This window comes from Chiloscyllium punctatum, unplaced genomic scaffold, assembly GCF_047496795.1.
Source record: "Chiloscyllium punctatum isolate Juve2018m unplaced genomic scaffold, sChiPun1.3 scaffold_395, whole genome shotgun sequence".
NCBI lineage: Eukaryota > Metazoa > Chordata > Chondrichthyes > Orectolobiformes > Hemiscylliidae > Chiloscyllium > Chiloscyllium punctatum.
Window position 1 is genome coordinate 29893 of NW_027310129.1, and position 121830 is coordinate 151722.

Sequence of the window (121830 nt, forward strand, 5' to 3'; positions counted from 1 at the left end):
CTGTGCATCTAAGTAGGGTACAAATATGCCACAATCTCTTTCCGAGTTCACGGATTGTGGAAATCCCCCATTAATGGTTTCACTCAACCGTCGGCAGAAAAATCTTGCTGGAAGAAAGAGCTATAAATGTGTACTGAAAGTAAAAGGGCGCCTTGAGCCTTGGTGAATGATCATGCACAGTGATTAATGTAAGGATTGAGAAGAAAGGGCAACAGAGGAAGAAATAGAATGAGTTTCGCTCAAACCAAGTACAGGAACAGAAATAAAGGAAATCATTTCTGTGGAGATGCTAGCCCTGTGCCTAGGCTGTAACAGCAAGCCCTGATCCAATTCTATGATGGTGTATCTCCTGCCACCACACTGCAAAAGGATGTCTCCGCCATCAATGTGTGCCAGGAGTGGGAGTCAGTGTTCTCTACACTCATAGGTGTATACAATTAGCTACTGACTGCCATACTCAAAGGTCACTCATATCACACATGCATTCAATGCTGTAGAACCCACTATATTCGCCGCTCCACTACCCATTCTGGTTGTGTTCCTCAGCTCTGCTCTATTCACTACGCTTTGCTCCCTATTCAGTTACCATCACTTCTGGAAATGATGAACAGTGATGACCAAGACAGTTAGTCAGAGGGAGGCGGTGCTGAAATGCCAGTGCCAGGACAAGGAGTTGGGGACAAGTGGGGCTGTGGATTTTCGGATTTCAATTGAACTGATTTAAAGCAATTTGACAAAAAAATTGACATAAATTAACAGTGACATAACAGGCACTGTGACTGCATGGGCAGTGAGCACAGTCCATCTTTCAGACAGACAGCTGGATGTGTATTGGCTCAGGTCAGTAACAATTTGCTAAATAAATTGGAAAAAGTAATTTGTCAGTTTAAATATGGTAAATCTCTCTCGATAATTTACTACCTTGAGGATGAGACTCTCCAGTTTAAATTGTTAGCCATTAGGATTAGAGAGATTGTTTACCATTGTAGATTGTAAATCTCTTCAATAAAATGTTACCAGCCCTAAATGCCTGCAAAATGACTAATTGACAATTGACATCCAATGGTAGCAAACATGCATGTTGTTAATTTTTCAAGGTGTACAGTGGAGTGGCATAAACTGTTCAGTAACTTATTTTTCCCATTACAGTGCATTCTGGCCTGAACATGTTTGAGAGGCACCCCCTTACAACATATACTATAAGACATAGGAGCAGAAGTAGACCATTCAGCCCATCGAGTCTGCTTTGCCATTCAAAGCAATCATGGCTGATCTGATAATCCTCAAATCCACTTTCCTGCGTTTTTCCCATAATCCTGAATTCCCTTACAGATCAAAAATCTATCTCAGCCTTAAATATACTTAATAAACCTCAACAGGGGCCTAAGTGAAGAACTTGGCTTTGTTTAATGAGCAGTTAGGGATCTTTGCGAAGTAGTTGAGGTGCAGGAGTATCGGACCAGGTTGTGTAGCTGCCAATAAATGTTGAAATGTGCAAACTTGGCACGCTAAATGCACACAGCATCGAAATGTGTTTAGCCTTCACCTTAACAGATCTGTTAAAAAGATCAATTGAAAGGACTGGTATCCTATTGACACAAAAAGAGATTAAAGGAAGTCAGCCAAGAATTGAAGGTCTATGAAAAGCGTAGTCGCTGTGTTCAGAAATAGGAGTAAGCAAAACGTGGACATATCAAGTGTCATAGTTTCTCATAACGTGTGAATTCTGATAAAATGTAAACAGCCTGTTTTTGAGTCAGGTTGCTTTATTTTTAATAAACTGAAGCACACTTTCAAAAGCAAACCATTCCAGTTAACCCTTTGAGAATATATTCTGCAGGCTTTTTTTACTGAACATTGGATGAACTGTTGAAGAAGTTCTCATGATTCTGACAGTGTTTACCTCCTCAGCCTTACCAGCTGTTAGCAGCGTTTGACATGATTGATTAACTTTCATTGTACAGTGACATCAAATCATGAGTTGGAGTTCAAGACAGACTAATTGAGGAGAAGGCAAAGTCTAAAACTGACTTCAGGCTTAGACTTGGTGTCTCACAGTGATGTATTGCGTGGAAACAGGATCTTTGGTCCAACTCGTCCGTGCCAACCAGAAAAGCATAAATTAATCTAGTTCCATTTGCCAGCACTTGGCCCACATCCTTACAAACCCTTCCTATTCTTGTACCCATCCAGACACCTTTTAAATGTCATATTTGTACCAGCCTCCACCACTTCCTCTGGCAGCTCGTTCCATACACGCACCACCCTCTGCGTGAAAAATAGGGTCAGTTATATATGTTTCCCTTCTCACCTTAAACCTATATCCTCTAGTTTTGGACTCCCCTTCTCTAGGGAAAAGACCTTGGCTATTCACCCTATCCATGCCCCTCATCATTTTATTAACCTCTACAAAGTCACCCCTCACCCTCCAACATTCCTGGGAAAACAGCCCCAGCCTATTCAGTATCTCCCTATAGCTCAAACCCTCCAACCCCAGCAGCATCCTTGTAAATCTTTTTTGCTCTCTTTCAAGTTTAACAACATCTTTCCTATAGCAGGGAGACCAGAATTGCACTCTGTATTCCAAAGGTGGCCTAACCATCCAGAAGCTATTATGGCATCAAGTGCCAAGTCTATGTTTTTTTTAAAAACACCTTTCTTTTTAGCTAATTTATAAAACAAATGTTTAGTTTTTGAAAATTCTTGTGCGTAGGCAATCGAGGTTTGTCTCTGAACGTACACTTTGGATAATCAAAGGACAGATTTTAAAAAGTGCTATGATTTTTATGTGGGACTTGTCCTGGAACCACATAGACAGTCAAAGAGTCATAGAGTCATAGAGATGTACAGCATGGAAATAGACACTTAGGTCCAACTTGTCTATTCTGACTAATATCCTAAATTAATCTAGTCCCATTTGAGAGCTTTTGGCCCATATCCCTCTAAACTCTTCCTATTCATATACCCATCCAGATGCCTTTTAAATGTTGTAATTATACCAGCCTCCACCACTTCCCATAGCAGATCATTCCATACACACACCACCCTCTGCTTGAAAAAGTTGTCCCCTTAGGTCCCTTTAAATCCTTCCCTTCTCACCTTAAACCCATACCCTCTAGTCTTGGACTCCCCTGCCACAGGGAAAAGACCTTGTCTATTTACCCTATCCAAGCCCCTCATGATTTTATAAACCACCCCTCAGCCTCTGAAGTTCCAGGGAAAGCAGCCCCGGCCTATTCAACCTCTCCCTATAGCTCAAACCCTCCAACCCTGGCAACATCCTTGTAAATCTTTTCCACTCCCTTTCATTAACACACAGCTGGTGGGTTAAACTCAGCAAGTATAAAAACAGATCACAATTGGGCTGTTAGTTCCCCAAATTTGCATTTGTTTGCTCTACGTCCAGCTGAAGAAGGGAGATTACAGGTTGGCTTCAGTGTCTTAGATTGATACTGCCTATATGGAATGGGGTCATCAACCATCCCCGGAGTGAGGGGCTGAGTGGCCTCATCCTACATCTGAGAAAGGAATTAAAACTGACCATCAGCTGTCTAAATTTAGTTCAGAAACTAGTTTTGATTTAAAGAAAACATTGAGTGCATTTCTATTTGCTTATTATTAGTACTGATCACTTGTGCGTGCACACAATCACACAATCCCTATTAATCCCTGAATAGAAGCTGTTTGGATTTTGTCAGGAATTTGGACGATTCAGCCCTTATCAACATTTACACCTTGGCCCAGAGTCTTCTCAGTGCAGAGTCAAGATCAAAGATTTCCTGTCCTTGCATCGTCACCTAGACATTAAGTACACCATCCCCTTGCTCATCCCTCCCCTCCACCACCTCTTCCCTTCACCTGCAGTACGGAAGATTTGGACAAAGGAGATCATTTCTGATGCGAGAGAAGGATGGATTATAAAAGATGCAGATTACTGGCACGTTGGACCATCTCTGTGAGTCTGGCTGCTGGAGTTTTTCAAAGAGTAGAGGCAGGGGTTTAGCGTTGACAAAAGAGCCTGGACCCAGTGAGTGGATACGTGGCTTTGTTCATGATCTTGGCAGTGTGAGGCCTCCCCAGACAAACAGGCAGCTATTATATACTTAACGAATTTTCACAGCAGGTATTTGCTTTACACTTGTGCAAAAATGTCCCTTTTTTCTCTCATTACACTGGCATTGCATCCTACAGAAAAACAACTAAAAATGTATCATTTGTTGGCCCCCAACCGCAAGATTGGGACAGGTGAGTGCCAAGGATGGGGAGTTATTGGGGAAACTGGAATGAAGTGTTGAGAGGAGGTGGTAGGGATCGAAATTTTATGGGGAAAGGAGAAGATGAAATGTAAAAAGAGTCAGAAGAACAAGGTTGAGCATAACCTGCTGCCTCACCATTTGAAGTTATTTCATATTGTACATATCTTAACTCACCAGTCCTACACAACCGTCTCCCTCATGCACACTTTGGTTCCCAGAGTAGTACCATCTCTATTATAACATTTCCATAAAATAAAACAAAGTACTGTACTGTGAATGCTGAAGATCTGAAGCAGTAACAGAAATTGCTGTGAAAGTGCTTCAGTAAAAGGTCTGTGGACATGAAACATTAACTCTGATTTCTCTCTGTAGACGTGCTACAGACCTGCTGCATTTCTCCAGCAATTGCTGTTTTTGTATAAAATTTCTGTTCCTCCCTGAGCTCTTTCCATATTTATAACCTGCCAGATCGTTATTAAACTGGTATTACATGTTATGACTAAAGACTAAATATTCCAAAATATGGTAATCACAGATATATCAGGTTTCAATTTTATTGTTACATTATGGAAAGACTGTTCTGTGAACTCTATTGCCTAATGCCAATCAGACACATTAGTGTTCTTCACTTCATGTACATTCTTCTTGCATTCTATTAACTCTGTCAACAATGTGCTATTTGTGATCAGTGAGGAAGTCAGTGCAGGGCCTTAAACCTTCCTACAACAAACTAAGACACTGTCCCTAAAGGCCTCTCCAGTGTCATCTGCACTGTTACCTCTAGTGATCCCAGAGACTTATTCTTGGTCCCTTTCTATTTGGATGATGAAGAAATTTTTCTCACACCAGGTCATGGGTCTTTGAAGTGTTCTTCTTCAAAAGGCTGTGGAAGCAGAGACACTGAATAGCTTTAGGTCAGGGGTTGGATTGTTTCTTGGTAACCAACCGGAGGTGAAAGGTTGAGTTATTGAGGGTAGGAAGGAATGTGGCAGCGAGATCAATCAGATTAGCCATGATCTTATTACTGTAAATGGTGGAAATGGTGCAAGGGGTGAAAACTCCATTCCCTAATTTGTATGTCCATTGAAAACAATTAGCTATACTTCACCAACACTTCTTTCAGGTCCTCCACTGTTGTTGAGTTGTCAGACTCCTTGCCTGAGATCCAATACTAGATGACCATAAAAGGTCTTCCAAATAAATATTGGGGAGAATGAGACCATTGTTTTTGGTCCTCACACCAATCTCCACTCCCGTACTCCAACTCCAACTCTCTCTCTCTGGTAACAGTCCATGTTTAACATTTCATAGCAGTCTAGATGTCACACTAAAGCATGAGATCACATTCTAACCATATGTTTTTGGCATACCCACAATCACCTCTGTAATGCCACTCAATTTTGCCTTCATCTTAGCTCCTCTGCTATTGAAGCTCTCACCCATGCCTTTATTTCTCCCAATTATTCCAACTATCCCCTCCAGGTAGTCTCCCACAATCGACACTGCAGTCTGTGTCTTCACACAGAGCAAGTGCTGTTCCCCGATCACATCCATGTTCAATGATATGCACTTGCTCCTAGTCAAACTAGAGCTTGATTTTAAAATATTAATTCTTCCTCTCATATCCCTCTATTACCATGCTCTTCTCTGTCTCTCTAATTTTCTCCAATCTCACAAACCTGTCCAATGTACTTCTCTAATTCTGGCCACTTCATTCCCAATTAAAATAAATCCACTGTTAGTTTCTGTACTTACGTTGCCTTGATATTAAGCTTCCTTTTTGATCAAACTTTTAGTCATTTGACCTATTATTCTTTTATATGGCTAAATGTCAGACATTGTTTTATAAATTTTGGGAAACGCCTTGAATCATTCCATTACATTAAGGATGCTATTGCATATACATTGCTCAGTGAATTGGTATTGATTGCCTATTTTGAAAACATTATGTATTGGCTTCATGTTGTATATATTTTGTATCATAAGGTGAATAGTGAAATAACTCCACTGAGGCTGATATTGTGTCACTAAGTCATCCTTTAGTTACATGTGCATAGTAAATATGAGGCAGCTCTCAGAGTGAACAGAATTTCTGACACTCCTGTTTTTGTCTGTCAGCTAGGACTCCCAAATTTGACATGGTTAACAGCCCCAACCAGAGTCTATGAGGTCCACCTGGCTGACCTTATTACAATCTCTACAAGTAGACTGGTCAATTCCCCACAGATTTAATGAGCATCAAAATCTCACTTGACAACACAGTTGTAGATGAAACACACTGTAGTGATGGTGTCACTGGTGGAGAGGTCAGTGATCAAGCAGTCGTTTTGTCTTGGTTGGTGTTGAACTTCTTGAGTGTTATTCAAGGTGCAATGATTCAGGCAAGTGCAGAATATTCCAACACACTCCTGACTTGGCATAGCAGATAGTGGAAAGGTTTTGGAAGTCAGTACACGTCTCTGACCTGCTCTTTTAGCCAGATTTTCTCGATAGCAAAGTCAAAATGCTGCAAATGCCGGAAATCTGAAATAGTCAAAAAGCAGAAAGTGCTGGAGAAACTTAGCAACTCTGGGAGAATCTGTGGAAACAGAAACACAGTTACTGTACCAAAACCAATATGACTCTTTTCAGAACTGAAAAGGTGGAAAAGTGATGGATTTTCTAGAGAAAGGTGAAGGGGCACAAGTGGAAGAGAAGGATAAATCAGGCGATTGTTTTAGATGGAGAGAGACAGAGACAGAGACAGAGAGAGAGAGACAGAGAGAGAGGAAGATTAGAAATAGCAGGTATGCAGAATAAGAGGTAAATGGAACAATATTGCTTGTAGAAATCAGGGGTAGGTTGAGAGTGAGTTTTAATGGTAGATGTTAATAGCAGAAAATAGGTCAGATCTACTGAAAGCAAATCCAAGAAAACTAGATGCTAGGACAGTGGAGACAGGGACCAGTGTGGGTTGTGGGGTACAAAATGGAGGACAAACTTCATGGTCTGAAGTTGTTGAACTCAATGTCAAATCCAGTAGGCCTAAATTAAAAGTCATAACAGGGAAGATTGTGGCAGACCTAGGATGGAAATGTGAGTACAAACAGCAAGATACTGTATTGAAATGGCAAGTGACCAAAACGTTGGGGTCATGGTTGCGGATTGAATGAATGTGTTCTGCATAGCAGTCACCAAGTCTGCGTTTGGTCTACCCAGCGTAAATGAAATCACACAGAGTCATGGAGTCCCACAGCACAGAGAGAAGTGCTTTGGCCCTAACTGATCCATGCCAACCACAATGTCCATCCACACTAACCTCATTTCCCTGTGCTTGGCCCATATCCTTCGAAATCTTTCCTATCCATGTATTTGTCCAAATGTCTTTTAAATGTTGTTAATGTACCCGCCTCAACCACTTCCGCTGGCACTCATTCCATATGCATACCACCCTGTGTAAAAAGGTTGCCTCTCAGGTTCCCTTTTATTCTTTCCCCTCTAATCTTAAACTGATACCTTCTAGTCCTCAATTCCCCAACTGTGGGAAAAAGACTGAGTGCATTCACCCTATGCATGCCCTTCATGATCTTACACACCTCTATAAGATCCCACCCCTTAGTCTCCTATGCTCTAAAGATAAAAGTCCTAGCTTGCCTAATTTCTCCCTTTAGCTCCTGTTGAGTCCTGACAACACCCTTGAAAATTTTCCCTGCACTCTTTCCAGTTTAATAACATCCTTCCTACAGCAAGGTGACCAAAACTGAACACAATACTCCAAGTGTGGCCTCACCAACATCTTTTTTAACTGTAACATAACTTCCCAACTTCGATACTCAGTGTCCTGACTGATGAAGGCCAGTGTGCCAAAAGCATTCTTCACTGCCCTGTCTACCTGTGACTCCACTTTCAGAGAACTATGCACCTGAATTCCAACTCTAACACCTCTGTTCCACGACACTCCTTACAAATATAGCAGATGAGATTGAGAGAAGTACAGGTAACTTGCTACTTCACCCTGATGGAGTGTCTGGGGCTGTCCAGTCAGTTTACCATCATGGTCCCAATCTTCTGGTCATTTGCCATTTCAATCCACTATCTTGCTCTCATGCTCACATTTCTCTCCTAGACTTGCTGCTATATTGCCATGAAACTGATCGAAAGCTGGAGGAACAGCTTCACTTTCCATTTATGTACTTTCCAGCTTTCAGAACTCTACATGGAGTTCAACAAGTTCTGACCATGAGCTCTACCTGTTATTAACATCAACTGTGCATCAATATCGCTTCTCTACAACCATGACCACACCCCTTTCTTTTCGTTCTGTGACACCTGTGACCTCTAATTTTCCTCACCCTCTAACCTTCCCTTTCCCCCGCCCAACCTTATCCCTTACCTTACAGAGTAAGACCTGTCACTTTTCCATCTCTCTCTTCTGTTCCAAAGAAGAGTCATACTAGAACTCGAAATATTAAATCTGCATCTCTCTCCACAGATGTTGTAGGACCTGTTGAGTTTCTTCAGCAGTTTGTTTTTATCAACATTTTCTCTCTGCTCACCTAGCAAATCTCTCCACAATTTGAAAGAGCACTGTCAGGTCACCACCACCCCACCCCACCCTCCCACCGGTCTCTGTTCTAGTTAAAGAAGACCAATCTGTTCAGCTTCTCCAGTTTATTGCAACTCTTGTTGCCATCCACATGAATCTTAATTGGATCTTCTCTGGTGTTGGTAAATTGTTTATTTAATATGGGGATCAAAACTGTGTACAGCATTCAATGTGCATTCTAACATAGTCCCTGTATAATTTCAATGGAACTTCTCTGCTTTTCAATTCTGTCTGTATGGAAGTGAAACCCAGATCATGGGTTTCTCTATGGCCTTATTAACTGTGTTGATAGTTTTGCTGCTGTCAGATTTCACACTTGAATGGCTGAGCTCTCATTTTCAAATTGTTCCCCTCCCACATCCACTCGTTTTGGTTTCCCACATCAGGGGGAATAATTTCTCTCCGTCTACGCCATCAAATCCTTTAATCCGGGTAGATATTCCAATTATATCACTGGTCTATCTTCTAAGTTTATGTGACCTGTTCTCTTATTTCACCTCTTTAGGATCAATAATATTCTGCTGAATCTGCAAAAGCAGCAACACTCCTGACTAATCTCACACAGCAAAGTGTGTGCTGCTGTGCCACTTAACTCTTGTGTAATCGGATGTTAAGTCAATTGTAAAGTGATGCTGCAGTGAGCTATTTCTTCAATTCCTGCAATTCAGGCCATCAGTATTCTCTCAGATTCTGGTTATATAAATATTTTCTCACTGCTCCGACCCATTTTATCCATGAAGATCAGTTGTATTTTTATGTAGGGCACAAAAGTGCTTTAGATCTGTTGAAGTTTCAGGAACTTAGAAAGCCCAAATTGTGTTCTGTCTGTAATTCATAGCTGACTCTGCTTGAGTAGGGCACCTTGCAGCAGCTCCCATTGTTTAGACTACTTCCCTCATCCTTCAGCTGAGTGTAGGAGGCTGAGATCTGACCTTTTTGAGGTTTATAGTCTTTTCCCTAGGGTCGGGGAGTCCAGAACTAGAGGGCATAGGTTTAGAGTGAGAGAGGAAAGATATAAAAGAGACCTACGGGGCAACTTTTTCACACAGAGGGTGGTACGTGTATGGAATGAGCTGCCAGAGGAAGTGGTGGAAGCTGGTACAATTGCAACATTTAAGAGGCATCTGGATGGGTATATGAATAGGAAGGGTTTGGAGGGATATGGGCCGGGTGCTGGCAAATGGGACTAGATTGGGTTGGGATATCTGGTCAGCATGGACGGGTTGGACTGAAGGGTCTGTTTCCATGTTGTACATCTCTATGACTCTATGAGGGGCATGGATTAGGTGAATGACAAGGGTCTTTTCCCTAGGGTGGGGGAGTTCAAAACTGGGGGGCATATTTATACAGTGAGAGGAGAAAGATTTAAAAAAAACACGAGGGGCAACTTTTTCACACAGAGTGATTCATATGTGGAATGAACTGCTAGAGAAAGTGGGATGCAGGTATGGTTACAACATTTAAAAGATATTTGGATAAGTTCATGAATAGGAAATGTTAGGATGAATATGGGCCAAATGCTAGCAGGTGGTACTAGTTTAGTTTGGGAACATGGTCAGCCATGCCAGATTGGACTAAAGGTTCCGCACGGCTCTATAATTCTATAATGTTCTACTCCATGATGTGCTGGAAATGTGAAATCCTAAGGGTGAAATCATAAGGGGACATTCCTGATGAACAGCTTGAAATGTCGACTCTCCTGCTCCTCAGATGCTGCCTGACCGGCTGTGCTTTTCCAGTACCACACCTTTTGACTCTGATCTCCAGCATCTGCAGTCCTCACTTTGCCCCGATCATAAGGGTATGGTTGGGTTAACTGAGTATCTCAGAGCTGGGTGAAGGGTTGTGATTCAATGATTCAGAAAGAAACAGATGAGTAATTGAGAAGGAAATAGAGTGAATTGGAGTCAGATCAGGTACCGAAAGAGAAATTCATAGAAGGAAAGATGCTTGATTTAAGAACGAGTGAGGAAAAGAGACAGAAAGGAAGAATAAGAAAGCAATTGAAATTGAATTAGATTCTATTCTCGAAGGGGGTGCCGGCAATTTCCTCTTTAGTTTTATCTGATCCGATTAATCTGCTGCCTCCTCCTTAATTGCTACATTGACAGCATCCTCTTCTTTAACACAGACAAATGCAAGGTATTCACTGAGATGTTCAACCATCTGTTCCAACTCCACAAGAATATCTTCTACTTTGGTTCCTTTGACTTCCATTTTAACCATTTATGTTTCTCAAGTAATTTTGAGTTAATGTTTATGTAGGCCTCTAACGTATCCTCATCCAGGCAAGTGGGGAATATTGCATCGCAATCCTGACTTGTACATTTTAGATAGCTTTTCAAGAGGCAGGTGTCATTTGCCATAGAACCAGCAGCATCTAAACTGTTCATGTAACTAAATCCCTAGTCTATGCTGATGGATTTAGTAACAATAATGCCTTGATATGAGGCGTATTTAAGTACACTCTGCTATTCTTAACCCTTTTTTTAACAATCTGCTCCGTACTTTTAATATTTAGCTTGTTTCACTATTTTTTATTTATTCATTCACAAGATATGGCTGTCAAAGGTAGCATTTTGGCACCTCTAACTGCCCTTACAAAGGTGATCATGAACCACATAATTAAGCTACTTAGTCAATGTGGTGAACGTGCTCCCTTACTGCTTTTATGTAGCAGGTTTCAGGATTTTAACCTAACAACAATGAAGGATCAACAATGTATTTCTGTACATCTTCAAGAGACATTGAAAATGTTGGTGTTCCCACCCACCTCCTGCTTTTCACCTACTCAATAGTAAAAAATACAGATTTGAGAGATGCTGTCAAAGAGATTTGTGTAGATAGTACACACACTTGATACATAATGCACAATGGTGGAGTGAATACTTAAGATGTTGGATGAGATGCCAATCAAGCAGGTGGCATTATTCTGGGTGGAGATGAGCTTCTTGAGTGTTTTGGAACTGCATTCATCCAGGCAAGTGGGGGATATTCCATCGCACTCCTGCCTTGTACATTTTAGAAAGGTTTTCAAGAGGCAGGTGTCATTTGCCATAGAACCGGCAGCATCTAAACTGTTCATGTAACTAAATCCCGAGTCTATGCTGATTGATGTAGTAATAATAATGCCTTGGTATGAGGTGTATTTATGTACAAAACCTACATTTGTCTTAAGTCCTTTTCTGTCTTATTTTGATTTTCATGTCTTTAGTTTTCGAGTGAGCTCTAGCTTTAGCTGTCCCTGGGTGAATTGACATGGAACACGTAAGGACAAAGGGTACTTGGTGAGAGATTGGGTTGATGTGAGTTGGCATTAAGTTGGCATAGAATTATAGAGGGGTATAAGGGAGCTGGAGGTTTACCATGACTTGGCACAGGTAGCGGGTTTGAGAGATGATGAGGAATGAGGGCTAGAAGGCCTAAATTTTAAGAAAACAGGTGGATTAAGTCCCGGAGAACAGATAAATATGATACAAACAACCTGCCTTGGCATTCTAAATCCCCTGTGACTGCCTCCGATCTACATCTGGGGCAGATACGGGCAGAGGGCTTGACTTCATCGCACACACACACACTACCCCCTCCCCTTCCCCAGCCCCAAAATCAGCTCAAGAGGGACACTTTCCCCTGATGTTGTGGTAGCAATCTGTCACATTTCAGTGAAATTTACTGCCTTGGGAGCAAACTTCCAGCCCTATATGTCTATGTAAACTATTCACTGGAGTGGGATTCGAACCCACAGCCAACTGACTGAGTGGTGTGAATCTTACCACTGCGCCTTAGCTGACACCAAAGCGGACACTCATTTTTATATATGTATGCTCTACATTCATTGATATTCTTGAATGGAAAAAAAATGACAACAGTTGGAGTGTAGACTGATTGGAAATAATCTCCTCCAAAGAGTTTAAAAGCACTGGTAATACCAAACTGCAGCAGAAATCACAGACATTGTGTGAAACACAACATATTGAGTTTTAGTCAATCGAGTTTAGAGTGTGAAGTGGATCTGTTTATGTTTAGCCTGTCTATTTTAACTGTGAATTATTGTGCTGCTTTTGGGTGACATATGAATGTAAACACTAATGGGTCTGTGAGAGATACTCCAACATGGTAAACGATGTACATGTTGTATTGGTATTGATTGTAATAAAGTGAATTCTCTTTGTGATTAAGCAAGTTATGCAGGTTGCGATATAAAGGGGTTTGGTGCGTCACAAGTATTGACTTTCATGCAAAACATTCTGGCACACTCAAAGGTGTTAACAGCCAGATGTCTCAGTTTTTATTCACACAGGTAAACAAAAGTGTTCTACAGCTGACTCAACTTCACTTACTTGCCACTCACCCCAGCAAGGCTCTGCTCCCCTGTCACAAAGAACAGGGGATTGCACTAATTAACACCCCAACCCCTCCAAAGTGATAGGCTCTGCAAATCCATGCAAGCAACAATCAGCCCTATGTGGTGTATAGCTTTCCCACAACTCAGCATACCCCTTCCATGGAGATTGGCAGACAGGCTACATCGAGGGCACTAAATAAATGCCAGCTATGGCAGTAATTTGTATCATTTTCTTATAAAAAAAAACTTAAATAATGTATTTGGAAACTGAATGGAGTGAAGCTTACTAAAGGTGAACTGAATTATATAGAATTTACAGCACAGAAAAAGGCTATTCAACTTTTGCCTGAAACGTCGATTTTCCTGCTCCTCAGATGCTGCCTGACCTGCTGTGCTTTTCCAGCACCACTCTAATCTAAACTCTGGTTTCCAGCATCTGCAGTCCTCACTTTTGCCTATTCAACTCAACCAACCTATGCTGATTGTCCTCCCCTTTTCATTAATCCAATTATCTCTTTGGGTGTGAGTCACCAGCTCTCTGTAAAAATAGACTGGTTTTGCGACCACAAAAAGTGTTTCAAGGTACAGATGTTAACTTGGAATTTTGGTGCAGGTGGAAAATTCTTAGATAAGCTTTTTTTCTCAAGTTATAATTTAGATTAGACTCTGACTTAGAACTGGAAAACTGCAAGCTAATTAAGATGCCTAGTTATTTAAAACTATCTGGCAATGCCAGTTATCTGTCCCGTGAAAGTGAGGACTGCAGATGCTGGAGATTAGAGTCGAGAGTGTGCTGCTGGGAAAGCACAGCTGGTCAGGCAGCATCCAAGGAGCAGGCGAGTCAACGTTTTGGACAAAAGCCCTTCATCAGGAATTCCTGATGAAGGGCTTTTGCTTGAAATGTTGACTCTCCTGCACCTCAGATGCTGCCTGACCTGCTCCACTTTTCCAGCACCACATTCTCTACAGTTATCTGTCAGTCAACTTAGATTGAATGGATATTAATCACTGTAGCAGGAAGTTGATTTAACAGTTGTAACTTTAGCATGAGTACAAAAGTAGACATGCTTCTGCAAACTGTGGGAGCATCGCGTGAGTTAAGGAAAGAGTATTTTAAGATAAAGTAGTAATTTAGGAACTCAGTACAAGTGGAAGATTAGTGAAGAGATAAAGTAGGCTATGTTTTTGTACCATATTCAGCCTCCAGTAGTTGATGAGTTTACAAAGGCATTAATTCAGTGAATGGGAAGGGATTGATTGATGAGGTTTAAAATTTTATTCCTCTAAACTGTAGATTCAATTGGCATGGTATTGGGTAATTTAAATTTACAGCTAAAATAGTTTGACGTGACTGCAGACTTCAAATGAGTAATGGTTTTCCTCAGCATGTCTCTGATTTACAAAGAACAAAGGTCAGGAACAGGCCATTTGGCCCATCAAGCCTGTGCTGACACATAAAGAACAAAGAAGCACACTGCACAAGAACAGGTCATTCGGCCTCCAAGCCAGCACCAACACATTTTGCCCTTCCATGTTAAAACTATCTTCACTCACAGGATCTGTATCCCTCTATTCCCTTCCTATTCAGGTGTTGGCTTTTCTAAACCAAATGATGCCTTTTCTAAACTAAAAACCTTTTGCCTCCATGCGGTCGATATCCCTCTATTCCCTGCCTATGCCTATATTTGTCGAGATGCCTCTTAAACATTTTCTTGGAAAATCCCCATAAATCAGGTTATCTTTTCACCATAACTATTAATTATGGTAGTGAGTTCCATATTCTTGCATTCTCTCTGTGGAAAGAAATATTTCTTGAAATCTCAATAATTCATAAATATTATATCGTCTTCTATATTTTGTGCCCTGACTTTTTTCTCACATGTCTTTACTTTCTCCTGCTGCAGCGATGGTTGGGCAGACCGTGAGGAAGTGATTGAAGCCTATGAACAGGAGGCGGTGGGAGGGATCACTATTAAGCTGCAGTCCGCTGAGGTCACCTGGTTTGATGACTACTACCTGAAGCTGAAGTTGGACAGCAACACCCGCAACCCGTGGTTCCCGGAGTTCTGGCAGCACCGCTTCCAGTGCCGTTTAGAGGGGCACCCTCAGGAGAACCAAGCCTTTCAGAGACTCTGTACAGGTACAGGAAAGATACATGCCTCTACACTGTGTGGTATTTACTTCTCAGAATTTTAAGTCACTGCATTAAAATGATTTGGAGATGCCAGTGTTGGACTGGTGGGTACAAAGCTAAAAATCACACAACACCAGGTTACAGTCCAACAGGTTTATCTGGAAGCACAAGCTTTCAGAGCTCTGCTCCTTCATCAGGTGATTGTGGAGTATAAGATTGTAAGACACAGTATTTGTCGCAGAAGTTTACAGTGTGATTTAACTGAAGTTATATGCTGAAAAGGACATGGATTGTTTGTTAAGTCTCTCATCTTTTAGAATGATCATGTTGGTTTCAGTTCTTTCATATGTAAATCGCAAAACGTTTTCGAAAAGTTACATTCTCAATTGGTGTCATGTTGGCCCAGATAATGCATTGAAAGTGCGAGCTGCCCCATGTGAGATTGTCTGTGCCACAATGTTCAGACTGATTCTAATCTAAAAAAAGGATTTACAGAATTGTCCCCTCTCTCTCCCCCACTCTTTATAAAACTGGCATCCCTGTGCACTCTCTGCCTTTATGAAGCATAACGCCTCCATTCTCTCGTTCTGTTAGGTGCTGGTGACTGTCTTTGGGTACTCCTCTCCTTTACCCTTTTGGGGCTTGATTCAGACAAATGGAATCTTGAACTTGTACATAACATTGTAAAAGAGATTGTGAGTGGTTTTAGCCATAACTCATGTACATCTAAAATTCCGTAATGTTCTGAACTGCTTTGATGATGCCTGCTGGAAATTTGACCCTCAGGTGTTGTAACCCTGATCTGTGACATGGTTGTCATTCCACAAATGTAGCTTAATGGCATTGCGCTAATTGAACACAGCACTTTTGATCTAGATTAATCCACACTCGGCATCTACTGCACAGTCAAAGGGCTGTTCAATCTTCTCTAAATGAAGGAGACCAAAGCAGTCATTATGAGTTATGTGTTCTAATGCTGTAAAAGGTGACAATCTCCAAATGGATTGTTGAGTGTGTCACTGGCCTTTCGAATGACTTGGTTTCCCTCTCTGAGATGCCCCTCTCAGTAAAAACTTTACTCATGGGAGCTGAAAATTAATGCATCTCTTCTCACATTCTGGGTTGATTGAGCTCTCTTTTTTTTGAAGAACCAATCCTTTGATTATAGCTGACCGCTCTTAAAGGGCTTCACACTGGATGATGACGCCTCCCTCTTAGTATCTTGAAAGCATTGAGAGCTTGATTGCTTTTTTACTGAAATGCCAATGCACACAGGAGATGTGACCGCCCTGTCTCTGCATGTGCATAAAGTTGCAGAAATGAACTGTGCAGATACAAGTGGAGAATGTGGGGCAGAGAGTCTGGATCCAGATGTTTGTCACCAGGGAGGGTAGTCAAGTCAGGAAAATTCCTGCCTCATTGCTCCCAGCCTCAGTAGTATGACCCTGAAAGGTGAATTCCCTCAACAGGCGTTCAAGGGGGGACAAAGCCAAGTCTGGTAGCCACAGAGGAAGACTGGAAGCAGCCACTGTGCCATTCAAATGCCAAGACAGCTTGGGTTAAAAGGCCCTCCTTTGTTCTTGGGACTAGGTCCCAGTGACTTTGTTAAATGTTAGGCTCTTTAACCATTAACATCCTAACAACAACTCCCACCCACCCACTCACCATGCCAATTTAATACCAACTCACATCCCCATGGCCCGATATATAGCTTCAATGACAGCTTTAAACATGTGCAGTGCGTGAGGTAAAGGAAAATGAGTGTGATAACTGTCTGCATTTTAGGTAAGTGTGTATGTGTTGTGTGCGCGCGCGTGTGCGGTCTTTTGAAAAGGGAACTGTGTATCTTTTGAGAGTGAACTGGTCACATTTTGTCCAAATGGTGCAACGTTAGTGCTACAAAAAATCTCTCTGTGAACAATCTCTCACCTTGACCCAACTGAGATCATCAAGCTTTTTTCTGCATTGCTGCCGCACCCTCGTGGAATTAACTTTTCCATCTCGATCCCATTCCCTTTCTGAGGGGCTGCATCGAAGATTTCCCACCCTCACAGGAACATGATAAAATTCCAGGTCTCCATCCAGGACATGCAGATCTCCCGGGAGGCACCACCGAAGCAGGGAATACTTCTTCCGACAGACCCTCCCTTTGGCTTCAGTCTCCCAAAATGACTTTCCAGCAGCTTCCAATACATTAGTGCAGCTTCTCTTTATAAGGGACAAAATGTTGGTGATAAACACTCAACAGGTCAGGCAGCAGCTGCAGAGGTTGAAATGGAGTCAGCATTAGAAGCCAATGAGCTTTCACTGGCTCAGTTGATAAAATGTGAGCCTGAAACATTAGTTTTTTCGATTTCTACAAATGCTGCCTGACCTGCAGAGGGTTTGTTTTCAGTATTTTGTTTTATTTCCAAGAATCAAAGTATTTTGCTTTTCTCATTTGAGGGAATGTACCGTTACAAAGTGAAGTCTGCCTGATCTGTCTCAGTGCTAATTGAGCTCCCTGCAGTGCACAAAGCTGTTGGCAATTCTACTGAGAGGAGTGCAGTGCAGGACCACACGACAATAGTAGAATCCCTATAGTGCAGAAAGAGGCCATTTGTCCCACTGAGTCTGCACTGACTGTCCGAACAGCCAGACCCGGTTTCCCACCCTATTCCTGTAATCCCAAATCTACTTCACCTGAAGATCTTTAGACTGTGGAAGGAAACCAGAGCACCCAAAGGAAATCCATGCAGACACAGGGGTACATGCAAACTCTACACAGACAGTCACCCAAGGTAGGAATCAAACCTGGATCCTTGGGACTAGGAGGTAGCAGGTGCTAACCTTTGAATCACTGTGCCACCCAGAAATAAGGAGTGTAGGTCAATTATAAATGCCAATCACTCATTCAACACCACACGGGCAGGTGCCTTCTCATCCCAAACTCTAAGCCCCCACTTTACTGCCCAATATTTATATCAAATCTGCTATGAAATTTGACTCAAAAGATGTTCTGAGACTTTTCTTGACAGTTTGGTTCAGCTTTTGTTTTTTGTGCAAAATTGTTTTGGATTCACCGATCAAATGTCGTATATATTTCTTTGTTGCCACTTTCAGTCATTTGAAACAGACACAGAAAGTCCCTTGCCAGTAGAAAACCCCTTAGTGATACAAGATTCAGAGGCCTCAAAATTCAGGGGGACCTCTTCAATTTTAGCCACCAGCTTCAGATGGTGGAGAACATGCAATATTTCTCCCCACCATTTGGGGGCCTGAGTGAGCAGTGTTGTACCTGAAAAAAGCCCCAGAGTTGAAAAGCCAATAGCTGTAGAATATGACATAAAAGTAAATGTAATCATGTGGCACAGGAATAATGTTCTGACTCTGAGCTAGAAAAGTCCAGGTTCACATCTCACCACAGAATGTGCTGGCCGCAGTTGTTATTATAGTGTCATGTCATTACACGTCCAACCATGAAAAAGACTTGCTTATAAATAATCTCAACAATAGGGAGAAAGGAAAGTTGAACATTTAATTTGAGCTTTTGAGTTGCATCCTAATGAATAATTACAGTTTGACCTTACTTTGTGGTTAATCTCAAACTCTGACTGACCTGGTGCTCAGTTGAATTAAGAATTCAATAGCATAACATTAAAGTGACGAAGATTCATATTGGTAAGTACAAAATGCTGTACATCAAGACGTGCACTTCTCTCATTATAATTACATCCTCTCACTTACCATGAGCAATGCCAGGGAAGATCAGCTAGTGTAGGGGAAAAGCACAGAAATAATTGCTTGGTAATACAGAACTTAATCATTACTAAAAATGGATCGTGAAGGTGAAACTTTCAATCTCGCACTCTTCAGGACTGAGATGCAAGAAACCAAACAGAGAAAGGGAACAACAATTTAAATTGGCTCTTTTTGGCACTGTTAAAAACCTAGAACAATCATTCCATCCTGATATTTATGAGCGGTTTATGTTTGATATAGGGAAATTTTATATTGCAAACAGTTGACGCTTACAAGCTAAATTGTAATTAGCTGCAATATTTAGATTAGATTCCCTACAGTGTGGAAACAGGCCCTTCAGCCCAAACTGACCCTCCAAAGAGTAACCCACCCAGATCCATTTCCCTCTGACTAATGTACATAACACTATGGGCAATTTAGCATGGCCAGTTCACCTGGTCTGTGGGAGGAAACCGGAGCACCCAGAGGAAATCTACACAGACACAGGGAGAATGTGCAAACTCCACACAGATGGTCACCTGAGGCTGGAATTGAACCTGGGACCCTGGTGCTGTGAGGAAGCAGTGCTAACCACTAAGCCACCATGCCACCCTAGTGGCAGAATTTTACACGGAGCATTGCAAGCCAATATATTACCATGAGGCGGTGTGGTGGCTCAGTGGTTAGTACTGCTGCCTCACAGTGCTGGGGACCCGGGTTTGTTTCCACCCTTGGGTAACTGTGTGGTATTTGCATGTTCTCCCCGTGTCTGCTTGAGTTTCTTCTGATAATTCAAAGATGTACAGGTTAGGTGGACTGATAATGTGAAATTGCCCATAGTATTCAGGGATGCGTAGGCTGGGTGGATTAGCCATGGGAAATGAAGGGTATAGGAATAGGATGGATCTGGGTGGGATGTTCCACAGAGGATTAGAGTGGACTCCATGTGCTAAATGCCCTGCTTCCACACTGTAGAGATTCTAAGCAAAATCCTGTGAGCAACGTCAGGGGAAATCTGCTGGAGGCACAACATTAGCATTAGAGGTAGTGTGATGTACACAATTATAAAATATAACATTTAATGTCATCATTGTGAGCACTGTTCTCTCTAAGCTGTGTTATGGACCAAGCCAGATCTCCTCAAAGTAGCCCAGATCCTAACTTTGCTTGTTGTTTTAAGTAGGTGTAACATGGATATTCCAGGAGAGAAGCAGTTGGTCAACCCACTTAGTTTTAAATAAAATAGAATTTATTTAAAAGAGTATCGAATGGAACAAAAGAGAGCAGAATACCAAATAACATAACCTATCTGAAAACCCAACAGATCATCCCAACTTAATGATGCTGTTCCAAATACTTGCAACAAAGCTCATAAACACAAAAGGTAAAATCAAACACTGGGTCTTACAGGAGAGAAGTCAGTGAGAGATTAGTATGGACCTGCTTCTTTAGGGTCCAGCAGCTTTTTCAACTTTACTGCTAAAAGCCAAACCAAGCCAGAGAAAAACTGAACTGGGAGAACTGGCCACTCCCCTTTCAAAACTTGAAAGCCTGTTTCCTGAGGCAGTATCTGTAAGCAATAATCACTTGTAAGCCCTAAAACACTTCAATGCCAGACTTTTCGGAGACTGTGTCTTCTACAACCTCTCTGAAAAAAACAGCCAAGGACAACATAACCTTGTTAAAGGAGCAGAACTGTCACAATCGGATGCATGCCATGTTCATAATGATTCACATATGGATACATTAACTTTCGGTTCTCAAAATTGTTGCCATCCATGGACCTCCAATAACTGCACAGCAGCAGGGAAAATGGAATGTAATGTAGGTTGAGTTGGGGTTTCAGTTTTCTGAGTTAGCACCTGGTGAGTTTCTCTGTGTCTGAAGTTAATGCTTGTAAGCATTCCTGTAGCCATGGTGACTTCTTTTGAAAATAGGTTTGGAAGCAAGGTGTTAGGGAAAATGGGTTTTGTGTGCCACTAATAGGTTTTGCTTATTTTAGATTGTTTGTCATCCAGAAAGATAAATAAAGGGGCCTCAAGGTGTGTTAGAAATGTCTGGAACTAGTATTTGTTTTAAGCTTCAGAGAAATGCCCATAGCTAAGAGAGAAAAAGACTTTTAGTTTAAGATTTGACATTAAGTGGGGATATCCTATGATATCTTTGCAATAGGATGGCTGTGTAGACCACTGTTCCAGAGAAGGGAAGGATATATAGTGAACAGGTTGCTTTAGAATGCAAGATTAGTGTTAGTCCCAAACCAGAAGTGTAGGGATAAAACCCAGAAGAGATTACATAAAACTGAGTACATTGACTTGCAGGTCTGTGATAGCTCCAGGAAGAGGCTGTCCACAGTTATAATCTTAACGAAGTCATAAGTGACTTAAACCTACTGAAATGTTAAGTCAAGAGACTCTAATGTGAATAACGTATGAGTGTTTTTCTTTTGGGTGCAGTAGTAGGTGGGTTGTTTGGGTACAATACAAAAGTTGTTTTGCTTCTTTTCAATTTATGCAGGCAATTTTCCCTCGAACATTGGAGGCTGAGGGGTGACCTTATAGAAGTTTATAAATTCGTGAATGACATGAATAGGGTGAACAGCCAAGGTCGTTTTCTCAGGGTAGGGAGTCCAAAACCAGAGGGTATAAGTTTAAGATGAGAGGGGATAAATTTATAAGGGACCTAAGAGGCAACATTTTCACACAAAGTGTGGTGTGTGCATGGAATGACCTACCAGAGGAAGTGATGAAGGCGGGTACAATTACAACATTTAAGAGGCACCTGGATAGGTACATGAACAGGAAGGGTTTAGCGGGGTGTGAACTAAATACTGGCAAATGGGACTAGATTCATTTAGGACATCAGCATGGACAAGTTGGACCAAAGGATCTGTCCCATGCTGTACAACACCAGGACTTTATGACTGTGAGTGTTTTGGGATTAATGGGTTTTACTCTTATTGCGTGTCTAAAAAATCTTTTAATTTTTATGATGAGTACTTCTTTTTTGTTTCCAAAATATACTTTATTCATAAAATATTTTGATGATCTGTACAAGTGGACATGCCATACATACGTAAATGTTCCATTTCTTGGCATACAGAGACAGAATAATCATTCGTATATACAGGTCTGTATGATTACTATCCACATATTTAGCAGGGGACTCAGTGGAACCCCCATACTGCGTCGGACCCCTGTGCTTAGGCAGGCAGATGTTACACAGTGGTCTTTCTCCACCGTGACTTGGCGGCAGCTGCCCCAAGCTTCAGTGCATCCCTCAACACGTAGTCCTGGATCTTGGAATGTGCCAGTCTGCAACACTCAGTCGTGGTCAACTCCTTCAGCTGGAAGATCAACAGGTTTCGGACCGTTCAGAGAGCGTCCTTCACTGAGTTGATGATCCTCCAGGCACAGTTGATGTTCGTCTCGGTGTGCGTCCCGGGGAACAGACCGTAGAGCACGGAGTCCCACGTCATGGAGCTGCTCGGGACGAACCTCGACATGCACCACTGCATTCCTCTCCAGACTTCCTCTGCGTAGGCACATTCCAGAAGGAGGTGTGTGACAGTCTTGTCCCCCCCGCAGCCGCTTCGAGGGCAGCGTGCAGTGCAGGAGAGAGTCCGGGCGTGCATAAAGGATCTCACAGGCAGAGCCCTTCTCACCACCGGCCAAGCCATGTCTTGGTGCTTGTTGGAAAGTTCTGGCAATGAGGCATTCTGCCGAATGGCTTTGACAGTCTGCTCAGGGAACCGCTCAATAGGATCCGCCTTCCCCTTTTCCCGAAAGGTCTCAAGGACACTACGTGCTGACCACTTCCTGATGGACTTATGGTCAAAGGTGTTTTCCTTCATAAACTTCTCCACAAAGGACAGGTGATGTGGAACAGTCCAACTACTCGGAGCGTTCCGCGGCAGCGAGGCCAGGCCCGGGGACAGGTAGAACCCCAGTACGTAGTGACACTTGGTGTTTGCGTACCGGGATCCTCACACAGCTTGATGCAGCCACACACAAAGGTGGCCATCAGGGTGAGGGTGGCATTGGGTGTATTTTTTCCACCATTGCCCAGATCTTTGTACATCGAGTCTCTTCAGACCCGGTCCATCTTTGATCCCCATATAAATTGGAAGATGGCCCAGGTGACTGTAGCAGCACAGGTTCTGGGAATAGGCCAGACCTGTGCCATGTAAAACAGCAACGACAGTGCCTCACACCTGATGACCAGGTTTTTTCCCACGATGGAGAGTGACTGTAGCTTCCATCTGCACAGTTTTTGCCTCACTTTGCTGATACGCTCCTCCCAAAACTTGGCGCACGCCCCAGCCCCCCCGAATCAAATACCCAGCACCTTCAGGTGGTCAGTCCTGACGGTGAAGGGGATCGAGGATTGGTCGGCCCAGTTCCCGAAGAGCGTGGCCTCGCTCTTGCCTCGGTTTACCTTGGCCCCCGAGGCCCGGTCGAACTGGTCACATATGCACATGAGTCTGTGCATGGACAGTGGATCCGAGCAGAAAACGCGATGTCATCCATGTACAGGGAGGCCTTAACCTGCAGGCCCCAGCTGTCAGAAATAGTCACCCCTCTCAGGCTCACATCCTTCCTGATGGACTCGGCAAATGGCTCTATGCAGCACACAAACAAGGCAGGAGAGAGAGGGCAGCCCTGCCTGACTCCACATCTGACGGGGAAGCTATCTGATTCCCACCCATTGATTGAGACTGCACTGACAATGTTGGTGTAGAGCAGTCTGATCCAATTGCAGATTCCCTCCCCAAAGTTCATTTTGGGGAGAACATCTCTCATATACGTGTGTGATATCCTGTCAAAGGCTTTCTCCTGGTCCAGGCTGATCAGACAGGTGTCCAACCCTCTGTCCTGCACGTAGGCGATCGTATCCCTGAGGAGTGCGAGACTCTCAGCGATCTTCCTGCCCAGTACAGCACAGGTTTGGTCAGGATGAATCACCGACCCCAGAGCAAACCTGACCAGGTTGGCGATTACCTTTGACAGAATTTTGTAATCTGCATTCAGTAGTGAGATGGGTCTCCAATTTCTGAGTTCCTCGCTCTCCCACTTCTACTTGCAGATAAGAGTGATGATGCCTTTTCTCATGGATTCACTCATGGTACATGCCAGTCCCACAGAGCAGAATAGAGCTCAAATACATAGCTTGGGTTTTTCCATTTTATTTTGATTTCCATTGTTGATAAATCACTGCTCTTTGTTCGAGTGTGATCTGCAGCATTGCATGTTTATGCTTCAGTGAGATTCTACTTGTTAAACCCAAGAGTCAATAAAATACAATCCATCAAGTAGGTTAATGTTTGGGATCTGACTTGCGTAGTAGTAACATCATCTGAGATCATAACAGTAATCCAAAGGTGGTGTTGGAAATGCCTATTAACATAGACCAATGAGAATCTTTCCCTAAAAAACACTTTTGAGTAACATGTCTTGTGGTTTGCATAGCCATTTAAATTGACCTAGCTGCCTGCATGCACTAAGTTAGAGCATCAATTTACTAATGGATTGCTTAGACAGCACTTGGCCCAACATTGTTCCCAAGCCTAAATAACTTGAAAATTTCAAAATTAGATTTAGAGGTTTTGGTTGGGAATATGTATTAATAGACATGGAACCAGGGAGGGTTTTTTTTGTCACACAAGGTTTTCTTAATTTAATTGACTCTTTTAAAATTATTTTCAAGATGTAACATCTTTAGAACAATTTTGAAAAGTTCACATTTTAATGAGAATGTCTGTCAAAATCACCAGAAAGCCAATTTGTAATTTAAATGTTTAAAAACATTAGGGGAGGAAAAGCTTAAATAGAAAACAGGGCTCTTGTTTTTTTTCCCCCCGGAAGGTATTTCAGTATGAGTTGGAGAAGCTTCTTTGGCAGTCAAGTTAAATTAATGATGCAGATTGATCTGGATAGATCCCCAGACACTGTTACAAAAGTTAAAATGTAAGATGCATCAGAGACCAGTGAGTGCTCTAATTAAGCTATCATTTATGCCATTTTTCACCGGACGTACCTGCATGCTCTGACTCATCTACCTGACACAGGATGCCAAGGCATACAAGACTATAAGCCAAGTGCTGGAAAATAGGATAAGAACTGTTAGGTGACAGGCACAGACATGATGGGCCGAAGGGTCCTATCTTTGTGCTATAGATCTGTATGATTCTGTGACTGAAAACATTAGCTTCAACAGGTTTTAAATCAGCAGGCATGGATGTCATTTGAAGTGATATGTTACAGGGACTGACAGTCAACCTTCACTATAACCTGTATTCCATCTGGAACATTAGTAATGACTATTTGAGGTGCATCACAAGAAAAATACCTGGGCTGGATTACTTGCATCAACCTATTTTAATTCTGAAATTTCCCTTCTTTCTTAGATTGTTTTTGCTCTCATGAAATTAATCTTTTCTGCAGCACTCTGTCAAGTAGACTTGGGTAACTGTGCTGTGATAATTGAACATTCTGTAAAGGCACATTTTTTCCCACACAGACCAATGTAGGACTTTATTAAAATACAATATAAATACATTGTCATATCAGTCATATCTACCAGTACATGTACCAGCTAAGATGCTTTTAACAACTTTCTTTTATTTCAGTTCCCAGGCTAATGTACAACATTTGTCATTTCTTTCCACTAATATACTGAGTATATAATTAATATGATGAATCCTGCTGTGTATGAAAATCCACCTGGAGATTAGCATGCGCAGTATCATTCAAAATAACTAATTTAGTTCATTCTAGGTCACCCAAGGCTGGAAATCTGAGTGTCAACTATCCTAAACTTAATTTCTTCAATATCTTAAGTGCCTTCAGCATTTCAATAGTGGCAAATTTCCACATGGTGTTTAAATCTAATACATTGAATGCATCCAGTGCAGTTGCTATGCCTAACCAATTTAATTGCCCAATTAAACTTCTTAAATAGTCAACTGCTTCCTCGGTGATAGAATCTTCCTTGTGTGAGGATCTGGTCAGATTTTTCAGGATCCCATTAACATTCTAGGCTCGACTATTGTTTCACCAACTTTTTGTTTGGCGTGAGAGAAATCGGTTCAAATTCATGGGACATTAGCACCAGTACTGGGGAAGGAAAGAGTTGTTCCAATGTAATGGGTTTCACCTTGAACCATGCTGGGACCACAGTCTTGGTGAATCACATAACTAGGGCTGTGAACAGGGCTTTAAACTAAACATTGGTGCGGGCATGGGGGGGAGGGGGTGGGTTCAGTTGCATGGAAATTATGGCAAAGGGTTGCCTTGCTATTAACACATGAAAGTAAATCAGTAGCAAGCCGTGATGTAGAATTGGTAGGCATTGAATCTGTGTGGGTAGGTGAAAGTGAGGACTGCAGATGCTGGAGATTAGAGTCAAGATTAGAATGGTGCTGGAAAAGCACAGCAGGTCAGGCAGCATCCGAGGAACAGGAAAATTGACGTTTCGGGCAGGAGTCCTTGATCAGGAAGGGCTCCTACCCAAAGTGTTGATTTTCCTGCTCCTCGGATGCTGCCTGACCTGCTGTGCATTTCCAGCACCACTCTAGTCTGTGTAGGTAGAGTTGAAGAACCACAAAGGCAAAAATAGTGGGAGTTGTGTACAGACCTGCAAGGAGAAGTTAGGACATGGGGAGGAAAATAAATCACGAAATATAAAAGACATGTAAATAAGGTAATATTACAATAATCATGATTTGGAGGTGCCGTTTTTGCTCTGGGGTGGATAAAGTTAAAAATTACACAACACCAGGTTATAGTCCAACAGGTTTATTTGGAAGCACTAGCTTTTGGAGTGACACTCCTTCATCAGGTGGTTGTGGAGGTTAAGATCTTGACCTTCAGCATGATCTTAAACTCCAAAGCCATCTGATGAAGGAGTGGCACTCCGAAAGTTAGCACTTCCAAAAAAACCTGTTGAACTACAATAATCATGGGGGACTTGAATATGCAGGAGGACTGGGAAAATTAGGTTGATAGCAGGTCTCAAGAAAAGGAATTTGTGGAATGTCTATGAGACTGTTTGGAGCAGCTTCTGGTTCAGCCCACTGGGAAACAGGCAATTCTGAATCCAGCGATGTGCAATGAGGTGGACTTGTTAGGGAGCTTAAGGTAAAGGAATCCCCTAGGGGCAGTGACCATAATATGATAGAATTCACCTTGCGGGAGAAGCTGGAATCAGATGGAACTGTATTACAATTGAATACAGGTAACTACAAAGACATGAGGGAAGAACTGGGCAGAGTTGATTGAATGAGGACCCTAGCACGGGAGATGGTGAAGCAGCAATGACAGGAGTTTCTGGGGTAATTCAGAAATTCACCCCAAGGAAGAGGGGACAGTAAAGAGGAGGACACAACAACTGCCCCTGACAAGGAAAGTCAAAGACGGCATAAAAGCAAAAGAAAAAACATACAACGTGGTACAGAAGTGAAGTGGTCAGCCAGAAGATTGGGAAGCTTTTAAAAACCAGCAGATAAAAAAGCAATAAGGAGGGGAGAAGATGAAGATAAAAGTAAGCTACTTAGTAATATCAAAGAAGATTGTAAGAGTCGTTTCAGATATTCAAAGGTAAAAGAGGAACAAGAGTGGAGATTGGAGCGCTGGAACATGAGGCTGGAGAAGTAGTAATGGGGAATGAAGAAATGGCAGGGGAAGACACCAGCAGCATTCCAGAATTCCAGTAGAGTTAGGGAACAGAGGTGAGTGTAGGCGCCAGCACCAAGGAGAAGGTGCTGGGGAAATTGAAAAGTCTGAAAGTGGTTAAATAACCTGGACCAGATGAACTACATCCCAGAGTTCTGAAGGAGAAATCTGAGCAGATTGTAGAGCTGTTGATGTGATCTTTCAGGATTCACTGGACTTAGAGAGAGTCCCAGAGGTCTACAAAATGGCCAATGTTTAAGAAGGGAGGGAGGCAAAGATGGGTTAGCCTGACCTCAATCATTTGCAAGATTTTAGAATCCATTGTTAAGGATGAGATTGCAGAGTACTTGGAAGTGCACAGTAAAATAGGGTTGAGCCAGCATGGCTTTGTCAAGGGAAGATCACTCCTGGGAAATCAGTTCGAATTCTTTGAGGAGGTAACAAAGGAGAGCCAGTGGATGTGATCCATTTGGATTTCCAGGACTTTCATAAGGTTCCACTCAAGAAGGTCATACAGTCATAAAGTGATACAGCAAGGAAACAGACTCCAATTAGTCCACGCTGACCATATTCCCAAACTAAATCAAACTCACCTGCTTGCACTTGGCCCATATCCCTCCAAACCTTTTCTGTTCATGTACTTATCCAAATGTCTTTAAACATTGTAACGGTACCTGCATCCATCACTTTCCTCTGGCTGTTCATTCCACACACTAAAAATGTTGCCCTTCATGTCCTTTTTAAATCTTTCTCCTCTCACCTTAAAAACATGCACCCCCAGTTTTGAACTTCCCCTCTCTAGGGAAAATACCTTATCTTTGCCCCTCATGATTTTATAAACCTCCATAAGGTCACCTCTCAACCTTCCATTCTCCAGTGAAAAAAGTCCCGGCCCATCCAGCCTATTTTTATAACTCCAACCCTCTATTCCTGGCAACATCCTAGTAAATCTTTTCTAAACCCTCTCTAGTTTAATAATATATTTCCCATAACAGAGGGACCAGAAGTGGACACAATACTCCAGAAGGGACCTCACCAATGTCCCATACAACCTCAACATGGCATCCCCATTCCTATCCTCAAATGTCTGTGCAGTTGTGCTAAAAGCTTTTTTAGCCTGTCTACCTGTGATGCAATTTCAAAGAATTATGTACCTGAACCCTTCGGCCTCTGTGTTCTACAATACTATCTGGGCCCTACCATTAATGTATAAGTCTTGCAATACCTCATATTTATCCAAATTGAACTTCATCTGCCATTCCTCAGCCCATTGACACAATTGATCACTTTGTAATCTTAGATAACCTTCTCCTTCACTGTCCATTATATCACCAGTTTTGGTGTCATCCACAAACTTACTAACCATGCATGGGAGACTGGTTAGCAAAGTTAGATCTCATGGAATACAGGGAGAACTGCCCATTTGGATACAGAACTGGCTCGAAAATAAAAGACAGAGGGTGGTGGTGAAGGGTTGTTTTTCAGACTGGAGTCCTATGACCAGTAGAGTGATGCAAGGATCGGTGCTGGGTCCAATACATTTTGTTATTTATATAAATGATTTGATTATGAACATACGAGGTTATAGTTAGTAAATTTGCAGATGACACCAAAATTAGATGAGTAGAGGACATTGAATAAGGTTACCTCAGATTACAACAAGATCTTGATCAGATGGGCCAATGGGCTGAAGAGTGGCAGATGGAGTTTAATTTAGATAAATGTGAGGTGCTGCATTTTGGGAAAGCAAGTTTTGGCAGGACTTATACACTTAATGGTAAGGTCCTAGAGAGTGTTGCTGAACAAAGAGACCTTGGAGTGCAGGTTCATAGCTCCTTGAAAGTAGAGTCGCAGGTAGATAGGATAGTGAAGAAGGCGTTTGGTATGCTTTCCTTTATTGGTCAGAGAATGGAGTACAGGAGTTGAGTGGTCATGTTGCAGCTGTACAGGGCATTGGTTAGGCCACTGCTGGAATATTGCATGCAATTCTGGTCTCCTTCCTATCGGAAAGATGTTGTGAAACTTGAAAGGGTCCAGAAAAGATCTACAAGGATGTTGCCAGAGTTAAGGATTTGAGTTATAGGGAGAGGCTGAACAGGCTGGGGCTGTTTTCCCTGGAGCGTAGAAGACTGAAGGGTGACCTTATAGAGGTTTATAAAATCATGAGGGACATGGATAGGACAAATAGACAAAGACTTTTCCCTGGGGTGGGGGAGTCCACAACCAGAGGGCATAGACTTAGGGTGAGAGGGGAAAGATATAAAAGAGACCTAAGGGGCAACTTTTTCACACAGAGGGTAGTACGTGTATGGAATGAGCTGCCAGAGGATGTGGTGGAGGCTGGTACAATCACAACATTTTAAAGGCTTCCGGATGGGTATATGGATAGGAAAGGTTCAGAGGGTTATAAGCCAAGTGGTCGGCATAGACGATTTGGACCAAAGGGTCTGTCTCCTTGCTGTACATTTCTATGACTCTATGATACTATGTCTGCTATATTTTCATCCAAATCATTTATATAAATGACAATCAAAAGTGAACCCAGTACCAATCCCTACGGAACACTGCTGGCCACAGGCCTCTAGTCTGAAAAAAACAACCCTCCGCCACTACCTTCTGTCTTCTACCTTAAAGCCAATTTTGTACTTGATTACTCAATAAAAACTGAAACAACAATAAAAACTGTATATCAGAAACAAAAAAACAGAAGTTGCTGGAAAGGTTCAGCAGGTCTGGCAGCGTCTGTGAAGAGAAATCAGAGTTAATGTTTCAGATCCTCAGTTCTGAGGAAGGGTCACCGAACCCGAAAAGTTAATTCTGATTTCTCTTCACAGATGCTGCCAGACCTGCTGAGCTTTTCCGGCAACTTCTGTCTTTGTTTGTAGTTAACCATTTGTTTGTCATTTTCTAGTAGCAACGGTTTCTTGCCTTGGTTTTAAGCATATAGAAATTTGAGTTTGCTCGCTCAGTTGCCCTGCATTTCTGGTAAATACTCATTATCTTCTTCCATGAAAACAGATGCAAAGTAACTGTTTAGTTTCTTCACCATTTCTCTGTTATAAACTGCCCTATCCCCACCTGCAATGAGCCCACATTTGTCCAAGCTAATCTTTTCTCCTTCACGTAATTATCTGAATCTTCAATTTCCCAGGCAATTCCCAGAGCCTTTTCTGTTTGGATTTTCCTCACAGTCCCAAAACATAGTGTGTGCTCCAGTGACTATCTGGGCCAAAATGTAATCGTAGAAGACACTCATCGAGTTAGAACATGCAGGGATTCCTCTGAAACAATATACGAAGCAGGCCCTGTAGTTACCTACACCTACAACAAAATGTTAATAGCAGTAGCTCATAATTAACCGGAATATCGATTCAACACGCATACAATAGTATGTTAGTGAACCACACAGTATCCTCAGTTGATAACCCAAGTAGTAAATAAAAGCTTTACTGTGAATTTTCCAAAAAAATTCAATACAAAATCTAAATTCCAAGCTGATTGACTCAATCTGATCCATCCTGAATCTACTTACTGATTCCAAACAGGGGAGCAACATCTTTTCTGCTTTGAATTCACTAGAGAGGCTGAACATGGTTTATTCACCTTAAAAAGGAAGAAATATGCTTTCAGTTTTTTTTATGGAAGACATGTAGTTCATGTCTTTTGACAATTTACTTGGAAATGTTCTTCGACACTTGAAAAGGACAGGCATGTTATCTGATCCTATACCTAGAATAACCAAGTTCAGTGCTAAGTTACAGTGTTAGTAGCTTCACTGCTGATTCATTAAAGCACAATGTAAAATTGTTCAAATTCAGAAACATGCTTCCCAAGAACAAGGTTTTAAATAATTGCATAAGAGTGCTGTAACTCCGAATTCACTGGGAATCCATCACAGAAGAAAGCATCTAACTGCACTTGCATTTAACTTAGCAAACAAATTAAGTAAAGGTGAGGCAAACGTGAAGTATGCTGGTGAAACCCAGTAGGTCTGACAGCATCTGTGAGAGAGAAACAGAGGTAATATGTTGAGTCTCGCATGCCTTTAACTGGTAGTGAAAATAGACGTATAGGCTGATGGGAAGGTTGTGTAAGCAGTGTAGGTTCCCTGTAATGGCAAGTTCAAATTAATAGTTTGAGTTGTGGATATGTAATGATATGATTAGGTTGTACGTTCAGTTGTATCAATTTAAATATGATTGGTCATGATTGGAATATGAGTTATAGAGTACAGCATGGAAACAGACCCTTCGGTCCAACCTGTCCATGCCGACCAGATATCCCAACCCAATCTAGTCCCACCTGCCAGCACCCGGCCCAATTCCCCCAAACCCTTCCTATTCATATACCCATCCAAATGCCTCTTAAGTGTTGCAATTGTACCAGCCTCCACCACTTCCTCTGGCAGCACATTCCATACACGTACCACCCTCTGTGTGAAAAAGTTGCCCCGTGGGTCTCTTTTATATTTTTCCCCTCTCACCCTAAACCTATGCCCTCTAGTTCTGGACTCCCTGACCCCAGGGAAAAGACTTTGCCTATTTATCCTATCTATGCCACTCATAATTTTGTAAACCTCTATAAGGTCAACCCGCAGCCTCCGACATTCCAGGGAAAACAGCCCCAGCCTGTTCAGCCTCTCCCCGTAGCTCAAATTCTCCAACCCTGGCAACATCCTTACAAATCTTTTCTGAACCCTTTCAAGTTTCACAACATCTTTCCGATAGGAAGGAGACCAGAATTGCACGCAATATTCCAACAGTGGCCTAACCAATGTCCTGTACAGCCACAACATGACCTCCCAACTCCTGTACTCAATACTCTGACGAGAATTAACATCATAGAATCCCTACAGAATGGAAGTAGGCCATTCAACCCATTGAGTCCACACCAACCCTCTGAAGAGCATCACACCCAGATTCACTCCCCTACCCTATCCCTGTAACCCTGCATTTACCATGGCTCATCCACCCAGCCTGTACATCCCTAGACAGTATGAGCAATTTAACATGGCCAATCCATCCTATTGACAAGAGATTCAAATACTTTAATAAACCGTGGTTCCCTCGCTCGACCACTTCCTCCCTGCTTGATAGGTATATACTTATCAAGGACATGCAGTAAGTGTCCCTTGAACACATTTCGATTGTGCCCATCCCCTGTAGTTTCCTTCCTTTGCAACTATTTTCTATGATTTTGTACTTCCACTGCTTTTACAGTTCACATTCAGAAAACAAGGATGGGAGTCACACCCATCAATCAACAATCCTCTACTATCTTTTTGTCCTGCATCTCATATCTCAATCTCAAATTTAAATGTATCAATTAACTGTATTTTTTCCAAGTACAGTAGCCCCTGATTTTACACTGCCTTAAGCCAGGGATCCCACATTCATTTGCGAGGAGTTCATTACCTGAGTAATTTAAAGCTTTCTCGGATCTGAGTCAGCTGAGCATTCCTTTGCTGGAAGATTTAAAACTGTTGTCTCTCAATTTGCAGCCTTGCTCTGATCCTTTTTGCCTCCTTATCCCCCATTCAATTTTTGCAGCTCCATCCCTCCTTCATATCCTTCTTACAGTCCCTTCTCCAAACCTCCTTCCTACAGCCTTCTTTTACCTCACAACAACCTAACATATTATTGAGTCTTTTTAAAGGCAGTGACAAAGATGACTGATAAAAGCAGGGCAGTGAATGTTGTCTTCATGGACTTTAGCAAGGCTTTTGACAAGCTCCCTCATGGATGGCATGGTGGCTCAGTGGTTAGCATTGCATGCCTCACAGTGCCAGGGACCTAGGTTCAATTCCACACGCAGATGACTATTTGTGTGGAGTTTGCACATTTTCCCCATATCTGCATGGGTTTTGTCCAGTTTCCTCCCATAGTTCAAAGGTGTGCAGGTTAGGTGGATTGTCCATGGTGTCCAGGGATGAGCAGGCTAGGTGGATTAGCCATGGGAAAGGCAGAGTTACAGGGGTAGGACAGGGGTTGGGTCTCGGTGAGATGCTCTTTGGAAGGTCGGTATGGACTCAATGGGCTGAGTGGCTTGCTTCCACGCTGTAGGAATTTCTCTGATTCTATGGCAGACTGATACAGAAGGTGAAGTCACATGGGATCCTTGATGAGCTGGTATGATGGATACAGAACTGGCTTGAAGATGGAAAGCAGAGAGTAGTGGTGGCAGGGTGTTTTTTTGACTGGAGATCTGTGACCACTAGTGTTCAACAAAGGTCAATGCTGAGACTCTTATTTGTAATATATTTAAATGAGTTAGAGCAGAATGTAGGTGGTCTGACTAGCACGTTTGCTGATGACACAAAGATTGGGGGAGCTACAGATAGTGAAAAGGATTGTCAGAGGATATAGCAGGCTATAGATAGGCTAGAGACTTGGGCAGAGAAGTGGCAAGATGGAATTTACTGCAGACAAATGCGAGGTTATGCATTTTGGAAGGTCCAAAGCAGGAGGGAAGTACACAGTAAATAGCAGAACCCTTAGAAACCTTAACATACAGAAAGATCTAAGCACACATGCCCACAGTTCCTGAAAGTGACAAGACAAGTGAATAAGGTGGTCAAGAAGATGTATGGCCTTCATCAGTCAGGGTATAAAAATAGATTATAAAAATTGGCAAGTCATGTTGCAGCTGTATACAACTTTAGTTAGGCCACATTTGGAATATTGTGCACAGTTCCAGTTGTCACACTATCAGAAGGATGTGGAGGGCTTTGGAGTGGGTGCAGAAATGGTTTACCAGGATGATGTCAGGTTTGCAGGGTATTAGCAATGACAAGAGACTGGGCAAACTTGTTTTCATTTGAACGTTGGAGGCTGAGAGGCGACCTGATAGAAATTTACAAAATAATGAGAGGTGAGGATAGAATGGAGAGTTGGAGTCTCTTTCCTGGAGTAAAAATATCAATTACAAAGGGACATAGGTTTAAGGTAAAAGAGGGAAAGTTTAAAATAGACATGAAAAGCAAGTTTTTTTTATGTATACAGAGTGTTAAGTGCCAGGAATATTCTGCCAGAAGTGGCAGAGAAACAGATACAATAACAACATTTTAAAAAGCGTCTTGATGGATACATGATTAGGCAGGGAATGAAGGGATATGGACCGTGTGGAAGCAGAAACTTTTTAGTTTAGAAAGGTGTCATGTGGGCGAAGGGCTTGTTCCTGTGCTGCGCTGGTCTTTGTTATCCTTCTTCCCCACTGTGATCATCTTCCAGCTCACTTCCCCCATCTACACTCCCCTTTCACTCTCACAAAACCATTTGGAACCTTTTTCTCTCCCAATGCCCTTCTTGCCCCCACTTCATTCCCCACAATCATCCTCTAGCCACCTCCTTCCCTCGTCCCCAGTCTGCCCACTCCTAGGAGATACCTCACTATGACAGACTGAATTCCCACATCTGGCAAAAAATCTGATTCTAGCTTTGGCTGAAGGTGGCCCATGATCACCGCATCATCTAAAGCTAGGCCTCAATTCTAGCCTTGTTTAATGGCAGCCCACAATCCTGGCCTGAGCTAATAACAGGCCCCAATCTCAGCCTGGGCTGATGGGGACCCATGACGGCTAATGACACTTACATTCCTAACTGCCCATTGGACCTCTGTTCTTAGGTTACATCTCCCCCTTGTTGTTAATAGGTTCACTAATGAGCCTGTGAGCAGAAAGTACAGAAAGAATCAGTCTGATTGGAGCAGCAATGCCTCACCATTTACTTCCATTCTATTTATGGGGAGACGTTTCTCTGATTGGTTGTCCCTATGACCAGATCTTCCTGGGTGATTTGGTACAGATTCACCCCCTATATTTTGACTCTATTATTATGCAGATTAATACATCAAGAAATATCAGCAAAGTTCTTGGATGTGCCTGAAATTGTTCCTTAAAGCAATGTATCTCAGAATCTACAAGGAAACATGTTTGATTAATAATGAGTCAAATTTTAATTACTGTAACAGTCCATTTATATCTAATATATATTCTAATATCTAATAACACTCATGATATGATGAGGTGATTTATTATTATAAACATAATATTTGAAAAGAAAAGTTGCAAAGCAGTGAGTAGGGTTCTACATTAAACCAAGGGAAGCTTCAATGGACTCAGAGTGTACATAATAACATTGATAAATCTGTCAATGGGTGAAATAACAGAAGATCAGTGGAAGGTGTTGAATATAGAATTTAATGTGATACAGAAACAATTACAGCCCAAAGAGATAAGAACTGTGCTTGCAAAAAATGACAGCCAAAGTAATAAGCGACAACATAAAATTAAAAGAAAACGCATTCAAAAATTCTGGAAATGTCATAGATCCTGGTAAATGGGAAAGACACATGGAATAGCAAACAGTGATAAAACACCCACTGGGGGTTAAGAGCTACGAAAGAAGTGATGGTGAAAATAAACCTGCAAGGGATAGCAACATCAACAGGAAAGCTTTTACACTAATGCTAGAGAAAGATCAGTCAGGAACAATAATGTGGCCCCTTTAAAACTGATAATGTTGATGTTTCAATGAAGATGAAGAGTTGGTGAACATGTTGAATAAGTACCTTGTGTCAGTATGTTTATAGAGGTAGAGGTTAGCATGCTACACACCTCGGGGGATAGGGATGTGCCAGAAGTAGCACAAACAAAATACAGTAATGAAGAAAATATTGGCAATAAAAAAATGACTAATCCCCAGGACCAGATGGTTTCCATTCCAAGACTTTAAAGGAAATAAGCTAGAACATTGCAGATGGCTTAATTGTATTCTTTCAAAATTCTTGCTATTCAGAAGTTATTCATTTAAATTGGAAGAATGTGCCTGTCACTCTGCCATTTAAGAAAGAGGAGCAATGGGAATGTGAAAATCGTAGACCATTCAGCCTAACAACAATTATCATGAAAATGCTGGAGTATATAACTAAAGGCAAAATGGCTGAACATCTTAACATCGTTCAGTTGATCAGAGCGAGTCAAGGGAATGACTCTAATGAAGGGCTTTTGCATGAAACATCAATTTTCCTGCTCCTCGGATACTGCTTGACCTGCTGTGCTTTCCCAGTGCCACTCTAATCTAGACTCTGATCTCCAGCATCTGCAGTCCTCATTTTTGCCTAATATCTCTGAGTGTCATTCACATGGACTTTCCCAAGGAATTTGATAAAGTTCCTCACAAGAGTCTTGCATAAAGTTGAAGCTTGTGGAATCAAATGCAAGTTATTATTTTGGTGTTAGAAATTGGTTGACTAGTGAGGTTAATGGCGAAGTAGTGTAATTGGAAGGATACGGCTGATGGTTACTCACAAGGATGTGTTTTGGGGCCTCAACTAGTCACCATTTTTATTCATGATTTAAATAATGGGATAGAAAGCAACACATCCAAATTTGCAAATGACAAAGAAATAGGCAACATTTTAGTCATTGTACGTAGAAGCAGGAAAATACAGAGAAATATTGATAGATGAAATGAAAGGACAAAATGGCAAATCACTTAGGATTTGAAACAGAATACTTTCTAGATAGTGTAAAACTAGAAACAGTAGAAATCCAAAGACATTGGGGGTGGCCAGTACAACACTGAATACCTTACTGCCTTGTGTTAACAAACATCAATCAATGTTAGTTTTAAAACAAAAATAGATTTATTATGAGTAGTCATTTGTAGGAGAGAGCTCTAAACTTCTATCATTCTTTGTGTTAGGAAGTGTTTCCTAATTTCACTCCTGAAAGGTCTGTCTCTAATGTTTAGACAAAAATCCCAAATATAAAAGTATTCCAATAACAACTTTAGACAACAGTTCTTCCAATCATACATGGATAACCATGCTATTCCCCCAGTATGTTCCGTTGGTGTCTACCTTACAGGTGTCTTTCTCTGTTCCAGTGTTACTACACAGTGCTACCTACAGGTTGCAGCTTGATGCTGGAAGGCTGCTGACTTTCCAGAAGGGAAAATGCAGATGACTTTGCAAGATTATCTCGAGCAGCTCTGGATCTTGTGAGCCCAGATTTTGACAATATAACACGGGAGGTGGCAGTGTGATTGATATGCAATAGGAAGGGACCAGCAGATTGGTGATGGTGGACACTGGAATACTGTTAGCTTGAGAAGAAATGGTGGGACTGTGATGCATGAAGCAGTGTGAGAGGTTAGCAGCGTACTGCATAGGACACAGTCTTTGAGGATGCATTCACTGAACTTGACCACCTATGTGAAGTCATTGCACTTTTCCCAGGAATATTGCCAAGTCCTCAGGGCCAGATTCCCATTCTGTTTTCATCAATGGCTTCCTGATCCCTGTAGGAACATGCTGTCACTCCTTCCCTTGATTCCCACCTCTAAAGTGGCAGAAAGACCCATTTGAAAATTGGTTCTCTGTGGCTACATTTTTTGTTCATCACCTTGCAGCCAAACCTCCCTGAAACTGCTCCATCCATCAGGATATAAGGGACTATTCCTGGGATAAGCCAATCAGTCTTTAGTCTCTAAGTAATGTTGCAGGACCAGTTGCCAGTGCTAAAGTCAATGTAGCTAACAGTAATGCACATTTACCATTCAGTAAAGCTTGAGGTATTACCATGTACTCCCTTGTAATGCAGATGTAGCAAAGCTTGCCATTAATTAATAAATAGTACGCCTTAATAAACACCAAAAGAACTACAGATGCTGGAAATCAGAAACAAAAGTAGAATTTGCTGGAAAAGCTTGGTCGGTCTGGCAGCATCTGTGGAGAGAAATCAGAGGTAATGGTTCGGGTCAAGTGACCCTTCCTCAGAACCATTCTTAGGAAAGGTTAACATTTAGCACACCTTTATTGTTTATCAACATCAAAAGCATCTTTTACTAGAAAGTTTTGTATTCCCTGTATTACTAACTTAGATAACACCTAATAAGAGAGATTGGAGTAAATCGACCCAAGGCATCGCAGATGGTTCGTGTGGGCACAACAATCATAAAATGTTGGCAGAGGTAGGATGCGAAGTGGAAGAACTAACCACACATGCTGATGGGTCTTTAGTTGAGCATGTAGCAAGTCAACAGTGACTATGACCATGGCTGATCTGCCCTAACATCTCCATAATGTCAAAGTTCAGGCAAGTTATGACATACCTCTGGGACTGGTGGGACTTAAACCTGGATCTCCTGGTCCAGAGGTAGGGACATGACATTACATCAGGTGAACCCCATACAAATTTTTTTTAAACAACGTCATCCTGGTTCACTGGGGTAGCGCGCCAAAATTAAGCCCTACTATTCTCAGAGTTGTCACAAATGAGAAAAAGTTTCGTAAAAATACCCAAAGTCTCTAATTACCTGACTGACAAACTCAGGTTAAAATAAAATACTCACGCACATCACATTTCTATACTTAAGAAGGAAACAACAAACAAATTCCCTTTAACCAACGGCAATAAGGGAAAAGAATTGCAAATTTATAACTCTATAACTTAAACTCTATCCCTTCTTAAACTTATCCCATCACAAACAGACAGGCATACGAAGATAGAGAACATTTTAAGGGTAGGACAAAAAGATGATCAGGGAAACACAGTTCAATAGCACCAGTCAGAACCACAATGAGTTGGGTTTTTTCCAGTTTCTTCCAATTTACTTTTGCTCTTTGCTGCTGACACAATGTATTTTACACATCAATGCTCTCTTTCATTTACTTGTTGAGAATTCATCCTTTCATTATCTTTGAAGGTATTTACAGGCGGGATTTACAGAGAAAACTGAATGGAAAATAGCCAGCTGATTCCAGAGACTTTGTAATACGTCCATGTGGGAGAGACAAACACAGATTTTTTTAATGCATTTTCTTTGCATGCTGATGTTTATCTGCAGCAACAACTCCACACCATCCATGGCCACTTGGTCAGGGGTCAATCAGCATGTTGTTGTCAAGCTGTTTTCCCTTGGTTTCGAACCCATCTGCTTCTGCTCTCACTGTTCCAGGATAACACAACATCGTATACAACTCACAATGTGCTCCAGTAAACATGACATTTTCAAAACTGTGGCCATCACTTTGCACAGTCTCTTTGGTTTCAAGCAATATCTTCCTTTTTTTACATCCACGATCCAAAAACAAAGGAAATAAAAAGGCTGTGATATTACAATGTGATTCGATTCACTGTGGTACCTACATGGCCATCTTGCTGTCTCTCCTGTGAAGTGCCTTTATATTTTTTTACAACATTAAAGGTGTGACAGAAATGAGAGCTGTTGTTGTTGATGATACCATCCATACAGAGGAGTTCAACTATCCCTGACTTATTTCGGGAAGAAAATCATGTCAATTAATATTTTGTATTTGTGCTCAGCTCCCAGGAAGACTAAAAGTGGCTGAAGATTTACCAATGATTCATCACAGCTTTGACAACCCTAACTGACTTCATAAAAGGAAATTCTAAATGAATCAAAATTGAAGTAGTGACTCCACGAGCAATGGGCTGGAAAGCAATAGGTGCTAAGGAGGGAATAACAATCATTTATCAAAATTTGGATCATCAACTTGCAGCTTTCACCAATTAAACCAATTACTAATACAAGTCAACCACCCCTTTCCTCTTTCCCCATCTCCCCCTCACTTTTAATGGTTGGCTTTGCCCATAATGGGCTCTGCTTGTAAACACTTTAATTGGCTACACAAGTGATTACTGGTCTTGATTAATAGTTTAAAAAGAAAAAGAAAAGTAATGGTTTTATGGTGGTGGGAAAGTCACCCATAAATGGTAGACTTCTGCATAAAAGGAAACTAAAAGTCAAATCCAGAAAGCTCTTGGGGTTTATTGGGAATGTTTCTACCATGATCCAGAGGCCTCAGTTCAAGTTCCAACTGCTCCAGCTGTGTGTCCTTAAGACCAGAAGACATGGGAGCAGAAATTAGGCCATTTGGCCCATCGAGTCTGCTCCCTCATTCAATCAGGCTGATAAGTTTCTCAAGTCCATTCTCCTGCCCTCTCCCCATAAACTTTGATCACCTTAGCAATCAAGAACCTATCTATCTCTGTCTTAAATCTGTGTCATAACATTCCTACACAAGTTGATTAGAAAATATCAACAGAAGGTAAAGGCTATTGTGGTAATGTCTCTGAGCTAGGAGACCTTGCCTCAGGTTCCATCCAGCTGTGTGTAATAACATCTCTGAACAGGTTGTTTTGGAAAATGTCAATGTAATTCCAAGGAGGCCAGTGGCATTGGCGTATTTGGAGCTTTAGAGTTGGTTTTAAGTATTCTGACTTCAAAAATATATTAACGGATGAGGGACACTGAGGAAAATGACAAGATGTAAGGTTGTAACTTCGGAATACTGAATCACATAAATCATTGAGGGAAAAATGAATTGAAAGAAGTATTGGATAGAATTAATATTTTGATGTCGACACATAAAGAATGAGCCTGTATTTATTCTATTTGCACTGTCCCAAAGTGTTTCATAACAGGATAAGTTCTTCCTCACATCTGTGAAGTACCTTTGATTGTTTTCCCTGTTGGGGGTGCAATGTGAATCAAGGTGATGTTATTTTTTTGAAGGTTTTGTTTGTAGACAAACCTAACAGACTAAAAGGAACAGCTCGTGGATTATTCTGGAACACCTCAGAATTAAATATGAATCACTCCTCCAAGCAACTGAGGAAAGAAGTTACAAATGGCATTCTGTTCACTTTCATCACTCTGACCTAATTGACAGTAATAGCTGGGGCCTCAATATTGGGCACTCTAATGAGTAAGAGCATTACAAAGAATAGATCAGTTTCTGGCATGCATAGGATTGTGGGTATACAAGGTGCCATTATTGACTGTTTCCTGGAAATATTGACATGTTGGTCAACCAATAGTGACAGCACATGAACAGGACGGTTGGAGGTGGAGGATCAAATACTGAAAGCTCCCTGAAAGAGTTGGCAGCCTTGTCTGCAGCGAATGAAGGATTCATCTGGCAATTTTGTGTTGTCATTGAGGGATGAATGATGGGGAAACCAGAAAAGAACTCTCCTGCGTTACAGTGTGATGGATCGTTAATTTCCACATAAGGTCTTGATGTAATATTTCATCCCAAGGATAAGCAGATGCAACAGTACTAACCTTGATATGTGGGTCTGGATGACGTACACAAGTCTTCGGGCAAAATCTTATGTCTATTTAGATAAGTATCAATTTTGTCAAGTTTTGTGGAAGGTTTTTTTCTGTGACGCCTAGTGAGTTTTCTTCAGCTATAGTCCCAAACTCACCTCATTAACTACCTAACAGGCACCTTTCTCATCTGATGTTACCTGAACTTTACCAGTCGCCATGCACAAATGAACTCACAGTGGCTGGGATATCCCTCACCATCTTCAACAGTCTGTTGTATAGTCTGGAGCTTCCCTGCATGGCTTGTTACCTTACTTCAGAGGTGCCAGACAAGGAGGAAATGATGCCCATTTTGCACCCAGGGATCTGAGGGTCCTGGTGAACGGGGTGGTGCATAGCAAGGACGTCCTCTCCCCCTAGGACTGGCAGAGGACACCAATCAGCAACTGTCAGCCTGTCCAAGGCTGTCAGCCAGTCATTGTGGTCTTTAGAGGGATATCCAGGAGTGAAGGATGAAGGTCAGTGATGTCTGCTCAGCTAGGGTAAGTGCCACCATCTTCTCTGTGCTACCTCACACTCACTCCCATCTCTGCCCCCAATTCTCATTAGGTACTATATCAATAATAAGGTCACTGTGGAATAAAATGCACTCAACAAAATGGATCAATATTGCAGTTTTAAAACCTGCCAGAGAATGGAGAAATCTCCAAATTAAAATGGATGGATGGCAGCGGTCAGCTCTCTGATTGTCCTAGAAAAAAGGATCATGCTCTAAGAAACTGTTGGACAAACTGGAAAAGGACACTTGGAAAGCAGGAGTATAATGTATTATCATTTTGTATATTTCATTATGTTTGTTTTTCATTATTATATAAATTGACTGTATTTAAAAAGGGAATTTGTTATAATCTAATATGGTTTGAAGAAATACCTGAGACCTGGTGAAATGGGGGAATAAGTGATATATGTTATCGTGTTATAGAGTCATACAGCACAGCAACAGACCCTTTGATCCATTCATCAAAGCCGACCAAGTTTTCCAAACTAAACTAGTCCCTCTTGCCTTCGTTTGGCCCATATCCCTCTAAACCTTTGTTATTCATGTTCTTGTCCAAATATCTTTTAAATGTTGTAACTATACATCTAGTTTTAAACCCTGAGGTAAAAACAATGACTGCAGATGCTGGAAACCAGATTCTGGATTAGTGGTGCTGAAAGAGCACAGCAGTTCAGGCAGCATCCAAATAGCTTCAAAATCGACGTTTCGGGCAAAAGCCCTTCATCAGGAATAAAGGCAGTGAGCCTGAAGCATGGAGAGATAAGCTAGAGGAGGGTGGCCCTCCTCTAGCTTATCTCTCCACGCTTCAGGCTCACTGCCTTTATTCCTGATGAAGGGCTTTTGCCCGAAACGTCGATTTCGAAGCTATTTGGATGCTGCCTGAACTGTTAGTTTTAAACCCCCCCTAGTCTAGGGAAAAGACCTTTGCTACTGACCTTATCTACGCCCCTCATGATTTTATAGGCATCTATAAGGTCATCCCTCAACCTCCTACACTCCAATGAAAAATGCTCTAGTCTATCCAGTCTCTCCTTTATAACTCAAACTACCCAGTCCTGGCAACATCCCTGTAAACCTCTCAGAAGCCTCTCCAACTTAATAATATGCTTCTTATAGCAGGGTGACCAGAACTATATATACAGTATTCCAAAAAGTGGCTTCACCAACATCCTGTACAACTGCAACATGACATCCCAATTCCTATAATTAATGGTCTCAGCAATAAAGGCAAGCGTGCTAAATTCCTCCTTAACCATACTGTCTTAGTTGGGGAGCTAGAAATCAGTGGTGTGTGAGTTTTATGGAGTGTGTTAACTGAAATGAAGTTGTAACTAAAAATGTGGACTTGGACCAGAAACATTTATCATCCAATGCATAATATCTCAGAGCAGGGAGAACAATGCAACAGAGCAGCAAGTATATTCCAAGCTTCTCTGATGCAGTACTGGATGCCATGACCTTATGAACAGGAAAGGGATTCTTCATTCACGTAAAACCAGAAACATTAAGAAGACAGAGGCCAGAGACAGCCATCACTGCCTAAGCAGTCTGGCACCAAGGACCTGACTACAATGCAAGGAGGAGAAAGTGAGGACTGCAGATGCTGGGTCAAGAGTGTGCTGCTGGAAAAGCACAGCAGGTCAGGCAGCATCCGAGGAGCAGGAGGATTAATGGCATTCTCCTGCTCCTCAAATGCTGCCTGACCTTCAGTGTAGGGAGTGTTTGATGGCCTCAATTAAGTTTAGTATCAAATGCTTTTCTTCACAAACCATATCTTTTCAATCAAACACTCTCATACCTTTCCATTTCCTGCTTCTCACTTCACTCATTTACCCAGCATTCTCTATCAAGTATCATGCACATTCACAGCCTCATATTACACTCCCACATTCATATAACCCAGCTTGGACACATGGCAAAATGTTTAAATATGACATGCCCAGTGTTCAAATACATTGCACCACACCCGACGGCACACTACCCTCACTCTAACTGGCCGAGGGGCTCCAAGTACATAAATGGCAACCTTTAATCGACAGGAGACAGACATTGCTTGATCCCCACCCACCACAGGTGTGCTGCCCATCATTGGCAAAGGCATAAAAAGTTGTAGCCAGCAGCAAGTATTAAACTATAAAAGGAAATTGTTCACTCCTGGCTAATCAAGCCTCTCATCTCCCAATTTTTTGTCATACGATCTCTTCTGATTTGCAGGCACAAATGGTTTAAGCCCGCATTTTCCCTCCTCCTTTCCCACCAACTTCACCCTTAAACCTTTCTCCTTCCCGATGCCATGAGAAATGGCATCACCAAAGCATTGATGTGGAAACATGGCATCCAAGAGAAATAGGACACTGGTACTGAAACATCATCACTCACTCTCACAGTCACCACTCAGAAATTGGCACAGTGAGGCTAGTGCAGACATGGGATCTGTGTGTAGCCAGGGAACAGGGAAAGGAGAATGTCAGTACTAGCTCTCCAGTGGGCCAGGTTTCAATCAAGTTTTATTGCAGAGTGCTCAGATGGAGATTTCAATGGGGTGGCCATTTGGTTGATGGCTGTTGCACATTGAAAATGCTTAATGTAAAATGGTAGACCTATCAAGAAGTCCACTGACACTGTCAGGGAGTTCAGTACCAACCTGACATAGGCCATTACACAGAAACCCATGCTTATTCTTTCCAGCTTAGATGTGGTAGTGAAAGCACATCTCTTTGATGGCTGACATATTGGTTTCTTTTCCAGCTGAAATCACACAGTGCAAGCTCAGAATGAAGAAATGAAATAGGTCATTCCCATTGCAGGTCTGGCTTGCTGCCGGTGCAGGTTCATGTTGTCATGGCTGAGGATGCCAGCTTTCAATGGAGTGGACAGTGTCTCACAGCAGTTCTGCAAACTGTGGATAATGAACTGGGAGGTGTGAGAAATGTCACCTTGATCCAGCATGGTAGAAGCCTAAAATAAATGATTTCAGAACAATGGTCACCTTTGCCAACACTAGTCAGTGCAATGATAGCTGCTGGCTTAGATTGAAATCAGAAGATGATTCCAGGAAGATCTGAATGGATAAGACTTCCTACTGAGGGATCAGATCTCCCTCATCCCTCTGAGAGTAGCTAGCCCTCTGCTGTGCAGATTGTGTTCAATCTCCCTCTCATATTATAACAAGTGGAAGTTAGAACTATAGCATGCAGTGCTTGGAACTGGTAATTAGATTAGATTCCCGACAGTATGGAAACAAGCCCTTCGGCCCAACAAGTCCACAACAACCCCCCGAAGAGCAACCCACCCAGACCAATTCCCCTACCCTATATTTGCCCAACTAACACCATGGGCAATTTAGCATGGCCAATTCACCTGACTTGCACATCTTTGGATTGTGGGATGAAACCGGAGCATCCTGAGGAAACCCACGCAGACACGGGGAGAATGTGCAAACTCCATTCAGACAGTCACCCAAGACCGGACTTGAACCTGGTTCGCTGGCACTGTGAGGCAGCAGTGCTAACCACTGAGCCACTGTGCCAGCAATCAACCAGAGTGTTTACAGACACAATCACTGACTCTCCAACTGAATACCATTTCATGTCAACATCACCAACTATGACCAACTCAGCAAACCACCAAATATTTCCACAAGCTCCTCCAAACAGTAGACAGAGAGTGAACAGCAACAGACCTGCAAGCTGGTGATGAAACCTTCAAACAGCTCTGGGTCAGTGAAATCATATTCAGCCACCCGCCTTTACAAGAGGACATTATCTGGAGCAGTAAAATCATTGTTGGTGTCACGTTGGAGTTACCCACTGACCACGTCCAAAGTGTCAACTCTGCTCACTTCTGGTGTGTGCTCCCAATACCCAGGGTAACGCCTTGATTGAGGTGGTTTTCAGCACAACCATGTTGCAAATGCACATGGACACAATGTGACACACAGTTTAGAGTCAGAATGAGGCCTGCAGTGCCAAGATTGCATAGACAAATGTTGCAGGCAGAATATCATATGATATTCTGTACCCCACATGGACAAAATGTCCTGAAGTACACTCTTGGGATGGAGGGGTGCTTAAAGGATTGGGTCCAGGACATGTGGCATTGATTTGCTTTTTAATTATCTTTAGCTTAGTGCATGGTGAGTTAACTTCCATGTTCAAAAAATTAAATGGAATCAAGCAAATGGACACAGAGAAATTATTTCTTTTTGTGGGAGACTATACGGCAGAAGGGGAAGTTCTTAAAATTGGAGACCGACTGTTCAGGAGAATCAAGAAGCAATGCTTTGTGCAGAGAAAGTTAAAATCTCAAATTCCCTCCCTCAAAAGACTGTGGATGTTGGGTTCTTCAATTAAAACTTTTTGACATTGAAATCAGGAAGTTTTGGTTGGGTAAAGGGTACTAACAATTACAAATTTGTTAGAGGATGTTAAAATACAGATCAGTTGTGATTTAATGGAATGGCAGAACAGGTTAAGGGAATGAATAAATATCTCATGTTCTTATCGAAATGTAAGATCTACCCTTTGATGGTTTGCTATGAAATTGGCAGAAACATGAACCTGAGCTGTGAGATCACTGAACGAGGAAATCTGGGAGCACACTGCAGTTTCTCAATATGTACTGCTACACAGCTGAGACTGACAATCACTCCCACATCTCCTCCTTCTATAAAATTGACCAAAGTGCAATTCCAATGAAAAGAAACGTAGTAATGTTAACATTTCTGTACAGACAATCAGAAACTCTCAGAGACAGGGGGCATTGCAGTCAGTCAGAACATACAACACAATGAATCACAAAGCCAGCAACTGGAACAGCAGTGCAAGTAATTTACCTTCTATTGTCAACCTCTCTAACTCTCTGTACACTTTTTTAAAATCTTGCTTTCAGCCTCCAAACTGTCAAACTTCATGGCATTCACAAGCCAACTTAAGGTTTTAATACCTTGAAAAAGCTTGTGTGAATTACATAGAATTACATCAATTTACAGCATGGAAACAAGGCATTTGCTTTCTCTAGTCATTGCAAGTGTTTATTCCACCTGATCCTCAGTCCTTATGCTCTACCTGAACCTTCTCAACCCCTTCTTTATCTAATCCCATCACTTGATCCTTCTGTTTCTTTCTCATTCATGGACATACCTAGCTTCTCCTTCAAGGTATCTCTGCTATTTGCCTCACCTACTCAGATGATAGCAGATTTCATTCAATGTGTAAAGATAATTCTTTTGAATTCTTTATAGGATTTATTAGTGACAACAGGCCGAAGGCAGCAGTGTCTCTGAATTCAGTCTTATTCCTGAACAGAGGAATGTGATTAGCATCCCTTGCCTTCCCTCCTTTGTGGGAAGTTTCAAATTTGCAATTGATATATTCTCTTGGAGACTTCCATCAGCAATATGTGCACCCACTATGATTAACTGGGTATAATTACTACTCAATATCTAGTCAAACAACAGCAAAAAAACTCTTCAGTTATGAAACAGAAAGTGTTGGAGGAACTCAACAGGTCTGGCAGCATCTGTGGAGAGAGAAACTGAGATAAGATTTCGAGTCTAATATAACTTCCTCAGAGTTGAGTGAATCTCTACGTTAGTTATGGCAATCCTACATTTGCCTCTGCATATATTTCCCTTACCTTCCAAAAAGGGGACTGATAAACATCTCTATTAAGACAACTGTAACTGGTAATAACATCCAAGTATTTCTCACCTCTCTTTTTATCCAATGGAATCTGTCTCAGGTTAACACAGGAAACCAACACGTGTCAGTCTAGTGTTGAACAGGTACTTTGTGGATGCCATTTCTTGCCGTCACTTCCACAATTCTGCATTCACTCTTTTACCTTTCCCATTTCAATGGTACAGTTGACTGTGTCTATCTCCGTAGACTGGCATATTAGCACTAATGGAATCCATTATTTTGTGATGCATTGTGAGGGAGTAATTACTGTTTGTCACTTTAATGGTAAAAGAACATCAGAATCAGATGGAATCCATTTGTGAAATTGCCATGACAAGATGGGCATCCCCAAATCGTTCCTTTCAATTTCCCTTCTCTTCCCTTTATTTTTTCATAGGGATGCAGTGATTAAAAATAGCAAAATCATTGAGTGAAATTGTAACGTGAGTCACTGATGAAAATCTGTTTCTCTTCCTCAGGGAATGAAAGTTTAGCAGAAAATTATGTACAAGACAGCAAAATGGGGTTCATCATCAACGCCATTTATGCCATGGCCCACGGATTGCATGACATGCACAAAACACTCTGTCCAGGTCACTCCGGCCTCTGTGAAGCAATGAAACCTGTTGATGGCAAAAAACTCCTACAGTTTCTAATAAAGACTTCATTCATTGGAGTTTCCGGTGAGGAAGTCTGGTTCGATGAGAATGGAGATTCTCCAGCAAGGTAACATCAGTGCAAAAGGAAACTTCCAGTGTGTTATTTGAGATGAATAATTTAGGATGAATATTTGGCAGGAAAAAAGTTATTTGGCGATGTTTACTTGTTACGTTTTATTTGGAGTGTGTCATTTGGGGAGTTTACTTAAGATAAGAACAAGAGTAGGCCATTTACAGCTTTGTCTCTGTTCGAACTTTAATGTGATCTGTAACCTTACTATATAATACCTGCCTCCACATCTTATCCCTTAATGTCTTAAGATTAATAAAAATATATCAATGTCAGATTTAAAATTTAAAAAGATCAATGGCAGTTTGTAGGAAGATTCCACCATCCTTTGTGAGTGGAAGTGTATCTCACCTTCACTCCTAAAATAAAATACACAACAGATCAACATTAACTCTGCTTCATGCCATAGATACTTCCTGACTTGAGGAATATTTCCAACATTTTCTGTTTTCAATTCAGATTGCCAGGATCTGCAAGGTTTTTTTCTTCTGTATTATTTTGCTCACTCTTGAAAGACCTGGTTTTAATTTTTTTCAGCTATGTCTCATAGTCCCAGACTCTCCAACCAACAGAAATTGTTCCTCTCAATTTACCCAACAGTTCCCCTTAATATCTTGTAAACTTCATCATCCTGTAATCATCTAAATTCCAGGAAATACTGTTTGTGAATTATTCTGTTTATGGATGTATAAACTGGAATACCTAGATAAAAACAATGACTGCAGATGCTGGAAACCATCTGGTACTGGAAGAGCACAGCAGTTCAGGCAGCATCCGAGGAGCAGTAAAATCGATGTTTCGGGCAAAAGCCCTTCATCAGGAATACAGGCACAGAGCCTGAAGGGTGGAGAGATAAGTGAGAGGAGGGTGGGGGTGGGGAGAAAGTAGCATAGAGTACAATAGGTGAATGGGGGAGGGGATGAAGGTGATAGGTCAGGGAGGAGGGTGGAGTGGATAGGTGAAAAAGAAGATAGGCAGGTAGGACAAGTCATGGGGATAGTGCTGAGCTGGAAGTTTGGAACTAGGGTGAGGTGGGGGAAGGGCAAATGAGGAAACTGTTGAAGTCCACATTGATGCCCTGGGGTTGAAGTGTTCTGAGGCGGAAGATGAGGCGTTCTTCCTCCGGGCATCTGGTGGTGAGGGAGCGGCGGTGAAGGAGGCCCAGGACCTCCATGTCCTCGGCAGAGTGGGAGGGGGAGTTGAAATGTTGGGCCACAGGGCGGTGTGGTTGATTGGTGCGGGTGTCCTGGAGATGTTCCCTAAAGCGCTCTGCTAGGAGGCGTCCAGTCCCCCAATGTAGAGGAGACCGCTTCGGGAGCAATGGATACAATAAATGATATTAGTGGATGTGCAGGTAAAACTTTGATGGATATGGAAGGCTCCTTTAGGGCCTTAGATGGAGGTGAGGGAGGAGGTGTGGGCGCAGGTTTTACAGTTCCTGCGGTGGCTGGGGAAGGTGCCAGGATGGGAGGGTGGGTTGTAGGGGGGCATGGACCTGACCAGGTAGTCACAGAGGGAACGGTCTTTGTGGAAGGTGGCAAGGGGTGGGAAGGGAAATATATCCCTGATGGTGGGGTCTTTTTGGAGGTGGCGGAAATGTCGGCGGATGATTTGGTTTATGCGAAGATTGGTAGGGTGGAAGGTGAGCACCAGGGGCGTTCTGTCCTTGTTACGGTTGGAGGGGTGGGGTCTGAGGGCGGAGGTGTGGGATGTGGACGAGATGCGTTGGAGGGCATCTTTACCATGTGGGAAGGGAAATTGCGGTCTCTAAAGAAGGAGGCCATCTGGTGTGTTCTGTGGTGGAACTGGTCCTCCTGGGAGCAGATACGGCGGAGGTAGAGGAATTGGGAATACGGGATGGCATTTTTGCAAGAGGTAGGGTGGGAAGAGGTGTAATCCAGGTAGCTGTGGGAGTCGGTGGGTTTGTAAAAAATGTCAGTGTCAAATCAGTCGTCACTAATGGAGATGGAGAGGTCCAGGAAGGGGAGGGAGGTTTCAGAGATAGTCCAGGTAAATTTAAGGTCAGGGTGGAATGTGTTGGTGAAGTTGATAAATTGCTCAACCTCCTCGCGGGAGCACATGGTGGCGCCAATGCAGTCATCAATGTAGCGGAGTAAGAGGTGGGGAATGGTGCCGGTGTAATTACGGAAGATCGACTGTTCTACATAGCCAACAAAGAGACAAGCATAGCTGGGGCCCATACATGTGCCCATGGCTACCCCTTTGGTCTGGAGGAAGTGGGAGGATTCAAAGGAGAAATTGTTAAGGGTGAGGACCAGTTCGGCCAAACGAATGAGAGTGTCGGTGGAAGGGTACTGTTGGGGACGTCGGGAGAGGAAAAAACATGGGGCTTGGAGGCCCTGGTCATGGCGGATGGAGGTGTAGAGGGATTGGATATCCATGGTGAAGATGAGGCATTGGGGGCCGGGGAAACGGAAGTCTTGGAGGAGGTGGAGGGCATGGGTGGTGTCTCGAACGTATGTGGGGAGTTCCTGGACTAGGGGGATAGGACAGTGTCAAGGTAGGTAGAGATGAGTTCAGTGGGGCAGGAGCATGCTGAGACAATGGGTCGGCCAGGGTGGTCAGGCTTGTGGATTTTGGGAAGGAGGTAGAACTGGGCAGTGCGGGGTTCCCGGACTATGAGGTTAGAAGCTGTGGGTGGGAGATCTCCTGAGGTGATGAGGTTCTGTATGGTCTGGGAGATGATGGTTTGGTGATGGGGGGTGGGGTCATGGTTGAGGGGGCGGGTAGGAAGAGGTGTCCTCGAGTTGGCGTTTGGCTTCAGTGGTGTAGAGGTCAGTGTGCCAGACTACCACTGCATCCCCTTTATCTGCTGGCTTGATGGTGAGGTCGGGATTGGAGGGCTGCGCGTTGTGAGGGTGAGAGGTTGGAGTGGGGGAGGGGGGTAGACAGATTGAGGCGGTTAATGTCCCAGCAGCAGTTGGAAATGAAGAGGTCGAGGGCAGGTAATAGGCCAGCGCAGGGTGTCCAGGTGGATGCAGTGTGTTGGAGGTGGGCGAAGGGGTCCTCAGAAGGTGGACAGGACTCCTGATTGTGAAAGTAAGCTCGGAGGCGGAGATGGCAGAAGAAGAGTTCGACGTCACGGCGTGTATTAAATTCATTGATGCGTGGACGGAGGGGGATGAAGGTGAGTCCTTTGCTGAGGACTGATCGTTCGTCCTCAGTGAGGGGGAGGTCTGGAGGGATGGTGAAAACTCAGCAGGGCTGGGAGCTGGGATCTGGTGTGGGTGTGGAGCTGGGAGTGGGGGGCGGAGCCAGTAACTGGAGTGGGTGTGATGGTGGGGGGAATGGGGGTGGAATCATGAGCAGGGGTAGTGTTCCCCTCAGGGTTCTGGGGGCCGGGAATGGTGACAGTGGGATCTGTGGGGGGCGTGTCAGCAGAATGCAGGTGAGTGGCGTTGGTGGGGACGGAAGTGGTGGCAGACACGGCAGTAGGGGTGACGAAAGTCACTGAGCATGTGACATCAGCAATGATGTGAGGGGCAGAAGTGATGTCACGTGTGATGCATGAGGAATTGTGAGGGGTGGAAGTGGCTGTGGGAGGGGCCATGATGGGGGCAGAAGTGACATCATCAATCAGCGTGGGGGTGGCAGCTGCACCAGCCGCATGGCTAATGGCGTTTAAGCAGCTCCAGAGGCCGGGGGAATCTTCTGGAATGTTTGAGGAGTGCTGGTTATGGAGGTGGGTAGATAAAAGTTTGTTGTACTTACAGTTTTTGATGTTTGAAATGGAGTTGAAATACTGTTTGTTGAGAGTATGAATTCTCCTGAGGATGTAGTATAGGGTGGGTCCTTTCCAATTCTGAGAGAGTGTGGCCCTCAGCTGAGGCAGGCCTGACTGTAGAGAGGTTAGGTGCCGGCGCATTGCTGCAAGCGTGGAGCGGAGGATCCTGAAGGAGAACCGTTGCTGGTGTTTTTGAATCTGTAGTCTGTACTGTTTGTCCTGTTTGGGTCCGAACTCTACTGGTTTAAAGGTGGTCTGGAGTCCGTGTGGGATGAGTTGGTTACGGAGGCAGGCACTGAGGAAGCAAATGTGGCTGTGGTAGTGAGTTTGTGTCAGGACATGGTTCAAGAGGTTCAGGGCAGAGGAAATGACCTGGGAGTTGCAGTGGGAGAGGGTTAGCCTCGGATGCTGCCTGAACTGCTGTGCTCTTCCAGCACCACTAATCCAGAAACTGTAATACCTGCTCATTTTCTCCTTGGCCATAACCTCCAACCCATGGCTTTATGAGAATATTTATCGCTAGAGCAGAGAAGGCTGAAGGGAACCTAATTGAGGTGGAGAAGATTTTGACAGGCATGGACAGGGTGGTTAGGAAGCTGCTGCCCCCTTTACTTGAAGAAATAATTAAAGGGAGCATGATTTTAAGGTGAAGGCAAGAGGTTTAGAGGGGATTGAATGATTTTATTTTCACCCAGAGGGGAAAAAAACACACTGCAGGGGAATGCACAGGCAACTTTACAACCTTTGAAAAGTGTTTGGATGAGCACTTGAAATGTTGTAACATTCAAGGCTATGGACTCAGGGCTGGAAAGCAGGGTTAATGTAGATTTAGAGAAGTTTTATCAATACAGGGGCCAAAGGGCCTCTTCTGTAATATGACAGGTTGTATTTTGCTAATGTTGCTTTATAAAACTAGAATTAATTTTAATTGCCATTCATCTGTAAACTTGCATTAACGACATTTCCACAATAATTAGGTCACTTAACATTTACAGAAGGGATAGCTTTGATAGCTTTAATTAAAGATAAAATCACCAAATATCCATAGAACATAGAACATAGAAAAATACAGCGCAGTACAGGCCCTTTGGCCCTCAATGTTGTGCCAATCCAAGCAGACCTAACCTACACTAGCCCACTATCCTCCATATGCCTATCCAATGCCCATTTAAATGCCCATAAAGAGGGAGAGTCCACCACTGCTACTGGCAGGGCATTCTATGAACTCACTGAGTAAAGAATCTACCCCTAACATCTGTCCTATACCTACCACCCATTAATTTAAAGTTATGCCCCCTCGTGATAGCTGACTCCATACGTGGAAAAAGGTTCTCATGGTCAACCCTATCTAAACTCCTAATCATCTTGTACACCTCTATCAAGTCACCCCTAAACCTTCTTTTCTCCAATGAAAACAGCCCCAAGTGCCTCAGCCTTTCCTCATATGATCTTCCTACCATTCCAGGCAACATCCTGGTAAACCTCCTCTGCACCCATTCCAGTGCCTCCACATCCTTCCTATAGTATGGCGACCAAAACTGCACACAATACTCCAGATGCGGCCGCACCAGAGTCTTATACAACTGCAACATGACCTCAGGACTCCGGAACTCAATTCCTCTACCAATAAAAGCCAGTACGCCATATGCCTTCTTCACCGCACTATTTACCTGGGTGGCAACTTTCAGAGATCTGTGTACATGGACACCAAGATCTCTCTGCTCATCCACACTACCAAGTATCCAACCATTAGCCCAGTACCCCATGTTTTTGATGGTCATACCAAAGTGAATCACCTCACACTTACCCACATTGAACTCCATTTGCCACCTTTCTGCCCAGCTCTGCAGCTTATCTATATCCCGCTGTAACCTGCCACATCCTTCCTCACTGTTAACAACTCCACCGACTTTCGTATCATCCGCAAACTTGCTCACCCAACCTTCTAGCCCCTCCTTCAGGTCATTTATAAAAATGACAAACAGCAATGGTCCCAAAACAGATCCTTGTGGAACACTGCTAGTAACTGCACTACAAGATGAACCTTTACCATCAAGTACTACCCTCTGTCTTCTTCCAGCCAGCCAAATCCTAATCCAAACCTCCAACTCACCCTCAATGCCATACCTCCGTATTTTTTGCAGGAGCCTACCATGGGGAACCTTATCAAATGCCTTACTAAAATCCATATACACCACATCTACCGCTTTACCCTCGTCCACCTCCTTAGTCACCTGCTCAAAGAATTCAATAAGGTTTGTGAGGCATGATCTGCCCTTCACAAAACCATGCTGACAGAGAGAAACAGGTTTGAAGCAGACAGCACAGATTTTGGAGAAATAGATCATACATAAGAAACCTGATGGCATTGTTTGAGGAGCTGAGAGATACGATGGAAGTGGAGTGTAGATTGTCATCTATATAAACTTAGACAATTCTGTTACAAGGAACTAGACAGGAGTAGATTAAAGGATATTGAATTAAGAGGAGTATCGCAAGTTGGATTAAAAATTGATATTCAATGGAAAACAGTGCCAAGGAGTTGTTGGTAAGTAGTAGTGATTCTAAAGGGTTCAGTTCTGGAGCCATTCCAGTTCACTTGGTATATCAGTGATCAACTCAATATAGAAGACAGATTTCCTCAAAATGACCAGTGCCCAAGGGGCCCTGTCAGTTTGAATATGGATTCTCACAATATTGCAATGACAAGATCTTCATGTTTTCGTTGCTGACTGACAGTTTGAAGACATTGAAAATGACAAGCAACAGGAAATTTACATGAAATTTCACAGAATGTACAACACAGACACAGGCCATTTGCTTCAGCTACTTCTTGTATGTTTATGCAAATGTGTCTATTTTAAGGCAACCAGTACCATGAATAATGGCGACTAACTCAGAGCTTAGATCAGTACTTGAAACTATGATGTTATTGCCATTACAGAGACTTGGATGTTGTGGCCATTACAGATACTTGAACGCTTGTTGGATGTTCCGGGGTTTAGATGTTTCAAAAGGAATGGGGAGAAAGTAAAAAAGGTAGCGGGGTGTGGGGGGGGGGGGGGGGGGAGATGGGGAGGCATTGTGAATCAGGGATAGTATCCCAGCTGTACAAAGGGAGATCGCTGAGGAGAGTTTGTCTGCAGAGTCAGTATGGGTGGAAGTCAGAAACAGGAAAGGAGCAGTCGCTTTATTGTGAGTTTTCTATAGAACCCCTAATAGCAACAGAGACTTAAAGGAGCAGATTGGGAGGCAGGTTTTGAAAATGTGCAGTAACAGGGTGGTTGTCATGGGTGACTTTAACTTCCCTAATATAGATTGGAACGTACTTAGTCAAATAGTTTGGATAGAGCAGTTTTTGTCAGATGTGTCCAGGAAGGGTTCCTGATGCAATATGTAGATAGGCCGACTAGAGGGGAGGCCATATAGGATTTGGTGTTTGGCAATGAACCATGCCTGGTGTCACATCTCCCGGTAGGAGAACATTTCGGTGACAGTGATCACAGCTCCATGACCTTTACTATATTCACGGAGAGGAATAGGAGCAGACGGTATAGGAAAGTATCTAATTAGGGGAGGGGGAATTCCAATGCTATTAGACAAGAACTGGGGCACCTAAATTGGGAACAGACGTTGTCAGGGAAATGCACACAGAAATGTGGAGGTTATTTAGGAAGCACCTGCTGTTAGTGCTGGACTGGTTTGTTCTATTTGAGGCAAGGATTCTTGGTAGTGTGGAGGAACAGAGGCATCTTGGTGTCCATGTCCACAGATCCCTTAAAGTTGCCAACCAGGTTGATAGGGTTGTTAAGAACTCATATGGTGTGTTGGCTTTCATTAGCAGGGGGATTGAGTTTAAGAGCAGCAAGGTTATGCTGCAGCTCCACTTGGAATATTGTGTTCAGTTCTGGTCGCCTCATTATAGGAAGGATGTGGAAGCTTTAGAGAAGATGAAGAGGAGATTTACCAGGATGCTGCCTGGACTGGAGGGCATGTCTTATGGAGAAAGATTGAGGAAACTCGGGCTTTCTCATTGGAGTGAAGAAGGATGAGGGGTGGCTTGTTAGAGGTGTACAAGAGGTTGAGAAGCATAAGACAGAGTGGATAGCCAGGATTTTTTTCCCATGGCAAAAATGTCTATCACGAGGGAGCATAATTTTAAGGTAATTGGAGGAAGGTTTAGGGTAGGTTCTTTACTCAGAGAGTGGTGGGTGTCTGGAATGCACTGCCAGCAGTGGTAATAGAATCAGATGCATTAGGAACATTTAAGTGACTCGTGGATAGGCACATGGAAGTTAGTACAATGAAGGGCCTGTTTCCACACTATGTAGATTCTATGATCCTATGATCCTATGCCAGCATGGTCCAGTGCTGTCTCAGCTGATGAAGGTACAAAAACTTAGGAGGAAAATGAATAACCTACTCCACTCCACCAACATAACAGCTATCATCTTATTTCCAAGACCTCACACACACTCTATCTTTGTTTCTTTACCTACCTGTTACTAAGACTCATGCTCTACAGCCCTCATTTCTGCTGCAAAATCTTCTGCTGCTAAATGAGAATCTTGCCTCAATGCCCAGAACCGTGAACCCTTCCAAATTCACTTCACCTTTTTATTCTTTTCATAAGTGGGTGTGGTGAGATACTCACTTGGCAGTGACAAGATGTCAAATGACAGGGATTAATGTTTATGAAGTGCCTTGTTAGTGCGACAACCTGCCTCATTAGTATTTGGCCTCCCAAACATACCAAGCAAGCTCTACGTTCGGAAAGCGTGGCAAGGAAACCAGATCGAGTGTCGTGCAAATTCAGCTCACCACTTCCACATCAGACACTGAGCAACAATATCTCAGGAGATGATCCAGGCACCAGCCGCACACAAACTCTGCCTCTGGAGATTGTCATCTGGGATCTGCCATAGACTGTCACAGCACCTCTCCAATGCACTGGCAAGCTGCTCAGGAAGCACAGACCTGCATTGCACGGCACATTAGCAACTGGTATTAAAAGGCTGCAGCAAGGACACTTTGTGCACATGGAGAGTTTGTTCACATGGAGACTTTGTGCACGTGGAAGCTCAGTGCATATGGACACTTTGTGCACATGAGCAGGCACCCAGCTCTCAGAATGGAGCATGCTGGATCCCATGGCTGCTCACTCACTCTCTTAGCATTCAACTTTGTGTCTACATATACAAGGTACTATCCATGCCAATCCTGAACATGCCATGCCTGTTAGAGGGTTGGTGTTTCAGCCAACTGCTGTTCTGAGATCCTGTTTATTGCAGACAAACTGAGAGGCTGCTTTTTTTGCCATGCTGGTCAGTACAGAACTGTCCTGTGGGTGGGGTGGAGGGCTTATCTTGATGAATAGCACATCAACCTCACACCTTCAATAACTGCTAGCTGCCTGCACAGTGACACACTGCACCAAATGGCCATGTTGGAAACTGGTGAGAGATAGTGTCCAACACAGCCAAGATGGGACCTGTCAGTCAGGGGGCTTTGGTACCATCAGTCACACAATAATCTGCACAGAATCCAGGGACTTCAGCAATTCAGTCATCCTCTTGGGAATCTCATGGTCAGGGCGTCTGTCCCAGTATAGCCTGGAGAGTGCTCAGTGGTCAGTCCCATAGGGCCAATCCAAACAATCAGTGGAACTGTGTATTGTCAGGAAGGGAACTGAAGAGACAGTATTGCTGAAGGGGAGCCATTGTCCAAATGACTTCCAAGTTGTTTGAGTCTCACAACTTCCAATCCTCGCCTAACATGTAATGATTGTGCTGAATGCAGTGTGACCTTTAGTGTTCAATGTGGGTTCAGTGTTGGGATTGTGGTGTTCTGTTACTGGCAGTCCTTTTGCAATGACATGTCTGATACAGACAAATTCCCCCAGTACCCATGGTCAGCATCGCTCACTGTGTGATGAAGCTTGCTGGGGACACATCTACAAGGTATGCCACTGCTGTGAGATCAAAGGAATTCTTTCAGTCCTTCTGTGCCCAGTTTATGTCCTTCCCACTGAACGAGATGGACCCTGCCACTGTTGGGGATATTGTTCACTGTGGTTGCCTGTCCAAGAACATGAAGGTGGTTACAGGAGATGTAGGACAGACAGCAAGCTCAAGAGCAGCTACAAGCCCCCATGGAGGACCACATGTATCCAGCTCAGGGAGAAGGTGAGGTTGTAGCCGCAGGGACCCTCAGGAAACATGACGTGCGTAGGTAGGCCCTGGAGATTTTCAGGACTGATTCCATTTTCCTAGGCGTGAGTGAGGCCCTGTGCCAATGCAGGCTCCATTTGTCCTGGGGTACGGCGATGTGACTATGCTGGATGATGGAGCAGGACCTGCGGCCTTCAGGAGAAGGAAGTCATTTACTCCCCGCAACTGTGGAAATCACTGCAACACTGATCCACGGTGTTACTGGCTCCTCCACAGGTGACCAGTGTGAGACCTCATTGTCCTCTAAGTCTGTCAATCGCTTTTTTTTTCTCTTCATTCTTTCATGGGAAATGGGTGTCACTGGCCTGGCCAACATATGATGCCCATCCCTAATTGCCCTCAATTTGAGTGGCTTACTTGACCATTTCAGAGGGCAGTTAACCATGATACTGTGGGTCCAGAGTTACAAGTTGTCCAGACCAGGAATGGACTGCTGATTTCCTCTCATGAAGGATATTAGTGAAGCCAATGGGTTGTTATGACCATTGACAATGGTTTCATGATTACCAATACCACAACTAGCATTTGTTTTAAATTCCAGATTTATTAAAAAACAAACTGAAATTCCACCAGCTGTCACAGTGGGATTTGTCTGATCCGTTGGATTATGAGTCCAGCAACTTAACCATCATGCGCCAGAGCCCTTGTAGATTAATTGATAGAAATGGATTGTTAAGAATAGACAACAACTCAACTGACTGAATCTGAATGAGATGGACCTTGGTCTTTCTCCATCCAGCAATATCTATGTTCCCATAGTTACCAGATACTCATAGAGTTTGTGCTTCCTTTAATTCCTTAGAATGACGTAAGAACTATACCCTATGTAACCGACAGCAATACATGCCCCGAGACAAACTATGACTGGTTACTAAAATGTTGATTTGAAGAATAAAAAGCACCAGTTCAAAAAGTGCTCACAAAAATCATTGTCAGCCTCAAGCTCCGGTTACGATTGACAAACAGATGTTCCCAAAGGAACAGTAGAAGAACATGTTCAAGGATATAAATTTGGTAATATCGTACACCAGAGCGTTCTCATACAAATAAATTATTCTAATCAATATGTACTAGACAGATGCAGTAGGCTGTATATTGAAAGTGCAGGACCTTGTCTGTCCAGATCCCTTATTGGGGCTCAACATAATATTGACGCCTATTGAGAGAAGCAGAGGCTCAGATGGAGCATGCCCAAAGATGAGAAGACCAGAAATATTTGGAGGTTAGAGGTCATTTCCTTTGCAAGGGGTCTGCTTGGGTTATCTTTTGGAGTGAGGGAAGAATAAAGAACCCATCAGATAACTACAATAAAAAAATCACCTGAATTTTATGCACCACAGAGGATTCCCTCACCACTTCATCAGCTACACTTTATCTTCCCTGGAGTCAGTGATCAGGTTTTTGCCTCCCAGTGGTAGTGTGAATTGAGTCACCAAATGCCGAATTTGGTTTGCTGGATAAATAATTTTCTTGTGTCTTCCTGACCCCGCACCATTTCCATGTGGTCTTTTGGTGTATCAGCAAGGCCTTGGATACAAACTCCACCCACAATCCTTCCGAGGGCAGGATCCTCATTGTGGGGACCACCAGAAAATTGTATTTCCCTGCTGACATGTGCTGGTGCAGATTTTGTAAAGCCTAAAAGAAGGATGCCACCTTAGAGATTTTATCACCACCAGTGAAAGCCTGCTGTGGAATCAGGAACATTTTGAAAGTGCAAAATGTTTCGATCGCTTCAAATATCACTATTGGATGTTAGATTGTAATGCAGACATATATTTTAATCCTGTCATTAATCATAGGGATCTGTCCAGCATAGATGATTGACCCTTGCATTGAGCAGCCCTGTGGACACATCCTGATGCAGTATTTTTTTCAATTGTCAAAAGTGCCAAAATGCATTATCAAGTATAAAAGGTTCTGACAATCACAGCTTTCATGTTTTATATTGTAATTTAAATCAATTGACATCTTGGGTTGTTAAAAACAAAACTGTATTTGAAAGTTGAAAAATTCTTTGACACCCAACTCCACTCTATAGATCACCAGACACCCCTGTTTGAAGTAGATCAGAGGAAGTTCACACAACTGATACCTGAGGTGGGGGTGCTATGCTATCGGGAGAAGGTGGAGTTTAAAAGAATGAGAGATGATCACACTGAAGCATAATATCCTGAGGGGACATGACAGGGTGGATGCTGAAAACTAGTTTCCCCTTTTGGGAGAGATATGAATTAGAAATGGAATTGAGATACAATTCTGTTCTTTCAGGCAGTGTAACATGACACCTTTGTTAAGGAAACCATAACCATTATAAATGCTTGGGTGAGTTTCAAAAGCTATTCATGGCTTCCTGTCAGTGTTTTCCTAGTTTTAACTAGGAAAGACTTTAATGTAAACTGTTACCTATTTCTTTATTTTCTACTATTCTATGAAGTAATGCTTACTCCTACTACCTCACACCGAAGTCTTTTTTTAGCTAGCTATCTTGGTAAGTAAGATGGTGTCATGTGTGGCTACATTATACACTTTTCACTGTACTCCTAAAATCTAAAATCTACACCTTATCTAAGTATTGATTCAAGAACCATCCAAACTTTTAAGAAGTTGTAATAACATAATGCATCTTTGATGTAGTTAACCATGTGTTTACAAACACAATAGGTACATAGACGAATACATTTTCTGTTTATCCTAAAGCAGATTTATTTCTGGTAATGATGATAGAACACTTTATTTCAAGGTTTTATTAGACTGTTAAATTTTAATCTTTTTCCAGTTTTTTTAAAAAATGATTTTCACTGCTATTACTTAGCTCCCAAGGACTATACATAGTGCATGCTGGTGAGTGACTATGGAAGATATATGGGAGGCATGAAGGTGATATGGGGGATCTGACAGGGTATGGAGATGGCATTTCCCTACCCGAGGGGAAATGGTATGGAAGTGGTGATTGGTGAGTGTAATGGTTAATCTGAAATCACATCAGGTGACAGGTGAGGTTAGTGAGGAATGAGAGGGATATAGAGGTGGCATGGGCTATCTGAGGGAGCACTGAATAGGTCAGAGATGAGAAAGTGAGGAGTAAGCTTTAGGAGGCTTAATTTTCAGAGCTTGGCTGATATACTGGAAAACGTAGACGTGCCTTTGTCACGTCTGCACCTATACTGCCATAATTAATTAATTTTAAACCCAAGCCATGTATGAAAGGACACAAACCCAGGGAAGGGTCATTGTGTTGAAAGGTGTAAATGCACGTGGGCCAGACTTTCCTGAGAGCACATACCCAAATCCATAAGCAAGCCCTTCTTGGTCATTGTGTTTCATTGGGAGGCATTAACACCACTGAGTGGAGAAGAATGTTACTAATTGCTTGGCACAGCAGCCCTTAATCTAACAAGACACTAGCCAGGTTGAGGCTTAGCAAATTAACCATGAGGTGGATCAGTAGTAACAGAGGAAGCAGATAGAATCCAACCCAGGGCTGGAAATTTCGTTTCGCTATACGACAACAGATCACCACTGCAGAAAAACTTGTTGAGGCAAAAGTTTGTACTTCACTTAATTGAAGACATACTCAGCCTGACTGACATCATGCTTGATTCCAAGGCGAAGACCAACGCTATCATGTTTGGTTGAAACCTTCTTTTGCCAAAGTTTAAAATCACACAACACCAGGTCATTGTCCAACAGGTTTAATTGGAAGCACTAGCTTTCGGAACACCACTCCTTCATCAGATGGTTGTCAAGTGCTTGCCTTTTGCCAAGGTTTTGTGTCCAATCTTTAGGAACATCTCCCTCTCAAAATCTATAAACATAAGTAGTTTCACTCAGAAATGACACTAAATGATATAGGATGGTGACACCTGGTTAATATTTATTCAAGGTTATGATGTATTCTCTTTACACTGGCAATCGTGTCCCAGTTACATCCTGGAACTTTCATAAATCAGTCTCTCATTTCCATGTAGCAAAAGCATTTCTATTCATGTACTGTACAACTGGGTACTAGGTAATTACAAAGTGCTTCACAAAATGATAATGAATATACAAACATACGGATTGGGCCATTCAGCTCCTCTAACCCCACTCAGTCTTTCAGCAAGATCGTGGCTGGTCTGATTTTGGCCTCAACATCACATTACCATTCCTGAAGAAAGGCTTATGCCCGAAACATCGATTCTCCTGCTCCTTGGATGCTGCCTGACCTGCTGCACTTTTCCAGCAACACATTTTTCAGCTCTGATCTCCAGCATCTGCAGTCCTCACTCTCTCCTATCACATTATCACTTACCTTGATAACCTTTGACTCTCTTGTTAGTCAATAATCTATCTACCTCTGTCTTCAACCTGTTCAATGACCCTATCTCCACTGATGTCATTGAAAGAGAGACCCAAGGACTCATGGCATTCTAAGAGAAATAAAAATCCCCTTAAATTTCTGTCTTAAATGGGAAACCCCTTACTTTTAAACTATGCTTCTCATTCTTATGTCTCCCAAAAGAGGAAAGTAGTTTTCAGCATCCACCCTGTCATGTCCCCTCAGGATATTATGTTTCAGTGTGATCAACTCTCATTCTTTAAACTCCATCTTCTCCCAGTAGCATAGCACCCCCACCTCAGATATCGGTTGTGTGAACTTTCTCTGATCTGGTTAAAAAAAAATTAAAAACAGTAGTCAAAATGGTTTGATGAGATACAGTTAGTAAGTTTGCAGATGACACCAAAATTGGAGGTGTAGTGACAGCGAAGAGGGTTACCTCAGATTACAACAGGATCTGGACCAGATGGGCCATTGTGGTGAGAAGTGGCAGATGGAGTTTAATTCAGATAAATGCGAGGTGCTACATTTTGGGAAAGCAAATCTTTGCAGGACTTATACACTTAATGGTAAGGTCCTAGGGAGTGTTGTTGAACAAAGAAACCTTGGAGTGCAGGTTCATAGCTCCTTGAAAGTGGAATCGGGGGTAGATAGGATAGTGAAGAAGGCATTTGGTATGCTTTCCTTTATTGGTCAGAGTATTGAGTACAGGAGTTGGGAAGTCATGTTGCAGCTGTTCAGGACATTGGTTAGGCCACTGTTGGAATATTGCATGCAATTCTGGTCTCCTACCTATCGGAAAGATGTTGTGAAACTTGAAAGGGTTCAGAAAGGATTTACAAGGATGTTGCCAGGGTTGGAGGATCTGAGCTACAGGGAGAGACTGAACAGGCTGGGGCTGTTTTCCCTGGAGCGTCGGAGACTGAGGGGTGACCTTATAGAGGTTTACAAAATTATGAGGGCATGGATAGGATAAATAGACAAGGTCTTTTCCCTGGGATCGGGGAGTCCAGAACTAGAGGGCATAGGTTTAGGGTGAGAGGGGAAATATATAAAAGAGACCTAAAGGGAAACTTTTTCATGCAGAGGGTGGTACGTGTATGGAATGAGTTGCCAGAGGAAGTGGTGGAGGCTGGTACAATTGCAACATTTAAGAGGCATTTGGATGGGTATATGAATAGGAAGGGTTTGGAGGGATATGGGCCGGGTGCTGGCAGGTGGGACTAGATTGGGTTGGGATATCTGGTCGGCATGGACATGTTGGACCGAAAGGTCTGTTTCTGAGCTGTACATCTCTATGACTGTATGACATGTACCTAAGTAGAATGAAAAACTTTGTTTTGCGAGTAGTCCAGGTAGACCATAGTAAATAAGGACATACTGATCATAGGGTGTTTAGGCAGAGTGAAGCATACAGGTTACAGGCACACAAAGCAAAATCAACATTAGCAAAATCAACATTATTTGAAGTTAGAGAGTCCATTCATCAGTATAATAATAGCAGGGAAGAAGCTGGTGCATGTGTTCAAACTTCTATATCTTTTGCCTGATGGAAGAGGTTGTAGGAGAGGTTTTTGATGATCTTTTCCACAGCAACGGGAATTGTAACTAGAGTCCTTGGATGGGAGGTTGGCTTCTGTGATGGTCTGGGCTGTGCACACAACTTTCTGTACATTCTACCGGTCCTGGGCAGAGCAGTTGCCGTACCAAGCTGTTATGTACCCAGATAGTATGCTTTCCATGGTGCATCTGTAAATGTTGATGAGGGTCCTTATGGGTATGCCAAAGTTCCTAAGCTGCCTGAGGATGAAGAGATGTAGTTGGGCCTTCTTGACTGTCGCATCTCCGTGGGAGGTCCAAGATAGGTTGTTGGTTTTCGTCACTCTGAGGAACTTGACACTTTCGACCCTTTCCACTTCAGCTCCATTGATGTAGATGAGGGTGTGTCCTCCAGTGGCCTCACCAAACATTCTTGCAACTGCAGCAAAACATGTGATATCCCATTGCAATGAATGTCAATATTCCACTTGCCTTCCCAGTCACTTGCTGTATTTCCATATTAACTTTGGGATTTAAGTACATGGCCTCCCAGATCCCGCTGTACCACAGGGGTATGTCATCACAATTAATCAATCTGAGCACAACAGGATCCCAGCAAGTATAAATGAGGTGAATAGTCAAGTGCTGTTGTTTAAGAGATAGATGGTTGTGGCCCACACATCTGGGAAACTTCAAATAATGCCACTGAATGCTTGCACTAACTTGAACAAATAGATAATGGCTTGCTGCTGAAATATGGCATCTTCAATGATGGAGCACTCTTTCTGGTGCAGTCTATATTATTGCCTTTACTGTGTTAAAGTGTATAGTGGTTTTTCTATCTGGTGTTCTTATGTGTAACATGTTATTGTGTGTGTAAAGTGTTAATAAATGCATAGCCTAGTATTGTGAAAGTGCAGTGTTATTATAAGAGCTTGGGAACAGGAGGAGGCTATTTATCCCCTCAAGCCTCTTCCATCATTCAATTCGATCATGATTGACATGTGCCAACTCCATATATTCACTTATGCCCTAGATCCATCCCTTAGTGCCTTTTGCTAACACAAATCCATCAAGTTCAGCTTTAATATTGACAATTGATGCAGCATCTGCAGAAGAGTTTCAAACTTCTATCACCCCTTGCATGATGAAGTGTTGTCTCATGTCTCTGCTGAACAGTCTGGCTTTAAATTATTTGAGAACATTCCTAATTGTGGACTCTCCAGTTAGCAGAGCTGGTTTCTCCCAATCTAACCCTTGTATCTTAAATTTCAATCAAGTCACCTTTTAACCTACAAAATTCCAAGAATTACATCACTATCCTCTCAATTTAACCATCGGAATTCATTTGACTCGGCAAAATTTCCAAAGATAAAAATATCATATCTAAGACGTGAAGCCCAAAACTAGTCACATTTGTCCAGGTGTGGTCTGACCAGGGCTTTGTACAGCTAATGCATGACATCTATCCCCTTGTATTCTAGTCCCTACATATAAAGGCCAGAATCCCATTTGCCTTTTGGATTATTTACATTAATCTACATTTTTGAAAATCCATTTGCAGGATAAGGGCATCGCTGGCTGGACTAGCATTTATTGCCCATTCCTAATTACCTACAGGACAGTTAACAGTCAACCACATTGCTGTGGGTCTGGAGCCACAAGTAGGTCAGACCGGGTGAGGATGGCAGATTTCCTTCCGTAAAGGACATTAATGAACCCATTAGGGTTTTTCTGACGATCGACAGTGGATTATTTGTCATCATTAGATTCTTAATTCCAGATTTTGTTTTCCCTTGAATTCAAATACCACTATCTGCGGTGGTGAGATTCAAACCCGGGTCCCCAAAACATTGTCTGGTTCTCCAGATTAACAGTACACAGATAATGGCACTAGGCCATCACCTCCCCCATTATTTACATTTACATTATTTACATTAAGCCTACATTAAAATCCATTGGACAGACTTTTGTCCATTCACTTAATTTACCAGAATCTGTAATGTTACACTTTCTTCATACTTACCATGACCCATTGGCAAATTTCTATACAAGACTTTCTACCCCACTATATAATTTACTAATGAATACAGTGAGTAGTTGAGGCATCATACAGATTCCCCTGAGACACTACAAGTCACTTCCTGCCAACTGAAGCACCCCAACCCATTATTCTTACACTCAATCTCCTGTCACTCAGCCAATTCCCTAACCAGGCATGGGCCTAGTGGAGAACTTCAGCAAAAGTCCAAAAAAAATCCATTGACATTCTCCTGTCCACTACTTCAGCCACCTCCTCAAACATATTTAGTCTGATTCATCAGGCATGACCACCACCAAATCCTTGCTAGCTCTCTCTCTCTAATCAGCTGAAAAGTTTCATGTGGTTCAGTCATCCTCTTCTGAATTATACAACACCAGATTTTTCAGCAACAGGTGACTAACTAATCTACAATTTTCTCATTTCCCTCTGTCATCTCTCTTATTGAGTGTGTACTGTAACTATACATGCAACGTTGTCTTATATATACAGCATGCATTGTGTGTGCATAATATTGAGTGTAGCTTATTATTCTGAATGAGCAATTTTGATACATGCGTAACATATTAATTTGCATGTACTATGCTGCTAAAACATGTTGAACTGCGGTAGAAACACAACAAAAGTCACCCACTCAGCCACACACCAAACATCCTGTCAGCAGAATCCAAATGTGGTCTCTCCAGGACGTTGGTGAGCACTTGCTTTCCCTCACGTAACTTCCTCCAATGTCAGACAAGTTTGAGCAGCTTGGACTAAGTTTTAAAAGGAGTAAACATCCTTTCATATAATCACATCACCACTTTAGATCATCTGAACATCTTGAGGAATGACCTGTCTGCGTTAATTCATGAGGAAATTATATATCTTAAGCTTTCTGACCCTTTCCTTCAGTCACTCTTTGTGTGAATTAAACATTCTAGCTAATTATCAGTTAGCTTTAATTCCAGATGTAGCCACACATTTTATCTCTCCTCCTCTCGCTTCTTTGAGACAATTATCACCCAGAACAGAGACTGTCTCACACCTACGTCATATGTCCCTGTGAAATCCGAAGCAGAAACAGATAAAGCTGGAAATCTCAACAACAACAATTTTCATTGATAGAGCAGCTTTATCATACTAGAAAATCTCACAAAACTTCACAGGATCTGTAATAGACAACAATTGATACCGAGCCACAAAGAGGAGTATCAGAACCTGAGACAAACCAATGTCAAGGAGCACCTTGTAAAAGGAGAGAGAAGCAGCGAATTAGGGAGATTTTAAAAAGTTATATCAGATCTTGGGACACGGGTCTCTAAGGCACAGCTACCAATGGTTTGGCCAAAGAATTGGGGGAATGTGATGTTCTCAGGTTGTTGGAGGGTTAAAAGAGGTTGCAGAGTTGGGGGGTGGGATGGGGGATGTGAACACAAGGGTAAGAATTTTAAAAATCAAGGCATTGCTAAACCCAGAGCAAATATACGTCAGAAAGCATCACAGAGACAAGAACATCCCTGTGAAATGGTGAAATGGATCGTTTCCCTTTGCGCAGCTGACTGAGGTCTCAGTACCTCTTAATTCAACTGTAAATGATTAGTACTTTGACATTGCATTTCCCCTGCATTAACCCAACATTTTCTAAGAACTCTCGTGTTGCTTGATTTTAAATGGGGCTGTCTAAAGTGAAAGCATGGATCATGGGATGGAATTTTGTGCTGCTCACGGAAATAGGAAGCAAGGTAAGCCGGAGAACTTAATTGCACCAGAGACCAACTTGCACTCTCGAGCGTTTACCCTTTCAGCCCGTCACATCCTGATGTAGCATCACATTCTATTCTGCATCCTGAAAATTCTTCCCTCAATTAACATTTTATCTTTGCATTTGTAATTCTATTTTCCAGCAGCCCGTTTCCCCATATCTCTAAATTCAGAAATTCAGGCAGTATGTGGAGGATTCCTGCTCCCCCAGAATGAACTCTCTTGGATTTGGAAAACTGATAGTCTTCAACTCAGAAACCTCTGTCTGTTCGTCTGTTCCTGAAAGTATGAAGTCTGTAGGTTGCCTTAGACTGGAGAACCCTTAATCGTATGAATTTCCTTTGCAGAAGATAGCTGTCCTATTGAAACAGGTGCTTACTTTTTTACACCGGCCTGAGTAGTCATTTTTTTATCTCTTCTTTTGGCCATGTGCTAGATCTGTAAACCTGATCTTCAGTGTGGCTGAATCTGTGGACATTGGTCACCCCATCTCAATATTGCATGGAGTTGGATACACCAACACTTCAACCTGTGTGAGCAGATTTTTATTTTAAATCTGCCCACAGATCTATATCAAAATGTATCCGCTCTTTACTTCAATGTGTTCATTAGGCTCATTTGCTCACAGTGATCACTTGGCTTGTGAAGCACACACATCTACTTCCTCAGTTGTATTACTTGGGGTTTATTTCTTGCTTGTAGGAGTCACGCTATGTAAAAGATATGATTAGCATTTTTTTTTGGAATTTAGATTTTTTTTAAAAGAGAGACATTTGGACTCAGTGCTGTGAAGGTCTGCAACCAAACTGTATTGGTCTGTGGTTCCCCAACTGCCTGTTCTTTGGTCAGTGGTTGTTTGTTTGTAAATAATTTGCTTCCTTCCTCCATTGAAGAGATTTAGGTCAAACACATATCCACACTCAAGTGTCAGCACTCTTGATTGTGAAATATGTATAAATTCTCTACCATCTTTACTCTTTTGGAGTCATAGAGTCACACAGCATGGAAACAGACCCTTCAGTTCAAACAGTCCATGCCGAACATATTCCCAAAATAAACTAGTTGCACCTGCCTGTGTTTGGCCCATATCCCTACAAACCTTTCTTTCTCGAGTATTTTTTAAAAATGTCTTTTAAATGTTGTGACTATACCCACACTCATGATTTCCGCTGGAAGTTCATTCCACACATAAACCACATTGTGTAAAAAATTGCCCCTTGTGTCTTTTTAAAATCTTTCTCCTCTCACCTTGAAAGTATGCCCCCTGTTCTTGAAATCCGCAACCCTAGGGAAAAGACACCTGCCACTCACCTTATGTATACCCCTCATGATCTTATAAACCTCTAAAAGGTCACCCTTTAACCTCCTATGCTCCAGTGAAAAATATCTCAGCCTATCCAGCCTCTCCCTATGCCTCAAATCTTCCGTTCCTGGCAACACCTTTTCTGAATCCTCTTCAGCTTAATAATATCCTTTCTATAACAGGGCAACCAGATCTGGACACAGTATTCAAGATGAGGCAGAGCTGTAGCAGACAAATGTCGGCGATAAAGTAACAATTTCTTCTGAAGTCAATTCTCAATTCTTCTCACCTAAAATTCTGGGGTTTTCTGAAATGGACTGCAAACAGAACTAATGACGTAATGTAATTATGATGCTTGTCATAACCCAAAATTATAAATATACTATTCCAGTAACACCCCTAGGGTTTTCCCATGTCATCTGTTTACAGTCACATGTTTTCTTGAAACTGCTGCACTTAGGTCACTTCCAGAATTACATGCTGACCTTTCTCAATAAAAGGCTTTACAGAACTTGGTCAAAACTATCTGCTGTAACTTCTACCCCTTGACAAGCTATAACCTCATCAGCTACTGTCCCAATTAAAGACAAAAATGTATTAACTTGTCCAGCTTCTCATTAAGTATCTAGTTTGGAAGTAAATCTGTACCTTAAGAAATATTTTCTCCTAGATGTACTATTCTGTGATTGATTCGGCCAACTCTGAAGTCAAATCTTCCAGGCAAAATGATTTCTGCTACCTGTGTTCATAATGTAATTCTAGCTTTTCCTTGCTTTAAATGTTCTTAGCCCTGTAGTACAACAATGCTGCTACTGTGTCCTGCAGCATTGAGGTCTTTCCTGTGCTTGTGCAGTCAAATGAAGGAATTCCATTGTTTGCAAGTAAAATGGAGGATTCCCATCTTCTGAAACTGCATGGACCGTACCTGTCTTTTTCGTAACTTCTCTAGATGAACCTCCCTGATAAACAATTCTTGTTTTCTTAACCACTTTTAACTTAACTAATTTCTTTTTAAAAAGGTGTCTGTTTCATTTTGTTTGATGAGAAATGATATTCAGGGCTTTTGCATTGCTATTATTTGTGTCATTAAATGACAACTCTTTCGCTACTCAGTGCACTTGTGAAGGGTATGACAAGGCACTGGGCCTCAGAGTTTCTTAGTTTTGATATCTTCTCAGTTTTGTACAATTTAGTCCACCCACCAGTTGCACGAATTATACCACGACGTGCACAATCTACTTACCGTTTCATTTGCTCCCTGCCCCCTGCACAAGAGAAAAGACATAACAGAAGGAGCCGAACAGGGGATACTTCAACTGGCCTTGTTTTACTTCCTAGGCGAAAGTGAGGACTGCAGATGCTGGAGATCACAGTCAAGATGAGAGTGTGTGCTGGAAAAGCACAGCAGGTTAGGCAGCATCCGAGGAGCAGGAGAATCAACGTTTCGGGCAAAAGAAACCGCAGTCTTCTAACCGCAGCCACATGAAAATGCAGTTCCATGACCTCAGCACTCCTCCAGAGCATGCGAGTTACATCCTTTACCGTGCAAATTAGCTACATGCACCAACTACGGATTATTTATCCGTGCTTATACATAGAGCTGGAGCACATGTCTGTGCATTGGTTGCTTGTTGACGCCATTGCACCTTGTTATTTTAAATCAGACACTTCACACATCCCTTTAAATAGACACACGCGTCTAAAAATTTGAACCAGCTGGTGTGTGACCTGCTGTCTGCCTTCTGAAAGGTGTGGAAGTGAAAACTGACATGAAGGGAGGTGGGAAGCATGCTGAGTTGGCCACAACTTGACTCAGTAATAGTCCTCTCTCTCTCCTAACTTTGGGTTCAAGTTCCATTCAAGCGAATCTTGAGCAAATAATCCAGCCTGGTACTCTGTTCCCATATTAAGGGAGTGCCACCCTGGTTGACGTGCAATCTTTTGAATCAGACTTTAGAACAATACCCCATTGGCTCCCTCAGTTGAACATAAAAGATTCCATGTCTTACAACCAGACCCTGGTTGATGTTGCCCGAGTTAATAGAGTTTCAGACAGGACACCTCAAATTGTCAAGCTCTCAGGTAAGGAGAGGTGAATAGGCTCCTTGTCTTTATTAATCTACAAACCCCTCAGGCAGTCACAGCAAGATTAATTTACAAAGGTTCCCCTCCCTCGTGAATGCCTTTCACTCAGACCAGATGTATTTATGTTTTCAAAGGAGCCAATATTACAAGGCTTTCATGGCTCACCAAAAGAGTAAACTCATTAGCTGCTAAATGCAAAAGTAACAAAAGTCTATATAACAAAATACACACACATTTAGAAGTGAGTACAAGAGAAAGATAAAAGTTAAAAGACATACAAGCCAGCCTTTATGGGTCATTCATGAAGAGTAGGTAGTGGAACTTTGATAGATCAATGGTCAATTTCAGGATTCTTGGTTTTGAAGATTAGATGAAATCCTTTAGTCCTGTTTCTTGTTGACTCATTTGCTGGCTTCTAGCACTCAGTGCAATGCCAGGGTGTCTAGTGGATGGTTTCAAGTGTGACTTTCACAGCACAGTCGTGTTTTGAACATACACTAACAGACACAAGCCCCTCAGTTCAGTAGCATACCTTCTCCAACTAGCACACACAGACGAAGATTGAACACTAAAACTAGCCAAAGAACTGCAGATGTGTGAATCTGAGAGAAAAAAAACGGAAATTATCAGAGAAACTCAGCAAGTCTGGCAACATCTGTGGAGAGAAAGTAGAGTTAGTATTTCAAGGCCACTTCTTTAGACTCTTGCATCTTCTAACTTGCATCACTTATTCAGCTGCTTCTCCCAAACTAATCAACAAACCATTGGCAGTGTATATTATATAGGTATACATGTTATATTTAGCATACTTATATATGTGTGTGTGATATAAGTATTCTACATATAAATGTATACCTGTATAATATACTCTGCCAATGGTTTGTTGATTTGTTTGAAAGAAGAAGCTAAATTACTGATGAAGGTTAGAAGATGTAAAAGTCTAGAGTAGAGCTTTCTCCCTCTAATTAACCCTTGCTGCAGTGCTTCTAATCTTTCCTTGCTAAAGTATGGATCAAGCCTCTCTTTAGATATACCAATACTATTTGATTCCTCTACTCCCCTGAGTGCCGTACGCTCATCAATATTCACATTGAAATTCCTTCTAAATTCTTTATTTGATATTATTTGACTATCATATATGTAAGGCTTTTTGCTTTGGGTTCACTCACAAATAGAAACAGTTTCCCTTTTGTGTTTTTTTCATCCCTTTGAAACTTGTCAAACCTCTATAAGGTTACCTCTAAATATTTTATCCAGGGAAAGGTGAGTATTTCTAGTCAAAATTCTATGAATTTATTTTAGACTTCATCCACCCCAAGGATGAGGGATTCAGTTATACTTGGAGGCTAGTGAATTTAAAAGTGCTCAGTTTTGCTCAGAGAAGGGGAAGAAGATATTTCATAGCTGGTTAATCTTTTTATGCAATGGGTGGTTCAGAAACATGAAAGCTTTTTATAGAGTAAATGGCAACAGGTTTGGTAACCAGAGGGCATGAAGTCAGAATAATTAGCAAAGGAACCAAGGGGAAGAAAATACCTTTTCATGCAGAGGTAATGCAAAACCTGAACTTCCAAAATAAAAACCATCAGGCAGGCATTTGAAAAGAAAAAGAAGAGTTGTGGGTGAAAGAGCACAAGTGTAAAGTTAATTGGCTAGTTGTTTCAAAACAGATAGCATGGGTATGATGGATTAAATGGCCTCCTCTTGTGAATGATGAATGAGTCAATGTTTATTGAACACGCTTGTGCTCCCAGCGGGAAGACTTGCTCAATGAGGGTGTGAGCTAAAGGCTTGATGCTAATGGGGCGATAGACCTTACTGTCATATTCCCATTGAGTGAAGCTCTCTCTCTCATGTGGTGGGACCACTACAGTAATCCACACCAAAGAATTGCTTGTCCTAGTTAATCCTCTTCTTTGAATTGCCAGGTATGATATTATGAATCTTCAAATGACAGAGAATGCTATGTATGACTATGTTAACATTGGGACATGGTACGAAGGGTTGCTGGACATTGACGATAACAAGCTTCAGATGAACGTGACTAAGATGGTACGGTCTGTCTGTAGCGAGCCATGTACAAAAGGTCAGATCAAGGTGAGTCCAACTGGCACTCCAACAAATTATCTGTGAAAGGATTGGGCGGATTGCATTCATTGTGAAGATCAACCCCCAACTTGTTGAGATTAGCTATTACCTTCTAAATATTTTCTTTGCTGCCATTCAGAGAGAGAGAAGGAGCTCTGCTGTTGATGAAAGGTTGTCATCCTGAAATGTCAACTCTCGTTTCCTCTCTTGACAGCCTGAGTACTCCCCTGCATTTTATTTTCACTTCTATTGATGAGGTTTCTCTGTTCTGTTTCCACAGGTCATTCGGAAGGGGGAGGTGAGCTGTTGCTGGATCTGCACAAGTTGCAAAGAGAATGAGTACATGCAGGATGAGTTCACGTGCAGGGCCTGTGAGCTGGGCTGGTGGCCGAATGCTGACCTCACAGGTAAAGCCACTTTAGGAAAACTGGCCTGAGATTTGGGTAGCATTCTCATAATTAGATTTTGCTGCTTTGACAAAGAACTGGGCAGTTCTTTTCAGTGTTGTGGTCAAGGTGTTTCTTGCAAACCAACGTCAGTGAAATAAATTATCTGATTATCCTGCCACCGACTGATATCCTTAAGTGGTCAATTGACAATAACTTAAAGATCTCTTCATGCTATAGATTATCTCTGGTCCTGGCAGTTGGAGATGAATGTTATTCAGAATTCTTATCTCTAATTCATTTCTTTATTTTTAAAATATTTTTTCCCTAAAATTTGTATTTAAGCATCTGTACCGAGGTGCTTTGTACCTAAGATGGTGCCATAAGTGGCAACTTGGACACTTTTCACTGTATTCCTGTGAGTACAGGTGACAATAAAGCTAATTCTAATTCTATTGTGATCCGTAAACTGTATGGTCTGCCTGTTGGGTGAGTTGGGCTGTGGTGGAGGCCTTTAATCTTTTCCAATCTGTGTTTGTTTGTGGGCACAGGGGACAGAAGCTAACCTTGCCTCCAAGACCCCTGACACCCCCCCCATCTCTGCATGGCACCCCACACCCCTACCACATCATCTCCCCTCCAACCAATTCCCCCACCGCCCATGCCCACAGCTTCTGGACTTCTGTGGCTCCAGTTGGCCAGCAGCTTGATTGACCCTGAGGCAGGAGATCACTATCCCACGTGGCCACCTAAGTGCACAATAGGTGCGTGATCTGTTGTGCTTTCCAGTCTGTATTGATGGGAATGAGGGAATCTTGCCTATTTTACACATACCACCACAGTTAGATCAAAAGTGGAGATTCCATTCAATGTCTTTTGTCTTGACCTTCATGAAATATTATTGCATGCAATTGTGGTCTCCCTCCTATTGGAAAGATGTTGTGAAACTTGAAAGGGTTCAGAAAAGATTTACAAGGATGTTGCCAGGTTTGGAGGATTTGAGCTATAGGGAGAGGCTAGGGCTATTTTCCCTGGAGCATTAGAGGCTGGAGGGTGACCTCATAGAGGTCTATAGAATCATAAGTGGTGGAGGCTGGTACAATTGCAACATTTAAAAGGCATCTGGATGGTTATATGAATAGGAAAGGTTTGGAGGGATATGGGCCGGGTGCTGGCAAGTGGTACTAGATTGGGTCGGGATATGCAGTCAGCATGGACAAGTTGGACCGAAAGCTCTGTTTCGATGCTATACATCTCTATGACTCTGTGAAAGATGTTAAGTCTATGTGCTTTTAATATTCCCCAACACTATAATGATAACTTTTGCTGGAGTAATGAATTCATGGCCACCAGCTGCCCAACTACCCAATTTTCATTTGAGTTATATAGAAGGTTTAGTTTGGAATTATGTTCAACATGGATTGGTTAGACTGAAAGGCCTGTTTCTGTGCTGCCTGACTCTATGACTCTATGTCCAGCACAGGAAACGATCATTGAGCCCAACAGTTTAGTATGTCGATGGTACATCATCGCATATCTATCAACATATCTATTTAGTCCTTATAGTTGTGAATCATTACACTTATATGCATCTATTCTAGTCAACTGGTCCACTCCATGTAGTCATAAAGTGAGGTGCTGGAAAAGCACAACAGGTCAGGCAGCATCTGAGGAGCAAGAGAATTGAGTTTCGGACATAAGCCCTTCATCATGAATGTGGGGGCTGAAGGGGCTGAGAAATAAATAGGAGGGTGGGGTGGGGGAGTGAAGGAGCAGGGGAAGTGATAGGTAGATGCAGGTGGGCAGTGATGGTGATAGGTCAGAGGGGAGGATAGAGTGGATAGATAGAAAGGAAGATAGACAGATAGAACAGTTCAAACCACCCTCTTGAACTTACCTGTCCATCTTCCTTGCCACCTATCCACCCCACCCTCCCCGCCAACATATCACTATCACCCCCGACCTGGATCTACCTATCATCTTCCCAGCTACCTCACCCCCCATCCCTACCCTCCTATTTATATTCCTTTCACTCTCCACATTCCTGATGAAGGGCTTATGTCGTGAAACATTGATTCTCCTGTTCCTCGGATGCTGCCTGACCTGCTGTGCTTTTCCAGCGCCATACATTTCGACTCTGATCTCCAGCATCTGTATTCCTCACTTTGTTCCACTTCATGCAGTAGCAAGTCTCACATTCTCACAAGTTTTTAGGCAGGAAATAATTTGCTGAATTCTTTACTAGTAGCTGGCTTTATTAGTAGCTATCTCCTACAGTGACCCTTATTTTTAGTGGCATGGTGGCTTAGTGATTAGCACTGCTGTCTCACAGTGCCAGGGACTCAGGTTCAATCCCTCCTTTGGGAGAGTTTGTTTACATGGGTTTCCTCCTGCAGTCCTAGGATGTGCAGGTTAGATAAATTAGCCATGGGAAAATACAGGGACTAGGTAAGGGGGAAAAGCCTGCATGGGATGCTGTTCGGAGGGTCAATGTAGACTTGATGGGCCAAATAGCCAGCTGTAGGGATTTTATTTAAAAATAAAATGGGGAAACATCATCTCCAGATCCACCCCTTTCAGACTTCTTCATAATGTTAAAGATCTTGACTTCACTTTATAGTCTTTTTTTCACTATGTGACATGAAATTTGAATGTACGGGCATCCCAAAGATCATGAAGCAGAGATTATTTATTACACTGTTATCAGATCATTACAAATATGAAGGAATATTAATGTTTAAAGAAGGAGACACAGTATTTACCTAGATATAATGGGCGGTGAGGTGGCTCAGTGGTTAGCACAGTTACCTCACAGTACCAGGGACCTGGGTTCAATTCCAGCCTTGGGTGACCGTCTGTGTGGATTTCCTCCAGGCGCTCTGGGTTCCTCCCACGATCCTAAAATTCACAGATTGGGGTGGATTGGCCATGCTAAATTGCCCATGGTGTTCAGGGATGTACAGGTTGGGTGCATTAGTCAGGAGTTAAATGTAGGGGAATGGATCTGAAGGGTCAGTGTGGACTTGTTGGGCCAAAGGATCTGTTTGCACACTGTAGGGATTCTATGACCTATCAGGCCTCCTTCCCTGAAAGTCACCCTTTTCTCTTGGGGTAGGGGTGGCGGTTCTGTTTGACTGTTCCAGCTGACCTCCCTCACCAATGCCACCTGCTGCTGGGGGGTCCCATTACATAGCCAGAACAGCCCCAATATTTTTCGTCTCTCCAGGTGGTTGTAAGCTCTGGTTTTTATAGTGTTTTCACCACAGTTTCCATAGTCTTTTCACCATGAACAGCATTACATAAAATCCGAACCTATCCTCATATAATATTCTCACCCTGTTTTGCAAGGATCAGCAGGAAGCAATTAAGTCATATTTCTCTCACCATCTGATGTCGCGAGATCAGTTGCTGTCCTGGATGAAACTGGCCTCATTTCATATAAAGGCTGGCTAATATCTGGAACATTCTTGTCACGTACTGGAGGAATCTCCTTCCAATTTCTTGAATGTCCACAATAGTTCAATGCACAATGAGCCAGGACATACTTTAACTGATGAGTGAACAGCAGCCTCCATTTATTTTACCCTTGTCCATTTATTTTCTTGAAACTTTGCACTGAATGTTGCTGTGGCTGAGGGCACAGAGCCCTCCACTGGGCTTGTGGGAATTGTCTGAACAAGGTAAAAAGTAGTCTGCCTCTATAACTGATCAGATTGAAATATTCTGAATTGAACAATGGAGACCAGCAGAAGGCCGAACCTAGAATAGTGCGTTATTAGTGAAAATCAACATCCCGGGAGATACCATTGGCCAGAAACTGAAATGAATTTGCCACATACAAACTCTGGCTACAAAAGCAAGTTCGAGGCTAGAAATTCTGCTGTGAGCAACTCGCCCATTATTCCAACAAAGCCAGTCAAAATACACAAGTCAGGAGTGTTATGGTATACTTCTCACTTGCCTGGATGGGTGCAGCTCCATCAACACTCAAGAAGCTTGACTCCCATCCAGGACAAAGCAGCCCATTTGACAGGGATCACATCTACCATCATCAATATCTCCTCCCTTGTTCACCATTGTACAGTAGCAGTAGGGTGTACCATCTACAAGATGCACTACAGTAACACACCAAGGTTCCTTTGACAGCACTTAAACTGGCATCCTCTACCATCTAGAAGGACTGGAGTAGCAGATGCATGGAAGTACCACCATCTGAAAGTTCCCCTCCAAGTTACGTCATACACCATTCTGACTTGGAACAATATCACTCTTACTTTACTGATGTTGGGTCAAAATCCAGGAAATTCCTCCCTGCCATCACTGTGGGTCATTGTACGGTGTTTCAAAGCAGCTTGGGGTGCCTAGAACCTTTCAAAGGCATTAGGGAGAAATGTCTAAGGACTATGTCCAAATTATACAAGTGTTCCTTATTGGTCTTCCCTGTTATTAGGACATCATAGACAAATGGTAACCTGGGGTAGATGTTGGAAAATGTTCTCCATCGTCCGCTGAAAAATTGCATAAGCTGACAACACCCCAAATGGCAGTCTCATATATTGGTACAAACCCTTTTGGGTATTAATTGTAGCATACTTCTGGGAATCCTCATCGAACCGCAACTGCAAGTACACATGGATCATGAAGGACAGCTACCCTGATAGTTTTGCGTATAAAATTTTCTATGCAAGGGATGGAATATTTATCCAGCTGCGAAAAGCAGTTTATCATTTGTTTAAAATCCCCACAAAGGCAAATCGACCCGTCAGTCTTTACATTTGGTATGACCAGTGCTGCCCATTCTGCAAACTGGACTGGTTTGATGATTCTGTCGCGTTCCAGCCTTCTGATTTCTGCCTCTACTTTTGCCTGTAAGGCTAATGGCACTGGGCAGGCCTTGCAGAGTCATGGAATTGCTTCCTGGTCAACATGCCTTGAGTCCTTTGATTGTCTCTAGACCTTCCTGAAAAACATTCAGGTATTTAATAAGGACTTCACACAGGCAGCCATTTTCTCATCAAAAATTGCTGAGCAAATCTGGGTGAATTTTTTCTCAACCAATTGCAACCCATCAAGCTTGGACCCAAACTTTTTACTACAATCAATGGTAATTGAACCAGCTGCTTCTCATTAGAGACCGAAACCAAAGTTGTACCCTTGATCTGTAAAGAAAATCCCCAGTATACGTTCTCGGTCTAACTGGCGTCTTCCGCAAACTTAAAGGTTGGAGTCCAGAGTGAATTTTGTTGAAGACTGGTTCTGTGATCACCAAAACAACTATGCCAGTATTGACCTCCATTAGAACTGGACAACCATTGAACCAAACGTTTATTTTGACTGGCTCTGATTTGGATGTTGCTAAGCAATTTAACTGCTCCAAAACAGATGTCGGTGGACCTTCCTGGGTGTGTACCTGGGTATATCCCCTTGATACCTGTCTATGAGTTTCTCTTACTCAATTTTGGTCTCTCACTGTCTCAAGTTTGCATACCAGCAGTAATGACAATGGCTTGCCGGCCCAGATTCTGGAGAAAATTTTAACCACTTTGCCCAGGCTTGGCTTTGTTTTGGGGTATTGCTCCAAGCTGACCTAGAATCTCTCTATTCAGTATATGTCCTGAGTGAGGCTATGTAGTTGCCTTCACTCAAATGGTGTCCCCATAGTTGGTCCAGTTGGACTGATGAGGGGGTCCATTTCTATTCACTTGCTACGTTTTGCAATGATAAAGCCTGTGTTGTACCTTCTTTAAGTCCAGTTGGTTACATCATTAATCTCATATATCCAACAGTCTCTCAGCATCTCATAAAGGGTTAAACTAAAGTCACATGCCTCTGCCAATTATCTTAACCTAGTCAAAAAGCTGCAGGTCCACAAGCTGTCAGGGGAATTACTCCTTGCTTTTCATCTGCACCAATGTCATTTAACTGGAAAAAATATCTCAGTCTTTCCACATACTGGGCCCAGTCTTTGGCAGGATCAAACATCAAAATATCTGGTCTCTGACCTCACACACCCAACTTGCATTGCATGGGATTTGCCAACAAGCGATTGGGCGATAACTATTCACAAATCCCACTAAAATATTAAGCTATTGAAAGTAGAACTCCTGAGCAAACTACAAAATAGGCAGCCAAATGGCAACACCATGATGCAACTTCATGAAAACATTTGTCACCAGCGATTTATTTTGTGCCTCATTTGCCCAATAGAATTTGCTTTTGCTCTGCCAATGTAAAATGTAGCCCATATATTCCTGGGCTTGACTGGAAAACTGGGAAACATTGGAAAACTTTTCTCACTTATCATTCAGCCATTTTCTGGGAAAGTGTATACACGTAGGGTAGTGAACTTCGATATTTACAAATATCAGGTGGCTTGTTACTTATTCATAACCCATGGATTACAATTGGCTGCTATTGCTCCAATCTTGCTCTCAGGAAATAATCCAAAGTCCTACCTTCCATTAATTTGATTACTTTCTGGTTCTACTAGAAGTGGGCATTTTTCTTAGCTTTCCAGCATGAAAGAAAATATCAACCATTCCATTTTACAAACCACCAATATAGTTTGTATGAACCAATGAGTTGCATTTACATATCTTTAGTACCTATAAGCCTATAGTACGTTTGCCCTTGAGTAACCATCACAAGTCACTTCCCAAGAGCATTATCAAGTAGACTTTGACACTGAGCCTCATAAAGAGATGCACAAGGGCCTGACAACCAAACTACTCATTTTCTGAACCATTTTTTTCCTACTTTTCCACAGGTTGCAAGAGGATTGATGTGAAACACTTGAGCTGGAGTGACGTGGAGTCTGCTATCGCTGTTGTCTTCTCCTGTTTAGGGATCCTAGCCACCATGTTTGTTACTCTTATCTTCGTGTTGTACAGGGACACTCCAGTAGTCAAGTCTTCGAGCCGTGAGCTCTGTTACATCATCCTGGCTGGCATCTTCCTGGGCTACATCTGTCCATTCACATTGCTGGCTAAGCCAACCTTGGCCTCCTGCTACTTTCAGAGGATCCTGGTTGGGCTTGCTGCTGCCATGTGTTATTCTGCCTTAGTGACTAAAACCAACCGTATTGCTAGGATCCTGGCTGGCAGCAAAAAGAAGATCTGCACTCGCAAGCCAAGGTTCATGAGTGCTTGGGCTCAGTTGGTGATCGCGTCCATCTTGATCAGCGTCCAGTTGACCATAGTAGTCACACTGTTGATCCTCGAGCCCCCTACCCCTGTCCTCTCCTACCCCAGCATCAATGAGGTTTTCCTAATCTGCAACACAAGCAACCTGGGTGTTGTAGCCCCTCTAGGGTACAACGGGCTTCTCATCATGAGTTGCACCTACTACGCCTTCAAGACAAGGAACGTTCCTGCAAATTTCAATGAAGCCAAATACATAGCCTTCACCATGTACACAACCTGCATCATATGGCTGGCCTTTGTCCCCATCTACTTTGGCAGCAACTACAAAATTATCACCACCAGTTTCTCGGTCAGCTTAAGTGTGACAGTGGCTCTGGGCTGCATGTTCACTCCAAAGATCTACATCATCATCGCCAAGCCAGAGCGCAATGTCCGTAGCGCCTTCACCACCTCTGATGTCGTGCGCATGCATGTGGGTGATGGGAAAGCCGCCTGCAGATCTAACAGCCTGCTTGATATGTTTAAGAGGAAGAAAACTGTGTCTGGCAATGCAAGGTAAGCAGCTCCAGGTACGAACCGTTCTGTGCCCGGTAAGTGCCATGTGGAATCTTATGATTGAGAATTGAGTGGGCCATACATTTCATACACGCAACCATCCCTTACCATGCTCCACTGAAGGTGTAACCTCTTTGGGTAGCCTTCTGCTCTGGAGCTTCAATGAATGTATGGCACTGTAAGTGATTATTGTTCTGGATTGGTCATTCTAGAATCCCATCATGCTAAGTTAGGAAATTGGCATTTAAGCAATTGTCTAAAATTTACAGCTTACTTTAAAAACCCAGTTCCTTACCATTGTCCTCAACTATGGGAGCCCATTTCTCCTATCTACTCATATGACCATAGTCCTTAATGCCCACTGAGGAGCAAGTTTGGTGCACACCTCAAAACGTAAATAGAGTCATAACGTTGTACAGCATAGAGACAGGCCTTTTGATTCAACCAGTCCATGCCAATCATAATCCCAAAATAAATTAATCCCACCTGCCTGCAGTTGACCCAAACTTTTCTTATTCATGGACTTAGCCAAATGCCTTTTAAATGTTGTAACTGTACCCACATCCACTGCTTCTTCTGGAAGTTCATTTCACGTACAAGCCATTTTCTTAAAAAGAGTTGCTCCTCATTTTTTTAGTAATCTTTCTCCTCTCACCTTAGAAATACAACCTCCCCCCCACCCCATGAATCATGAAATCCCCAACCTTAGGGAAAAGACCTACCATCCACCTTATCTTTAGCCTTCATGATTTTATGAACCTCTGTAAGTTCACCCCTTAACTTCCTATGCTCCAGTGAAAAAAGTCCCAGCCAATTCAGCCTCTCCTTATGAATTCAACCCTCCAATCCCAACAACATCCAGGTAAATCTTCTCTGAACCCACTGTAGCTTAATATGACATGGCGATCAGAACTGGACACAATACTCCAGACGAGGCCTCAACAATGTCCTGTATAACCTGAACATGACACCCCAACTATACTCAAACGTCTGAGCAATGAAGACAAACATGCTAAATGCCTAATGACAAAATCAGTAGAGTTTTACAGTGCAAACAAACTTCAATGTGGTCCCAGTGCCACTGGGAAAACACCCCATTTGTATGTATCTCTAGCGTTTGTGTCCCTATGAAACTCAAAACCTTACCACCACTGATGTCTTTTCAATATCCCAAGTAAGGTGCTCAATTTTAAATTTGTCTGATTAATGATCTCTAACCTGACTATTCCCTGTGGCAAAGTGATCCATGCTCCTGCAACTCCTCTGTGAACGAACTTCTAATTTCTTTCTCTTGAAATCTATTTTGAATTAATAACATTTACACCATTGCCTCCCAATCAGTGCAAGTACCCTTTCCTTACTTTTTCACTCTAAGCTGCACATTTTAATGAAAAGTTGTTTCTCAAACTTCTTTACTGCTGTAGAAATAGTCCGTGTCTTACGTCTCACTGCATCAACAGCATATGGCAAGTAATCTTCACTTTGCCCATGGCTCTCCAAATGGAACATTGCAAATGATTTTTCTATATCCATTGCTTTTGGGTGAGGCTCCACACCAGCAAGAGAACACTGGTCCTTTAACAACCACACTACCACTCTATCCCGAAACATGTTGCATTGACATTGCCAAGTTGTTCTATCCATAGCATGATAAGACTTGCATTTTGGCTAGATAAAGTTGATGAGGACTCTGACAGTCCATCATTTCCTTGCCCAAGTCCCACTTAAATTATGTGACTGCTTTAACCATTTCTATCTCTTCCACAATCATTTTCTCCAGCATTGTGACAAGCTGTATCTTTCTTCTTTGACACTGTTTCAATTTTTAGCCAGTTAATTTTCTTCCCTTTTCAGTTCTTTAACTGTGAACAACTCATTCCTGATACTCAAATACAAGTTGTCAACTTTCAGAATTGTCCCCAGTTTCCCACTGTGGGCCACATACAGCAAGTGTCATATGCACACACACAGTTTTCAGCAAGAGTCACACAGTCTGCTATTAACGCTTTCATGCCATAGTTAGAAAGATTTCTAACATTTGAAACATTCGAGCAGAATAAGTGCCAATGGTGTACATGAGAATAAGGGAAAGGCCTGACTCAAATTCCCCTCAGTTGAACCTGCACCTTTACCTACATTCACATGTACTGGTGATCCATGTCCAGTTCCTAGAGACTTTAATAGTCCTTTCGCTAATTCTCATGTATAGAGAAAATTACAAGAGAGTGATCATAACCAGCCTTGTATATTCACACTCTGTGAAATAAAGCACCTTTGCTGATCATTATCTGATCTCACCTTACCTACTGTTCTCTCAGTCGAACTTTGGAAAACATAATGGGGAGATGATGTACAGAAGACATGAATATCTGGTACGCATCACAATGGGGAAGTATTCCTGCACCCTCAGTTATATTATTAGATGGCACGATGTGCATATTCTGGGCTTTCCCCTAAATGAGAGTCACTCAGGCCACTTCCAAGTGACAAATGCACTTTCTCAAGAGTAAGGGAAACATTGAGAGAGTAATCCATACCACAGCAGGGCTAAGATGTTTGGAGCAGCATGGTGGCTCAGTGGTTAGCTCTGATGCCTCAAAGTGCCAGCGACCTGGGTTCGATTCCAGCCTCAGGCGACTGTCTGTGTCGAGTTTGCACATTCTCCCCGTGTCTGCGTGGGTTTCCTCCGAGTGCTCCAGTTTCCTCCCACAATCCAAAGATATGCAGGTTAGGCAAATTGGCCATGCTAAATTGCCCATTGTGTTCAGGAATGTGTAGTCAAGAGTAACTGTAGAGTGATAGGGTCGGGGAATGAGTCTGGGTGGATTACTGTTCAGAGGGTTGATGTGGACATGTTGCGCCGAAGGGCCTGTTTCCACACTGTAGCGATTCTATGACTTCTAAGGTACAAGCTGCAACTTACAACTGAAAGACTTGGCAAACTGACATTTCATTAAAATGTATCAACCTAAATAATGACACATGGCCAGTTACTGCCGCATCATACAAACTGCAGCTTGATTTGACACCAGCATGTATTTCTTCTTGAGGTGGTAACCGCCTGAGTAAAAATTCTTTGCTTACATAATAAATTTGTACACAACGCAAAGAAGAAGTGGAATCAGAGCAGGTCATAAATCAATGGCTTTTGATGCTCTTTGCGGAGAATACTCTTGGACATCCCTTCCATACAAGAACATAGAAGCAATAGGGGAAAAGTAATGATGTGGAAATCTCCCAAACTCAGGAGAAGTACCATCCTACTCCATGTCATATTTCCCTTCTCACTCAAAAAAAGATGTAAGTGTCAGGTAACACTGGCACAGCTTGAAGATTACAACCAGCATTCCTTCGATTGTTACTTTTCTAACATTGTAGAACTGGAAGAGTCTTCCAGCACCGTCAGTGGCCCAGGAGGAGACATCCTCTCAAGAACCCAATGTCTCTCTCAGAAGTAGCTTTAAGCGCCAACATAGCTATACCCATCCTGCTATTGAGCTGCAAGAGGCAGCACTAAGTAGAATCTTACAGACCAGAAAAAAGCCTTCAGTGCAGCAAGATGGTGTTGGCTTATTAACAGAGATATCGAATTAGTGCCACTCCCTACTCTTCTCCTATGACCCTGTTAACTTCACCTTTTCACCAATTCCCTTTTGAAAATCAATATTGAATCTGCTACCATCACCCATTCAGGCAATGCTTTCTGTCTTATAAGGTAATGGTTCTGAAAGATATCATATTAAAGTTGCATGAAGCTCTACCCAATCTGATGATGTCACATAGTCACTGGGTGATGAAGAGGAATCCAGTATAAGGTCCTGAGAAAGACAGGTGTATCATCTCTGGCTCCTGACTAGTTCGACCTGACGACAATGTAACTCATGCCCATTGCTATCATGCAATAAACTATATCTTGCTAAGTATGGCTGGTGCTTCTTTTCAATAAGACTCATACTGTACCAGTGCTAATTTGCGTCGGCCCTAATACTCAGAGAAACGAGGATTGGTGGCAGTACTTTACCCCAAGCACAAGCCACTAATGGTTAACATAGAACAGATTCGAAACCTTCATCTCTCCTCTTCATCTCCAGTTTGTTTCTTTTACCAATTGGTCAAATATCTGCCCAATGATTATCATCTTCCTGATGTGGAGGTGCCGGTGTTGGACTGGTCAGGAGTCAGATAACACCAGATTATAGTCCAACAGGTTTATTTAAAATCACAAGCTTTTGGAGCGATGCCCCTTCTTTGGGTGAAGCAAGAGAGAAGCACACAGGCACAGAATGTACAGGCAGAGAGACCAATGCGCAGAGAGATCAAAAGATTGTACAAATGGTATGAGTGGAGTGTCGACAGGCTGAATAGCAGGTCTCTGCAGGTGATTGAGAGTGTCAGATGGTGTGAGTAAAGTGTCAATTACAAGTGAAGGTATGACCTACAATCTGAGTAAATGAAGTTAAAAACCACGTAGCACCAGGTTAGAGGCCAATGGGTTTATTTGGAAGTACTAGTTTTTGGAGCACTGCTCCTTTATCAGGTGAGACAGGGTTATAAGACACAGAATTTAGAACAAAAGATTTCAGTGTCATGCAACTGAAATGATATATTGATTCAATAAAGTGCTGCAACGTGACCCAAGGTCTTGGTTGAGGCTGTCTTCATGGGTACGGAACTTGGCTATCAGTTTCCGCTTGGCAATTCTACATTGTTGTGTATCTTGAAGGCTGCCTTGGAGAATGTTTACCTGAAGATCGGGGGCTGAATGTCCTTGACAGTTGAAGCGTTCTCCATCTGGGAGAGAACATTCCTGTTTGATAATTGTTGCCCATTCATCCATTGTTGTTGCATCTGTATGGTCTCACCAATATACCATGCCTTGGGGCATCCTTGCCTGAAGCATACATGAGGTAGACAACATTCGGGTAACATGGTGGCTCTGTGGTTAGCACTGCTGCCTCACAGTGCCAGGGACCCAGGTTCAATTCCAGCCTCAGGCGACTGTCTGTGTGGAGTTTGGACATACTCCCAGTGTCTGCATGGGTTTCCTCCAGGTGCTCTGGTTTCCTCCCACAGTCCAAAGATGTCCAGGTTAGGTGACTTGGCCATGCTAAATTGTTCATCATGTTACCTGCATTAGTCAGAGGGAACTGGGTCTGGGTGGGTTACTCTTCAGTGGGTTGGTGTGAACTTGTTAGGCAGATGGGCCTGTTTCCATATCGTAGGGAATCTAATCTAAACAAAATTGGCCAAGTCACATGACTATCTGCCATGTACATGGTGGGTGATGTTCCCACATGTGATGATAGTATCCATGTTGATGATCTGACATGTCTTGCAGCTGTTACTGTGGCAGAGTTGTGTGGTGTTGTGATCGATGTTATTCTGAAGGCTGGGTAGTTTGCTGCAAACAATGGTCTGTTTCAGGTTTAGCGGCTGTTTGAAGGTGAGAAGTGAACGTGTAGGGATGACCTTGGCAAGATGGTCATTATCATCTATGACATGCTGAAGGCTGTGAAGAACATGGCATAGTCCCTCTGCTCTGGGGAAGTACTGAACGACAAAGGAGACTCTATCATTCATGACTTGTATCTGTTCTTTGAGGAGGTCATTGTGGCTTTTTGCTGTGGCATGTCAGAACTAGCAATCAATGAGTTGAGTATTGAAGCCTATTCTTATGAGGGTGTGCCTGATCTGAGCAAATCCTGTGTATGTGCAGGGCTTGTCCATGGTATAACATGTTGAGGGTGTAAGCTAGAAAAGTGTAGCATTGTGAGGGTATCTGTGGGATGGAGATGGAGTGAGGTACTGAGGTGTCCATCCTTGATGGAGATGCGTGTGTCCAAGAATGAGATTGATTCTGAAGGGTAGTCCATGATAAGACTGATGGTGACATAAAACTTGTTGATATCGCTATGCAGTTGATGCAGTGCTTGCTCACCAAGAGTCCAAAGGAAGAAAATGTCATCAATGTATCCAGTGTATAGTGTTGGTTGGAGGTCCTGCACAGCAAAGAAGTCTTGTTCGAACATGTGCATGAAAATGATGGCATATTGGGGTGAAAATTTGGTCCCCATGGCTGTGTCTGGATGAAGAACTGATTGTCAAAGAAGTTGTTATTGAGGATGAGGCAGATGAGTTGTAGGATGGTGCCTGGAGATTGGCAGTTGTTGGTATTGAATACTGACGCTATTGCAGCGATGCCGTTATCATGGGGGATGCTGGTGTAGGGTGCTGAAACCTCTATTGTGATGAGGAATGATCCTGTTTTGAGTGGTCCATGGGTGCTGAGTTTCTGTAAGAAGTCTCAAGTATACTGACAGAAGCTGGGGGATCCTTGTACAATGGTTTACTGTCCTGTTTAGATACTATCACCTTGATAGATTGTTATGATCTCTCTATCTTAATTAGTTTTATAGAGCTTTGGATTACTTATTACTTTGGTTACACCCTCGGCATGTGACTCTTATAATTATTATGTTATTCCAGTCACCTTATTTTTGTTTTTTTGTAATTATCTTTCTGCCTCATTTAATCAGATTATAGGTCATCCCTTCACTTGTTAATCAGCTGTTGACACTTTACTCATACTCTGGATTAGTGGTGCTGGAAGAGCACAGCAGTTCAGGCAGCATCCAAGTAGCTTCGAAATCTCTTGTAAGGATGCCTGCTTTGAAGAAGTTTTCCTCCTCTCTCTATAAGAGATTTCGAAGCTACTTGGATGCTGCCTGAACTGCTGTGCTCTTCCACCACCACTAATCCAGAATCTGGTTTCTAGCATCTGCAGTCATTGTTTTTACCACTTTACTCATACTGTCTGTCACTCTTGATCACCTGCAAAGACCTATTATTCAGCTTGTCGACACTCCACTCACACCAATTGTACGATCTTTTCACCTCTCTGCAGATTGATCTCTCTGCCTATAAATTCTGTGTCTGTGTGTGTCTCTCCCACTTAACCTGATGAAGGGGTAATGCTCCAAAAGCTTGTAATTTCAAATAAACCTATAGACTCTAACCTGGTGTTGTGTGATTTCTGACCTTGTCATCTTCCTGCCAGTGGAAACAGGCTCTTTTTATTTACTTAACAGGATACTTCACAGAATTACCAGTGCTAGTTAGACATTTTCCTGGCAGTTTCATTGCACAACCTACCACAGTCAGTTACCCCATCTCCAATTTAATTTAATGTCAAAGCAAACAAACACTAGGCATTAAACAGGAAATCAGAGTCTCAAGCAGTAGAGTAATACAGTAATAAAATAATAAAGAACACCTTTAATTATGTGTAACTTTTAATCTGAATGTAGATTGGGCTAATCAAATCAGTAACAATACCAGAGAGGAGGAATTCCTGGAGTGTGCATGAGATTATTTTTCTGGATCAATACATTGATGGACCAATTGTAAAACAGATCATTTTGGACTCTGCATTGCATAATGAAGATGAAATAATTGGCAGTCTAGATATGCAAGACTGCTTAGGAAAGAGTGACCATAATATGATAGAATTCTTCATTAAGGTGGAGAGTGATGTAGTTGATTTTGAGACCTGGGTCCTGAAATTAAATAAAAGGCCCTACGATGGAATGAGGTGCAAGCTGGCGATGATAAACTGGGAAATGGTACTTAAAAGGAATGACGGTGGATTGCCAATGGAGGAACTGCAATGATTGTTCATTCCTGTCTGGACAAGAATACAATGGGAAAGGTGACCCAACAAAGAACGTTAAGGACAGTATTAGATTCAAGGATATGCTTAAAAATTGACCAAAAAATGCAGCAGACGTAAGGATTGGGAGCAGTTTGGACTTCAGCAAAGGAGGACAAAGGAATTGATGAAGAGGACGGCAAATAGATTTCGAAACTAAGCTTGTGGAGAACATCCAAACTGATTGTATAAGCTTCTATAGGTAGGTAAAGAGAAAACAGATTAGTGAAGACAAATGTAGGCCCCTTACAGTCAAAAAAAAGAGAAGTTATCATGGGGATCATAGAGATGGCAAACCAATTAAATATATGTTTTGGTTCCGTCTTCACAAAGGATGGCACATATAGTGTCCCACAAATGTTGGAGACCACAGGAAATCAGTATTCATAGGGAAACTTTGTTGGGGAAATTGATGGGTTTGCGGGTAATAAATCCCCAAAGCCTGATAATCAACACCCCAGAATACTTAATTAATATGTTCACAAATTATGGATATATTAGTGGTTATGTTTCAAGATTCTATAGATTCTAGACTCTTATGGATTAAAACATAGCTAAAATAAAATTTTTAAAAAAGAGGTAGAGAGGAAACAGGGAATTATAGGCCAGTTAGTTTGACATCAGTAGTGGGGAAAATGTTAATGACCATATAAAATATTTAATATCAGAGCATGTGGAAAACAGCAACCAGATCAGACAGAGTCAGCATTGGTTTACAAAAGGGAAATCACGCTGAACAAATATGCTGGAATTTTTCAAGGATGTAACTAATACAGTTGATAAGGGGAGGGCAGTGGATGTGATTTACCTGGACTTGCAGAAGACATTTAATAAGAAATTTAATAAGAAATCCCCGGTTTGGGGATGTTGTACTGCCATTTATAGAAAACTGGGTGGCAGACAGGCAACAAAGAGTAGGAATAAACCAGTTTTTTTCTGAGTGCCAGGTAGTCCCCAGTAGCCTGGACACCAGTCACTCACAATATATATTAATTATTTAGGTGACAGAATTAAGATAATATCTCCATGTTTACAAACAATATAAAGATGGGTGGGACAGCGAGCTGTGAGGAGGGTGCAGAGATGCGTCAGTGTGGTTTGGACAAGTTGAGTAGAGTCGGCAAATGCATGTCAGGTGAAGTACAATATGGATAAATGTGAGGTTATCCACTTTAGTAGCAAAAACAGGAAGTTGAAAGGATTCGAGTACAGGAGTGAGGAAGTCTTGCTGCAATTGTACGGCCTTGGTAAGATCACACCTGTGGTAATGTAAACAGTTTTAGTCTCCTTTTCCGAGGATGTTTAGCTACAGAGGGAGTTTAACAAATATTTACCAGACTAATTTCTGGGATGCAGGACTGATCTACGAAGAGAGATTATGTTCACTGGGGTTTGGAAGAATTAAGGGAGTCATGTAAAAACCCATAAAATTCTAACAGGAGTAGACCAGACACATGTCAGAAACTTGGGAGCTCAGAACCGAGGTCACAATTTAAGGATATGGAGTGGACCCTTTAAGACTCAGATGAGGAGAAATGTCTTCATCCAGAGAATGGTGAGCCTGTGGAGTTCTCTGTCACAGAAAGTGGCTGAGGTCCAAACCTTCAGTGTTTTCAAGAAGGAGTTAAATATAGTCCTTATGTCAAAAGGGATCAAAGGGCAGAGAGAGAAAACAGGAACAGGGTATTGAGTTGGCTGATCAGCCATGATTGTACTGAATGGTTGAGCAGGCTCAAAGGGTAAAATGTCCTGCCCCTGTCCCTATTTTCTATGTTTCTAAACCAATTCAACAAAAGCGAAAAAGGCACATAAAACATTTTAATGCATCTGTAGGATTTTTCTCCTGGATTGCTCCCAGTCATACCCTGGAGAGTAGTCTTTAACTCCTGGAGACTTCAGAACAACCCTGGAGGGTTGGCACCCCCAGAGCTGAATGAATCACAGTGCGTAGTCTGCAGAATCAAGTAATGGTGCCAGAGGAGCAGCAGGTTCCTGATCCCTAACTCAGAGGGTTCAATTATGAAGACAGGTTGCTTGAAGTTTGCAGCCTACATGTGAAATGCAGGGGAGTGAGATTTTCTGAGTTTTGTATTGTAACCATTGTACGTTTTTAACTTGTATTTCCTTGCATTTAAAAGAAAAAGGTTGATCTACTCCAGCTGCTTAAAATATTGTAGGTATTCAATCAGATAAATGAAAATTATTTTCTCTGATGGAACAATATAGAACAAAGGGCAAACAAAATTAAAATTGGAACTAGGCCATGCAATAATAAATTCAGGAAACACTTTAAAAAAAAACACCAGAAGATGAATTAAATACTGGATGTCTCTTCGCACCTGCCCCCCCCCTCCCCCAACCCTCCCACCAATCCATGCACCCTAACATCCCCCAGAAAAGCTGTTCTGCCTCAAACCAGCAAGGTTGAAATGTGAAGTTGCTAGATTTTTGATGGAAAGTGTACCAATTGATATTGTATCAGTGTGGATAAATGGAGTTAAGAAAACTATCAGTCATGATCTAATTGAACATCAGATTGGGCTTGAAGAGCTGAATTGCCTCCTTTATCTGATGAAAGTCATACTGCTTTCATTAATGGCCTTGGAAAAGGTAGCAGAATGACAACTGATCCAGTTCTGCCAGACTTCTGGTGTTTTTCAATGGGAGGGGATGATTGTTCTTGCCGTGTTGATATTAGTTTTTTATATGAAAGTATCAATCCACATTTTCAAAAAAGAACTAAAATTTCAAACAAGACAATTTAAAACTGTGTTAAGATGTATTGGCCTGTTCTTATCTGAATGATGCTAAAGAGTGGTTTAGAAATGGGAAATGTTGAAGTCAGTTACCAGCGACAGCATGAAATGGACTTTTGGCAAATTTAGTCACACACACACTTCCAGAATTCTGTACAGATGCTGGAAGACTATATTCATGTAACCCCTCCTTTCCCATCTATGAGAAGATGGCCCCATCAGAACAGCTTCTTTTAAAAGCCAAGGGACCATCTTGTACAATGAATGAGAGTTTCCTTCCTACCCATCCTATGTCATACAGGGCTACAGAATTAGGAAGTACAGTGTGGACCGACAATCCAGAAAATGAGGGCAAATCTCATTGCAACACTTTGAGAATTTATTTACGAGCAGCAGTAAATCATTCAGCCCTTGAGCCGACTGCGTTACTCAAGGCAATCATGGCTGATCTGTATCGCCACTCCATTTACCCACCTTATTGCATGGCCCTGAATACTTTCACACAGCAAAAATTGCTGTTTCCCAGGTCTTGCTGCGTTTTCGAAAGGAAGAATGGCACTATCCTTTCATGTAAAGAAGTGAATCCTGACATCACATCAGAATGATCTCGTTCAATTTTTAAGGTGCCCATGTTCTGGACTCCCCAACTGTGAATTCAGGTTGAAAAAAGTCTAAATCAAAAGTTAGCACTAGTAGTAGTGTTGGTAAAACTGTTATAAAGCCAGCCACTTGCTGATATGCTTTAGGGGAGGAACCCTGTTATCTTCACCTAGCTTTGCATATACGTGACTCTGACGCACGGTTGGCTACTTTTCTGAAGTCGCTGAAAAAGCGAATTATGTCAAGCAACAAATAGTGTCCTTGTGAAGCCCACATCCTGAGAGTGACTTTTTTCTTTTAAAAAAAAACAAAAATATTAGTCTTTAAGAGGTCTGCTAAGGGAAGACGTTTCTATACCTATGAGCACCAGTAAAATTTCGACAAACGAGTAAGTCATTTTGATGTTTTCTTCATCCTTTCAAGCTGTTTCACAAAGAGAAATAAGAAGATGTTTCAATTATAGTAGCAGAAGGTGACCCAGATTTCAACCTACAACAATAGACGCAGCCCAAGGGATGCACAGCACAAATGGGAACACCCTCGGATGCATGATCTACTTAGAATTCCCAAATGAATATGGAAAGTTTTATGAGCAACAGCTCTTGAAGAACAAAATTATTTTTATATATAATATCTTTCATTACCTTAGGACATCTAGCTTTAAAGCTAGAGAAATGTTTTATAGTGGTCACTACACTGTTATAATGTAACAATCACGACAACCAATTTGTACGCAGATATCTATCACAATCAGTCATGGGGTAGACAGACCAATCATCTGTTTTAGAGATGATTGACCAGGATGGCAGGGAAAATTTTCCCCTTGGCTACTCTAAAATAATTTCATCACACCTTTCACATCCACCTAAGAGGGCAAAGACATTTAGTTTGATATCTGACTGGAAAAGATGGCATCTCCAGCAGTGCAGCATCCCTGCAGTACTGCATTGGAGTGTCAACCTGGATTATATACTCAAGCCTCAGGTGCAAGATTTGAACCCATGACTATTTGAAGCAAGAGTGTTACCATTGATCCAATGGCTGACACCTAACTGTTTCAGAAGGAGGTTGTTTGAGGCAGCATTTTTACACTTTATTTTTGACTGCTTTCTTAGGAATGGAGAAGGCTGCAATGCTATGCCACTGAACTGGCACTTACATCACTACCTTCAGTCTTCCAAGCATAGCTACATGCAGGCCAAAAGTTGTAGAGAAATTAAGAGTTAATAGAGCACAAATGAGCAAAATAAAGTGGCTGCAGAGGTCCAGGTTGCTACTGGCCAGAGGTTCCTATCATTGATTCAGCACCAAGGGGTTCATACCTTCCAGCCTCGGGCAACTGTCTGTGTGGAGTTTACACATTCTCCCTATGTTTGCGTGGGTTTCCTCTGGGTGCTCCGGTTTCCTCCGGGTGCTCCGGTTTCCTCCCACAGTCCAAAGATGTGCAGGTCAGGTGAATTGGCGATGATAAATTGCCCATAGTGTTAGGTGCATTAGTCAGAGGGAAATGAGTCTGGGTGAGTTACTCTTTGGAGGGTCGGTGTAGACTGGTTGGGCCAAAGGCCTGTTTCCACACTGTGGGGAATCTAATCTAATCAAACATGGGGAAGGTGCTGGCCTTAGTGGTATTCTTATCAGACCTCATAATCCAGAAACTCAGTTAATTCTCTGGGAACCTGGGTTCAGACCCTACCATGGCAGACAGTGCAGTTCGAATTCAATTTTTAAAAAGGTCTAGGGAAAGTAAGAATCTACTGATGACCATAAAACAATTGTCAATTGTTAGAAAGGCCTACCTGGCTCACTAATGTCCTTCAGGGAAGTAAATCTGCCATCCTCATCTGGTCTGGCCTACGTGTAACTCCAAACCCACAGCAATGTGGTGGAATCTCAAATGCCCTCTGAAATGTTCTAGCCGGAGAATTTAAGAGCAGGAAGGTTATACTGGAACAGTATAAGAAATCCATTAGGCCACAGCTGGATTATTGTATGCAAACCACGTTATGGGAGGGATGTGATTGTACCAGAGAGGGTGCAGAGGAGATTTACCAGAATGTTGCCTGCAGAGTTTCAGTTGTGAAGAGAGATTGGATAGACTAAGGTTGTTTTCCTTACAGCAGAGGAGATGTATAAAATTATAATTATTAGAAAGGATAAATAGGAAGAAACTTTCCCCTTTGATGGAGGGAACAATGACCAGGGACACAGATTTAAGGTACGGGAAAGAAGGTTTCAAGGAATGTCAGAAAACACTTTTTCATCCAGAGATTGGTGGGAATCTGGGACTCAATGCCTGTAAGAGTGGTAAAGGCAGAAACCCTGTTACCATTTAAGAAGTATTTAGATGTGCCAAGGCATTCAAGACCACGGACCAAGTGCCATTAGATTAGAATAACAGTGTGGACATGATGGGCCAAAGGACTATAGATCTCTATGACTATGAAAACTAGCCTCAATAATGGTGACCATCAAACCATTGTTGATTGTCATAAAAACCTATCTGATTCACTAATGTCCTTTAGGCAAGGAAATCTGCTGCCTTTACTTGATCTGGCCTACATGTGACTCCAGACCTTCAGCCATGTAGATAATTCTAAACTTCCCTCTGAAATGGTCTGGTAAGACTGTCAGTTCAAGAGCAATTAGGGACGGGCAATAAATGTGGTCTTGCCAGTGACATCCACATCCCATTAATGAATAAAAATATGGAGAGCAAAGCCCCCCAGAAACTGGTAACCATAACGTGGGCATCTCAGAAATGCCCCTATTAATATGATGAGCTGTCTTGATCCAGACTGTCTGTTTTCTTGGTCAATTTCAGCGTGCTGGGAGATCAGAGGGGGACAGTCTGGCAGCTGGAATTCAAAGACCTCACATCTGCCATAAGTTCATCACTATCAGGCCAGTGACATGTCTGAAGTAAGCAGGGTATCGAAATGATATCACATGCATCAGACACCTTCCAGGAAGTGAGTCAGCCAACAATCAACAGGTAATACCAAACCACAGCACCAGACAATGACAGAGTCACCTATAGGTCCTTCGTGGTCTGCACTCCACAGGAGGCTGGGAGCCATCACAATTAATATCAGCACGCCATTGGCAAAACCTTGAGACTAAGTAGCACACTTAATGATTATCTGACGGTGTTTCGTCATTGGCTATAATGGAGCCAGAGCCTAGGAAAAGCTGATATTTAGTCAAATACATGAAGAACTGCATTTATCTAGTGCCTTTCAGGACATGGGAGTGGCATAAAGAATTTCACCACCTATGAAGTGTCAATGTTGTCACATGGGAAGCACAGCTGCCAATTTGCACAAAGCAAGATCTCATGAAAATGAGACAATGAGCTGATAATCTCCTTTATTGATGTTAAATATTGGCCAGAACACAAAGATATTAAATAATTTCCTAAGTAATGGCAAGGCATTTTCTATGTTTACCCAAGAGGGCAGGCAGAGGGTTGAAATAACTCTTCAGAGGCCAGCATCCCATCACCAATCATTTTTGTTTACAAAAGCTTACAAAAACTTGACAATAGCACTGCCTCCCGCTGAGTCAGGCATTGAGGACCTCAATATCCCTGACATCAATCCTTTTTTTTTGTCAGCCAAGGCTCCCTGATTGGACCAGATTAACAGCCCCCATCAGGGAACTCATACTCTATGAGGTCCAGCTGGCTGATTCAGTACAACCCTCCCCCTCTGAGTCCACAGACACGAGGTGGTCTGATTGAATAAGAGCCTCCTGAGGCATTTTAACACTGGGTCAGGGATGTACAACTCAGAATCCAACACGTGAGACATGTGACAAAAGAGAGTTTGCCTCTTGGACTTGGAGCATCTTCACTCCCTTCTTCCAGAGGCAGAAGCACCAAGGCGACTACTTCCATAATGTCCATCTCTGATTCAGAGGACTCGACAATGTTTGATGGAGAGGGTGAATCTTCGGCTTGCTGAAGTATTTCTGAAGGCTTCAGGAACAGGACAAGTTTTGCTCCCGCACAGTCTGTGAACTTGCAGCTTTCAAATGGTCCCCATGCTTATTCAGGGCGGTTGTACCCTACTCAAACTTTATAAGTCACTGATACTGATCTTGCATCGACCATACCTCTGACCCAGTTGGGACCATTTCCATCATTTGTGCATCAAACCTTGTCCCCTGTATCAAGCTGTCTCTCTCACTTGGCAGAGTATTGCATTTGGTACTGGAGTTCCTGATGCTGTTTCAGCACTATTGTTCACCCCTCCCCCCTCACCCCCACAGACCAGGAGGATCAGATCTCGCTTCTTGCAGAGTCGTCTCCCCATTAGCAACTCTGCCTGTGCTACCACTGTAGTTGCATGAGGGGTGGTCCTATAATAAAAAAGAATCATGATAACTAGAACCTAATGAGGCAGTAGGCTGTTTCTTCAGTCCTACCTTCAAACTATGGATGCTCTTTCTTCCAGGCCATTGGATGATAGATGGCATGGAACTGTCTGAATATCTCGAATCCCATTCAACGTTAGAAAATACCCAACTTCCCTGCTATTATCTGTAACCAATACCTTTGGGACTCAACGTGTCGCAAAAGATGTGCACTATTTTTCTATCGTTGCTCCAGTGTTTTACAAATAGACCCTATGCATATCCAACTACTGTGTCTATAATGATTAAGAACATTGAACCCATGAAAGGACCTGCATAATTGACGTGTAACTGAGTCTAAGGTCTACCCAGCTATTCCCATGATGTGGGGGAGTTGCTATTGGTAACTTTTGCCCTTGTTGACACTGTGGGCACTGCTCCCCCAACACAGCTCTGTTCACATCCAAGCCTGGCCACCAGACATAACTCCCTCACCAATATCTTCATGATGGAGTTCAGCCAATACTTAACAGCAGCCTTTGCTCAGGACAATCACACTCATTCCCTATAACAATATGCCATCCTCTACCACGAGCTGGTCTCTCCAGATCCATAAAGGTTTTAATTCTAGCTTCGACAGCCTTTTGGTTTCCCTGATTAATACTAATTGTTTCAGTTTTAAAAGGACTGGACCTTGCTGCATCCAAAATCTCATATTGTCAGCTGTGTGATATTATAGCGTGTCCAGAAAATTCAATGTTATAACTGACCCGCTACCTGGCCTCCTGGATAGTGTTCTAATTTTTAATTAGAAGCACTTAGTATTAGAATGCTGAATGTAACCTGAAGCTATGGGCAGCACTGCTTTGTCCTCTTTGAGAAACTAAATACAGGTTTGTGCTCTGAGATTATCAAATATTTTCACCCGTAAAGGTATTGATGGAACTTTTTGACTCCAAATATGACTGTCAGTCCTTCTTTTTCTACTTGGGCATATACAATCTGCAAGAGCCAAGGTTTTGGATGCATAAGTATTCCTCTCCAGTGGGCTTCCTATGAGCTCATACCATTCCAATGTCATATGGGGAGGCTCCTCACGTGTCAATACCAGATCTTTCTAGGGATCATGCAGTGCCAGCACATTAGAGGATGATAGTGGGCGGCACGGTGGCAAAGTGGGCGGCACGGTGGCACAGTGGTTAGCATTGCTGCCTCACAGCGCCAGAGACCCGGGTTCAATCCCCGACTCAGGCAACTGACTGTGTGGAGTTTGCACATTCTCCCCGTGTCTGCGTGGGTTTCCTCCGGGTGCTCCGGTTTCCTCCCACAATCCAAAGATGTGCAGGTCAGGTGAATTGGCCATGCTGAATTGCCCGTAGTGTTAGGTAAAGGGGTAAATGTAGGGGAATGGGTGGGTTGCGCTTTGGCAGGGTGGTGTGGACTTGTTGGACCAAAGGGCCTGTTTCCACACTGTAAGTAATCTAATCTAATAGTTACTTCTGTACTTCGTTGAAAGCTAGGGCCTGTCAGTAAGATGATTTTCAAGGCTGAGCCTTTTTTAGCAGTTGATGAAATGGTGCCAGGTTGTAAATGAATTTTCTGCAATAATTTACCAGACCTAGATATGACCTCAGCTCATTCACAGATGAGGGAGCCAGGGCACCTTTGATCAGCCCAGTCTGGTTGGCCCTGGATCCAAGTAGGTCACTTGAGGGGCCTGGAACACACATTTTCCCTTCTAAGGTGTACGTGTGCCTCAGAAAAATATCTGCGGACAATATTCAAGTTCTCTAAGTGTTCCTTATTAATTTTCCCTGCTGTCAGGACACCATCCAGGTAAATGTTGATCTGAGATAGACCTTGCAAAATGTTCTCCATCATCCAATGAAAAATTGAAAATGCTGAAGATATGCCAAATGGCAGTCTTGTATATCAGTATGAACTCTAATGGGTTTCATTTGTAGCCCACTTCTGAGAATGCTGGTCTAAATCTAATTGCAAGTATGCACAGCTCATGTCCAGCTTTGTGTAAGATAAGCCTCCTACCAGCTAAAACAGCTGCACTCCCTCACTATGAGTGCCAGCTTAGATTGTGTACTCATATCTCTGGCACAGGACTTGGACTCTCAATTTTGTCACTCAAAAGGAATTCCTGAGTGTATTTGGACAGTATATTCTGCAGATATTTTTTAAATGGTAACACAGGCACTCTCCATATCAGTGTCTGGTACTGTAATCTGCCAGACTATTCTGTGCAACTAGATTCCGCATTCTCACTCACCATTTTTCTGGCTGCTATGTGGCTGCAGAATGCTGCAGCTCTTCTTGTTCCATGTATCGGTCTCCTTTGAGAATGAAAGCTATAAGGCTTATGTTGGTTGAGACCTTGTGAGGAGAGCTATGTGGGTATACAACCCCCAATCTCTCACAGCGTTGGGAATTCATCTTCATTACCCAACAGCATTCCCTGATGGCAGAATAGGCTCTTGCAATTTGCATTTTTCCAGTGCCTGTCACAACCTCAGGACATCTTGAAATGCCTTCCATCCACTGAAATGCTTTTGAAACGTAGTCACTACATTTATGTAAGAAGAAACAGATGAGAGTATGTGTACAACAGGATTCCACAACAGTATTGTAGCAATTATCATAGATATCTTTTTCTCACTATTCAGGAATAAGTATGGGCCAGCAGGTTAAGGAATGATTTCGTACCCTGCTTTAAAATAGAAGCATGGGATCTTTTTGCATTCACTTGATTGTCTCAAAGGTATCCGAGAAAGATTGTGCCAAGGCTTGATGATGGTAGACTTGGTTTCCCAGGAAACCACCCTTCCTTTTAAAATAAGGCGAGTATCAAGCAGAAGCATTGTGTAAGGATGCAGGCATTGACTTGCTCGATTTGGTGCTGGTGATCAGAATTGAGACTACCATACCAAAGACAAAGTGAAGGTGTTTCTGTATTCTGCATAACACCCAAGAACCATATGAATGCAATAAACAACACACACAAACACAAAGCAGATTATACTGTATAGTCCCTTCATCCTGCTGTTCCTCAGGTTTAGACTGTAGATTAGCACCTCCATGAGATGCAAATCGTTGACCCCTTCCCCCTCATCCTTTGTGACACTCGAAGGTTCACTGTTCAATGGATCCTAATGGCTGGTACATCTTGCTAAGTGTCTTACTTCTGCAGTAAGTAGTAGAGCACCAATGATGACTTCCGGAAAGACCTCAGCCTATTAAGGAACTGCTACTGAATCAGCCTCAAGTAGCAGTGTCAAGACAGTACACCAAATGAGTAGTGAGTAATAGCAATATAAGAACAGGAGTAGGCCATTCAGCCCCTCAAGCCTGTTCTGCCATTCAATGAGATTGCAGTTTATGGCCTAACTCCATACAGACTCATAGAGGCAGAGAGAGGTACAGCACAGAAACCACCTTTCGGTCCAACTTGTCCATGCCGATCAGATATCCTAAGTTAATCTAGTTCCATTTACCCGCACTTGGCCCATATTCCTCTAAACCCTTCCTAATCATATACCCATCCAGATGCCTTTTAAATAATACACTCCAGGCAAAACTACCCTAGACTATTCAGCCTCTCCCTTTGGCTCAAATCCTCCAACCCTGGTAACATCCTTGTAAATATTTTCTGAGCCCTTTCAAGTTTAGCAACATTCTTCCAATAGGAAGGAGACCAGAATTGCACGCAATATTCCAACAGTGACCAAGCCAACATTCTGTACATGGCTTCCCAACTCCTGTACTCAATACTCTGACCAATAAAGGAAACATACCAAACGCCTTCTTCACTGCCCTATCTACCTGCGACTCTACTTTCAAGGAACTATGAACCTGCACTCCAAGGTCAATTTGTTCAGCAACTCTCCCGAGGACATTACCATTAAGTGTATAAGTCCTGCTAAGATTTGCCTTTTTAAAATGCAGCACCTCACATTTATCTGAATTAAACTCCATCTGCCACTCCTCAGCCCATTGGCCCATCTGATCAAGATCCCATTGTACTCTGAGGTAACCTTCTTCGATGTCCACTACACCTCCAATTTTGGTGTCGTCCACAAACTAACTAACTATACCTCCTATGTTCATCCAAATCAGTTATATAAATGATGAAATGTAGTGGACCCAGCACCGATCCTTGTGGCACTCCACTCGTCACAGGCCTCCAGTCTGAAAAACAACCCTCCACCACCACCCTCTGTCTTCTACCTTCAAGCCAGTTCTGTATCCAAATGACTAATTCTCCCTGTATTCCATGAGATCTAACCTTGCTAATCAGTCTCCCATGGGGAACCTTGTCAAACGCCTTACTGAAGTCCATATAGATCACATCTACTGCTCTGCCCTCATCAATCCTCTTTGTTTCTTCTTCAAAAACTCAATCACATTTGTGAGACATGATTTCCCATGCACAAAGCCATGTTGACTATCCCTCATCAGTCCTCGCCTTTCCAAATACATGTAGATCCTGTCCCTCAGGATTCCCTCCAACAACTTGCCCACCACCGACATCAGGCTCACTGGTCTATAGTTTCCTGGCTTGTCCTTACCACCTTTCTTAAACAGCGGCACCACATCAGCCAACCTCCAGTCTTCTGGCACCTCATCTGTGACTATCAATGATATAAATATTTCAGCCAGGGGCCCAGCAATCACTTCCCTAGCTTCCCACAGAGTTCTCGGTTACACCTGTTCAGGTCCTGGGGATTTATCCACTTTTATGCGTTTCAAGACATCCAGCACCTCCTCCTCTGTAATATGAAATTTTTCAAGATGTCACTATCTATTTCTCAACATTCTATATCTTCATGTTCTTCTCCACAGTAAACACTGATGCAAAATACGCGTTTAGTATCTCCCCCATCTCCTGCAGCTCCACACGTAGGCTGCCTTGTTGATATTTGAGGAGCCCTAATCTCTCCCTAGTTACACTTTTGTCCTTAATGTATTTATAAAATCCCTTTGCATTCTCCTTAACCCTATTTGCTAAAGCTATTTCTTGTCCCCTTTTTGCCCTCCTGATTTCCCTGTTGAGTATACTCCTACTGTCCTAGAAGCAAAGGCGTTCTTCTGCAGCTGTACAGGGCCCTGGTGAGACCATACCTGGAGTACTGTGTGCAGTTCTGGTCTCCAAATTTGAGGAGAGACATTCTGGCTATTGAGGGAGTGCAGCGTAGGTTCACGAGGTCAATTCCTGGAATGGTGGGATTACCTTACACTGAAAGACTATACTGACTGGGCTTGTATACCCTTGAGTTTAGAAGACTGAGAGGGGATCTGATTGAGACATAGAAGATTATTAAAGGACTGGAAACTCTGGAGGCAGGAAACATGTTTCCGCTGATGGGTGAGTGCTGAACCAGAGGACACAGCTTAAAAATACGGGGTAGACCATTTAGGACAGAGATGAGGAGAAACTTCTTCACCCAGAGAGTGGTGGCTGTGTGGAATGCTCTGCCCCAGAGAGCAGTGGAGGCCCAGTCTCTGGATTCATTTAAGAAAGAGTTGGATAGAGCTCTCAAGGATAGTGGAATCAAGGGTTATGGAGATAAGGCAGGAACAGGACATTGATTAAGGATGATCAGCCATGATCATATTGAATGGTGGTGCAGGCTCGAAGGACAGAATGGCTGACTTCTGCACCTATTGTCTATTGTCTATTGTCTTTATAATTGGTCTCTGCTGTCTATACCTTCTTTCTCTTACTCAAACCCTCAATTTCTCTCATCATCCAGCCCCTATACCTACCAGCCTTTCCTTTCACCCTAACAAGAATATACTGTCACTGGATTCTCGTTTTCTCATTTTTGAAGGCTTCCCGTTTTCCAGCTGTCCCTTTACCTGCCATATACCTGCCACAAAAACAGAAACTGCTGGAGAAAATCAGCAGGTCTAGCAGCATTTGTCTTTAGAAATGATCTCCCATGCAGAAAGCCATGCTGACTATCCTAATCAGTCCTTGCCATTCCAAATACATGTAAATCCAGTCCCTGAGGATTCCCTCCAACAATTTGCCCACAACACTCCAGGTGCAGAGGTGATGGCTTGGTGGTATTATCACTGGACTATTAATCCAGAGACCCAGACAAAGTCCAGGGATCCGGGTTTGAATCCTGCCATGGCAGATGATGGAATTTGAACTCAATTTTTAAAAATCTGGAATTAAGAGTCTAATGATGACCATGAATCCATTGTTGGGAACAATCTATCTGGTTCCCTAATTCTCTTTAGAGAAGGGAACTTCCATCCTTACCTGGTCTGGCCTACATGTGACTCCAGGCCCACTGCAATGTGGTTAACTCTCAAGTGCCCTCTGGGCAATTAGAGATGGGAAATGAATGCTAACCAGTGATGCTCTCTTCCTATGAATGAATTAAGTGAAGAAAGGTCCAGTGATCCTCTTCAGAAGTAACCATCCTTTGGCTCATATTCATTAATACTCTTGCTTAACAAAAATTTACCCATCTTAGACTTAAAACTAATAACTGATCTAACAACAAATGCCATTTGGGTCAGCCAGTTCTGCCGCTAGGATAACTGACTGAAATATCCACTTTAAATTTCAATATCCTGAAGGTCTGTGATACAGCAATCCACTAATACAATGCTCAGTTCATATGACCACATCTCCCCCATCACAAAGACAGCACATGTTCAGTGCTATCTAATGTGACACTGCAATCTCTTGACAAGCTCAACCAATTTGATATAGGGCTTCACTAGTTCAGGGTTTGGAAACATAATGGTTATGTTACTATATCCAGGGAATGCAAGTTTGAATCTGACCATGCCAGTTTGAGGAAATGAATTCCAATTTTTAAAAAGGGACATTAAAGAAAACTGGCATCCGCAACAGACCTCCATATAAAATTCCATTGCCTTATTTGTTTTGATTGACATTAAGACAGAAACAGACATTAAATTTTGATTGAGTGACGATTATAACATCCTTGGCACCCACCACACTCTCTATCCTGCTCCCTGGTCACTGTCACAAACTGAATAAGACACAACTAAACACTACATTAAAATCCTAACCCTCTCCATCTAAAAGTCCACTTGGGTCTATCTCGCTTATATAATAAAAACCTCCCTTTACTTCAGCCCACCTGTGTTCAAACATGCATTTGTCACCTCAAGAATCAACTACTCAAGTTCTCTCCTTGGCCACTTTTCATCAACTTGCTTCCACTCACTTCAAGTCATCCAAAACTCAGCTATTCTTAATATATTCCTGTCAAGTCTCAATGCTCAATCACTCCCATCCTCAATGATCTACAGGTCCAATAAAACTCACACTTAAAACTCTTCAATCTAACAAAAACAAAAATGGTCGAAATGTTCAGCAGGCCAAGCATCTTCTGTGGAAAGAAATGGAGATGGTTTTTCAAGTTGAGGTGACCTTTCAGCATTCTGGCTGGTGAAAACTGGCTTTTATCTGAAAGGGTGAGGTTGATTGGATGAATATTGAGCTGGATAAATGATGGATGTATGGCTGTATCAATTGGTCAATGGGTGGTTACATTAACAAATCTGTAGAAGAAAGGGTAGTTGTCCATGTTGCTGGTTAGACGGTTAGAAGGAAGGATAAGTAGCTGGATGAATGACTGGCTGGTTGGATGATTTGCTTGGAAATTTATTGTTTGGATAATTGAATAAAAGAATGCCTTGTTGAATTATCCCATCTGGATTATTGGTTAGAAGTATCCTGTCTATTTGATGTTCTGGTTGGACACCTAGTTAGATATCTGGGTGGGTACTGGTCAACTGAATAGTTGGATGGTTTGGTTAATTTCTATTTGATTGGTTACTTGGATAATAGGTTAGACTAACGGATACCCAGATTATAGGTTGGATGAATGTAATAATTGAAAGGATGAAAAATCCAATAATAAATCACTGGCTGACTGAATAAAGAGTTATCTAGATGTACATATTCCTGTTATTCTTATTTCATTTATTATTCTCATATGTAGCTTGGCACAGCAAAAGGTTTTGTTTTGCATGCAGATCACACCATACAAAGTGCTTTAGGGTAATAGAACAGAGCAAAGAATGCAATGTTACAGCTGCAGAGAATGTGCACAAAGAACGAGATCAACACTTAAATTTAAAATTTGACAAGTCCATTCAGAAGTCTGATCAAAGCAAGGAAGACGCTGTTCTTGAATCTTTTGGTTCATGTATTTAAGCTTTTGTACCTTCTGCCTGACAGAAGAGGTTGGGAGAGATTATAACTGAGCTGGCAGGGGTCTTTGATCATGTTGGCTGCCTTTCCCAGGCAGTGAGAAGGATAAATGGAGGTACAAAAGTATGGATGGAATATAGGTGTTAACCTGTTTTGATTGAGTGGCTGGGTAATTCGATAGGCTGCTAGCTGATTGGTGGGATGGCTCATTGGCTGGATATAGTGCAGAATGTATTGATGAATAGATAGAGATATTGAAGAAAAGATGATTGGTGGTAGGATGTCTGGCCCACTGGCTTGATGAGTAGATGGATCAATTGATATGTGCATCACTGGATAAAGACTGATAGGTGTGCCAAATGTTTGGAGAGGTAGATTGCCAGCAAGGTACTTGAATGGCTAGCTACCTGAAGCTACAGTCTGCTGATAGATGAATGTCTGGCTGGTTTAGTGAGAGATTGGATAGATGGAGAGATAGTTGGTTGGTTTGTTGGGGAGGCGGGGGGGGGGGGGGGGGTTGTTGCTTGTTTGGAAGAAAAATGGGATGAAACAGCAAATTCTCAAACTAAACATAAAGGATTTAAGAGGAATGTTCATTTTATTGCAAAGCCAAAGAGTGTATGCCAAAATCAATCAATAAACATTGCTTTGTTCTCAATGGATAATTTCCCTGATCTCACTGCGCAATAGTTGTTTTTAATGTAATTATTCCAAATTTCTTAAGTAATAGCTTAACTTGTATTGAATTAATTGTTTTTTTCTGACCAGTCAAGTGAACTCTCAACAACTCAGTCCAGCCCAAATAGGCCTAAGCCCACATTACCAATTTGCCCCAGATCAAATTTCTTTTTTTTTAAACACATAGAATAATGCTTTATAAGGGATATTATTGTCCCTGTGAATACTGGGCATGATATATAACTAATGCAATGAATTGCAATTATATAAATTGCACAATGTAATTTGCAACATGAAATTACCATGAACTTTGCATGTGAAACCAATTTATTTTGCTGTTCTTCAGCGTGTTTTTTTTACCCATTCGGAGTGGCAATCCCATTTTAAAATGCAAGTATAGAGAGGAGAATTGTAAAATCGACTGTGAAAATATTCAGCTGCAGTTTTGGTGCAAAAGGTTTTAACTGGGAATTTACATCTTTCCCCAGTTCCAATGGGAAGTCTGTGTCATGGTCTGAACCAGGAACTGGACGGCCAGCGAAGGGACAGCACATGTGGCATAGACTGTCCGTCCATGTGAAGAGCAAAGATGTTGCATCTAATCAGACAGCTGTAATCAAACCCCTGACTAAACCATACCAGAACCAGATCAAAAACCTCAGCTTCTCAGATGCAAGCACAAAAGCCCTTTACAATGTTGTGGAAGAAGATGAAAGTGAACCATTGAGACTCGACATTCCCAATAGTCCAGAAATGATGTTGCAGAGACGAGCAATGTCTATCACACAGCTTAAAGAAATGGAAGATCCCCAGTTCTTCATTTCTGATCAGTTGCAAAAAGATGTTTCTTCACAACAGTCCATAATGGATCAGTTGCACGGAGTGGTCAATACATTTACAACTAATATGACTGATCTTAATTCAGTGCTTACTGTGCCCGTGCCAATGCCTGGGAATGGGGTGACGCCATTGTACCAGCTTGACGAACAAGTGCTCCCACTTCAGATGACTACCTTCAATCCTCAACCCATCTCACCTGTTGAGGAGGAGGAGGAGGAGGAGGAGGAGGAGGAAGAGGAGGAGGATGAGGAGAGTGAAAGGTTCAACCTCATTGACGACTTCATTTATGACAACACTGAGAACCAGGAGGAACTGGTTGTCCCCAACAAACTCATGTTGGAGGACTCTCCAGCACTCACACCTCCATCCCCCTTCCGAGATTCAGTGGCATCAGGCAGCTCCGTTCCCAGCTCCCCCATCTCTGAATCAGTGCTGTGTACCCCACCCAATGTAACCTATGCTTCTGTCATTCTGAGAGACTACAAACAAACTTCCTCAACTCTCTGAAGATTTAACTCATATAATGAGAAGTTGTAGTTTGCTGGAGATTTCAACATGAAATATTCAAGGGGGAAGGGGGAGGTGTGGTTGGGGGCACATGCAATGACTAAGTTTTGAAACATTTGAAAATTAAAAAGGAAAACAGTTTATTATCCCAGTTGTCTGTACAGTCAAGATGCCTGTAATTATGTGATTAGAGTTCCCTTGCTAAGTCCGGGAAACATCTAGATTATGTAGCAACTCAGAACAATAGTTTCAGAAACATTATTGTAGAGGTAGGCATGTTAAAATATGCTATTTTATTGCATACTTCTTTCATTTCAAATAGTTATTGTATTATAATTGTTGGGCAGTCTGATATTTCACTTTGTGCCAACTGCCAACTGTTAATACCAACTGTCAGGTGAACTGCTGTGTTAGTTATGTGTGTATGTTTATTGGGTAGCAAAGGCTGTAGCTTCTTATTTGCAAATCAAAACTGGGTCAACAAGATCAACTCATCAACAATAATCTGCAATGTGTTCAAATCCTGGAGTTCTTTATTCCTCACAGTTTGCCTCACCTGTGACAAGCAACCCATTTAGGGTGGGTCACCGTGTAACATTTATATCTGCTACCTAACGGAAAATGGTGCTTTATCTGCTTTTAAATACAAATGGCACCCTGTCACAAGAGGACCTGTTATTCTTGCTTCCCCCAGAAGTAGGGGCGATAAGCTCTCCACCCATTACAACCATTTCTTGAGTGCTTCTTCCAAACCTGAGGAATGCCACAGTAGTACAGACAGGAATTGCTGGAGAAATGCAGCTGGTCTGGTAACATCGGTGGAGAGAGAAACAAGTTGAAGTTTCGAGTCCAAAATGACTCTTCTTCAGAAACTTGTTTGAAATGCCACAGGAAGTTGGCTCTTGTTGAGATGCTTTCTTTCATACACAGTGTTGGAACTATTGATGAAAAAAAGCTGTGGTTGCCAGATGCATTGGAAAAGCTGCAGAATCTGCAGTTTTACTCTCTGGAGAGCAATGATTATAAATAAACTTCTTCTTGAGATATTTCGTGATAATGAACAATCCATAAGATTCAGAATATGGGCCATGATTCAGGCTTGTCACCTTTATTTTCTGAAATAAATAACTCAGCATTGATCTACTTTCGGAATGAACTTGAGGCAAAACCAGGGAATAGCTTTGAATTTTCGGCTCTGTTTTTTTTGGAAGATTCCTTTGGAAATCTTGCACAAATGGTTAAAAAGCAACATGATCTATGGTGTGCAATAGTGATAGCAGTGGTCAGTGCTTCTTATGTAATTTCCATCTCAGGTACACAAGCAACCAACATAACGTTAAGTTCCAACGCATTTGACAAAGAAAGATGCAGTTTTTGTTCTCATTTCTGTTTCATTGTTTCTATTTTCTGTCAATCTTAATCAGTCTGACAATCTGAAACTTGTACTTAGTGTAAAACATACATACATTTGTAGTATATTTTCCAAGTTTGAAACTGCAACATGAATTTTGCCCAGAAGTACTTTTGTGTTTTCAAATATTCTACAACGTAAAGCTTGAAGTGTAAATTTTAGAAATATTCTGCCTCTGCAGCACCCAATTTCTCAAACATGAAGTGGCACTCTTTTAAAAAAATACTCTTATCCCCCTCTCCACAGTCTTGTGCTAAACACTTCTGAGATCATCTGAAACAGAAACAGCAAATGCTGGAAATATTCAGCAGGTCACACTCTTTGTCTCTCCACAGATGCTGCTTGAGCTGCTGATTACTTCCAGCATCTTCCATTATTTCAGATTTCCAGAATCCACAGTATTTTGCAAGGTAGTAATCATGATCCCCATGTGGTACATCACTAGATTCAACACCTCCAACATCACATTTTCACCATTTACAGATGCCAGCACCTAGGTTAGTAGCAGTAACACCTCAAGGACAGAAGACTGATTGAGAGAATTAAGCGCATGATCTAGGCTGACATTCCATTCAAGATGAGGGAATCTTTCAGATGAAATATTAGACTAAAATCCTTCCGATGTGTCCTTTCAAGCTAATCTAACAATCCCTGCAGTATTCAGAAAAGCAGGGGTTTTCTCCTTAGTGACACAGCCAATGCTTATCTCTCAATCAACATCATGAAGAAGACATCATCAACAACTATTGATATTCATAGGAGCTTTCTAGACACAAATTGGTTGTTGTGTCTCTGACACAAGCATAATTTCAATACTTCAGGAATAATTCATCATCTGTAAAGTATTCCAAAATGATTGGAGGTCATAAAAGGGTCCCTTTTTCTATTGGACCTTTCATAAATCTTGGGCCAAAATTATGACAGACAATTGTTCCCAAAGATGCTCTGTGATAAACTGACCCACCCACTTTATGCTCCCATGGCTGCACTCAGTTAGAATTGTAACACCACTGAACTTATTCTGCAATTGTGCCCAGAAACCATAATTTGAAAACAGCCTTCTAGCACAACCTTTGACGTTATTTTTCCATACAAGCTATAGTCCTAAATCTAAATATACCTCTCCACCTTGTTCCCTTAACCGTGGATTTAATCTTCTCTTACATGTTGTTGTAGCCTCAATAAATGTAAGGTGTTCACCTTTGTCACTAAAATTAAGACCATGCATTCAGCTTTCTCTGCTGTTTCACTCCTATTAACCCCATCAAGGCAAAGGGTCCCCTACACACAATCTGAATTTGCATCTTTGTCTCCTCTGTGTCCCCTCATGCCCTCTCTGAGCTCACCTTGTCCATGAACCCTTGATCATATGCCCACCACACTGCTGACTATCTCTACTGATATGATTGCAGTTCTCTCTCCTGAAAAGATTCTTCCCCCCATATTGTCCATTTTTAAATCTCTCAGAATCATCCATTTTCAAAAGGCTCACCCTTAACCGGTCTATCCATACTCATTGCTGACCACCTCCAGCTCCCTTGCCTGTCTGAAGCCTTTTTAATGTTGCATGGCTTACCAGGCTCTCCCAAAGTCACAGTGGTAGCTGGTAGGTATTTGCTATGAGCGCTGAGCCTTGCAAAGTTGGCCCTTAAGTACTTAGTGACTTCTTCCAGCTATGCAACAATATTCTCCTGATTAATCCCTCAGTGACGTTCAGATTCTGCCTTGCGCCGTTCACCAGTTGTGATGCTGACTAGCCTGTGACCTCCACCACCTGGGAGGACAAGGACAGCGGACCCATGGGAACACCACCACCTGCAAGTCAACACACTCGACTTAGATGTGCATCACCTTCATCGCTTATTGGGTCGACATTGTGGGTACTCACTACACATCAGCACTGTGGATGCAGCGCCACCACATGGACAGCAGCGACTCATGAAGGTGATCCTCTAGCGAATACCGACCGGCCATCCAGGGTGGGCAATTAATGCCAATAACATTCGCATCCCAAAAACTGGTAACACAAACCACTGAAGGAGCTTTTGACTTACGAGGCCAAGTTAACAGCCAGCATCAGAACATTTAAGATGCTTGATCCTGGGGAAAAAAAAACATTGAGTCGAGTCTTGACTTTTTCCAAGTTGATTACCTACAGCATAAGGAGCAGTAATTTGTACCGGCTTCCGCTTAGATTTTATCTGTTCCCTTGAAGTAAAAATTGCCAAGTATTTGATTAAACCAAAGGATGCGGTGACCGGTCTATGTGAATTGAGAAACTGGTTAATTCTGACCTAATTGCGTATCCTGTTATTATTTCTGTGTTCCACATAAGAAGTTCTAGAAGTGCTCCAAGTAAATAAACACTGCGACCCTGCACTCTCCATCTGGGGCCTTCCACACGCCGCAATGAAGCATTAGGAAATCTAGGACAACTAATTCTAGTGCATCACAATCCTCAGGACTGGGTTCACCTCCTGCAAGCCACAGCCAATTGCAAAGCCATCTGTGCAAATGAAAATCTACCATCGCCAACCTGCTCGGTCCTGCATTCCACATTCTGCGTCAGTGTCATATTGACTTTTAGGGAAAAAAAGACTTTTGTGTCTCCAAGACTGGAGTTGAACTGTTTTAACAACTGAACCAAAACAGCCACAAATCCCAGACCCTGGACGAAAAACACCTTTTAAAATATCACAAGCAAATGTTGCTTCTAATTTTGGGTTTTTACCCGAATTCAGTTTAGATTTGACTTTTATGTTAATTACATATTTAAGTATTGATAAATTGATCGTAGTTGTGCACTGTTAACTATCTGTGTCGAGATTTTAAAAAAAGATTGAGTGTGTTTTTGGCTGTTCAACATTTATGAACTTGTAAACTGCAAATGTAAAAAGTCTCTAGCGAAATAATGTAATTTGACAGCAGATGGCAATAAATGAGGTTCCATTTACTCTGGTAAGAAATTTTCTATTGTATAAAAGTTTTAACCCAACTTTGTTAGAAAACCTCCTTGGCATAGTAAAAGAACAGTAAATATTTTATGCTTAATTTTGATTTTTTTCTTTGCATTTTAAGAATAACCCTGTGCTTGTCGAGTGATATTGGCTCCCAGTCTGACAATACCTCAATTTTAAAATTGTCATTTTTAAAATTCTCATTCCCTCACGTTGCCTTGTCGATCTCTATCTTGGTAACATCCTCCAGTGCTACAGCCCACTGTTTCTGGTCTCTTCCACATCCATTTCCGTTTATCTGCTCCGTGCAGCTTTCTCACCCTCAGCTTTAGTGGTTTTTTCCCTCCTCATTTAAGATGCTCCTTCAAACCTACCTCTTCAACCAAGCTTTTGAGAATCTGTTCTAATATATCATGTGGCTTGGTGTCAAATTTTGTTTGATAATACTCCTGTGAGGTGACTGGATGATTTAAAACTTTAGAGGTGCTATATAAATGCAAGTTATTGTTGTTGTAACTCATGAAGTATCAAAATTCTGTCATAAGTACCAATTTTTGATTCAATCTGTTAGAATTTGGTTGCAGCAAGACTGGAGGCAAGGACTATTAGGTGTCAGTGAATCAGTTATTAACAACTTAATTTGCAATGATATATTTTGATCCATGAGCTGTAATTAAATAAAGAAGGTGTGAAATATTGGTCTCTTATCATTCAATATATTATTATTAGGCCACAGTGTACTGTCTGAATGTATAAGATCTGCACCTTGGGAAAGAGGTCAGCATTGCAAGGGTGCTAATGCTAAATCAAGGATGGAAACTTCTCAAAATGACTGTAAGCAAGTCCTGATCTCATTTCCTCTAGGGTTCCAAATGCCTTGATCCCCAACCCCAAACAGATCTGCTGAGTAAATCCAGCATTTGCTGCCCCTATTTCTGATGGATGTGTGTAATTAGGTGACTGATCAGACATAATCTAACTTAATGACAATAGAAATCAGGTTCCGGAAGGAAATGACATACTCCTGCTCTTGTTTATCTAATGTAACCCTGTAGCCATGAGTGTGGTTTGGCTCACCAAATGCCAAATGCCTGTGGGCCTGCAGCACATGTTCAGTATGATCCTGTCAGTGTTGCAATTCCACAGTTCCTGTTCTGTGTTTCAAGGCAGTTTCATGGTTGCTCAGATGATGTGGAGCCAAGGTACACAAGGCGGCAAACATCCTCCGATGTGTTGAGTCTGGACAAGTGAGGTAGGCATTGTGGTTGGCCTGAGCCTGTAGGTTTAAGGAACAGGCAAACAGCTGTCCCTCCAGTAAGCTACGAACACACACACACACACACCCCTACCCAGCCAAATTGTGCATTCAAGCAGGTTTTGAATTTTGAACTGTTTTACAATTTCAGATTTGTTCTGTCACCTCATCAAATGATTTGAATATGTAGGAGGTTTAGTTAGTAAGGTTGCAGATGACACCAAAATGGGAGGTATAGTGGACAGCGATGAAGGTTACCTCAAAGTACAAGAGGATCTTGATCATGGCAGATGGAGTTTAATTTAGATAAATGTGAGGTGCTGTATTTTGGAAAGGCAATTCAAGGCAGGACTTATACCCTGAATGGTAAGGTCCTGGGGAGTTTTGCTAAACAAACAGACCTTGAAGTGCAGGTTCATAGTTCCTTGAAAGTGGAGTCGCAGGTAGATAGGATAGTGAAGAAGGCATTTGGTACTTTCCTTTATTGGTCAGAGTATTGAGTATAGGAGTTGAGTACAGGACATTGGTTAATTCATTTTTGGAACATTTCATGCAATTCTGCTCTCCCTACTATAGGAAGGATGTTGTGAAACTTGAAAGGATTCAGAAAAAATTTACAAGGATGTTGCCAGGGTTTGAGAGTTTGAGTTATAGGGAGAGGCTGATTAGGCTGGGGCTGTTTTCCCTGGAGCATTAGAGGCTGAAGAGTGACCTTAGAGAGGTTCGTAAAATCATGAGGGGTATGGTGGAAACTAGTACAACTACAGCATTTGAAAGGCATCTTGATGGGTATATGAATAGGAAGGGTTTAGGGGGATATGGGCCAAATGCTGGCAAAAGGAACTAGAGTAGCATAGGATATCTGGTCGGCATGGACGAGTTGGACTGAAGGGTCTGTTTCTGTGCTGTTTGTCTCGATGACTCTAAATCATGCAGATAGCCACTTCAAAAGCTTCTTCCTGCTTTGAGTGCATATTGATGGTTCATCAGTTCATATGGACCAGTTAAATTTGAAACATTATTATCTATGAAGCATAGAGGTAAAGATTATAATAGTAATATTTAAGCTCAAAATACCAGGCCAAAGTTATGGGTATGGATGTTTATTTTGGCAGGGCAGTGATGTTTGCCATAGTGTGACCAGTGTACGTAAAATTGTCTGTAGCAAAGGAAGAAGAGAACAACAAGGCATGGCCCCCTACCTTTTGTCAGCAGCTACATGAGCCTTTGCTTTTAAAACTTCAACACCAAAATACCCCTGACAGTGCAGCAAGAGAATTGACAATCATCAAATCCCTTTAAGTTGCCATGCTGGTGGAATGCATGAACTGGTCCAATGCCTACAGCTGCCTCTATACATTCACTTCCAAGGTACAACGCCAATGAAAGAAATGAAAGGAGGCATGCAAGTATATTGTAGAGAGGATGCTTATAGAGCCGTCGGGACCATAAGACATAGGAGTGGAAGTAAGTCATTCAGCCCGAGTCCACTCCGCCATTCAATCATGGCTGATGGGCATTTCAACGCCAATTACCTGCACTCTCCCCATATACTTTAATTCCTCGCGAGATTAAGAATGTACCAATCATTGTCTTTAATGTCCCAACCTCCATTGCACTCCATGGCAATGAATTCCACAGGCGCACCACTCTTTGGCACCACTCAAGGACAGAATGTATTTGCTTAGAACTAAAAAAAACAGATATACCAGTACATCTGGGGAACAGGAAAACAACAAGGAACAATCAGACTAAAAATAATTAACAGTGGGAGGGCAGCTTTTATAGGATGAAAACAAATCCGGCCCAGATAAATTGGCATCAAAGACTGTCGGGCAAACTGTAACCTATCAAAGAAGCTGCTTTTAAAGACAAGATATTTTGGATAACATCAAAGTACATTGCCATGATGAGGGAAAGATAGAGATTAAGATGAAACAGAAAGTTTATTTACAACAGATGTCAGGTGGATAATTGAAAATCAGGCTCAATATAGAAGATTTAGAGGGGCATTGTAAAGAGAAGCAAAAAGAGAGCATGAGAAGAGTCAGGCAGCTAATACAAAGGAAATCCAAAAAAAACTTTCATTGACATATTAAAAGGAGCAGTGGGTCAACGCAGGATATAATCCAGGGTTTATACATGAAGGTAGAAGCATATCTTAGGCATTAGTAATCAGTATTTATCATCAATATATACCAAAATGGTCCCTGAGTTATAAAGAGAAAAATGACACACTCGGTGTGTTAAAATTTGATAAGAGGGAGTAGTCAGAGAGGTTGTTTGTACTTAAGGTTCATAGGTCACCAGGATTTGATGAAATACATCCAAGGTAATGGAGGGAAGATGAAAATTCTTAAGGCATTGACTCTAATTTCTGATCTTCCCTTGATACAGGAATGGTACCGCAGAATTGCAAATTTTACACTTTATTCAATCTAATCTAATTTAATCATTATCAGATTAATGTTAATAGCCTAATAATCAATCACTCATCAAGGAGTGATCAACTCCATGGGTTTAGTTTATTTAAAACAACAGAACAGATTTAAAGTTACAAAGGAGAAACTCAACATTGTATACACACAGCACCTGGAATTCTTAAAGGGAAGGATAAATTCAGCAATGACAGGTCTGTCAGAATTTGTGGAGAAATTAATGATCACTTGGGCAAATATGAATAAATTAAAATATTCATGTTGGATTTCCTTAAGGGCAAATCATGTTTAACTAACTTGCTTGATTTTTTTAATGAGGTCACAGACACAGTAGATGAAGATAATGTCATTGACACGGACTTCCAAAAAGCATTTGATAAAATGCTGCACTATACACTGTTGAGTACATGGACTAGATGGGACAGTAATGACATGAAATGACATGAAGTGACAGGAAACAGGGAATAGTGAACAGAATTTCCTTGACTAAAGGAAGATTTATAGTGGTGTCCGTTAGGGTAGGCATGAGGACCCTTTACAAACAGAATAATCCTAAAAGGGATTTGGAACAGAAGGATCTGGGGAAATATATGTGCACTAACCATTGGAGTTTACAGGGAGGCTGAGAGCAATTGATCAATTTTGTATGGTCCTGGATTTTATAAATAGGATCATAAAGTTCAAAAGCAAGGAAGTTACATTAAACCTGTCAAAATCCACATCAACAAAAGTAATGTGCCCAACTTTGTGTGACATACTTTATGAAAGATATGGAGGCTTTGAAACTATTGCAAAAAAGATTCCCACACTCATTTTCTCTCCTCAAACTTCCTCCCTGTTCTCTCTTCATCCCCTCAATCCTCTATCTGTCCTTCCCTATCCCTCCTTTCCTTCCTCTTTGCTCACCTCCTTCCCCCTCTCTCCTCCTCTTGCAACCATTCCCTTTCAGACCTTTTTCTGCCTTCCCAGAAACCTGACCTAGATAGAGAAACAACCCCATCACAGCCCTCTGCCCCACCCACTTCTGCTCCCAACCTCTTTCCCTCCCACCTCCACTTCCCCTCACGCCATCATTCTCCCCTCTTTGCCACCCAACCCACTTTCCTGCCCATACCCATCTACCATCCCTCTCCCATACATACCACCCCTCCCCCACATACTCCTGCCTCCTTCTCACCTCTCCCCCATAAAAACCAACCGTCACTCATCCTGTTTCTACCACTCTCCCCACAAACTCTCCATCTCTTCACAGTCACAAAATGTCTCCCATTCCCTCAGCTCTTCCCCAAATCATTTAATCTCCCCCACTGTCACATCTCACCCCTCCACACACTGTCTTCATTACCTTTATCATCCACCCTTTCTTCACCTTCTTCCTCAAGCCCCAACAACCAACTCTATCCTCAACTCATTACCTCCTTCCACACACCGTCCCACAGCTCCATCCCCAGTCCTAACACACCACCTTTTTCCTTCTCCATCTCTCCCCTTCCACTCCCTCACCCGTTCTCCCCCTTCTGATCCCTCCAACCCATTCACTCATTGTTTTCACTCCCACCTCTCTCTATTACATCTCCATTACCCTCTCCTTTCTCATCCCTCTCTCGCCTCCACAATCCTTTCCACTTCCCAAGCCTTGTCATCTCTAAACAATACCCACTCCCTCTGCCATGATCCTATCAACCTCTTCACCTCCGCTATGCACTCCTCCTCCCCATATGACTCCTTTTCCACACTTTTTCACCTCCACACACAACCTCTTCCACTCCTATGTCTGGTCCTTCCCCAACCCGCTTCCGTAATCGCCCTCCATTTCCCTCTATCTTTTTTCCCCCACCCTCAAACCCAACCACCCCTTCTCCTTAATCGTGCTCTGCCATCCCTTCTTCCCCCTCCCGTACTACCTACTCCACCCCTCCCTACCTTACCTTCCATCCCTCCCCATCCTTACCTAACCACTCCTTCCAATAGTCTGCAATTCCTCAGCTCTTCTGAACCTACCTCACCCACTCCTGCCCTTCTTTCACCATCCCTACTCTCCATCCCTCTCCCATCTTTTCCCTGAACAACATTCCCTCCATTCCATTTCTCTGCATTACCTCTCCATGCACTTCTCCGCCCCCATCTGCACACCTTCCCCTCTGCCTCTTCTCCCATCCCCACACCTTCCCCTCCTCCTCCTTCCCATCCCCACACCTTCCCCTCCTTCTCCTCATCCTCATACCTTCCACTCCTCCTCCATCCCCATCCCCACACCTTCCCCTCCTCCTCCTCCCCATCCTCACCTTCCACTCCTCCTCCATACCCACACCTTCCCCTCTGCTTCCTCCCCAGCCCCTTAGCCTCCTCCCCCATTCCCACCGCCTTCTCCCCATCCCCACACCTTCCCCTCCTCCTCCTCCCCATCCACATACCTTCCCCTTCTCCACCCAGTCCTTCCACCTCCTGCATTCCCATACTTTCTGCTCATCCTCCCCCACACTCACACCTTCCCCTCTTCCTCCTCCTCCCCATCACATTACCCCCTCCTCCTCATTCCTCTCCTCACCACCTCCTCCTCCATCCCAACATACCCCTCCTCCTACTATTCCCACCCTCCAGCCCCACACCTTTCCCTCCTCCTCCCCACCAATGTCACACCTTCCCCTCCTCCTCCACACCCATATCCCCACCACCCCAGCCCCACATCTTTTTCTCCTCCTCCTCTTCCCCATCCCCACACATTCCCCACCTTCTCCTCCTCCGCTCCCCCACATCCCCACACCTGCCCCTTCTCCACATCTCCACCCTCCATCCCCACAACTTCCCCTCCTCCTTCTCTCCAATCCCCACACCTCCCTGTCCTCCTCATCTCCGCTCCCATCCCCAAACCTTCCACAACTTCCCCTCCTACTCATCCCCACTCCACCTGCACGACATCCCCTCTTCTTCCCACTCATCCCCACACCTTACCTTCCTTCTCCTGCACCACATTCCCTCCTCCTCTCCCAATCATCCCCACACCTTTCCCTCCTCCATCCCCACATCCTTCCCTCCTCCCCACCCTCATCCCCACACCATTTCCTCCTCCTCCCCAACCCACAAATTCCCCTTGTCCTTGCCCCACATTCCCACACATTCCCTTCCTCAAGTCTCCTTGCATTCCACCAACTCCTCCTCCACCTCCCATTCTCACACCATTCACTCCTGCACCCCCATTCCCCACACCTTGCCCTCCTCCTCGCCCCCATCCCCACACATTGCTCCCACATCCACACCTTTCCCTCCTCCCCATTCCCCCAATTCCCCTCCTCCACACCCATCCCCACACATTTCATCCCATTACCCACACCTTCCCTCCTGCTCCCCATCCCCCACACACATTCCCCTCCTTTTTGCCCACTCATCCCCACACCTTTCCCTCTTCCTCTCCCATCCCACCAGCTTCCCCTCCTCCTCGACCCCCACCCCACACCTTCCCTTCCTCCTCCCCATCTCCATAACTTCACCTCCTCCCTCCCCCACCTTCCCCTCCTCCTCACCCCATCCCCACACCTTCCCCTCCTCCTCCCCACCATCCCCACACATTCCCCTTCATTCCCCCAGCTTCACCTTCTCCTCCCCCCATCCATCCCCACACGTCCCACTCCACCACCTCCCCATACTCACACCTTCCCCTCCTCCTGCCCCCCCATCCACACGTTTTTCCTGCACCCCATCCCAACACTTTCCCCTCCTCCCGCAGTCCCAACCCCTCCCACATCCTACACCTTCTCCTCCTCCACCTCCCAATCAACACACCATCACCGCCTCCTGCCCCCATCACCACACTTGCCCCATCTCCTCCTCCACCATTCCCACACATTCCCCACCTCATCCCCCCCATCGCCACACATTGCACCCACATCCCGACACTATCCCGCCTCCTCACCACCATACCTGCACCTTCCCCTCCTCCTCCCCCACACCTTCCCCCTCCTCCCCCACACCCCCGCACCTTTCCCTCCTCCTCACTGCCATCCCCACACCTTCCCCTCCTCCTTCCCCCTCCTCCCCCACACCTTCCCCCCTCCTCCCCCACACCTTCCCCCCTCCTCCCCCACACCTTCCCCCCTCCTCTCCCACACCCTCGCACCTTCCCCTCGTCACTGCCATCCCCACACCTTCCCCTCCTCCTCCAAACCCATCCACATACCTTCTCCTCCTCCTCCACTCCCCATTCCCTTCCCCTCACACCCATACCTTCTCCTCCTCCTGCTCTCCTCCCCATCGACACACCTTCCCCTCCTCCTGATCCGCTATCCCCCTCACCTTCCGCAATTTCCTCTCCTCTCCACCATCTCCACAACTTCCTCTCGTCTTCCTCCTTTCCCCACCATCCTCAAACCTTCCCCACCTCCTCCTCTTCTCACATCTTCCCCTTGTCCCCCTCACCTCCCTTACTCTTCTTTCCCCTAATCCTCCTCATCTCTGCCCCTTTTACCTTTCAGCACCCTCCCTTTCCACATTCTCTTTTTGCCTTTCACTTGCCTTCGTCTCCCTCACCTTAACCCTCCCTATCCTTCCTTCGCCCTCACTCTCTTACCCCCACCTCCCCTCTCTTCTGCCACTCACTATCCTGTCTCCCTCCACTCCCTCACCCTCTTCACCATTTCCTTCCTTCACCCTCACTTACCCACTCATACCCTGCACCTTTCCCCTCATCTCCCTCCCCACTCCCTATCCATATCCCACCACGTTCTTCACTCCCCAGTTCTTTTCTCTACTCTCCTCTCTAACCCTCTCGCACATCCTCCATCCCCTTGCTATCCCTTCTCCATTTTCCCTCACTGCACACCTCACCGCACTGCATCCCCTTACCCACTCCATTCCGTCCCTCAACCACCCTAGCTCCTCTCACATCCCATCATTCCCTCACCATTCTCCCAACTCCATCCTTCCCCCTCCTTCCCCACACCCTCTCCGTCCCTCACCACTCCCGACCCCCATCCCTCACCACTCCCTCCCCATCCCTCACCACACCCTCCCCTCCCCATCCCTCACCACACCCTCCCCTCCCCATCCCTCACCACACCTTCCCCGTCCCTCACCACTCCCTAACCCCATCCCTCACCATTCCCTCCCCTCATCCCTCACCCTACCCTCCCCGTCTCTCATCCCACCTCACCCTACCTCTCCCCGTTCCTCACCACACCCTCCCCCTCCCCGTCCCTCACATTCTCTCCCTCCCCATCCATAACCACACCCTCCTCCATCACTCCCCACTCCCTCCCCTCCCATCCCTCACCTGACCCTGCCACTCACCACACCCTCCCCCTACTCCATCCGTCTCCCCCATCCACCACATTAGGGTGGTGTCTCTGGGTGGGGAGTGGGGACTGTCTCTGGGAGGGGAGTGGGGGCTGTCTCTGTGTGGAGAGTGGGGGGGTTGTTTCTGGGCGGGGAATGGGGACTGTCTCTGTGTGGAGAGTGGGGACTGTCTCTGGGCGGGGAGTGGGAGGGCTGTCGCTGGGTGGGAGTGGGGGGCCGGTCTCTGGGTGGGGAGTGGGTGGTGTCTGTGGGCGGGGGAGTGGGGTCTGTTTCTGGGCGGGGAATAGGGTTGGTGTCTCTGGGCGGGGAGTGGGGGTGGAAGGTGGTGTCTCTGGGCGGGGAGTGGGGGTGGAAGGTGGTGTCTCTGGGCGGGGAGTGGGGGGGGGGTGGTGGTGTCTCTGGGCGGGGAGTGGGGGGTGGTGTCTCTGGGCGGGGAGTGGGGGGGGTGGTGGTGTCTCTGGGCGGGGAGTGGGGGGGGTGGTGTCTCTGGGCGGGGAGTGGGGGGGGTGGTGTCTCTGGGCGGGGAGTGGGGGGGGGTGGTGGTGTCTCTGGGCGGGGAGTGGGGGGTGGTGTCTCTGGGCGGGGAGGGGGGGGTGGTGGTGTCTCTGGGCGGGGAGTGGGGGGTGGTGTCTCTGGGCGGGGAGGGGTGGGTGGTGTCTCTGGGCGGGGAGTGGGGGTGGAAGGTGGTGTCTCTGGGCGGGGAGTGGGGGGGGTGGTGTCTCTGGGCGGGGAGTGGGGGGGGTGGTGTCTCTGGGCGGGGAGTGGGGGGGTGGTGGTGTCTCTGGGCGGGGAGTGGGTGGTGTCTCTGGGCGGGGAGGGGGGGGGTGGTGTCTCTGGGCGGGGAGGGGGGGGGTGGTGGTGTCTCTAGGCGGGGAGTGGGGGG

General features: G+C 43.0%; 1 protein-coding gene across 1 annotated transcript; it reads left to right on the forward strand.

Moving 5' to 3' along the window:
• Positions 1-15090: 15090 nt before the first annotated feature.
• Positions 15091-112645, forward strand: LOC140472648 (metabotropic glutamate receptor 1-like; the record flags this gene model as incomplete). The annotated part of the gene is made up of 7 exons (XM_072567507.1): positions 15091-15326; positions 48513-48759; positions 73698-73866; positions 74138-74264; positions 81010-81940; positions 106739-107866; positions 110716-112645. Coding segments are annotated over 6 exons (2569 nt in total), but the record flags the coding sequence as incomplete, so codon positions are not given.
• Between the last annotated feature and the right edge of the window lie 9185 nt (positions 112646-121830).